General features: G+C 49.0%; 1 protein-coding gene across 3 annotated transcripts; it reads right to left on the bottom strand.

The window, feature by feature from the left end:
• Nucleotides 1-3,130: 3,130 nt before the first annotated feature.
• Nucleotides 3,131-73,760, bottom strand: VIPR2 (vasoactive intestinal peptide receptor 2). Of its 3 annotated transcripts, none has more exons than XM_036864156.1 (13): nucleotides 73,584-73,760; nucleotides 71,103-71,202; nucleotides 48,070-48,177; nucleotides 44,130-44,227; nucleotides 26,416-26,513; nucleotides 16,356-16,497; nucleotides 11,592-11,742; nucleotides 10,884-10,944; nucleotides 9,878-9,947; nucleotides 9,229-9,320; nucleotides 5,756-5,885; nucleotides 5,635-5,676; nucleotides 3,131-4,445 (listed from the first exon to the last, which is right to left on the bottom strand). In XM_036864156.1, exons 1-13 carry the CDS (start codon nucleotides 73,644-73,646, stop codon nucleotides 4,272-4,274), a joined length of 1,329 nt encoding a protein of 442 aa, XP_036720051.1. In that variant the 5' UTR covers nucleotides 73,647-73,760; the 3' UTR covers nucleotides 3,131-4,271. The 3 variants fall into 3 exon arrangements, with proteins under 3 accessions (XP_036720051.1, XP_036720052.1, XP_036720053.1); XM_036864157.1 differs by having other exon boundaries at nucleotides 73,649-73,745; XM_036864158.1 differs by lacking the exon at nucleotides 73,584-73,760 and adding an exon at nucleotides 73,161-73,257.
• Between the last annotated feature and the right edge of the window lie 50,573 nt (nucleotides 73,761-124,333).

The following is a 124,333-nucleotide window of genomic DNA, read 5'->3' as shown; positions in this document are numbered from 1 at the left end:
GTGGCCCCAGGATGCGCTTTCCAACTGCCCGGCTGGTGGACACAGAGTGGACACCCGGTCACGGTTCTTGAGCGCCGAGCCTGGCCCCGGCCTCGCAGATTTTCTCAGCAGTGGCCAGTTGGGCACAGGGTGTGGGGCTGCTGAGCCCTCACAGCCTCGTGTTTGGCCACAGCTGTCCCCGCCCGCCACCTCTCCTTCCTGGGGGCTTGAAGCCCCTCACTGCCTCTGCCCTGCACTCTGACCCTTCTTTCCCCTCCTGAGCTCTCGGCGTTGTTGTCCGCCTTGCGCGGTCTCACGGCCAGATGGACGGCCAGATGGACAAATGGAGGGATGGAGAAGGAGACACAACGCAGACCAGATGTGGTCGAGGACCGTGAGCCACAGTGAAGTCCACGAAGGTAATTTAAGTAACTTGGGTCCCTCTCTACTTTCTGTACAAGCGGGCGCCTGGTGGGTCCGGTAACTCCTGAGCTCCCTTTCCCTCCACTCCTGCTCTGCGCACGGACATGCCGTCTGCAGCGCTGCTCTGTTAAGTTGCCCCATCGCCCCCCGCAACCCCGAGAGTAAACGCTCTCCACCCGCCTCCTCTTCCTTCAGCTTCTCCATCCCCAAGCCCTAAGCCTGTCTGACAAGGAGGGACTCTCTTCGGGGTGGGGGGAGGGAAACCAGCAGAAACCCTTTCCAAAGGCCCTGGGGAGGCGCCGGGCCGCTTCCGGAAACGCTTAGTCCAGCATTCATGAGTGTGTTTCATGCGCGCCCAGAGGCTGGGACTAAACTTACAGAGATGGGGCGCCTACAGAGCCAAGCACAGATGGTACTTGGGTTTTCACAGCAGGCTGACAGGTCTGGGAGAACACGTGTGCCCATGCATGTGAAAGTCTGCAGCGTGATGAGTCACCTTATGACGGGGTTTAGTATATTGTGGGCCTTTAAATCTGAATGAATTGTAATTATTTTTGTTATGACTTGAAAATCACAAATTTTGCATATTCTAGATTCATGATTATAATGATTAAAACCAGGAAATCTTGTGCTTTTCAGGTGTATTGAGTTTACTTGTTGCTTCTTATACTTTGCTATCTATAGCATTCAGCATATAGGATTTGTAAAGTCCTAAATCTCCAAAAGAGAGATTGGTGCTACTTGGACTCATTATTTTCTAATTATATTCCAATAGTTTATTTCCCCCTGTTGGTTCTTCAGTGTCAGGGGTTGAATATAAGTAGCTTCAACCAAGATCCCAGTGACAGCTATGGGGTCATTGTTGGCACTGAGGCCTGCTATCCAGGGCTCAGTCCGGGACGCCCCTGGGCAGGGGGAGGTGGGACTGCTGTCACGAGTGAGGGGGCCACCCACCGCCTCTGCCTGCTCCACTTTCCTCATTAAACCTTTAGAGAAGATAATGGAAGTGACAGGCCCTTTTCTCTCAAGAACACTCTTCGGTATAAACGACGCCCTAAATCCTTTGTGACGTCCCCAGGCTAAGCAGGGCCTCTTACAGGGCCCAGCGGTCGGGGATGCAAACAGATGACGATGACACACCGCCACGACCTCTGCTGAGTCTTGTCCCCATTTCCACGAATAAGGAAGCTAATCTGTAAACTTTCAGCAGGACCTGCATTCAGGTGGGGCAGCCGACTGGAGGAGCAGGGGCCTGGCTACCTGACGTCTACATCAATGGGTCAGGCTGAGGCTCAGAACTAAGGAGAAAGCTTTCTGTACAGAAGAGACGCTCACTGTCCCCAAGGCTAAAGACAGCAGATTGGGGCGAAGAGAGATGGGAACCCCAGTGATGCTGGTGTCTACAGCAGCTTGGTGAGAGGGGCGCTGAGGCCACCTCCTCCAGGGCCGTACCCACCCAGAGCCAAATGCGCAGGCCCGGAACCCATTCCCGCTTCTGGGACGTTGTTCTGTGGCGATGCTCCAGCACACGCAGAAGCGCTCAAACATTCATCAACAGGAGGTGCGGAATAAACCAAGCGCATCCGTGCCAGGGAACATCACGCAGCTGTTACAAGTAAAGCACTTCTGTGTGCAGACAGACAAGATCCACACAGACTGTCTTCACTAAAAAAGCAAGTTGCAGAAACTTCTATACAATATGACCTACTTTCCACGAAGAAAAAGAAGAAAGAGCGGGAGGGAGGGAGGGAGGGAAGGAGGGAGGGAGAGAGGTTTGCATAGACGTAGAGGAAACTATTGGGAACAAGATCATTCACTCTTGATATTTACTTCTCAAGCAGTAAGAGCCAGATGGAGGACGAAATTCAGAGCTTTTTCACTTTCTGGGTAATATCGGCCTATAATGTCTGAGGTTTCGTAACTCCTCTGTATAATTTCTCTAACCCGAAAACCTGATAAAAAACACCATTGAAAAAGCGCCATTCTTGCTAAGAAAGGAAGGTGCTCGCTATTTCCATCTATAGCGCGGCTCCTGGGCACACGCCCGTCCCGACATCACGTATTCACTTCCCTTCCTTGCGACTGCAACGCATTCCTACCTTAAGCAAATTCTCACGAAGCTCTTTCCGCCAGTGGACAGCTGACAGCGTTCCACCACCTGGCGCTGGGGCTCCCAGAAACTCACCGGAGGCTGGTCCGCCTGCTCATGTCTAAGTCAGCTTCTGGAGAATTTGACTTCCAGCAGTGTGCGGTGTTCCTCTTGGAATGAAGCAGTTTGGTTGAACATGGAATTTATTAGAAACAGATGTTCTCTGTCTGTGGTGCAAATGCAGTTACGGGCCAGCTCCCGGAAGGCACACACACACACGTGTACATACGCAAGCACGCATGTGCTCAGCCCTGACCCTAGTTAGCAGGTTCTCAGGTTCTGTGGAGCTGTGGGGTGGGTGTGTTGGGAGTCGCAGGTGCCCCCCACCCTTGCAGGGCTGCTGGGCGCCCCGTGCATCACCCCCACCGCTGACCGGATGCTCTAAGGGGCACGTCCAGGCAGGCGGCATAAGAGCCCTGGGGAAGGTGGATGCTTCCAAAGGCCACAAGCTGCCAGGTGCCCCCCTCCCCACCCTGTATGCCATCCAGGCTCCGCCTTAGACGTGGGAAGATTTCCTCCAGATGTCCTCAGTTTGAGATCCTGGGGCCTCAGGATTTGCCGGTCAGAGTCACCCAGCGTACAGACAAGAAATGGGTTTTATTCAAGCGGTCACGCATGGCGGCTTGGGGACATTCCACACACGTTTACAAAATTTTATTTGGTCACCCCCTCCTCTGCTAACAGTGAGTGACATTCACTCTTCCCTCTGCTGTCAATCAGGCCAGACCGCCCAGTTCCAGGCTCGTGGCCTTGGCTCCCGCCAGCTGACGGACGTCCAGCTGCACATCTAATGCCCGCGCTCCACCGATGGCCCCGGGTACCCTGGGAGCTGGCTCTTCAGTTGGTCGTGCAGATTTGGTCACAGTAAATCGTCTGAGCTGGGGAGCCGGGCTGCTGGGGGCTCCAGGTGGACGCTGCCACTCTTTGACCAGGCTCCTCTCACAGGGGGCCTGGGTGCACACCCCAAAGGGACGCTGAAGGGTGACAGGCCTCGCAGCGCTCACACCCCGCCCCCGGACGTCCAGCCTGCGTCCTCAGCCCGGCCCTGCCTGCCAGGCCCCGCTCCCTGGATATGGCTGGCATTTGCGCTCAGGTCTGTGACGCCTCAGGACGAAGACTCTGTGGCCTCACTGTTAAAGGGGACCAGTATCATACAGGGGTTGGAGAACTGAGTGCCGCGGCAGAGAAAGAAGAGCCCGGATGGCGGCGTGAGCAGGACTGGGGCAGGCGGGGCCCACCTGGGCTTGCGGGGGGGTTCCACGGAAGCCCTCAGTGGGCGCCTGTGTGTCCTGCACACAAGGGGCTGCCCTGTGGGACCTGGGGGCCGAGGCTGGCGATGCAGGTCATGCAGAGGAAGGGTGACCACGTCACTCAGGGCCAGCGTCCCAGCATCCCAGCTCAGGCCTGTGCCCCCTGAGAACAGGCAATGAGATCAGAAAACCCCCGTTTTCTTCCACAGTCGCTGGACCCAAGTCCTGGGCTACTGCCACCTTGACCTTTCCTGGTCTCTTTGAAAATGGGTCTGTCTGCACGGTCAAACAACATAAAGAACAAAGTTACCTAAATGCTGGGGTGTAACAATCGTTAGATTTAAACCCCGGGCGGTTACAAGGTAAGCCGGTTCCACGGGTGGGATAAGCCAAGCCCAGCTCCAGGGGGTCCGAGCTGATTCACCCCAGCACTCCTGGCTGGGGGCTCGGGCTGCAGTGTGGTGGCGCCTCTAGATGACCGAGGTCTCCGTCTGCAGGAAGGACAGAGCGCGGGAGCCGCGGGGGACGTGCAGGGTGCCCTCCGAGCCGTTCCTCGAGATGGACGAGCTGTGCAGCCTGTAGTCCCGGCCGGAGGGCCGGCTGGGGCACAGACTCCGCCCCACCCTCCTCAGCTCGCTCTGCACCTGCGGGTTGGGGGGGGCGAGAGCAGGCGGGGGTCAGGCGGTCGGGCAAGCTGGGACCGAGACCCCGGCTTCCCGCTAGAGCGAACGCCCGCCCGTGAACGAACCGCTTCCCCTTCGGCCCTTTTCTGGGTGTGGAGGGTGTGACATCCATGGGCGGGGGGCGGGGACAGACGGGCCCGGGAAGGAAGAGGCGGAAAAGGCTGCGGGACCAGACGAGGGACCAAGAGAAAGGTGGTCAGACTACGGAGCCCAAGGCAGTCCAGAGGCAGCGGCTGCTACACCCAGAACCCGAGAGGGCGGATTGGGCTTTCCAGAAAAGACCTCCCGCGGAAGCCGGGCCGCAGCGCTTTGCCCTCCGGTCCTGGTTCTGCCCCCGGCTCCCGGCGGGCGGGGGCGTCAGGGGCGTCGGAAAGAACGAGGGGAGGGAGGTGCAGGAGGCGCTCAGACGACACGCGACAGGGAGGAACGGCACGCAGCAGGCGCCGGCTGGGCCTGGGGAAGCCGCGCGGGGATGTCCTGGGGAGCAGGGGCTGGACACAGGCGGGGTGGGGCCCGACGGGAGACCTGGGACGCGCCGGGGCGGGGGGGGCCGGGTGGGGGGCGGGTGGGAGCCCGGAGTCCCTGCCCGCCTCCCCGCCGCCCTCGGTCCCGAGCTGGGGCTCTGGGCGCGGGGGTCTCCAGGCTGACCCTCCCCTATCTGAGCGATCCCTGTGCGGACGTGCTGCTTAGCGAGAGGAAACGTTTAAACAGCAGAGCCGGCGCTTTTCCTCGGCTGGAAGTTTCCTGTTCCTCCCGCGCTGATGCTGGCTGGCGCTCCCGCTTGGCAGCCCCGAAGGAGGCGAGGAAAGCGATGGAGGGAGGGGAGCCTGGGGGGCGCGCGGGGCAAGAAGGAAGACGAGCGAGGCGCCGGGCGTGCCGCTGGAAAGGCAGCCACGGCCCAGGGGAGGCGAGGGTATGGGGGGCGGCCGCAGGGGGCTGGCCGGGAGCTCGCAGGTGGACAGGCTCTGGGACGGTGCGGGCCGGCGGGGGTGGTCGAGGTGAGCGGGAAGACGGAGCCGAGCGCCGCGGGCGCCGGGCAAGGGCACTGACCCCACAGCAGGGTGGGCCCTCCCCAGGGGTTTTAGGAGCGTTCCAGGGGCTCCCTCACAAGCCGAGAACCTGTGCTTCCCGAGGAGGTCAAAGGACTTACTTCGCTGTTCAGAAAGCAGTAGAGGACCGCCACCACCAGGCCCTGCAAGCGAGAAGGGCGGTGGGTCAGAGGGCACTCACACCCACCCCTCCCCGGGGATGCCCAGCCCCTCCCCACGCACCTGGAAGGAGCCGATGCACAGCTCGAACAGTATCTGGTATTTGGAGGAGATCCCGATGGGAAGCACGGCGAACACCACATAGTGGACCCCAAAGAGAGGCACGAGCAGCAGGGTGGACTTGGCGAGCCTCCTGCGCCGAAGAGCAAGGGCCTGAGCTCCCGAGGGGACCCGGCGGCCGCGTGCTGGCCAGCCCAGGGGCCCCTAAGTTCAATACCACCCACCCCGTTACGGGCAGAGTGTGCACACGCGATGATGACCGCCACTTTGCCTCATAAAGCAGCAAAGCTCTTACAAGAAATCCTGACGAGTTTGCCAAGGATGACATTCGTCTGAGCAGGTCCGACGGCCCCGTGTGCCACTGGTTTTAATAGCGGAGACCCATCCCCAGCATTTGGAGCATGGGGGCAAGTTTTACTTTCAGATCAAAAGAGCAGACGCAGGGGCTTCCTTGGTGGCGCAGTGGTTAAGAGTCTGCCTGCCAATGCAGGGGACACGGGTTCGAGCCCTGGTCTGGGAGGATCCCACATGCCACGGAGCAACTGGGCCCGTGAGCCACAACTACTGAGCCTGCGCCTCTGGAGCCTGTGCTCCGCAACAAGAGAGGCCGCGATAGGGAAAGGCCCGCGCACAGCAATGAAGAGTGGCCCCCGCACTGCGATGAAGTGGCCCCCGCTTGCCGCAACTAGAGAAAGCCCTTGCACAGAAACGAAGATCCAACACAGCCAAAAATAAATAAATAAATAAATAAAATTAAAAACAAAAAAACAAAAAAAACAGCAGATGCAGCAGGGGTGGCCCCCTGAGCACAAGCGTGACAGGAAGTGTTCCCACAGACGGCTGTTTATAGGTCCTGGCAGGCGACCCTGCTCCGGATCGCACAGAGTCTGAGGAATCAGGGAACCTGGACCAGATCTAATTTCTCTGCCTATCAAAGAGCTCTTACCCTCCCTAATCAAAGAGCTGATTTTCTTCTCACTGCATTGGTGTTGAAAATAAAATAGCTCAATCCTCCCCCACCCCGCTTCGAAGCCCCTCCCGCTCCCCGAGAAGGTACAGGTCACATTCTTTTGAGTCAGGGCTTCTCAGGCCCCACCTGCACCAGAACCACCTGGAGGTCATGTTAAAACGCAGACCTGAGCATTTGCTTTTCTCTCAGGTGCCCAGAGATGCTGGGGCTGCTGTCTGGAACCCCACTTTGAGGACCACTTCTGTAAGCCACTTCTGACTCTCACGGCCGCATGTGAGACTCATCTGGGGGGGCTTTTCAACCTCTTCAAGTCCAGGCTGCCCCTCATCCAATTAAATCAGGCCTCTGCGGGTGGCCCAGCATCTTCCCAGGTGACTCAACCTGGCCCTACGTGAGGCAGCAAGCCCACCATGTTCTGAGGCTCTGGAGCATTGGGATCACCAGGGGGCCGGTCAGGAACGCAGGGGCGTGGCCCCCAGGCGGTATGTGTGCACGTCGAGGCCCCCGGGTGACCCCAGCAACCAACAGCCGCTCCAGCGACCAGCCTCATCCTGGCAACTCTGAGCTGTGGGGACTGAGGCGGGAGGCGCCTCCGTGCTCCTCCCCCACCGTCTCTGCTTGGTGGACCCCAGCCCACACTTGGAAAAAAGTCACCATTTTCTTTACATATTTTTGAGGCACTGTGGCATTTACAACAAGAAGATTTCCTCTGTACTGGGCGATCTGCACAAACTCTGAGGCCCAGGCGCCCTGCACCAGATGTGAGCATGACCTGGGCCTTGGGGGGCAGGGAAGGCCTCACTGACCACCCAGCCGCCGCCACGTGCAGCTTTGAACATTTGACTTTGTAACACCCACGGTGCACTTGCTGCCTTCACCACCTTGGGTCTCTGTCAGCCCAGTGAGTGAAGGCCGGGATTCTGCAGGGAGCTGCCCTTTAGTTAAATGGTAGAGAGAACCTGCCTGGATTCTCATTATTGATCCATCTGGAATTTGCCGTTGTGCTAGTCTCTAGCAAAGGGATTTAGAAGCTGGACCCCTGGGGTCCTGTGCCTGGAGACCTGCCACTACTGTTATGAGACAGATACACAGAAAAGATGTGCTCTGCCTTTCTGTTATCCTGGAAAAAGAATAGATTCTATCATCCCCACTTTATTTTGTTTCCAAAATAAAAGCATCCATCTCTAAGATCCACTTAGGAACACTCCCAGAGAGCCCAAAGGAAAGGTCAGCGTGGCCCTGAATAAGACGTGCAGAAAATGAAAGTCCAGTTTGAAGGGCAGCCTGAGCTGCAGGCATGGGGTGAGTCCAGGAACCAGCCCGGCTTCTCACCTGAGCAGTAAAAATGCTACTTGGAAGGTCTGGCTGAAACCACTTTATCCTTTGTGGTCTGACGTGGAATCCTACCTCTAGGCCTGACCTCTAATGTGGGCTGGGCAGAGACTGTCACACCTCAGGGCACAGTTATATGTATATGTTTACCAAACTCTATCACAACACTTACTGGTGACGGCCACTAAATGTCTTTTGAATATTAACTCTATCAATCCTTATAACCTTGTGACAATTATTATTATTATTATTTCCACTTCACAGGTGAGGAAACCGAGGCAGAGCAGTGCAGTTACCTCCCCCAGCCCTCCAGCTGGTACATAACCCAGCACTGGGCTGCTGACCCCAGGGGATGCCATCTGTCTGTCTCCCCAGGTCCACCCTGCTGTCTAAAGGAGGGGAGGGAAGGAGACAGCTGAGGGGGGCCCACCCTGCAGGGGCAGTCAGGTAACCCGCCCAGGGTCACGCAGCTTCTGCAGCTGCAATTCCAACCCCAATCTGCCTGCACCCAAGGCTCCTATCAGCTGGACCAACCACTCTACACTAAACTAGCTTTATTTTATACTCGAGTTGTGGGCTTTATCTTTTCTTTATAAATTCTTGATAGAAATTTATATGATCTTCAAGTTCCTTTACAGAGTTCTCAGATTCTTATTAATTAGCTGGACGATTGTGAGTGATTTACTTAACTTCTGTTCTCTTTCCCATGAGGGAGATGACGATAACCATCTTCATGTTATCATTCAGGCAACAAACATCAATTGAGTTATTAAGTACAAGGCCCGACATGAGGTGTCCCCTGGACCCTGTGGTCTGGCGGGGAAGAAAGAATACAAAATACAAACAATGTGTGGCCAAGGAGAAAAAGTCAGATTACAAAACAGGAAAGTGGGCAGAACACGTCAATAAGCAGCTCTCTAGAGGACATGCACGCTGGAATGAAGGAGAGGAACAGGCTTGAATAATTGCCATGGCAACGCTGGCCCTTGGACAAGACAGTCCATCTCCGGGGCTCCCTGTAAAGTGGCCAAGAGCACACTCCTGCGACTAAAGGAGAAAAGCTGGGGTCATCTGCAGGGTCCTCGCACCCCCGTTTTTCTGCTCTCCACACACATACTCAAAGTTTCCAGGCTGCCTGAGGTTGGCTCAGAGCTGGAGCTAAACAAATACTCACTTGTACTGTGACTGGTCATTGCCGCCGACATCTGGGGATGTCAACTTCTGCAGTAAAATTCGTATAATACTAACAAAAAGGATGAAATTGACCTGCAAAAAAAGAGACAACACGTTTGTGTGTGAAGTCCCCCTGCAAGGGAGGTGGTGTGGCCCGGACGTGTGTGGCTCAGCCCCGCCCTAAACGGGGCTCCAGGCACCGCTGTTTCAGAGGCACCAGGGCCCTGCCCCCCTGGTTCTGCTCTTCCCTGCCCCGCCCCCCTGAGTCAGAGCCAGTGTCTCTCTGCTGCATCACATACGTTCTGACCCCAGGCTGCGGCAGCTGAGTTGAGAAAATTAATTTTGAGACATGAAATCCACAGGTGGAAATCCAGTTCTGTTCTAAGGCTGTACATCTGGGGGACCTGACTGTGACCCCCCCCCACCCCGAGGTTCCCCTGGAGGACTGTCTCTTTCTCGCCCTCCGCTTCACTGAGACTTCGTCCTGAAGGTGGGCCAAGCCCACCATGCAAGAGCTCAGCCTCAGGGTACTTGTCTCAGAAGACCTAGTAGAACGGGCCATTTATATTTACTCCCAGACAGTGGGCTCGCCCTCTGCCCAAGTGTACAACCCGGCAGGCAACTCACGTTTCAATACAGAAATGACTTACTATAATAGAAATTAAAATCGGTGTTCGTATAACCCACCAGGGAACGCTGTGGTCATTGGTATCCCAGCAACTGTTGAAAAGAGAGAAGGAAAATCACGTTACCACCAGTTCCATCTACAAACCAAGCACAGGAGGATCAGCACGCTGCAGACTCACCCCTTACACGGGGGCTTGCCAAACAGAGCGCCCCCCGACCGTGAGCCCTCTCACTCACGCGGCGTGTTCGGTGGTCCCTCCTAACTGCCACGCGCTCTCTCCAGCAGGAAGCTGGGGTGGGCGGCTTGTAAAATGCCTCAGGCTCACCGTGTTACCCACACCCCTTCCCGGCAGGGGCACAGACCCACCCTCGTCCTGGATCCTAGCTGGTTCTGACAGCAGGATGTGGAGTCTTTGGAACCCAGCGTACGCTGCCTAGACCCACGGCCCTGGCTGCCCCTGCAGGTGCCTGTGGCGTGAGTGAGCCAGGCTGACGCCAGGAGAACCGCCCCAAGTGCCAGGGACAGAAACGCACCAAATCAACTGGGACTCTGTGAGCTCCCAGCTTTGGGTGGTTTGTTACTGGTAGTGGACAACTGGTAGACCCTGGGGTCCTGCATGAGGCACAGCACCCGTGGTGGGAGCTCTTGGTGCTTGAGTCTGGGCCATGGTCTGGCTCATTGTGCACACAAAGCAGAAGTGCTCTGGGCTCTGGCCCAACCGCACGACCTCAGAGAGCTGTGCCCCAGCTGGCCGTCTCAACCCGGCCTCCTCGCTGGGCTGCTCCGTCTCTGCCTGGTTGACCCCAACCTCAGCTCCGCTGCCAGGCCCAGCTCAGCCCCACCTGTCCCTTGGCTCTTCTCCAAGCACTCCAACCCGAGTTCCTCCCCATGAAGTTCAACGTCCTCCCCCTTGGTGTCCAAAGGCTGCCTTCGACCAGATACGAAGCTTCTCTCTGGTTTCCCGAGACCAGTGATGCCAGGACCTCAGTCAGTGCTGCTTGATCTCTCTTTACGGGCACAGCACTCACCCTGTGTCTTCTAGTGAGAGCCTGGCCGCAGTCCACGCACCTGTGCAGACGGTGGGGATGCCTGCAGAAAGACACCTGGTGACCACAACCCCGCGCTGGTTACTTGGACCAGCCCGGCAGGGGCACACGTGGGAGCTTTCACTAGCCTGATGGTCAAGGACAAGGGCTTTCTGATGAAAAGATTAAGTGGAAACTCTTCATAAATACATACAGGCTTATGCTCATGCCTTACTAAGCAGTGAAGATAATTGAGTATGTGTTTGAAGGCTTCACTGTCCTGAAACGCATCTCTGTGTTTCTGGGTGTCGGTATCAACGTGCTGGAGAGGCTGTGTTCAGACTTGGCAATGACCTGAAGGGGAGTCCCTCTCTGTGAAGGTGGGGGTCCCGCAGCTGATGCAGAGCCCTGCTGATGGGCACGTTAGTGGGACCTCATGATGGACGGTCTCCCTGCTCCTTCTCCTCCCAGGCCCCTTCCTTCTGACTTGCCCACCATCAGGGTTCGCCCCAGGAATGAGAGTCAGAGCAGTTTTACATCAGGTCCCGGTTCCCAGAAACACTAAGCTGTTGGCTCTAGAAAAGCTCTTCCTACAGGGGCGGCACAGCACTTTTCTGAGCTGAAAGCATCTGCATTTATAGGTCAGAGAGGACAGGAATCAGGAACCTGGTGGGTTTGGGGGTGGCAGTGGGCTGTCGGGGGAGTCCTTACCCCATCCGATCAGGAGATAGGCCACAAAGCGCCGGCGGGGGGAGAAGATGGCCACCAGGAGGGTGTGGAGGTACAGCCCCTCCACCAGGAGCCAGTAGAAGTTGGCCATGATGCAGTACTGGAAGAAGACCAGGCTCAGCTTGCAGCCCACCTGGATGCCACAGAGTGAGAGAGCACACTGCGTTTGGATGAGGACTTTCCGGGCAGGCAGCCTGCTCCAGGTCCCAACGCGAGCCCGTGCTGCACGAGGCGCATGGATACCCAACACAGAGGCGCTGCCTGGAGACATGTGCCTGTTCCGGTGAGGCCCTGGAACCCGCTGGAGGGTAGCATGGGGCCCAGGCAGATGCACACAGTGTCCCTGAGGGTGACATGTAACTTTGAGAGTGACCATGTGGGGCCCGGCACGCTTGGCTGACCTCCCTCTCCTTCCTCCTGACCCTCTCCTCCTGCATCTCCCTCTCCTCCTGCATCTCCCTCTCCTCCTGCATCCCCCTCTCCATCCTGCATCCCCCTCTCCTCCTGCATCCCCCTCTCCTCCTGCATCCCCCTCTCCTCCTGCATCCCTCTCTCCTCCCTCCATCCTCATCCACCCTGCATCCTCCTCTCCTCCCTCCATCCTCATCCACCCTGCATCCTCCTCTCCTCCCTCCATCCTCATCCACCCTGCATCCCCCTCTCCTCCTGCATCCCCCTCTCCTCCTGCATCTCCCTCTCCTCCTGCATCCCCCTCTCCTCCTGCATCTCCCTCTCCTCCTGCATCCCCCTCTCCATCCTGCATCTCCCTCTCCTCCTGCATCTCCCTCTCCTCCTGCATCCCCCTCTCCTCCTGCATCTCCCTCTCCTCCTGCATCCCCCTCTCCTCCTGCATCTCCCTCTCCTCCTGCATCCCCCTCTCCTCCTGCATCCCCCTCTCCTCCCTCCATCCTCATCCTCCCTGCTTCCTCCCTCCTCCCTGCATCTCCCTCTCCATCCTGCATCCTTACCCTCCACTCACTCCCACTTTTCCTCCTCTGTTCTTCCTCACTGTGCACTCTTAATAAGAGATGAAAAAATAAAGGAATGAACAAGAGAAACTCACCAAATAAGTTATCTCCCCAGGAGTTTTGAAAGGGAAAAATTATGTATTACATAAAATAAATACATTTTTAATCTCTCAGAACTTCATATAAGTAAACATATCAGGTATTTCCATGTCATGAGCAAACATGAAATTGAGGCTTTAAATCACTAAGCTTATATAAATGAGCTGAAAAAAAGAACAGTACTTTTATTTCTATTCTTCTATATCTTTGCAGCCGCCTCCCCTAATATGTGTATGTGAATGGATGGGGTGGATGTACTTATATATATGTGGATATACTCATACACGTGCACAGGGTGGACAGAGTTGCAGGAAATGCACGGCAGGCTTTCAAGCTGGCTCCCCGGGGTTGTGAGGAGCTTTAACTCACAGCGGCTCCATCCTCTCCAGGACGCTCCACCCCCTTACCTCGCACCAGGTCTCTCTTGCCTAAGTGGAGCGTGGTTCCTTCTCTTTCTAAGGTGGTTACGGTTTACTGATGCTGAGGGCGGGGAGGGGGTCTGCATGTGGAGGCGGCCCACTGGACATCGGGGCTGGGCCGCCGTAAGTGGAAAGATGCACGTAACAACACTGCTGTGGAGACGGGAGAAGCAACCCAAGACCTCGTTGGAGCAGTGACAGAGGCGTGTGCTGGGTGTCGAGGAGGAAGAGGTCCACACCCACGGGTGGAGGGAATCTGTGGTGAGCCCTGCTGGCCGGCACAGCAGGGCAAGTCCTGCACACGCAGCACCCGTGGCATCTCCGCCTTTGGAAAGCTGTCTAGCACTATTTGTTGCAATTTAAACACATGTGCCCTTTGGTCCCTCCAGTCTCTCTCCAGAGCCGCCTGACCGAGGTGAGAGCACTCGTGCACGAAGATACATGTACACTGACGCTTGTGGGGACAGAAGATATAAAAACAGGGTGTGCCTGTTATTGGTGGGACGGTCGCACAGATTATGTCACACCTGCACGCTAGATTCAGAGCAGACCCTGAGACACCGCTAGACTCAGAGGATTTCCAAGATATCCTGTTGGAGGAGGAAAGAGGACACAGTGTGTTTAAGATGATTCCAATTCCATTTTCTTGCTAAAATGTTTAAACGTCATGTCTGCATTTCTTTCCTGTTGCTCATCCACCATCAACACACTCTGAGGACAGGAGGCTTTGGGGGTTGACGGGCTGTTGGCTGACCCCGTCTTCTTTAGCGTGGAGAGGCCGATGGCCATGCGGCCGGGACAGCGCCCCACACAGATCCCAGCAAGGTCTCGGCCAGCCCCATCCCCTGTCTCGGAGCCTCCATCACTGCTCACGGCCAGGTGTCCAGGGGGCCGATCTCCTTTGTCCGCGGGGGTCCTGAAGGTCAGCTTCAGGTGGCCCTCTGGTCGCTCGTTTTCTCTAGACTGGAGCACGGTTTCCACAGGTTTAGATGAAACCCAGACCAATAAGTGCAGAGAACGAAGAGCCCACACATGTGTGGGCTGGCTTTGGTGGGGACGGAGGCAGGGGTTCTGTCTCCTGGTCCACGTTTTGATCCAATAAAGACACTGGCTTCTTTGAGGCCCAACTCCTTGAAAAGGACAAGAAAACAGCACCTACCACCAGGGTTGTCAAAGGCAAAATCAGGTGTCACACCTGGAAATACGTGTCCTCTCAGGCTCTACGGGGACAGATGGTATTTCCCTGAGTGCTGGGGAGACTTACAGCATCTGTAGGTGCTGGCTCAGAGCAGGTCAGCAGGATATTTTATTTAAACGTGTGAAGATGACAGCTGCGGGGCTGGGGACTTGGGCCTTGGTGTCTCTGTGGGTCTGACGCCTGGAGCCCTCACTGTGCAGCAAGCAGCAGAGGTGATGGCCGTGGTGACGTCCACGTGTGCAGTTTCACTCGTCCTGCGTCCACAGCTGCTCCACACCCGAGGACATGGACTCCCCCAGCACCACGCAAAGCCCCTTCCTTTGGAGCCATCTTTCCAGGGATGGAGCCAAACTCGTGATGGGACAGAGTCTGAAGGGTGTGTGTGCGCCTGGGTCTGTGCACCTGGGTCTCTATGTGAGCGTACATATGCCTGCGTGTTTCTGCGTGCCTGTGTACCTCTGTGTGCATGTGTTCTGCGTGTGTGTGCACTTGTGCACCTGTGTGTGTTGATGGGCTCTTCTCACTTCCCCTTCTCCTGCCCCCTCTGCCATTCTGACCCGGGCTGTGGGCCTACATGGCAACTCAGGGGGCCCAGGACCCTCTGCAACGTGCAGACCCCCAGCCCAGCCTCCAGCCCTTGTCTCTGGCTCTCCGCCTCCCCCCAACCCACCCGGAACAGCAAGTACAGCCTGGTCAGCATTCAGCTTTGGGCCGGGTGCATCCCTGTTCAGATGCTTCAGCCTCACTGCAGAGCCCAGGGCCTCCGAGTTTACCCCTAGGCAGGTGGGACTCAGGGCAGGGACACCCAGGTCCCTGTTACTGCCCGTCCCTCAGCCAGATCCTCTGTCTACACAGCAGGAGGAGGTTGAGAGCACTGCTCCAGGTCAAGGGCCTGCTGTCTGTGGGTCCGTCAGGGTTACTACATCCTTTAATGAAGAGCTAAGTAAGGAGAGCTGCTTCGAGCAGAGCTTCGAGACACACAGAGACGGGACCGAAGGCTCCTCAGCGGGAGGAGAGCCAGGCATCCGTGCTCCAGGCCTCGGGTGCACCCCCAGCTGTGCAGCGGACGCTCGATCTAGGGACGAGAGCCCAGGGGCCGCACTCCCACCTGCGGCTGGGACTTGCCAGGTGGAGGATCTTGTTGCTAATTTCATTATTATATTCAGTCCACGTGCCTCCTGGTCAAGATTATCCCAGGAGTATATTGATATTTATTGCACCTGCAGACCTAAGAAGCAGCTGAAGTTCTTCGGTGTGATAAAGGCTTTACTATGTTAAAACGACATTGACTCAAATCTGCTCAGTCCAGAGCAACGGTGCCAGCACATGAATCCATCCACTTGTGATGCGGGTGGAGAACAGCATTCCGGCTAGTGTGGAAGAGCTGTGACCAGGACTAGGGTGATGGGTAGAACCCAGGTGGAGGGTGCGATTGGGTGTCGGAACACTGGGTAGTGTTGATCTCAGAGGAGCTCAATATAAACGCACTAAACTGAACTATGCCCTAAAGGCCCACTAATGTCCACCACAAGCCAAGCCTGCTAACAATTAAGGTGATTCATCCTCGGGCAAAGAGCTGGGCCCGCGGGTCACGGGCGCACACTGCGCTCCCAGCACGTGCTGCGGGGACGCACTCACCGCGCAGGTGATTTCCGCCCAGCAGTCGGGGGAAGCATCTACTGCTCAGAATCCCGAGCATTTGCGGAGAAAACGGCATCGAGCATGCCCACCCGTGCCAGGATCGTCCGGCTCGAGCTGCCGCTGGTGTTTCGGGGCAGCGGCCTCCTGGGACACCGGCTCTGCCTGGGGTCAGCACTCCGGCCGTGACCTCCCACCGGGCAGCGCCCACGTGCCCACCTTGTGTTGCCGGCCACCGTGGGCCTGCTCCGAGCTCAGGCCTGCTCCCTCGCCCTGACGGGGACCACCGGCTCTGGGACTTCTTCCCGATGCCAAGTGGGGATGGAGCAAAGGGGTGGGCGGTGGGGAGGGAGGCCGGTGGGGCTGGAGTTCACACAGGCACCCGCCCCCCATAAGAGGACCCCGCCCACAGGGATAGCCTTACCCAGGAGGACGGCTGGTCGGGGCAGTGCAGAGTCCCTGAGCTGGAGTACAGAACGTCGTCCTTGACCAACACCGAGATGGCTCGCAGGATGAAGGAGAGGAACAGGTTCAGGTGGATGTAGTTCCTGGTGCAGTGCAGCTTCCTGCGGAGGGGGAGGCGGTGGTGGGAGGGCAGAGGGGAGTAGAATGGCAGGGAGAGGGTGATGGGGGAGGGGGGAGGCGTGGATGGGGACAGAGGGGAATTGGAGGGGGATGGGAAGGGGGAGGAGATAGATAATCAAACACTGATTTCGGGCACACTTTGATAGTTGCCTGTGTGGCTTTAATCTTAAGGCTTCTTTTTTATGGAAGTTAATCATTTATTTAACTATTTCTTATTGTATATTTAAGATGTTTACAGCTTTGCATTATGATAAATATTTTTGTGCATAAACCTTTTCCCTTATTTCTGACTTAGCGCCTTAGATCAGTCCTAGAAACAGGATTTCAGCATAAAAGTATAAAGCAAGGCCGTGCTGAGTCGAGCCTGCAGTGGCACGCCCCCACTTCACAGATGTGCAGACCACCCATCTTTGCAGCAAATTTCCGGCAAGACCCACATCAAAGGACCTGTCTCTGAACTTAACTTTATGTGATATTTTGCTTCTCTAAAAAATGCTCAGAACATTTTGTTTATAGTTATTTTACAACACTTAAATTCTGCTTTGGAGAAGACTTAATTGGATATTTGCTTTAACTCTGACTTTTAACTGTTTGGAGTCTTTAAGAAACAAGCTGTTCCACACAGATGCACTTCTAACATTGTTAAACATTAACTCTTTAGGTTTAAGTAAAGTTTAAAAATTTTGAAGAACATTAAAAAATGTATACTAAAATAGACTACCACCTGTGGCTACGAAGAGAAGCTTATCTGACTTCCCTCCCACTAAGGGGTCAATGTGATTTAAAAAGTTGCCTACGAGCTTTGGAGAGCAGCGGAAGCAGCTAGGACTCGAAGGACAGGGCCCTGGTGAGGAGGGAGGCACTGAGGCTCTTTGGGCACCCACCTCCTCTTGTCTCCTGGGCCGTTGGTTAACCCATGTCTCAGGGCACAGCAGCCAATTAGAGAGCAGGGGCCCAGAGCTTATAACATCGTCACTGGACAGAATGGACAGCAAAGGAAGTTAAGGGCTTTCAAGTTAACAGACACCAGGAGCAATGATTCTGGAGAAAAGGAAAACACAGAGAGCCCAAAATTCAGCAGGCAGTTATCTACTGAGGTTTTCCTTTCCTTTTTCCATTTCCTAAGGTGTTCACGTGCTGGATGAGTAGAAAGATTCCCAGGTTTTCATCTGAAACCCCTAAAAGGCTATGATGTAGGAATAATGACAAACCAGCCTTCACAGAGCCTGAAATACGGCCTCAAGTCAACTCAATCCCTGCCTGGCTCAGGCTGGTCTGCCCATCTTGCTAGAAAAATTAAATCCTCTCTGTAGTAAGAGATCATCTAAAGTCTCTACAATTTAATTATATGTAATTTCAATAAATTAATAAGTATGCTAGAAACAGTACCAAGGGATCAAATACAGTTAAAAAGGAAAAAACAAAAACAAAAACAAACAGAGACTAGAAGGAGATCCAGACACTGGCATTTTAAGACATGGACTGTAAAATTACTCTGATTAATATATCCAAGAAAATTGGTGAAGATATGGAGAACCTTATTAGAGGATGGAATTAATTGTAAAAATCAAATGGAAAATTGAAAACTTAAAAAATAACCCTGAAATTAAGAATTAAATAGCTGGGTCTAACATTAGATTAGACACTGTAAATCAGAGTATTATAAGTTGGAAAACAGATCAGTAGAATATGTCTAGATGAAAGTAGAGAGAAACAAAATAATGTAAAATATAAAGAAACAATAGGAAATATATGGGAAATGATGAAAATGTTAAACATACGTGAAAATGGAGTTTCAGAAGGAGAAGAGAGAGAATAAGGTAGAAGCAATATTTGAAGAGCTACTAGCCAAGAATTTTTGAAATTGATAAAATACAATAACAGATTAAAGAAATTCCACTAACTCCAAGAAGGAGGATTACAAAGAAAACCACACTAAAGCCCATGATAGTATAACTGCTAAAAACCGAAGACAAGGAAAAAAATCTTCAAAGCACCCAGAGGAAGACTCATCCTTCAGCGGAATAATGGTGAGACTGGCAGCTGACTTTTTCAAAAGAACTAATGATGTACATCTTTAATGTGAGGAAAGAAAATAACTGCCAAAAAAGAATTCAATACTCTCAAAAATATCCTCAAAAATGAAGGCAAAATTAAGATGATTTCAGGCAATCAAAAATCATGAGAATTCACTCCTGGGAGGCCTGTGCTGAAGGAAACACTAAAGGGAGATCTTCAGGCAGGAGGAAAATGACCCTGGATGGAAACATGAAAATTTAAGAAGGAATGAAGAGCACCAGGACAGACAGAAAGACAGGCAACTCTAAATAAACACTGACTTTCAAACAACAACAGTACTCATGCCTTGTGGTACTTATAAAATGCTGTGAAGTCTTGAGTTGACTGGGAAGCAGTAAAAATAGTAAATGGAGGTTAACACCTACGAGACAAGGATGCGTGTTGTTAATATAGGGTGAAAACCAGAAGAAGAATAATAGAATATATAACTAACAATCTGAAAGGGGAAAATTGGAATAATAAAAATACTTGACAATTTAAAAAAGAAACACAAAGTGAGTGCAGGAGCAATGAAGCAGCTGAGACAACTGAAAGAAAAGAGATAGAAGGTGGATTGAAACTCCAAGTTGTCAGTAACTAGTCTAAATGTGAGTGTAAAATACTGTATGTAAAAAATAAAAATAGACTGGAAATAAAAAGCAAATCTCAATTAAATGGAGCTTGTAAAAAAAAATAAACAGAGCTTGTAAAACACTCAAATATAAAACAGGGAAGTTCAAAGTAAAGGCACAGAAAACAATATATCTTGCAAATATCAAATAAAAGAAAGCTAATATAACTACATTAATATAAAAGATTTTTTTTAAGTCAAGGAACATTACTAAACATGGACAGTTTAATAGGAAAATAAAACATTAAATGGGTATGCCCCTAATAACATAACCTTAAAATATATAAAGCAAACAGTGAAAGAAATAAAAGAAGAAATAGACAAGTCCACAGTTATAGTTGGAAATTTTAATACATGTCTGTCAGTAACTGATAGAACAAGTAGTTAAAACAAATAGTAAAATTTAGAATATTTAAATAACATGATTGACAAAATTATGTAAATGACATATGTAGCATACAAACCAATAACTGTGGAAATTATATTGTCTTCAAATGAAAATTAAACTTTTACTAAAATAGACCACATTCTGAGTCATAAATCAAGTCTCAACAAATTTTAGAGGATTTAATTCATGTGGTATGCTCTCCGATTACCATGAATTCAGCTAGATTACCATGAATTAAGCCACAATCCAACTTGTTAGTAATTTTCTATTCAGCTTGGAAATTAATCTATAGTCTTCTATAGCCTATGAGTTAAAAAATAATAAAAAAAAGAGTTTAGAAAAATTAGAACTCAATGATAATGGAAAACACATATTTAAACTTAAAAGATGGAACTAAAGCAGGTCTGAGAGGGAAATGTGTTGGTATAAATAAATGCATTTTAAACAAAGGAAGGCTGAACATACACCTAACTTAAGAAGCTAGAAAAAGCATACCAAATCGAAACCAGAGAATGCAGAAGGAAGGAAATAATAAAGATAAGAGCACAAGTCAGTAAATTAATAAATAAGCATACAGGAGAGAAAATTAAAGTCAAAAGTTGGTTCTTGGAAAACACTGATAAAACTGATAAAGCCTTATACAGTAAGATTCATCAAGATACAAAGAAGGAAAATAAAAATTACCAATACCAGGAATGAAAAAGTAGATATAACTCTTACATACATGAAAAATATAATAAGAGATATAGAAATGTAGATGAAATGAATAGATTCCTTGAAAAATACAACTTATAACTAACATAAGGAGAGACAGAGAATATGAATTGTCATATGTCTGTTTCAAAAACTTGAACCTAAAAAGAAAACCTTCCCACATGACAACTCTCGGCCCAGACGGCTTCATTGGTGAATTCCACAAACGCTATGGAAGAAATAGCACCTTATCTAACGCACACTATTCCACAGAATAGGAAAGGGGGGCTATTTCTTATTCACCTTATTGGACCAGTGCAACTGTCATATCAAAGCGTATTTTACGAGAAAGGAAAATTATATCAAATTCATGAATGGAGACACAAAAATCCTCAACAAGACATTCATAAACTAAACCCAGTTATATAGTAAAAGGATAATATATCACAACCAACTAGGGTTAATTTTAGGAATGAAAGGTAGATTTAATATCAGAAAATCTACCTATGTATTTTTTCACATTAAATGAACAAATGATAAAAACCATCTGCTCATCTCAATACACACAGAAAAATCAGCACCCATTCATGATTAAAAACTCAGAAAACTGGGAATTGAAAGGAATGCTCTTAATCTGGTAAAGAGTATCTTCAAAGTATCTGCAGCAAACATCATGCTTACAAGTGAAATACTGAGAACTTTCACTCTGAGCTCAAAAATAAGAAAACGTGGTCCTCTATCATCACTTCTATTCATACTGTGCTTCACAAAAACATGAGTTGCATATAAGAAGAATCCAGATGAATTTACAGAATAACTATAAAATTCATAAATAAATTTGGCAAGTCTGCTGAAGCAAGATCAATATACAGAAATCAATTCCTTTTCTAAACGTTATGTATACACAAATATATACAACAGCATAAACAAATACCTCAGCATGACTATCAAAAGACGTCCATGATGTTTACTCAGAGAACCACAGAATATTATTGAAAGAAATTAAGAAAACCCAAACCAATGGAAGGATCTACTATAATCACTGGTTGGATGATTCAAAACTGTAAAGACGTCCAGTCTATCCAAGCTGATCTACAGATGCAATGCAATCCAAAATGAAATCCCAGAAGAGTTTTTTTAATGGCTCCTGACAAGCTGATTAAAAAAATTCACATGTAAGTGCAAATGACCAAGCTCTTCCTAGTGAGAAAGAAGAGCTGACAGATTTACACTGCTGGAAGTCAGGGCTTATTATAAAGGTACAGCAATTACAGCAATGTAAAAATGGCACGTGTTAGATAAAGAGGGAAACAGGACAGAACAGGGCATCCAGTCCCTTGATACACAGTCACAAAGATGCCTTTGTAACACACTGGCACAGGTGGGCTTTCCAGGTAATGGTCATGGAGAAACTGAATACACCTACAGAGAAAGCAAATGAACCTTAACCCCTACCTCACACCATACACAAAAATAAATCACCAGTGGATCATAAACCTATACATGAGAAGTTAAAATAATAAAAATTTCTAGATGATAACAAAGAAGAACATGCCAGAGATATTTTAAACAGGCTCAGGAAGCTCTGACCATAAAGACAGATGGTCAATAGGCTTCATTAAAATGAAGAACTTTCGCCTATCAAAAGACTCATTAGGGGGGTGTAAAGTTGAAACACAGTGCTGGAGATAAAATCTGTGATACCCATATCTGATGAAAGGCTGCTCTTACAGGACTCCTAAAAATTAACTTAAAAAAAGAGAGACAGCTGAATAGAAAAATGAGCAAACACTTGAAATGGTCCTGCAGAAAAAAAAGTTTCCAAACACATTATATCATTACTCACCAGGGAAATGCAAATTAAAAACACAATTCTATATTATTACAGACAACGGGGGTGGGAGGTGGAGTGGAAGGAATCTCCGCCAGGCAGGTGAGCACGTGCAGTACCTAGAGAGACCACACCTGTGCACGGCCTACGACAGGAAAGACATATAAACGTAACATAAATGTGAGTATAAATATAAGTGTGCACACACACACACACACATCTGAAGAACTGTGTACACGCGTGCAGGAGAGAACTCACAAGAATGTTCACAGCGGTGCTGCCTGTGGTCGTCCCAAACCGAGAGGCACCCACGTCTCCGTGGACATTGAATGAATAAATGAGTTGTGTTATCTTCACACAGCAATAAAAACGAACAGGATAACCACACGCGACAATTCGGATGAACCTCCCTGCAAAATGCTGAACTGGGGAGACTTGGGCGTTCCTTCTGTAAGATTCTAAAATAGGCAAAAGCAACCTGTGGTGTCAGAACTCTGAGTAACGGTCACCTTCTGGGAAGCGGGTGGTGACGGACACGCAGCGGCCTGGAGATCGGCTCCTGGTGCCAACCCTGCTGGATCGCGACCTGGGCGCTGTGCTCTCTGGGGACAAGCGTCGCGCTGCACGTGGAGCCCTGCCCACGTCCCTGCACGCACACTTCACTCAGAAGTCTATTTCTGTGTATTCAACACGACCCCGGACCTCAGTAATGACGACATGAAATACGCCACGGGAGCGGTTCTGAAGCTCAGCGACCCTGCGCTGTGGTCCGGCGGCTGCAGGCGCGACGCTGCCTCGGCTCTGTGTGCTTCTCGTGCTGGGAGCTCTCATCTCGCCAAATCCTTTTCTCTCTTCTCTTCTTTTCTCTGCTCCTCCTCCCTCTCCCTCTCACCGCGTCTCTCCACTGAGTGGGGCTGGGGTTTGCTGCTGCCCCCCAGGTGGGCACAGCCCCTCCAGGTCAGCAAGCTGTCCAAACGCGTCACGTTGCCGGGTCTCTCAGCGACGTCTTCACCACACATTTAAAGTTTCATTTCCAGGTACAGGTCTAACGGATGATGGATGTAACTGAAAGTGTGTCTCCGGATGAGCCAGGCTGGGATCCGCCCCTGATGGTGGCGTGAATGGACTCCCGAAGGTGAACGGGGTGAAGGCGGTGGTGGACCGGGGCCCTGCGCTCACCCGCTCAGCAGCCTGGGACACACGGCACCTCCGAGGCCTCCTTCTCTAACTGGTAAAGCTGGGACGTGAGAGCACTTACCTGGTGGAGGTGTCGTAAGGACCAAATTAACAACCCCCATGAAAAGCATGGCACAGTGTGTTAGCAATTACTGCTGCTATTCCTGGGCCTGTGAGGACCGGGGCTGCCTCGTCAGTGCCTGGACCACAGGCCGCGCTCGAGGGTGCCAGCAACAGTGACCACCCGCGACTCCCACACAGAACTAGGCCCTGCGTTTGACACCCAAGTCTGCATGACCTTCGGGAAAGAAAGAGATGACGAAATGAGATGCTCTGTTTCTCTGCTGTAAAGTAAGAATCTAAGTGTCCATTGACAGATGAATGGATAAAGAAGATGTGGCACATATATACAATGGAATATTACTCAACCATAAAAAGAAACGAAATTGAGTTATTTGTAGTGAGGTGGATGGACCTAGAGTCTGTCATACAGAGTGAAGTAAGTCAGAAAGAGAAAAACAAATACCATATGCTAACACATATATATGGAATATAAAAAAAAAAAAGCTTCTGATGAACCTAGGGGCAGGACAGGAATAAAGACACAGACGTAGAGAATGGACTTGAGGACGCGGGGGAGGGGGCAGGGTAAGCTGGGACGAAGTGAGAGAGTAGCATTGACATATATGTGCTACCAAATGTAGAATAGCTAGCTAGTGGGAAGCAGCTGCATAGCACAGGGAGATCAGCTCGGTGCTCTGTGATCACCTAGAGGGGTGGGATAGGGAGGGTGGGAGGGAGACGCAAGAGGGAGGAGATATGGGGATATATGTATACATACAGCTGATTCACTTTGTTATACAGCAGAAACTAACACAACATTGTAAAGCAATTATACTCCAATAAAGATGTTAAAAAAAAAAAAAGAACATGGTTGCTTGATGCTTTCTTAGCTTATGGGCTATATTTTGGAGAATAAATGTTCGATGACTGCAAAGAATTCTGTTTCCTGGGTGTAATCACCAGGACAATGGAGCGTGTTATTTTTTTCCCCTCCCCCCTGGAGCATGTTATTTTTATAACATGGATTTTAGAATTAACTCAGTCTCTCAGCTCTCCAGGGAGGTGGCATTGGCAGATGGAAGTGGGAAGGGTGCCCGAGTTGAAGGCAGAGCCTGGGACTGTACTCCAGCCCTGGGCTCTGGGCACTTTTTCCTGGGATCATTACACACTGAACCAGCAGAATGACAGCCAATGCAGACACGTCCTTTTTCTAACTAAGAAGTGTCACCTGCAGGTGAAGAATGATGTCCACGTAAAGAAGACTGTGATATGCATAAAACCATTTGAGATGCTCTTAATGGATCACGACCATATTTGCAATAATTCCAAATGCTACTGCTGGCTAGTTAAATATGTCATGAAGTGCTAACCTGAGGGAAATTGCTGTGTCAAGAATATGGATTGCTCAATATAGGAGCTCTTTAAAAACAAACTGAAATTTTTCTAATTCAAGTTACCCTGTGCTGGCTTACCTCCCTAAATGTTTTCTTTCTTTTTTATATTTAACAATTTCAAGATTTAAAAATGTACAATAAAATACAGAAGATAGCAGAACAAATATTAATACAATACCAGTGTTTTTTTAAGAAGTTTATTTAATCATATAAAATATGATAGGTCTTCCCCACACTTTTCAAAGTGCAGTTCTGGATTAAAGGCATTGCCTCATTCTTTCTGAGAATTATCAACTACCTGACACAGCCGAGATGCCTGAAACTAGAGGAGCACCAGCTAACGTCTGCTGAGATCTCCGCTACCTGCTCCATCACCTCCACTCACTCATTTTTCTTCCAAGTATGGATCTCCTAATGTTCTAAAAACACTCCATTTGTTATATCACTGATTTTATATGAAGACTGGCCAACATTTGAACTATATTTTAGCAAAGAGAAATAAGATATGTGGTGTGTGGGAGGAAAATAAAAGTGGAGTTGGTGTTGCCAAGAGAACCTCCAGATGGAGCCAGAGGCCGCGAGGAAGTGAGGCCACCACGTCTCAGGCGGACGGGATCTGAGCTCTGACCACTCACTGTCTTGACGAGGCGTCCAGAAGGTCTGCACAGTGTTCCAGAAACTCAGATACATATCAGATCCCACCCCCCGAAAAACTCGTGACAGCCTGTCCCTTAAGGACAATATTTCCTTTTGCATCAGAGCCGATCCTAACTCTTGCCAGACAACTTTAACAACCTGTGGCTTTTGCCTTTACAAGCCCCCGACTCCTTCTCTTCCCTGGAACCCTCTCAGTTTTACCTGAGTCTGTGTTTCTCGAATTGCAATTCCTGAGACCCCAAATAATGCTCTTTGTTCTCTACAGATTGTTTTTTGACAGGTGATCAAAACCCTGTTAAAATAAGCTGGATATCACCCATTTTACTTAAGGCTAGTGATGCTTAAGACACGGATTTAGTCCTAAAAACTAGAACCTTTTCCCAGATAGAAGCATCTACCTCCCCCCTTGAACCCTGACCACCAGCTGCACAACGTCTGTCATTAGCTCCCAGAGACCTAGCGAGGGTCCAGGAGCAGGGGAAAAGCAGGAGTCATTCAGAGAGCACCTCCCACAAGCCATGTAGGCTCCATCAGCCTCCATGTAGACGCACAGAGAGGTTAAGCAATTTGTCCAAGGTCACACAGTTGCTAAGAGACTGACCCAGGATTTGAACCTGTCCTCATGCTCCTGAACACATGACAGTGTCTCTTAACAGGGCACCCACTGTGAGGCCCAGATGTGGGTGCTTCTGAGTGGGAGGGGAAGGCCAGGGTGCCTCTGTATTTTCAAAGCATTTGCATATTGCTGTTTAGTAAATAACAGTTGAACTGCATTCTTATCCATGGTCAGTATTGTCTCTTCATATGAGAAATGCAGAGTATTTAAATACAAACGTCAACATTAGCATCATATTTCATGCTGGCATTTTCCCAGGGAGTTTGGTTGGCTCGGCACAGAGGAAGGCTTGGAGCCAGTGGTTTCTGCCCTCCTCTGATGGGCCTAGATGGCTTAAATGGATGATTTCCTGTCTCACGTTTTTGGCAGGATTGCTCATTTCTGCTACTTACCTGAAGAGGCAAAGAATTATGCTTCCGGTTGTAAGGGAAATCAGAGAGACACTGTAGCCCAGGGTGTAAATGGCCTTCACCAGAATATAAAACGTGATCTGAAAGAGAGGAAAATGCATCTGTAAGCTCCTGGTGGCCGGCACTGGACAACGGGCCGGGTTCCTGATCCCACCGTGCGTTCCCTTCAGGCCGGGCTGTGGGCGGCTGATGCTGGCACACACGAGGCAGCATTGTCTTGGAGTTCCACCTCCACCCTGAGCCAGAAATGCACTCTGAACACCCACCTGTTCCCTCATAATTCATTGTGAACAACCCGGGACGGTTTCCATAAAGCAAACCTGCCTGGAGGGAGCCGCCTGGACGTGGGGACCACATTCGGAGGAGGCCTCGAGGCGCCGCCCCGAAGCAGCAGCTTGGACGCGCTCAGCCCTCCGGGTGGGAGAGAGGAAAACCACCGAACTCATCTTAACCTCCGGCAGCGAGCAGTCCGCTGAGGCGGGCGCTGGCCCAGCCCTGCGGTCTTCCCCGAGGCCACCCTGCCAGCTCCCGCTAGAACCAAGCGGGTCTGGGCCAGGAAGACAGCGCCCCACATAGGGGCTGCCGCCTCCCGCAGGGTGTGTTCTTGCTTCCCCAGTGAATTCCTGGAGTGATCTGGGCCTTAAGTCAGCGAAGACGGCAGAGCTAAGCGTGAAGAAACGGCAAATCCTGCCTCGAGTGACCCCGTCCGAGGCCTCGCACGTCGGCGTGTGGGATTTGTCGCTTCGTGGCTTCCAGCCTGCGGGGGAGAAAGCAGAGGGCGAGCTGGGCTTCTGAACTGTCCTCGGAAACCCTGATTTTAGGTTCTGTCCCTCTCCTGTTCTCTCCTGACGCAGGATTACAGGCAGGACTGGGGTGTTCGGAGCAGCTGCCGCTGCGTCACCTGTGGCAACGGTTCAGGTTACACAGTTTGAAAATGAAATATTTCAAACCCACTGAAAGCACAGAAGACAACGTGATGACCACACACACACCTGCAGACGGACGCCAGAACCAAACCGGCAATTGAGTAAAACCACGGGGGCCCAGCGCCGCCCCCGAGGCGTGACCCCGCCCCCCGTGTGCCTTTCACCTTCACGCGTGTGTCTGTGCTGCGGTCTTGACGGGGTTATTGGGTGGTTTCTTCTGCATACGCACCCCCACCCTCATCAGCTGCGCTGCGTGCTGTCCTGCGCCGTCTCACCCTGTTTTTTAGCTACCCGCCCTTTATTATTGCTTTAAACTGTCTTTGCTGGGTTTCCCCATGTTTACCTTTTTTTCTTACATTTTTCTTGCTTCTCAGTTCTTCCTTCTGGTGTCTTCTTTCCCCCGAAGCACACTCCTTAGCACGTTTAGTGGGGGTCTGCGGGTTGTGGACCCATCGGTTTTGTTTCTCTTTCAATTCTGAGCAGCAGCTCAGCGGGTGGGTTCTGAGTAAGGACGAGTCCCCCACGTGGGAGGCGGCTGCGTCCGTGGGTGGGCAATCTGTCTTTAAGATTCTCTGCAGTTTGGTATGTTCTAGTTTCATCACAGTTGCCTGGCTGTGGATTTCCTCTTATTCACGGTGCTTGGGGTGGTCGGGGTCTCCGTCTCTCCTGCTGAGGCTGTGACCAGATTGATGCTGGGCCTCCACCTGATGCCCAGAAGCTGCTCTATTTCCCACCCCCTTGTCCCTCTGCTGCATTCGGGCAGTTTCTTTGGATCTACCTTCCTTGTTCCAGAATTCTCTTTTCATCTGTATCTGATTTGTTGTTTGATGTATCTACTTGATTTTCATTTTTTAAAATTATAGTTGATTTACAATGTTGTGTTAGTTTCAGGTGTACAGCAGAGTGATTCAGTTATATGTGTGTGTGTGTGTGTGTGTGTGTGTGTGTGTATACACACACACACACATATATTTTCATTTTCAGATTCTTTTCCACTATAGGTTATTATAAGATACTGAATATAGTTCCCTGTGCTATACAGTAGGATCTTGTTGGTGATCTATTTTACATATAGCAGTGTGCATATCTTAGTTCCAAACTCTTAATTTATCCCTCCCCCACTTTGCCCTTTGGTAACCATAAGTTTGTTTCCTATGTCTGCGAGTCTGTATCTGTTTTGTAAATAAGTTCATCTGTATCATATTTTAGATTCCACATATAAGAGATATCATACGATATTTGTCTTTCTCTATCTGACTTACTTCACTTAGTATGATAAACTCTAGGTCCATCCATGTTGCTGCAAATGGCATTATTTCATTCTTTTCTATGGCCGAGTAGTATTTCATTGTATATATGTACCACATCTTCTTGATCCATTCATCTGTCGATGGACATTTAGGATGCTTCCATGTCCTGGCTATTGTAAACAGTGCTGCTATGAACATAGGGGTGCATGTATCTTTTCAAATTATAGTTTTCTTTGGATATATGCCCAGGAGTGGGACTGCTGGATTGTATGGTAATTCTATTTTTAGTTTTTTAAGGAACCTCCATACTGTTTTCCATAGTGGCTGTATCAATTTACATTCCCACCAACAGCGTAGGAGGGTTCCCTTTTCTCCACACCTTCTCTAGCATTTATTATTTGTAGATTTTTTTTAATGATGACCATTCTGACCAGTGTGAGGTGATACCTCATCGTAGTTTTGATTTGCATTTCTTTGATAAATAGCAATGTTGAGCATATTTTCATACGCCTATTGGCCATCTGTATGTCTTCTTTGGAGAAAAGTCTATTTAGGTCTTCTGCCCGTTTTTTTTTTTTTTTAATTAATTAATTAATTTATTTTTGGCTACGTTGGGTCTTCATTGCTGCACACGGACTTCCTCTAGTTGTGGCGAGCAGGGGCTACTCTTCGTTGCGATGCACGGGCTTCTCACTGCGGTGGCTTCTCTTGTTGCAGAGCACGGGCTCTTGGCACACGGGCTTCAGTAGTTGTGGCATGGGGGCTCAGTAGTTGTGGCACGGGGGCTCAGTAGTTGTGGCTTGCGAACTCTAGAGCATAGGCTCAGTAGTTGTGGCACATGGGCTTAGTTACTCCGTGGCATGTGGGATCTTCCCGGACCAGGGCTCGAACCCATGTCCCCTGCATTGGCAGGCGGATTCTTAACCACTGCGCCACCAGGAAAGTCCCTGCCCATTTTTTTGATTGGGTTGTTTGGGGTTTTTTTGTTGTTATTGAGTTGTATGAGCTGTTTGTATATTTTGGAAAGTAAGCCTTTGTTGGATGCTTTGTTTGCAAATATTTGCTCCTATTCCGTAGGTTGTCTCTTCATTTTGTTTATGGTTTCCTTTGCTATGCAAAAGTTTATAAGCTTGATTAGGTCCCATTTGTTTATTTTTGCTTTTATTTCTATTGCCTTGCGAGACTGACCTAAGAAAACACTGATTTGATTTATGTGAGAGAATGTTTTGCCTATGTTCTCTTCTAGGAGGTTTATGGTGTCCTGTCTTATATTTAAGTCTTTAAGCCATTTTGAGTTTATTTTTATGTATGGTGTGAGGGAGTGTTCTAACTTCATTAATTTACATGCAGCTGTCCAGCTTTCCCAACACTACTTGCTGAAGAGACTGTCTTTTCTCCATTGTATATTCTTGCCTCCTTTGCCGAAGATTAATTGACTGTAGGTATGTGTGTTTATTTTTGTGCTCTCTATTCTGTTTCATTGATCCATGTGTCTGTTTTTGTGCCAATACAATGCTGTTTTGATTACTGTAGCTTTGTAGCATCATCTTAAGTCTGGGAGGGTTATGCCTCCCCTTTGTTCTTTTTCCTCACGATTGCTTTGGCAATTCTGGGTCTTTTATGCTTCCATATAATTTTTAGGGTTACTTGTTCTAGTTCTGTGAAAAATGTCATGGGTAATTTGATAGGGATGGCATTAAATCTGTAGATTGCTTTGGGTAGTATGCCATTTTAACAATAATAATTCTTCCAATCCAAGAGTATGGGATAGCTTTCCATTTTGAAAATCATCCGTAATTTCCTTTATCAATGTTTTATAGTTTTCAGCATTTAAGTCTTTTAACTCCTTGGTCAGGCTTATTTCTCAGTGTTTTGTTCTTTTTGATGCAATTTTTAAAGGGATTTTTTTTTTCTACTTTCCCTTTCTGATATTGCATTGTTACTGTAAAGAAATGCAACAGATTTCTGTATGTTTTAATTTTCTTTTTTTTTTTTAAGGTCTATTTTTTTCTCCCAGATCAGGTCCTTTTTAGAGTATCTCATTTTTGGTTATTTTCAATTTCTTCTTTTTTTAAAAAAACATTTAAAATAAATAAATTTATTTATTTTGTTTATTTTTATTTTTGGCTGTGTTGGGTCTTCGTTGCTGTGCACAGGTTTTCTCTAGTTGTGGCGAGCGGGGGCTACTCTTCGTTGTGGTGCGTGGGCTTTTCATTGCAGTGGCTTCTCTTGTTGTGGAGCACAGGCTCTAGGTGCGCAGGCTTCAGCAGTTGTGGCTCACAAGCTCAGTAGTTGTGGCTCATGGGCTCTAGAGCGCAGGCTCAGTAGTTGTGGTGCACGGGCTTAGTTGCTCCACAGCATGTGGAATCTTCCTGGACCAGGGCTTGAACCCGTGTCCCCTGCATTGGCAGGCAGATTCTTAACCACTGCGCCACCAGGGAAGCCCTAACAAAACATTTTAAATGCACTTATTTGTATTCTTTGCCTGATGCATCCATTGTCTCCAGTTTCGAGGATGTAATTTCACTGTTCGTCATCTGCTGACTGGTTCTTTGTGTAGTTTGTACATTTAGGTGTGAGCTCATCTTTGGGGTTGATCTACGGGAATTTGGGAGGCCTGGGCAAGGATTTCCTTCCAGGAGAACCTGTGTTTGCATCTGCCAGGCTCCCCGATGCTACCAGTGCAGGAATGCTCTACCTGGATGTCTCAGCTCAGAGTTTCCATAGTGGGCAGCATAGCAAGAAAACCCAACTTGGAGGAAGGCACACCTGTCGTGACAGATTCTCGGGAAAGCCTGGTAGATGGGAAGGAAGACACCCCAAAAGGGGAGCTGGCAAAGGAAACAAGTTAATCATGACCCAGGAAAAGCCTGCGCCCATTAGCAATGAACCAGGTGCAACTAAAATAATAAGATAGCATTTTTGTTTGTTTTATAAAATTGGTGATAACTGAAACAATATGAAACTGCTGGTGAAGGTATTAGCTAAATGGGCATCATATCTCTTCCTAGTGGAAACATGCATTGGCACATTTTTTGGAAAGCCGTTTGACAGTATAATTAAAAACATTAAAAATATCCTTGTCTTACTTCACATCCTTTAACCAGGAATTTGAGATGCGTGCACAGGTTTGTTTATTGATTAAAATAACAAGATATTAGAAAAAACCTAATTTGTGAACAATTGAGTAAATTCAGCATATTCATAAAATAGAATATCACACTGCCCTTAAAAATCTTGTTTTCGAAGGATACTGACTAAGAAAATGTTCACGATACATTTTATAAAACAAAACAAGCAGAGTGTACATTAAGTACAATGGTAATTTTGAAGTAAATACATAAAAACGGGGAAGAGACGGGGGTGGTGTACTGCTCACGTGTTCCTCTTGGAAGGTCCCCCCTTTCCTGTTCACACTAGTGCATGTATGATCAGAGGGGCAGAAACGGGAACCGGTTACGCACGCACCACACGAGACCAGTGGCTGTTCACGGGTTTGTAACAGGGCCTTCAGTCTTCAGTTCCCAGTAAAATTACTATCAAGTCCCTAAGGGAGAAAATACCTATTTTCTTTATCACCTGTAACATCCATAATCTGCACCACAGACTTCACAAAACAGAACTAAAGGTGCAAACCCCTGGGGGAAACACAGTGATTCCAGGGCTCATTCTCCCCTCCTAACTTCTCTGAGATGAGAATGTCCTGCTCCCCTTCCGGGTGAGGGACTTATTTAAATGTTTTATTTAGTTTTAGTAATTTTTTGATACACAAAAGATTTATTCCAAATGTCTGGCTGAATTTAATATTCATTTTTGACCCTATCAGGATAATAGGATGACATCCTCCCAAAACTCGTTCTTATGAGCTTTATGAGTTTATAGAAGTCTTAGGAGTAGACATCTATAAGGACTTGTTTTCCTTAAGCTAACAAAAGGTGATCAAAGAACATGTAGGACACTCTGCAGTTTTTAACTCTTTTCTTTGTAAGTATTTTGGGCATCCACTATGCTTGAGGTCCATGAAAAGGAACCTGCCATCTCCTTTCTTATCCTGAATAAACATTCACTTTTATATTTAAGGTTATATTCTTTTTCTTACAGAAAGTCCTCATACTGTTTAAGCGTGAGGCCCACAGGACGATTCCTGGGCGTGTGGCCTCGGTGTGGAGAGCAGAGGAGAACCTGGGTGGGGGGCACTTGCTCCCGAAGGTGATTAAATGACAGGTGTCCACGAACACCGGTCCGCACTGGTGGGCCTGAGAATGTCGCCAGTGGGATGCCTGAGGGGCAGGTGGGGGACACATTTCCAGGGCTTCGGCATGAGCCCCGCCCGACACCGGATGCCCACGTACCAGGATTCCTGCCACTGTGAGGTTTTACCAGGGAAAATGTTCTCAGTCACATGTTACAATCGCAAGTTTGAGACTGGATTTACTTGTAAAAAAGTAGTTGAATAAGTGTCGCCATCATCACACGATCAGGCAGAGAGGAAAACAGTTCAGGAATGCTCCCCTTTCTCAGCGCTTCTGAGGGGCCTGTGGTGGGCAAGCACGGGACCTGCCGCTCTGAGCCTTCCGTTGGGGGTCCTGCCTGGGAGGAGATGGCGGCCCTTCCCCACTGGCTGTCACCCAGGGCGGCTTCCTAGCCCCCAGCAAGTGTGTGGGACCGGGTGACGTGCAAGTCCTCTTCCGGCTCTAACTTTCCATAATCATACATCGCCCTGGAGCTACACGGCATAGCCCTTCTCAAGGAACACTGAGGGCTGGCCAGTGTTTCCAAACACTGAGTCATAACTAGGTGACTGAGGCCTCCGTTTGCCTGGGCCAGGCCTGGTTTATGTCTGCTGTCCCGGAGCGACTATTAATAGCTCCCCTTTTTCTCTTGAGAGGCCAGGTTTGGCCGACCTTTTATACGATAACCCTATTTATAACCCAGTAGTGGGTCATGCAATCAATTTCCTAGGTAACAACCAACATTTAAAGAAGGTAGCACAGAAAATGTGGCTTTGTGAAATGTCTGTGTTGGGTCACAGTGTGAAATGCATTTCCAACTGTGGATTTTAATTAAAAAAAGTTGAAAGCCCCTTGGCTGGACCAGAGGCTCCTGATTCAGGAAACTCTCTGATTAGAACTTCGCCTGGCCCGTCGCCTCACTCTTCGGCTGAGGTGAAGCACCCTGCGTGTTGTCTTCTGAACCTGCTGATGCCACGTGCATCGCTGTCTGGGAAACAGTGGCTTCTCCCAGGCCTTTTAGTAACGATTAACCTTCGCACGAAGGGCCGAGGGGATGCAAGTGAAACCACCACCGCTACCCAGCATCTGTCTAAGGACGGGTCCCCCTTGAACAGAAGGCACAGCCCCTGTCTCCGGGGTATGTAGGTCTTGCTGGGTAAATAAGACCAACACAGACCCCGAGAAATGCTGACCCGTGTCTCTCACTCCGAACTCAGAGCGAGTGGCCGAGGCATGAGCAGGGGCCGGAGGGCAGGTGGTGGAGAGGGCAGGGGCACCTCGCAGCTGAAGGGCAGCACGGATGGGCGGGTGGCCCGGAGGAGATGGGCCAGGTGCTGGGGACCCGGGCGACGTCGCTGGCCGGTGCGGCAGGGTCGTCTGGGCTCCCGTGGAGACGTTAGTCACGGGTGATACTCACTCTGCTTCTCCCCGGCTCCCTGGCTCCCCAGGGCAGCACCTCAGCTCTGATTCCTCGGCCAGGTCTTCGGGCTCCTCCGAGAAGGCGCTGCAAGGGCCCCCACACGCCACGTCCTCTGTGGCAGCAGGCAGAGGGCCAAGCGGGCAGAGTGCGCTGAGTAGAGTGGCCGGTCCGGGGCCTCTTCTCGTGGCGGCTTTGGAGCGGGGCTGCGGAAGGATCTCAGAGCCCGGGGACCGGCAGCCTTCGCCAGGGCCCAGGGACAGCCTCTGTCTCGGGGGCAAGGAGGTGCCCGTTCTCACCTTGAAAATGGAAGGCTGAGGCTTCTTTGTTTTAAAGCAAATGTGTTAGAGACCATCAGAAATGACAGCCTGTTTTCATGGGAATGTGGTCCGAAGCGCACGCAGGTCATCAAAGCTACTCCCATCTCAGATTCAGGGTGAGGGAGGCTCACGTCACGTTTGCAACAATGTTATGAGTTGAATTTTTCTGCCTGAAAGTCGTTGGCAAATACCTTTTAAGACCCACTTATTCTGCTTAGGAGACTATAATGATAACCTAACAGCACTGGGTGCTTTGCAATTTACAAAATATAACACAAAAGTTAATTCATTCACTTCTCCCAACGGCCTGTGAAGAAGGAGACGGAGTATTTTTGCCACGTTCCCCTCACACAGATGGGGGACCTGAGTCCGGGGTGACAGGTCAGCTTAAGACCACGAGGCCACCAAGGCGCAGGGCTGAGAGTCCACCCGCACCCCAGTGTCCCCTCCCTCGGAGGGCGCCCTCCCTGGGGGACGTTACTTGTCTGTTTCAGCGTTCTTCCTTTAAGAGGAATTGGTCAGTTCTGCATGTAAGGAGCGTGGACGGCACCACTGCATCCTAACAATGAGTAGAACTCTGAAAGGACTGGAAAATCAACCATCTCCTTAGGTCCACGAGAGAAGGGAGGACACAGGACAAACAGCTGCCCCAGGACAGTGGGGAGACAGGTGGCAGCAGCAGCTGGGGGTTCCCAGAGCAGAGTCATGAGACTGACAGTTAAGCTGCAGGAATGAAGACAGTGGTGTGGCCGAAAGGACAGACAAGCACGTCAACGAACAGAACAGAGTAAAGAGACAGACCCGTGTAAACAGTCACTGCTCTTTGACAAAAAAGCAAAGGTAATGCAATGGGGCAAAGACAGTCTTTTCAACACATGTTGCTGGAACAACTGGACATCCACATGCAAAAAATCAACTTAGACACAGACCTTACACTTTTACAAAAAATAACTCAGAATGGGTCATAGACCTAAATGTAAAGTGCAAAACTATGAAACTCCTAGAAGATAACATAGGAGAAAACCTAGATGACCTTGAGTTGATGATGCTTTTTAAAATACAACACCAAAGGCACCACTATTCGTGAAAGAAATCATTGATAAGACGGACTTCAATAAAATTAAAAAATTCTGCCCTGTGAAAGAAAGTCAGAGGATGAGAAGACAAGTCACAGACTGGGAGAAAATATCTGCAAAAGGTACATCTGATAAGGATTGTTATTCAAAACATACAAAGAACTCTTAATGCTCAACAATAAGAAAACAAACAACCCAACTAAAAATGGGCCACAAGCCTTAACAGGCACCTCGCCACAGAACAGACCGGATGGCAAACGGGCAAATGAAAAGATGCTCCACCCCGAAGCACAGACCGTGTATCATCCAGCTGCACGAACGCAACCAAGAGTAAAATCCACAGCCAACAGGAGCCTGGGGACTCTCTGGGGCTCGAGGTTAAGTTCTGTTCACTGATGAGACCGTGGATTAGTTTCCCTCAACCATAAAAGGATGATTGAAAACAGCGTATTACCTCATGGGCTTGTCGGGGGATTAAATGAGATAATCCATGTAAAGAGCTTGTAAACACTCTTAGTAAATGCCCCTAAGTGGTTTGATTTCACAATGAAAACCATTTTTATGAGGAAAGAGATCTTCAAGGTTATTAAGTCCAACGACCCGAGTCCTCCTGAGTCAAGACTCCTTTGTACACAGTCTGCTTCGCAGGGGACCTGGAGCCCCGCACCCCTACGCTCGGCGTGGTACCCGCTGCCCGCGCCGCCCTGACCAGCGCTGCGGGGGAGGGGGAGGGGTCGGGCGGATGGAAGGACAGGCGGACGGGCAGAGCTCCTGCTGACGGCGGCTCCCCCTTCAGTCTGTGGGTGGTCGGAGGCACTGCAGGAGCCCAAAGGGGAGACGCAAGCACGCAGGCTTCGCGCTGGGCCTCCTCCAGCCTCGCTGCGGCCCTCAGGGCCGTCTGAGGAAGCGGACTGACCCCAGGGGGGCGCTGGGCTCTCAGGTCAGAGGGCGCTGGACAGCACTGCCCCGGGCGGAAGCGACCAGGCGCCCGTCACAGCCAGCCTGGGTGACACACAGGTGACATCGCTCTCCTTGTCCCCGAGATCACCTCTCTGCTGAGGACGAGCAGAGACGTCGGGAAGGTGAATGATGCTTCGTGGGGGCAGGAGAGGGGGGCGTCCACATGGTTACCATGACTGATGCCCACTCGCCACAGGGCTGACTTCCCATGGACGCTGCACTGCTGTGTAGCTGGGAGCAGGGGACCTGGCGGCTCGGCCGGGGGCCCGGCGGTGACATCTAGAGGAGGTGGCGCTGGAGGTGCGCATCTGTGTCGCCAGGACTGTGTGACTGGCTGGCAAAGAGCCCCTATTTTCAGTCACTACGGGGAACACTCCTTTGTTGGTGTGAATGTGTTAGTGGAAAACGGATTTTCTTTTAAAAACCCAAATACGATGTTTCTGAGGCAAAGAAACATCCACAGATATTCTGGAGCAGTTTCTCCCACTGAGAACTATTTACGGCACAGAGTTTATGACAAAGAAAAGGCAACCGACAGAGGGATCGGGAGCCTTTGTTTTGCTACCAAGCGTCCTCACCTTTGGCAGATAACCCGCATGTGATTCTGGAAACATCAGACAAACCCCTCAGAGGGCCTGTGAGGTCTGTGAGGTCGAGGCCGACCTTCAAACACGACACGTGAAAGGCAGAGAAAGGCTGAGGGTTGGGAAGAGGCTGGGTCACGCGCGCCAGGGCCGCCTCTGCTGGTAGATGTGTCCCGAGAACCGTCCTGGGACCGAGCCAGTGGGTTAGATGACGCCGTGTAAAACTCGGCATCTCCCAGGTCTGGCGCCGGTGCTGAGGGTACAGCACAGCACGACCTCCTTTAGGAAAGACAGCCTCGCGGCTCACGAGCCGAGGGGGTGCATGTGTGCAGCCCAGGCGCCGCGTCCGCGTGCAAGCCTGCCACGCACCCGCGCACAGATCGCGGAGGCCGCAGGGCGTCCCCGGCCAGTCGGCTCCCCTGCACCATCCCGGCAACTAAATCGCCTCAAAGCAGGTTTCAGGAAACGCACGACAGAGGGAAGTTTCCTCGCTGTCCTGTCAGGGTCCCTGGTGGGAAGCAAATGTCACTGAGAAATGATTTGTCCAACAGCATAAACTTAACTGTTTTGGGGGGACCTAAAATTTGATTTTATTTGAATAAAAGAGTAAAGTATTTGCTGATTTTTGAGAAAGTAGAAAATATAGCCAAACTGTTAAAGGGAACCCGCAGTAACGAGGCCACTGTTGGTCCTTCATCAGCACATTTCCTGGCTTGTGGCCTCTCCAGGCCCATGTCCAGCCGCTCGAATTCCCCACATCACACCCATGAGACAGGTGATGTCAACTTGACAATTGGTAGGTGAACCTTTCCAAAACTCTGTCTTCTTTTTTCTAGGTCTTTAACAGAGATTGCGAGTACCCAGTAAAACAAATATTGCTAATTTCCATATTTTCTTCAATTATCTCTTAGGACCACAAACTTTTAGTCCTGAACTTGTACGTCACATGGAGAAACTGACCGGATTGTCCAGCGAATGTCCTGGTTGCCCCCAACCTGCCCCAGAAACGGTGCCTTCCCTCCCGTCCCCACCGCGAGGGCCTGGCTGGGATGGCCGGTGCGCCCAGCTTCGCCGACTGCCAGCTGCCTGGGCCCCAAATGTCTGTTTCCCCCAGGCAAGGCTGTCATGTACAAGCCCAATGAAGAGGGGGACATCAGGGAGATCGGACCCTCCCTCAGAGACCTGTTTCTGGCTGAGACCGGCCTGGGGCCCCCAGCCCTCTGCTGGGGCCCCAGCCCCGAGTCCTGCCTGATGCCCCAGCCCTGTGGACACAGCTGGTCCCCATGGTTGTCTTACAGAAATGGCCTGGTGTCCGCAGTGGGGTGGGCTCGTGGCTCGGCCCCCTCACCCCTGCAAGGCTGGGGCTGCCTGCCTCGCAGGCACCCTGCGTCTCCTTCCCTGAAGACGGGTTGTTTCTCTGTATTTCCCTGGACACCTGTATTGCTTCCTACGCGCTCCTGAGTTTTTTCTCTATTATTCCCCCCTAATTTCTGTACCCTCATCTCCTTTCTTGTAGGAGAACCTCCCGGAGCCAGGCACCCACCCTGTTTCTGTAGATTTCCTGGCTAACCTCCTCTGCCTCACCCTGTTTCTCCTTTGGCCTTGGAAAGACTCACTCCTTTATCGGGCAAGTGTTAAGCATCACGCTTACAGGTTCAGTTGAAACTGGCTAGTAATCGTGTCTGTCTCGCGAATCTTCGGATCATGCTCCTGCCGGCGGTCAGATCTCTGCCTGGACCGTCAGCGGGCGGCGTGGTGTGTAGTGCTGGTTACGGCTGCCGCCCAGCCCTGCTGGCACCGCTTCCCCGTCCTGACCCCCCAGGTCCTGCCCTGCCTGCCTCGCTGCCGCTGACCCAACCCACCCCTGTTCAGTTACCATGGGGAGCACTCCTTTGTTGGCGGGGACGGGTCAGAGGAAAACGGATTTTCCCCATCGTTTGATGAGCGGTCCAGGTGGGAGCGTGGCCCTCACGTGCCCCTGAAAACCACGGCGCAGCTCCTTCCCGCCCTTTGATGCAAAATGAAGCGAAGCCACTGCCCTGGGTGCTTGTCCGGAAGCGGAATGCAATCGGCCACCGTACCGGAAGTGAGTGTGAGGCCCTCCTGCACCCCCGGTGCTCCACTCCTGGTCCAGTCCCGGCCTCCACCTCCCGCAGGCTGCTCAGCATGTCCCTGCCCACCGTCCTCTGACACGGGGACATCGGGGGTCCTGCAGGGCCTGGGAGTGAGAGGTCGAGGGCGCCTGACATGGAAGGACTGAGCACGCCAGGGATGGGGACCCTTAGGGAGGTGACATTAGCGGTCAGTGGGAAAGAGTTACTGCAATGGTCTGAAAGCTGAGAAGAGACTGCAAAAATATTTTTAGGAATATGGCATAACATGGAAGAAATGTGTTCACTCGAAGCATGGGAAGGTTGAAATGCCAAACAGTTCTCTTGGCTAAATTTAGCAGAAGTGCTCTGTATTTAAGAACTATAGTAGCAGATATATAATGCAGGAGACGTATGGGCTGCTTTGCCTGGTGTGTCCGCCCAGCACAGGGTGCCGCGTGCCACTGACGTTGCTGTCCTTCGGCAGGGCGGCGGGGTGGCGGGGTGGCAGGCCGGACGCAGAATCCTATGTGGCGACTGAGTCGCGGGTGGTGGCCACGGAGGGGGGACAGCCCTGGGGTCCTTCTAGATTCATCTGGGAGACTCCCAATAAAGGGAAAAGGAGACCACCCTGGGCCCACGAGACTTGTCACGGGTGCTCATTTCTGGCACTTTTCGTGTTTTGCCAACTCTCAGCATCCCTGGGAGATCAGAGAGGCGGGAACACTGGGCAGCGGATGGGACACTGAGGCAGAGAGGCTGGCCAGGGAGTGCTCTGACCAGAAGCCTCCAGGCAGCCGTCGGCGGAGGAAGGAAGTCAGGACACCAGGGTCCACCCGACGGGCTGCAGCACGAGCCACCGGGTCAGGAGAGCCCCCGGGTCTGGGGCATGATGGGTCAGGGGGCCTGAGGGGGCAGGTGACCAGGCAGACGACACCAGGTGGAACGACCGCCCGCCTGAGGCTGAGACCTTGATGCCAGAACAACCTCCTTGGTTCAGGAGACCCGTAGGCTCCCACGGTAAGGGTGGGGGCAGTGAGAGGGGCTCGTGGTCTCCGGCTGGCCTGCTCTCCCCGCAGGCTTCAGCAGGCGGGGACAAGGGAAAAGGGGCAGGGCAGCTGCCGGTGTGGCCCCCGTGGGTCTGGGGTTGGCAGGGGGGTCCTGAAGCCTCTTAATGGGATTAAACCCTTTATCCAAGGATTGAAAGAAGAAAGGCCTAAGACGAAGATGCGCACACCTGAGGCAGGTTTTGCTGGGAGAGGGACACAGACTGGGGAGGCCCTGCTTTACGGAAAGCGGGATGCGGTGACGGGGCGTCCCGAGCCAAGCCTGGCTGGCCTCAGGGTTTCACTGCACCAGGACACGCAGGCCCGGGCCACCGCCACCCCGCCACGACTCTGCGGGCTTCCCTGGTCCAAACGAGCAGAGCTTCGCAATCACGGCTCCCGCGTCGTCCAAGGGGTCCTCTGGGGTCTTCAAACTCTTTTTTCCTTCACGGGACTGCCATTCCCGACTGCTTTGTCTCTCAATTCCCTCACTGTATGTGGCTTTGGTGGAAGCTAATTTTTTCCCTTGAATTTAATTAATTTTGAAACCAACAAAGGTTGCACACACGGCACCCAGGGCAGAGTTTGGCTGCACGAGCACAGGAAATCCAATTAAAATCGTAAAACTGGGAAGAAAGAGAGTGGCTGATGAGATGAAGAGTGGCGTGGAAGCAGGAGTCCCCGTGGATCGAGGGGCCGCCCCCTCCCTCCACCCGGGGAAGGCCCGTCCCGGCCTCGCTCTGGGCAGCTCAGCGTGCTGCGGTTTTCATCTTCCAAGCGACTCCTTAAACAACCGGGAATTCGAAGTGTGAGAGCAGTGGAAGCTGCAATCAGGAAGAAAATTATGCATTTTGGTCTTGTGCCATTATTTTCTTCGCCTTCGCACATTAAAATATTTTGAGTTTCTAATCCACTAGCAGGGAATATGCATTCATGATAACTGCAGAATCTCTGAAATGTTTGAGAACAAAAATAGCTCTTCGCACCGGACAGAAAAGCATTAGGAAATCACAGGTGCTCTGTCCTCATGGGCTCCAAGCTGACATGGTTCCCACGACGATGTCCTTTACAACCACCTTGGGCTCTCTGTAACCCGAGGACAGAGTCGGAACGTCGCGGTTCCCGGGAAATGTTTACTTGTGGAACAAGCACAGGCTCTGAATAAATGCTGCTGGCGAGGCCTCAGGACGCTGTGTTCTTCGCCCTGACGTGTGTCCTGAGGCCTCGGAGGTACGAATGCTGGGCTGGCTGCCGAGGTGGAAGGGAGATGTGGGTGATGGAAGGCGGCTGCCGGGACCCCAACCCACCCACCCCTACAGAAGTCTGGACACTCTCCAGCCACTGCCCCCATCCCGCAGGGCCACCTGGGAGGCAGGCGGGATGTGACAGGGTCCCGGCCATCGTGGGGCTGTCATCACCCCTGGTCAGAGTTCAGGGTCTTCAGAACGGGGCCTGGGACGCTTTTCTCTATGGAAACAGCCCTGAAACTGGGGTTAAATTCTACACGATTTAAGGTCTTATTCTTAGACACCAATAAGACAGCTTCCTGGTTTGGACTGAACAGCAGTTTCCTATGAGTCTGGAACCTGAGATCCCCTCACTGTCCCATGAAAACGTGCTCGGACCCTGATTCCACGAGTGGCCTCTGACCCGGCTGTGCACCCGGCCACCGGCAAGCGCGTGGGCAGTGGCATTTACGCCCATCCTCCAGGGAGCGGAGAGGGGAACGGCAGACGGCGGAGGAGGCTAAACGCTGCCCGAGCCTTGGGCCCAGCATTGGGGGGGCTTCACCATTTGTGCTGCTGTCATGGGGGCCACGTGAGACCTGCCTCTTGGCCACGCCCATGGGGAAAGGCTGGGCCTTCTCCGTGGGATCCTGTAGAACAAAAGGGATTCGTGCAGAATGCCCCAGGGGCACAAGTCCACGGTGGGGGAGGGACAATGGCTGCGAAGGGTCAGCACAGCCCTGGCCTGGCTGCCTGCCCAGGTGTGTCCCAGGCCCATTGCTGCTGCTTCCACCTGTGTAGGGAGAGCGGGGGGCCTGGGAGCGGCCCCTGAGGAGGGGGTCAAAGGGGCTGGCTCTAGTCAGAATGGTGGGGCCCTTGGCCACGTCACATCATTTCTCTAAACCTCAGTTTTTCCATCTGTAAAGTGGGTTGTCACCCAGACTAAATGAGATGAAGGGTGGGCAAATGGGGGGGCATCGGTCAACAAGCACAAACCTGCAGTGATAAGATGAATAGGTTCTGTGTCTCACCAAAAGCAAAGGGAGGGGCCTGCCTGGTGGCGCAGTGGTTAAGGATCCGCCTGCCAATGCAGGGGACACGGGTTCAATCCCCAGGAAGATCCCACATGCCGCAGAGCAACTAAGCCTGTGCGCCACAACTACTGAAGACCTCGCACCTAGAGCCTGTGCTCCGCAACAAGAGAAGCCACTGCAATGAGAAGCCTGTGCACCGCAACGAAGAGCAGCCCCCGCTCGCCGCAACTAGAGGAAGCCCGCGCGCAGCAACGAAGACCCAATGCAGCCAAAAATAAATAAATAAATAAATAAAATTTATATTTAAAAAAAAAAAGCAAAGGGAATCTGTGAGGCGATGGACTGGGGAATCATCTCATATTGTATACATGTGAGAACGTCACATCGTGTACGTTAAATATATACCACGTCCATCGGTAAGAAGCACACGACGCAGGGCTCAGAGCCGCACCACCACGGTTACCCTCACTGACCACCGGTCACAGGTCACTTGTCATCCAGTTAGAGGGATACCGGCTAAAATACAAGGAACTTCCTTTCCTAGGGTTTACTAATTTGGTAGGAAAAGAATCGGCTTTAAATTGTAACTCTTAGTGAGGAGAGCAAAGAAAGCCCCTCGTTACCCAGGAAAAGTGATGGGACAGCCGCATCCCTGAGGGCCTCACCTGGGGGCAGGACCCAGGGACAGCGGAGGTGAGGTGGCACGGGCGGGGGTCAGGAGGCGGGCCTCGGCGGCACAGACACGGTCTGCCCGCACCGCGTGGGCTCAGGCGTGGGCGGCAGGCACTCCCCAGGGCCTCACACCCGTCGTCAGGGAGCAGGTCTGAAACAGCCCGGCTCCCGGCTCCCAAGGCCCTAACCTGTCCACACGGGGTCACAGGGCGAGCGATGGGTTTCAAGGGGAGACACTGACCTGGCTTTCTGGTGGCAAACAAAACAGACCCCACCACGGGCACGGCCGGGTGTGGGTGCCGGGCTGAGGGTGCTCGCCGCTTAAAGGACCGCGTTCCCGGAGAAAGGCTCTCCTCACACTACGCCTGCCCCAAGCCGAGTCCCCACCACGGCCTGACAGAGGCACCAGCGGCCAGCCGAGCCTGAGCAGCCCACACCAGCGACACGGGCTCTAAGTCTGCAGAGATGCTCCAAGTTTGGTTCCCTCCCTGCTGCCGGCTCAGAGCTAAGAAAACAACTGCATGGCTTCTCGACCGCCCACGGGTGGCAACACCTTAAAGGGAACAAAGAAACCCTCATGGCAGAAGGGACACTGGCTAAGCTCAGTTCGGCAGGTAGAGCCACTCTCGGTGTCACCTTCCAGATACACCATAGCAGGTGGAGAAAACCAGCCTTTCCCAGCTCCAAGATTACGGAACCAGTGCATAATTCCAGAGGCCGGGCGGCTGAACTGAAACCAGGGACCTGGCGGGATTTGGCCAGAAGTGGAAGAACACCCGAGTGAGGCTTGGAGCAGCAAATGGTCACGGTTTACCAGGCATCTCGGAAAAACGACCAGAAAGGGAGGCCCACGCAGCCCTTACCTTGCTCTCATCCTCGGGGTCACTGTAGCCGCACGCATCCATGAAATCCGGGAACGTCTCTGACCACCCGTCACTGGTGCAGTTCTTGCTTATGTTTCCTGGAAAGTAAAGGCCAGGTGTCTGATCTGCGCGTCAGGACTGGCCCGGGTGGCCAGGGCCCCCGCCTGCACCTACGCCGGCTTGAGGGGCTCCCTCTCCCTCGGGGCCGGCGAGGGGCCCGGGCCTGAACCCGGGGCAGCTGCTGCTCAGGGTGCGTCCCCCTCCTTGGCCTCCTCACCCACGAAGCCTGGGCAGCGGCCCCTGCAGCCCCGGGGCCTCGGCGGCTGGAGGGAGTGGATTCTGCGCCAAAGCACGGGCGCGGGGTCGGGGGCGGTTATGACGGGATAGAGGTGCCGGTGTGCTCTCTTCACTACGGAGCGGGGCGGACGCGAACAGGCTGTTCTGTCCAATGAGAGGCGTCGTAGGCAGGCCCTGGCCGCTCTGCCCAGCGCTGCCCTGCGCTTTCCCGCTCCCCTGGGCCAGTCCTCACCTCGCCGCCCCGAGGCACAGTGACCAGAGCAGCCAGGACAGGCACCACTGGTCACCGTGGTTGCAGGAAAGAGCGTGGACGTCAGATTTGCATGGCGTGAGATAAAGGCAGCTTTGACTTTACAACCCCACTGTTTGCTCCTAAGAACCTAACTTGCACGTCAGACTCAGCAATGCAGGGTCCCCTGCACAGGAAGAGGCGTCTTTAGCAGATGACGCACAGGGTGGTGAGGGGAAGGGGACGGACCTGCTGGGTGGGCTTTGGGAGCTCGGACCCAGGCTGGCACGGCGACTTTGGCCCTGTCTCTGCTTCCTGCTGCAACCACAGGCCCAGGGCTTTCGGAATAGCAAACGTTTCCTCACACCATCTCTTTTTATTTGCACACTTGGTGGCATCACTGTTCCCATTTTATAGATGGAAAAGTGAGGCTCTGAGGGTCAGTGACCACTGAGTTTTGTGATTAAAAATCCCTCATTTCTTCTACCCCAGGGCAGCCCACCTGTTCACCTGCTCTGACTGATGAATCAGGTGGGATGAAGAGCACAGTGGGTCCACACTGGGGAGGAGATAAGATAAGCATAAGCCACTCTGCTCCCCGTGGGGAGAGAGGCTGGGGGAGTCCAGACCCCAATCCACTGGAGAGGAAGTGGGTTGGGTCGGTTTCAGCAAAGCCCCTGGAAAACACCACCTGGGCTCGCCCGGCCCAGCCTCACTCCAACACCGTCATCCCCTGGGTCCTCTGATTCCAGACCCGAAACCTCCTGCTCCAGCTCCCGGGGGGCCTGAGGGCAGCTCGGGCACAGGGACTGCAGTGCTGTGGGCAAGACAGAGCCCTGAAAGGGGCGAGGTTGCTGAGGTCTGGCTCCCCTGCCCAGCCTCACAGAAGGGAGACTGAGGCCCACAGAAGAGAATGACCTGCCCGTCAGAGTCGGGGACAAGAAAGAACAAGAACAACAGTGGTGTCGGCAGCGTAGGGCCCACCGGCTCCTCCCGGCTCCTCCGTATTTAACTCATGCAATCCTGACAGCTACGAGAGGAGGCCCTTTGATGATCCCATTTTATAGATGAGAAACCTGAGGCTTAAAGAAGCTGGGTCACCCGCCCAAAGCTACACAGATTACAAGCGAGGTGCCCGTTTCAGACCTGGGCAGTCAGCTCCTCACCTGCACGGCACACCTGCTACCTACCTGCGCTCGGGACCTGTACCCTAAGCTCTGTGCAAAGGCAAGGAGTGGGTGCTGAGCTGGCCATTCCTCACTTATTATATGGCAAACACTAAAGAAGACATTTAAATAAACCTCATCCTATGAAGTCGAGATTCGCCCACAGGGTTGTCATCTTGCCTGGCTTCACACTCCTCAGTGAAACCTTAGGCAAAAGTGGAAGGTGGGCTTCCAGGAAATGCCTGAGACGGTAAAGTAAAGAGAGGGGCTGGGGAGGTGAGACGGGGGTCATGGAGGTGAGAGGGGTCAGGGAGGTGATGGAGGGGTCAGGGAGGTGAGATGAGAGAGGGGTCAGGGAGGTGAGAGAGGGGTCAGGGAGGTGAGAGAGGGATCAGGGAGGTGAGAGAGGGGTCAGGGAGGTGAGAGAGAGGGGTCAGGGAGGTGAGAGAGGGGTCAGGGAGGTGAGATGAGAGAGGGGTCAGGGAGGTGAGATGAGAGAGGGGTCAGGGAGGTGAGAGAGGGGTCAGGGAGGTGAGATGAGAGAGGGGTCAGGGAGGTGATGGAGGGGTCAGGGAGGTGAGATGAGAGAGGGGCAGGGAGGTGAGGGACGGGTCATGGAGGTGAGAGAGGGGTCGGGGGAGAGAGATGGGCAAAGGGGTGAGAGCGGGGCCAAGGAGCTCAGGGAGAAGGGTGTGGGAGGTGAGGGAGAGGGGTCGAGGGTGAGGGAAGGATCTGGGGGATGAGGGAGAGGGCAGGGAAGTGAGGGGAGGCATGGAGGTGAGAGAGGGACCTGAGAACAAAAGTGGGGCACAGCTTAGGACTCAGAAGTCTGGTCACCTGTTGTGAGGACCCCCGCAATCTCCATGCCTCTCCCCACCGTGGCCCCAGTTTAGCTGCAGTGTTGGGGCCTCAGCACGGCGGTGTAGGTAGCCCCACCCCAGCTCCCTAAAGCTGATTGCACACTCCTGTCCTCGGTCCCTAAGTGCATGTTTGAGTGTGACTGTCCTGAAAAGGCCACAGTCACACGTCTGGCCCTGAGCACGGCCACCTGGGCTCAGATCCTGTCAGGAGGGTCCTGGCTTGGGCCGAGGCAGGGGTGATGGGCAGGCTCCAGGTTGCGGCCGGTCCACCGGATGTGCTCCCATCGCGGGCCGTTTCAGGCTCCGAGTCAGGGGCGGGCCAGGGCCCTCGCAGCCCTCTGGGGACTGGCCAGGTGGCTTCTGGAGAGGAGGGGGGGGGCAGAACTCAGAACTGGGCTGCCTGGCCGAGGGCACGGGCTCCTGGCCGTGTTGTTGTTGGACGCAGAGCATAGGCGCCTTCTCCCCAGCTGAGGGAACACTAATACTTGAAGGCATCCATGATGCCCTAAGGTTCCAATTCGTCAGAATAAATCTCCGAGTCCTGGAACCTGGCCCTCCTCCACCTGATGGTTTGATACTGTCCCTTGCAAAGACCTGCTCTCGGAACTCTGCCCAGCCCCCCGGCTCTCCCCTCCCACAGAGGTAGAGTCTCCCACCTGCCTGTTCACATCCCCTGTCCTAGCCCGGCTCAGGGGGACCTCACGTGGGTCCCAGGGCTCACCCGCATGGGGACAGCAGAGCAACGTACTGGTTGCCATGACAACATGCACCGATGTGTGGAGAGACCCCCAATTTCCCACCTACAACTTTTTATAAAAAAACAGGTCTATTTCTCGAACATCTGGGTTTCCAGGGCCTGTGTGAAGAGCAAGCCCCGGAAGGAGGGCGTGGCCCATCCCGGTCAGCACCTTCTGAGGCTGGAAGCTCCGCTACTGCAGGTGTTCAGGTGACAGGGGGGCTGGGTCAAGGGCGGGGCTGAGAACCCAGAGAGTCGGTCCAGGAAAGGAGATGATTCCCGTGAAGGAGAAAGTGCATTCCCGGTGGGAAGGGACACCCTGGAGGACACTCTCTGAGGGTTACGGGTGCCCATGTGTGGCAGGTGTTTCTATTCTCTCCCTGCCTGGTGCCACGGCCCCTCGTCTGCGCTGGGTGCCTGTGTGTCTGGCTCCTGCTCAGGGTCTCCTGTCCGTCCCACTGTGTGTGCTGTAGGGTGGACGACCCGGCAGGAAGCCTTCTGTGCTCCCAGCCCCTAAGGCCAGCTCAGCACAGCTGTTCCCTGACTCACTGGGCCAAGGAAACCCACGCCCTGCTTCTTGTGCCTTCATGGAGAAGCCGGCCCCTCGTATGCACCCCCCCGCAAAGCTCAGAAACAACACAGACGACAGTACCTGGTTTGCTATAAAAATTGCTGAACAGTTTTGGACAGGGCACTGTGACAGTCTCGCCGACATCCGCGGGCAGCCAGCACGTGATGTTGTCCCAGACGCCGCTGCAGGCTGGAGGGGAGATGGGGGTGAGCAAGGCCCTCTGCCCACCACAGGGGCAGCGCCCTCAGGCCACGCGTGGGGTGCCCAGGGTGGTGGGACCGGATCTGCTCAGAATCTTCTCAAATAGAAAGCCTGTTAATTAGGTAATTATCTTGCAAATTATTTTTCTGTGAAACTCGCACCATGATATTATTGAGAATATACTTGGCATGGGTTCATTGTAATCAGCTTTGGAGGAATAAGCAGAATGTTTCTGAGGAACCCAGCATGCACTGCACACTTTTGAATTGCAGTAGAATCATTACTTTTTCCTGCTGAAGTTCTTCCCCCCCACCCCCCATGTGATAAAATGGGCAACACTGGGTATTGTGTAAGTCTTAGAGGTAAGGGTCCCCTAGATGCACATACACTTGCGTGTTTATGGATTCTGACTTCAAGGACAATTTGCAAATTTAAATATTTGAAAAGATTTCGTTGATTTCAGCAGTCAAGACGACATATTAGCGGGGAAATCTTAGGTTACCCTCATGGAGTTATCAAAACTTAACTTGCATAATGTTATAGCTTAAAACATTTTTCAGATCTCTTATTTGGTTTAATAACCACCCCACGATGGTTATCCATATCAACACTGTATTAATCATCTCACTGACAAAGAGCACTGAGGTTTGAATGGTCCAGGGGCCTCTCAACATTAAACAGACGGTAAATGAATCCACGTTTGAACCCAGGAATTTTTTATTACAAGTCCAAGGTGTTTCTACTATATTTTGTGACCTCTAAACTTTTATACTTCATTTAAACTTCAGTATTGGAGGAGCAGGGTGCTAGCCTCAATTCAAACAAAGAAAGAAACAACAGTTCTGCTCTCTGACATGCCACCCACACCTGTACGGTAACGGCGCAAACACATCGATGGAACTATGCACTTTTGGTTTGACCACGGGAATGTTTTACTTCTAAGAACAGAGGTAATGAAAAGTTGGCTACAAACCAAGTTTTGCAAAAAAAAGATGAAAATAGGGACTTCCCTGGTGGTCCAGTGGTTAAGACTCCACGCTTCCACTGCAGGGGGATTGGGTTCAATCCCTGGTTGGGGAGCTAAGATCCTGCATGCCGCGTGGTGCGGCTAAAAAAACAAATAAAGAAAACCCTTAAAAAAGATGAAAATACTTTCTAAAGGCTTTTTAAAATAAAATGAAAATACATTCATCCTAAAAACTGTATTACATACCGAAGATTGAGTACATAAATTCATACTATATTAACATTCTTACATATTTAAAGAAAATGTTGCTTTTTGAAAAATTACTTAGAGCCCATCATCAAGGACAAAGACATCACTAGAAACACACCTGCAGCCGGGTGGGCGGTGCAGCCTGCAGGCCTGGGAGTGTTCGGATGAGCAGGGTGGTAAGGAGGGACGTGCCTATGCGATGAGGGCAAGAGACAGACAACTGGGGACATATGAGCTTCTCGCTCCATTTCCCAAATCTCATGAAAATGGCAGTTGAGAAATTTGACATGGCAGTTCCTAGAGATGTCATAAAACTGAAGACAGACAGCATGTATGTGTGTTAAAGATTCAGGTAGCGCAAAGGGGGAGGCAGCCCAGCCCGCAGGAGGTGAGCAATGGGGGCGCACTTAAAGGGCACAGGTGGCCTATGTTTGGGAGAATCACGTCGAGTTTGAATTCTGAACTCTGAGAACTCCAGACTTCCCTGCCCTGCTGGGAGTTTCTGGAAGCTCTGCTGGAGGAGCACCAGAGAGCCCCAGACCAACCCGGCCGCCTGGCATGGGACGGAGGGCGCAGGAGTGGCTCTGAGGACAGCACTCGGTGACCACCCTGTGTACTAGATCATCACGAGAGTCTTGCCGTTGTTCTGGTACAAAGTTTGATGCTAATTATTGATAGAGACATGGAAAACGAACTTATAGTTCCAGGAATAACACAGAGCTACACCAGAAAGGAGACTGAGACTGTTACAGGGTCAACTGTGATCATAATAATGTAAACCACAACCGTGATGGGACTCTGTGGGCGGGGTGGCGGGGGGCAGCTTGGAGAAAGGGGAGAGAGCTGACAGGCAGGGCTCACTCCCAACAGAGATCAGCTGGAGCTGAGACAAACTGGGGAGAAAAGGCTTGCTTGAAAAGTGGTGAATAGTCTAGACTGCATGAGAAAAAGTGGCGTGGGTGAGGCAACCAGGGTCTGCGTGAGAATTTATTTTTGTTACACTCTGGTAGCAACCTAGGTATTTGAGATGGTGATAATAAAATCAAGGCTCAGTCTGAAAAGAGGAAAATTTTGTTCACATCAATAGACTGAAAAGTTACTTGACGAAATTCAGCAGCCATTCCTAATTTTTAAAAGCTCTAAATAAAATAATGAAATACTGAGACTGCCTTAACATAGCAAAGACCATTTGTTAAAAGAAGTAGCTATTATTAGAAAAGGTTAAGCACAGTGTACAACCCAAACCAGGAACCTACTGGGCACTTGCTGTCACCATCATGCTTCAACAATATATTAGCGCTTTAGGTAAAACAATAGATAAAATGAACTAAACAGATTCGCTAAAATAAAGAAGGGAAAAAAATCCTAGAACTGCACTTTGCAATGTGGTTACCACATGTGGCCATTTCAGTTTAAGCCTAAATCGACTGAAATTAAATGCAATTGAAAATTCAGCTCCTCAGCTGCAGTGGCCACACTTCTAATGCTCAGTAGACACGTGTGGCTGGTCGCGCTCATCTCACAGCTCAGACACACACTTCCATCATCCCAGGACCACACTTCTAATGCTCAGTAGACACATGTGGCTGGTGGCGCTCATCTCACAGCTCAGACACACACTTCCATCATCCCAGGACCACACTTCTAATGCTCAGTAGACACGTGGCTGGTGGCGCTCATCTCACAGCTCAGACACACACTTCCATCATCCCAGGACCACACTTCTAATGCTCAGTAGACACGTGTGGCTGGTGGCGCTCATCTCACAGCTCAGACACACACTTCCGTCATCCCAGGACAGCGTCACCCTCGAGCTGTAGCTAAAATGAGCAAAAAGTAAAGCCAAAAAGCCACTCTTACAAACTATCAAGAAACAAAGCAAAGAGAGAAAATAACAAACCCATCATTACCGTACATAAACTATTGCTGGGGGTAAATTACCCCAAACAGATGCAACTTTCTTCACGTCATGGTTTTTCAGCTAAAAATGGCCATATAAATTATCTGAAATATTTTATGAATAAATTATAAATGAGAATGAGAATTTTTTGGTAAACATTTATTTATCACTTATCACACAAATCTTCTCCGTATTTCAAAACCCAAAACAAGGAGGAGGAGGTCTCTTATCCAAAGTGGGGGTCAGTGGCTTGGGGAACTGAAAAGCACGGTAGGTGCTTAATGCCTTAAATATCTTCCATTAATTGAAACACAAAGTGTGTTATTACTTAAACATAGAACATACAGCCAAAGCCTTTCCTTTGCGTGTGGGCTTGTTGACTGGGCTTCTCATTGCTTTTCTTGTGTAAATCATACTCTGACCTATCGTTGATTTCCAACTTCAGAGCACTGAAAGTGGGCTGACTTAGGCTCCCGCAAAGCTAGATTTCCAGACTCCATCCTAGCCGTCATTCTCACCTCCAACCCTACGGCTGCTTAGCAACCCACTTTTTTAGTTTTTCCAAAGCACACAAATTGGTTTTCCCAAAAACAAGTGCTTTTTTTGTACTCCTCAGCTTCCATACTGTTTAATTTAGCAGTTGGGTGAGTAACAGATTTGGGAGGCACTGACACGTTGTAAACTTGGCAAAGTGTCCCAGAAGCTGCAGAGAGGAGGTGGCGGAGGAGCCCCGACCAGGGCCTGACCGAGGTGCCTCCGTGAACCAACCGCCAGGCTTCGCAGGGAAAGAGCGCATAGGAGCCCAGCGTAAACCGGTGGTGGTGGCCTCCTAAGTTCCTCTTGGGAAGGCAGCTTAGTCCCCTGAAAGGAACATTCTAGATCAAGAGGTTCAGAAAAACTGGTCTTACGCACGGTGCAGCCTCCAGACCTTTCTTAAACTTCACGGCAACTTGAACGGAATGCACTCGGGACACGGATGACTTGTGCTCAGGAAAGGCTGCTGTTAGAACACGTGCCTGTCAATATTCTGGAACTCAGGGGAGACAGCTGCAGTTCACCTGGCCCGATGCAGTCTTACGAAGCGGGAGGAACCCGTCACCATGGAAAGGAAACTTGTACCCGAAAAACCAACTTTCTCTCCAAAATATCCCCGGGCAAGTCATACTCTCACAGACGATGGTACACATGTTGTTTTGAGTCCCGGGTTTATTTTCTCATTATTTCAATGATATAAACAGCAATTAATTTTCAAGAAAATCAGGTGAGTCTCACTACTTAGGTGTTACACTTCATCTAGGGCAGAGCTTTTACAAACCCTGTGTTTCCTGCTCGTGGGTTCGCAGAGCGAGGTTGGGGCCAGAACCTGTCTTGCTGTCATTGCCCTCTCCCTGGAAGACCACTGTCCCCACTGGCCCTCCGTGACCTCCTGGGACCTGGGGAGATGTGCTCCTACCACTCCAGTCTTCCACGTTCAAGGTGTTTTATGATGGACGCCCTGGACACAGAGCCAGAGGCATGAACCGAATCCAGGTGCGCAAGAAGACAAAGGACGGCTCTGAGCACTCGTCCAGCGAATGCAGGGCTGACGTCTCAGGTGAGGCTGTGACCACGACTGACGTGGTCTCCCGCCCTCTCTGGGTGAGGTTCCCGGGGCATCCCCAGCAGTGGCCGTGCTCCGATCTGTCCTCTGTTTTACCAAGAGAGAAAGCCAGTCCCCTACCAACACCAACGCACAGAGAGAGACAGCACAGCAGTGGGACAGCAGAGGTACCCAGGCAGGCTTGACTCTCGACGGTGGACACAGTGTGATGGAGGCGCTTCCCACCGCGACCAGGAGCTCCAGGGAGGGGTCTCCGCTCCTGCGGCCCGGCCTGCGAGGAGAGGGTGGGCGGACCAGCACCCGGGCACCCAGTGGCAGGAGGCCTCATCCCCTGGGTCACCTTGCTCAAGACGGAGCGTGGGGGAGGTGCTGCAGGAGCAGGGCATGGGGAAAGGAAAAGGAGAAATAAAACTGTTTCTGGCACTAATGTATGAGGCCAGGCAACAGCTAACATTACCAATAACACTTTCCATTCAAAAGTTTAGTTTAAATTTGAAGTCATAAGTGGCAAAGCTTCTTCCAGAATCGGAAGCTGCAGGGAAGCCCAGGAAGTGCTCTCGGGCTCCGAGGCCAGAGCCGTGCTGGTCACTGGATCCCCAGCCTGCAGACAGCAGGTGCTGACCTGGTCCATCCGTCCTCCTCTGTGATGGGCTGGTGGGACCTCACGACCGGGCGGGTAAACACCCCTCAAGCCGCAGCTCCTGGGGTGGAGGTCTCACAACCCCACTTCCTCTGCCCCCGGTGATGAAGCCGGAGCCCCAGGGAAGCCCAGCCCAGTCCCGTCAGAAGACTTGCAACTGCCTGGTTGTGGCGGACACAGCGCTGGACACCGTTTACTTGTCTCCAGGAGCTTCTGTGCATCAGCGACGCCTGCGTCGGCGGACAGGTGAGAACAGGTGTAACGAGATGGGAAGAAGGGCCCGTCACCACCTCTCCTGTCTCCTGGCTCCGACCCCAGTGGGCAGGCGGCCGAGTACGGGTATCAGTGTGCAGACGACACAGGGCAGACGGCGAGCGACACTGAGGAGCAGCTGCTACTCGACGGCAGGAAGAGCCACGCGGAGGCCTCAGCTGGGGGCCAGCTCAGCTCGACTGGCCTCCGCACCGTGACCAGCACACCCTCCAGGCCAAGTCCTTTCATTACGGACATTTTTATTCGCTTTTTATTTTTTTAACCTTGCTCGAGAGAAAGCAGAGAAATGGCGCTTCTTGCTCCCTGGTCACTCCTCGTATAGAATTTGCCGTGGCCAGAACGACGCGGTCTCCAAGGCTCACGTGACCGGCAGCACCTCGTGTGCCCCGTGGACGACCCCGTCAGAGGGCAGGCCAGCGCCCCCTCAGCCCAGGCTGGTGATGCGGCAGCCAAGCGGCAGTGGCGGGTGTGCCCGGGTCCTTCCTACACGCCCCTGGAGCCCGCTGTTAGTACCCACATCCAGGGTTCTGGTTTGATTCTCCCGGACAGCGCTTCTCGGTTTTTAAGATTCTTGGAGGTTCCAACGTGTACCCAGGGCTGAGACCCACAGTCCTGGGGTGCAGGCGCTAGACGGGACCTCGAGGATCACGAGCGCGGGTGCTGACGGGGCCCCAGAGCAGCAGCCCCCGGGGACTTGCTAGAACGTTCCCGTGCCCCACCCCGGGCCATTGCGCCAGAGACCCAGGCTGAGCCCCGTCCCTGAGGTGGTGCTGAGCCGCTCAGGGGCTCACGGCAGCCACGCCCCACCTGGCACGGGAGGGAGGGGGGGCTCGGAGCCCACAACTCGCCAGGCCACAGCCCCGACCTCGTTAAGCCTGGCTTCCTCCCATGCAGAGCGGGTGAGCCAACCGGGCGGCTCACCAGGGGCCTGCTTGGCACAGGGAGGCCCGTCTGGCCGGCGGGGTGCCTCCCGGTCTCACGCCACCGCCGAAGGGCCGGGCGTCCCTGGACGCTCCACTCGACGGCCCCCGGCACCTCCACAGACCCAGGAGGCAGGGCCGATGACCAGCCCAGCCCACGAGCCCACTGGGGAAAGCACTGCTCCCCGGATGAGCGGTGACAGCAGCAGCGGGGCCGGGTGCCGCCCTCATGAGCTCATTCCACCCCCCAAACTCACAAGCCTGGGGTGTCCCCAGTCTCCTCGCACAGACGAGTAAACGAGGCACTGAACAGAGCTTGGCTGAGCTGCCGGAGGCTCCCCAGCCCTGCCCACAGCGCCTCTGTGCTGTGGGCTGGGCTGGGTGGGGCACAGACACACGGCGGGGCCCAGCCCAGCCAGGCCGCTTTCGCCCTCGGCCGTCCCTGGCAGCACTGGGCAGGCGGCTCGGCCTGGGGGTGGGCACGGTGGAACGTCGCCGATCCCCCTGCACCTCCTAGGTGGAGTGTGGCCCCCAGGGCCCCTGACCCTGGAGCCCCTGTGAGGGCTGTTGTCCCCGCTGTGGGGTCCGAGAGCCCGCTGCTGGGCTGAGGATGGAGAGGGTACGTGCTGGCTGCGCGGCGCCTCGGGGACAGGATCTGTTGTCACGGCTGCTCTCGTTTCCTGTGCTTCCGTCTGGGGTGATTCAGGCCACACTAGTTACTGGACATCTCTGAACAGGAAAAAGGCACTTTAAGAAGGAATGTCACGTTTTCTCACTCCATCTGTCACTCTCCTCGTGAGCCCCTTAAATAAGTGCCAGGGCTCTGCCTGGTGAACAAGAACTTTGGGGCAGAGGGCCAGCTGGGGGGTCATTAAAAAGACCACAGAGGGGTTTCCCTGGCGGCACAGTGGTTAAGAATCCGCCTGCCAACGCAGGGGACACGGGTTCGAGCCCTCGTCCGGGAAGATCCCACATGTCGCGGAGCAACTAAGCCCGTGCGCCACAACTACTGAGCCCACGCACCTAGAGCCCGTGCTCCACAACAAAAGAAGCCACCGCAATGAGAAGCCCGCACACCACAGCGAAGAGTAGCCGCCGCTCGCCACAGTTAGAGAAAGCCCGTGCACAGCAACAAAGACCCAACGCGGCCAAAAATAAATAAATGAAATAAAATAAATTAAAAAAGAAAGACCGCAGAACTTCAGAGTCGGGAAGGACCTTCTGGCTCTCGGCGAACACGCTGCTTCACAGTGGGGGTCCACACCTAAAGAGGCTCAGTGACCGCCCCCCCCCCCAAGGCCTTGAGACCCATTACACGCACATCAGACCCTTCGCCACAACCTGTTACACCAGGCTCTGTCCACTTAGAACTTCTCAGTACCTGAGGGGACGATACGAGCCCCTCAGTGAGACACCCTTAAAATTCGACAGACTCTTCCAGGCGTGCGATCTTAAACTACGAAAGCAGCACACGCCCCGGACCGTGCATTCGCACGGTGCGTCAGTCCAGGCACGAGGAGGTGGGCCCGTGCTGTGAGCCCGCGTGCAGCCTGCGGCGGCGGGTGACCCCGCTCATGCTTATGGACTACCTGGAGACACGCCTGTGCTGCAGGTGGAGCCGGGCCCTTCCCCTTGGCTCAGGGCACAGTCTCTGTCCTGCAGGAAACCAGGTGGGGCCCCTCGTGTTTCTGACCACGCTGGTCTAAGGCACAGTCTGGTCTCCTTAGTTAACATGCCTTCTCCACCTGACTTATTTCAGGCTAGTGGGAGTGGAGGGCAGACTGGGGTTTGGATCTGCTGGTGGCGGTTTTCGGGGCTCCAGGGGGCTTGGAGGCACTCAGGGGTCTTGGCACAGGTGCTCGTGGTGGAAGCCAGCACCTCCTCTTCCCATGGACCAGGGGCCGCCTCCCCCCAGCTGCGGCCCCGACCCCTCTTGGCCCTCGCCCTGGTGGTTGTCCTCCTGAGCAGAGGACAGTTACAGACCCGGTGGGACCTCTCTGCCCAGCTGCACCAAGGCGGCTGCCAGCCACCTCTCACCCCTGTGTCCCCCAGCAGCATGGCAGTCCTCTCACTGGGTGGGGGACGCCCCCCTCCACAGGGGAGCAGACATCACAGAGCATTCCAAGGACTCTCCCCAGAGAAACCCCCTCCCCAAACAGGCCTGCCCCGCCCCCTTTGCCTTCCACGCTGAGTGTTGGGGAAACACCTCCTTGGAGCGGCCTCCCCCGGCCCCTCCTGGGCATCTGGCTCCTGCCCCTACAGGGCCGGGTGACATCCTACACACCTGCCCGTACACCACGCACACAGAGACGTTATGCACGTTCTTCTCACAAACACAGGCTACCCTATATGCTGGCGTATTCCTTGCTTTCTCACTTAACAACAGACATCTCGTATTTTTCATGTCATTTGTGACGTGTGCCATCATCTTTAATGGCTACATGTTCCAACACTCACTTTACTTGTGATATAAATAGCAGTGATGAAATAATTGTCTGATCAGAATTCTAGTTATTAAGTACTTAATAGGTGTCCCCAAGGTGCTTGGACTTTTATCCCATTCTTTCGGAAGGAACTTAATTCTTCCCCAAATGATGAGGAAAAGCTCTTCTTCACAGAGAACGTTAATTAATACGTGTAAAGAATGGTTAGAATTTTAAAAGTTGACATTTTGGACCCTAAATACCGGCTGATTCAAGCATGAATCATCCACAGGGCACGAAAGCCAGGAGGTGGGAAAGCCTGGGAGAGCCCAGCAGGCCCACAGACCACCTGCCAATTGCAAAGGGAAAAAAGAATTTCATTTTCAAGACTCTGTAGGTCACTTTTAAGCAGGTGACCAAACAGCATAATGGGATGTTGAGGGACATAACGGGCACCAGAATGTTGACGCCACAGAGCACACATATAACCTGCACGCCTTCTTCCCAAAGGGCTTGACCTGAGTCAAATCAAACCTTTATGTCCAAACTGCAGCGTAAAGGAAACACAGGGGCTAGAAGAATTCAACCCGGAAGGAAACACCGAGACGCACCCAGAACGTGGGGCACTCTGCGAGGCAGCTGACCTGCTGCCTTAATTTTCAGAGGCACAGTCTGAAGCAACCCTAGAGTCAGGGCATTGCAGCTCCACGGCAACGGTCCACGGAATGTCTTGCACAAGCTGTCACAGCAAGTGCCGGAGGCTGACAACTGCTGGACCTGGGTGGTGGCACCTCCACCTCCCTTCCAACATTTTGATCATACAGATTTTCAACCACACAGAAAGGAGCAGCCTTGCTGTTGGAAAACTGCTCACTACGATCATTAGGGGAAGCCACAGTTCGACCCGCAGAGCCACGTCTGGGCCTAGAATAGCCGGCGCAACATGGACTCCTGGCCCTGGGCGGGAGGGAGGTGGCCCCAGGGTCCCCCAGGGAGGGAAAGCTGCCTGCCCCAGGCCTCGCGAGCTGACCCCTGTGGCCACGAGCAAAGAGCACACGAAACAGAAGCAAGCCACGCCTGGTGGAGGCGGAGATGAGGCCGTGGGGGTGCTCTGACGGGACCAATCTCAGAGCCCCGAAAACGCCGCCCAGCAAGTTACTCTCTTTCGCTTCCGTGCAGCTCACTTATTTTCATTCCTTGAAGACGAGGCCTCTGCTCTGTGTTCTCGTAGGGAAATACTAAACCAGATAAAAACTGACAGGGCAGCAAAACAGACGTGCTCACCACCGGGCTGGTGTGCAGGGTGTTAACTGTATTTGTTAAAATAAAACCGCAGCCGCCTGTGCAGACACAGCTTTGCAGCCGCCTGCCTGTCTGAGGGCCCTGCTTCAGGCTTACAGAGGGGGACGTGATTTACTGTTTTCTGCAGGTAAGTACACAAGCCAGTCTTTGAGGCCCCCGGGGCCAGGGGGACTCTGACCAACGAACGTGCTTCCCCAGACCAGCGGGCGCCCCCGATTCGAAAGACCACAGAGGTGCCCCGGGGCAGCCCCGACCCTCTCACTTCTCCCAGGGCCCTGAGAACAGCGCGGCCATGAGCAGCCATTCCCTTGGGGCCTCCGGTCACTGTCAAATTTGTCCTATGCCCCACGGCCAAAATGGGGCTGTGTGCAACTTCTACTCTCAGCCCTGGTCCTGCGTTTGGATCCTTCAAAGGGCAGCTGCAGTCACGACCGGCAGAAATCTCGCCATAAGCTCACCACCACCTTGCTTTGACTTTCTGCTGAGACCACCCCTCAAAATACTCCCATTCCTGGACACTCAAGTCACGGTTCCCCAGCGGTCTGAGCTGGCCACACAGCACAAGAAGGACCCCGGGGGTCTGTTTCCTGACCTCAGGGTGCGCAGGGTCGAGACGTGGACGTTATCCCCGCAGCGGCGGCACAGGGAGCCCCGCTGTTCCAGCGGCTGCGTCCCGGCGTCTCAGCGCTCACCGAGGAAGCAGACGTGGTGCTGAGTGGGTCCAGACCCCCAGCCCTGAGGATGGTGACGCGATCGCTGCGAACCCTCCCCTGGATCTGGAAGCTCCGAAACGCTGGCCCCCACCCCCGTCAGCCCCGCCCTCAGCTTGGGATTTGCTCTTTGGGATGCTTCTGGTCCGGGTGCCCAATTATAAATATCCTGCTTCTCTGCGTCCTACAGAGCCCAGCTAATCTCACCAATAACAGTGATGGTCAAACTCTACCAAATGGAGGGGTCTTTCTTTCTGTTGCTCTAAGGATGCATATCTACATCATTTATTCTTAAAATACGTGTAGTGAGATAAGGAGAGCTACATCCATGCTGGGTACGGAGCCAAACGCCTTTTTAGAAATGCTGCAGTCAGGCATGACGACAGTACTTGCTAGTGGCAGAAGCGGAGTGGAAAGGAGCCTTTTGAGGGGAAACGCCCAGAGTGACAACCCACCAGAACTAATAACAGCCTGTGTCTGGCACGCGTGCTTCTCAGAGACAGTCAGTGCAGGTGAAATCCGGCCACGTGCTGGGAGGGGAGCTGCTGCAGTCAGGACTCAAAAGCAACTCACAGAACAAGCTCAGGGCGTTTGATAACAACCCCCTGCCCGTGCAGACAGAGATGGAACAATTCATCTTCCAAACAGCGGACTGTCCCTTCTTCATGACTCGGCACACCGTTTGGACCAGCTGCAGCCATGCCCTCTTAAAACTTGCAGTGGCGAGCATTCGTCTCTCCAACAAATGTTCACCGAGCGTCCACTGGTCTGAGGCTGCCCGAGGTACCCGATGGAGGCACCTGGGTCAGGAGGGCCTCACCAGGTCTTCCTGCAGCAGGAACACTGCAAGTTCACAAGCCGACAAGGGCACCAACGTGGGCTGGCTCTTCAACATCCCCTAGCTTGTAACTGAGTCCACACAGCAGATCAAGCCTTCGGGTGTGGACCGAGGCCCAGGGCCACGCAGCTTCCTAGGCCCCCTGTATGAGAGCCTGGATTTTACACAGGGGCAAACCCAGGTGCCACGACAAAGCTCCGACTCCAAATGCCTTTAGAGGGCTGCAAGGAGTATTTTACCAGGAACTCATTCTTCAGACAACTCCTGGACACCCCAATATTCTGTCTAGCTAGGGTGCTACAATGATCCCACCCTTGGTGGGCTAGAGGCAAACTATGAAACAAGGCCTGGGAAAGACCATTTGGGGGGACAATACCACCAGATGGCACCTCGATCAAATCACTTTGGAACTTTGAATGTGGAAGTAGCAAAGTTTAACTTCAGTTCAGACAGATTCCATTGGTGGGAGTCATATTTTGGGACTTGAACTAACATTAAACTAAGACTCAAAACCCAGAACTAACCAAAGCTGTTAACTGAACAAAATAATTTTTCAAAGGAACATACAGAGATCCAGTTTGAACCTATTTAAAGAATATGCTGAATCCAATAAACCCCAAACATCAAAATGTCCTCCAAACTGAGCTGAGTGAACCTAGTGCCTGCGGTCGGGGTCCCGGCCAGCACAGCTGCCCGAGAACTGACTGCAGGTCCCTCCGAGATGGGCCCAGCACCTTCACGCCTCTCTCCTGACATCCGTACAACGGGGGCCCTCGGGAGTCCCGGTGAGGTCCTGCAACGGGGTCAGTTTAGGAAAACTGATGGGGAGCTAAATTTGTGCAGATGCTGCGCCTTTCACCCGTCGAGATGTCTGCTGCTGTCCTGTGTACAAATCCTCAACAACCTTCCCTCCAATGTCTGTGACCACTTGGGGCATCGCTGGTGGTGCCACATGAGCTCCCAGGCAGGCAGAGCCGAGCCGCGTCCGAGAGGGGAAGTCTGGGCTCAGCTGACAGGCTGGCACTGGATGCGTGGGGAGTCCTGCCATGTTATTCCCAGGATAATCTTCCGTGGATTTATGAGCAGGACTTGGGTGACGTCCCGGGATCGAGCCGGGACATCCACCTCCCCGTGCTAAGGCAGATCGGCCTCAAACAGTACAGCAGCCAACAGCTGCGCACGCCCCCCAGGGCAGGACGCCTGGCTGTGGCGTCCACAGCTCCTGGCCAAGACCGGCCTCGTGCGGGACCATCCTCCCAGGCTGTGTGCGAGGGCTGGGGGCCCGGGGCCCCTGGCACGCCCACAGCTCAGTGCCCTGGGTCCCATCGTGCTGGCCCCTCCAGCCCCGTCCACCCCGGGAGCTGTGCCGGGCGCTCAGTCCCCTCCCTCCTCCTCCTTCTGGGCTGCCCTTGGCCACTCCTCCTGCCTCCAGGACCTGCTGCCCCAGATGGTCCCACTTGTGGGCGGTCTCCAGCCTCCCTCCCAGCCCCCTCTTCTGCCTCTGCTCAGGCTCCCCAGAACCACACCCCCCGAAGGCGCTCTCCCCGGGCCCCAGCTCCTCCTGTGTGATCTTCTTTCTCCTGCGTTCCTGGGGTGGCTCCCCCACCGCCATGCGGCCGTGGGACCGTCTCCGCCACCATCTCCCTGCAGCCCGGCCCCTGCCCGCCAGCCTCCCGTCCTCTTCCGTCGAGCACGCCTGCGTCACCTCCACCTGCAACGTGACCCGCTCGCAAGGCCCCCCCAACTCCTCTCAGAAGTGTCTGCTCCGTGAACCGTCCCAAAACACAGCTCACAGCAGACACCCCGCTTTTCAGAATCCCCTGGGGCCCAGCTCCAGGCTGCGGGTCAACGTTGCTCTCCTTCCTTCACCCACGCATTCCGTGTTCGCGTCCCCAGCCCTCCCGGCGGCTGGACCCAGCTGCTCTGTGTGCCGACACACACCTCTCCTACCTGCCCGCACGGCCAGCCCACCAGCTCCAAGCTCTGGAACAAGCCCCAGGAGCAAACGCTCCCCACCCCCCCGAACTTGGTGAGCTTGGGTACCTTGCACGGGGCCACGCAGGAGCAGAGCGACAGCGCTTGCTGGGGGGACAGCAGGAGGCACGTGCTGTCCTTGTCACCGGGGCCCAGCGGGCAGCCAGGAGGCCTGGCCTCACCCTCAGTGTCCACTCAGACAGGCCTCAGTCCTTCCCTTGTAGAGAAGGAAGTAGCTGTAAGAAGTCAGAGACTGCTTGAAAAGCGGTAGTAACCCTTCCCTGGGATGGATAAGAGGTGCCTTGAAAGTGTCAGTTCTTGAGCTGCGGGAGCCCTACCCAGGGCAGGTCACAGCCAGGGCGATGTTTAAGTTGCAGACATCTGGGGTGCTCTGGGCCCTGATTCAACGTCCTGCACTGCGGGGCCTCCGCCTGCAGCTGAACCCCGGCCGCCTCTGACGGTTCCTGTTGATACACAGAGAACCAGGCGTGTCGTGAGGAAGCTGATGGCCAGGAAATCGAGGAGGGCTCACCAAATCAACGTGCTGCCCCAGGCCCCAAAGCCCTCGCCGTGGGCCGGAGGAGAGAAGGGGCTGATGTCACTAAGTGAGTAAACTGGTGGGGATCCTCATCCCAAGGGGAAGCTTCAGTGGGAGGTGCAGACAATTAGATGGACATGAGGTCAATCTCCCTGTAGCCGTAGGGGTTCAGAGGAGGCCCCTCACCTTTGAAGCAGGCTTTGGAGAGGGAGAAGACCTTCATCTAAAGTATGCCTCTCTTTCTAAGATGCCAAGTATGCCTTTGTGAAAAGCGTGCTTGACTTAGGGTCCAGGGAGCTGGGCTCTGCCACCAGCTTGGATGAGAGACTGGAAAGTCCACTCCCATTTCCTCACCTTGACGGGCTGACGACCACCTTCCAGCATCAAGATTGGGACCCCCAACGTCTGCTCTGTGGACATCTCCCATCCTTGTCCTGAGAGTGGGTCCTAGGAGCCTTCCCTTCACCCTGGACACTGGGAAGGGTCTGCACGTCTGCTCCTGGGTCAACAGACGCCGGACAGGAGGGTCCTTGGCAGATGCCTTGGTGCCCAGAGGCTGAGGGGCACCTAGATGGGCCCCCACCCTGGAATACAAGAGGGTGCGCTCGTCATCACGAGGAAGGCAACACCAAGTGCAGAGGCCACGGAGGCTGGGGGCCTCGGCCAGGCGGCGGGAGGGGTCGGGTGGTGGTGACCAGCTGCGGGTGGAACAGGGCTGCATGGAGTGAATCCACTCCAGGGCCGAGCACAGGACACACGTGGACGCCAAGACCACGGTCCCCGAACCCACCGCAAGTTTATACAGTCAATTATCAAAGTACTGACCACCAATCAGCTTATGATCAAAAAGCTTCCGTTCTTCTTGGTAGTTTCCCCACTCACCGTTTTTCTGCCTTAATCTCCGAGTAGAGATAAAATAAGTCCTTAGCCATTTTTCTGTCACGGTCAGCTTCTGGTTCAGAGTAGACTGATGTTATTCCGTGTTCAGATTCTCCGATTTCCCCTCAGAAATCCTTCAGTCCTTTGGCTCGAAGCCCTGTTATCCCCGCTCCCCACCCGGTGCATCGCCATCGGGGGCTTGATGTGGAGTTCCCAGAGGCGATGACATGTCCTGCCCAATTTCTCATCACCCTTCTAGCCTGGTATCTGCTCAGTAAGAACATGCTGGAAAAATCAGTGAACGACAGAGCCAGCCAAGGCTCCAGCAACGACAGTCCACTCCATGATCCAAGTCGACCCCCCAGGAACAGGCCCGGCTACGAGGGCTCCGGGACAACCACTGGAATGGATGCTTGACCCAGAAAACTCTACAAAAACTCGCAAGTGAATGGGTGCCCGGGAAGGGCTGCGACCGGCCCAAGCAACCAAAACATGCACAGCTGAAGCCCGAGGAACCTGGGGGGGGGGCGCGTGGCTGACACGTGTAACTGTGCCCCCATCGTGGCAGCACCAGCCACGAGCCCACGAGCCAGCGCCAGACGGCGGGGACTGCAGCCGGGACAGCGGCTTCACTGGCCGCTTGTGGCTGAAGTGCGGTGTGCCGGGGAGCCTCCAGCAGGCTCTCCCACCCCAGAAAGGGACCGTGTGCTTTCCCATCACGGGACGCGAGACGGTGGACCACAGGAAACCACTCAACGGGCTGGAACCTGCACCGCAGGCTCACCTGGAGGGGGAGCCGCAGCCTCAGAACCAGCCCCACCGGCGGGAAGAGTGACGGGACATTTTCGGGACGCGGCCTGCGTGACACTAAGTGGGGGCAGGGAAGGCGGAGAGGTGCTCGCGGGGGAGGAGACCGCGGGCAGCTGGCTGAGCTGCGTCTTGGGGTCACCAGCACCTTAGAAAGATGGGCGGAAGAAGTAGCTTGGTCCCCACCAGCAGCAATGCCAAGCGGCACAAAGCTCCTTCCTGTGACCCGGCCTCCTTCTCACCTGTGGCTTCCAGGTGTGCTGATGCTCTACCTGCTAGTAATTGACTTCTCGCGCATGATTCCTTTCATGAGTCTAAGCATAAAAGTTTAACTCAGAGTAGAATTTTTTCAGCGAGATTTGTTTCCTATAAAAAGTAAAGTTAGGGCTTCCCTGGTGGCGCAGTGGTTGAGAGTCTGCCTGCCAATGCAGGGGACACGGGTTCGAGCCCTGGTCTGGGAAGATCCCACATGCCGCGGAGCGACTGGATCCGTGAGCCACAATTACTGAGCCTGCGCGTTTGGAGCCTGTGCTCCGCAACAAGAGAGGCCGCGATAGTGAGAGGCCCGCGCACCGCGATGAAGAGTGGCCCCCGCTCGCCGCAACTAGAGAAAGCCCTCGCGTAGAAACGAAGACCCGACACAGCCATAAATAAATAAGCAAATAAATAAATAAAATTAAAAGCAGAAATAATAACATATTAAAAAAAAAAAAAGTAAAGTTAAAGCCATTACTTTCAGAAAATCAAACCAATACGTAATTATCATTTAAATATCCAAGGCCGGTAGCCGATCTTATTGAGTTTAGAAATGAGAAGAAATCGCATACAAAAAGACTCACCCTAAGGAAAAAACATATCAGGCTGTTTGCCTTATCAGCTCAAAGGGCTATTTGGACGAGAACAAGAACGTACCTACATCAGAGAGAAAACTGAAAGGGAATAATGGGCCTCACATCACGCTGACCTCAGAAGGGCAGCAGGCGCCCTTGGACCCACATGGATGTAAGGATGTAAGACGGAGGGAAGTCTGCTCACACGTCCCACTCGCAGGTCAGCTAAGGACCAGGAATAGACGCTCTTCAGGGAGAGGGGCAACCACCACCACCTGCCCTTGGGCCAGAGGCAGCGCTGCCTGGCGGGGGGGTCAGAGAAGAGTCGCAGACAAGGGTCATTCCCCCTGGGGGGGGTCAGAGAAGAGTCGCAGACAAGGGTCATTCTCCCACGGGACTTTCTGAAGAGAACACGCTCATGAAGCTGCCTAGTTTCCTCTGTGACAAAGAGGTGCAGGGAGGAAAGACGAGATGAAAAGTGGGATGTAATTAGTTATATTCTGTGTGACACAACCACCACAGAAATAAGCAAGTCTCTTAAAATGATGTTATTTGGTCATATGAGAAGGATGTTCCGATTTCATGCATAGTGGCTGGAAGTCAACCCTCAATCGCTGGTGAAATATTTTATTGTCATGAAGAAATGCAGTCACTAGAGTATTGCTTGTAAACTACCTAAAAGTCCAGGAGCCTGGGACAGACTAAGGAAATCTGTTAGAATACTACATAGCTCTTAAAAGGAAAGTATAAACCAATTCAGAACGGTTGCCAAATACATTGCTAAAGTTAAAAAAAAAAAAGGAAAACAGAGTACAGACCAGAGCTGGCTTCCATCTGCACAGTGAAATGGGGAGGGGTGCACATACACTGCGCACACGTGAATTCTAAGAGGGACGGACACACATGCTGTGTATGTATGGCATTTTTTCTACGTGCATATATCACGATTTTTAATATGAAGTTTTTCATTAATTTGTTCAGCAAAAGCTTATTTGACACCTTTTTAAGTGCTGTGCAGGATCTTGTGGCTGCAAGGACAGTGGACAACGTGGTAGAGGGACCAAGAGCACAGAGTGGGGAGTTACGGCCCAGAGGCCACAGCACGCCCTGGAGAAGAGAAGCAGGACGTCCACACCTACTGAGAGCCGCCCTCCTGGAGCTGGGGACACTGCATGGGCGTGTCTTGGGAAAAGGCACTGGCAGCTTTGCTCCGGGCTCTTTTTGAGGACGGCTGTAGAGCAACAGCCTTGGCAGACAGAGAGTGCGGCCCTCAGGCTGATCTCAGTAACCAAGAATGCATCTTCCTCTGGAGCGAAGTTTGGGCAGGACACCAGCAGCCTCCTTGTGACACTGGGGTCTCCCAAGCTCAGGGCTCCTCAGCCAGGACAAAAACACACCGTGGGCCTCTCCACACAGGTCCTGAGGGACTTGGGGAAAAGGGAACCCACAGGAGTGGGAACGTGACGCCCACACCGCCCGCTCTGCCAGGAGCAGGTTACCTCTGATGACGCTGACAGGGCCTGTGCCTTCTGCAGGCACCCAGGAAACGGTGGCAGGGTAACCTGTCAGCTTGAAGGCGGCAAAATCCAAACCCGCCACAGCTCCTTGACGAGTGGATCAAAATTAGTCCAGTATTCTTTGTTTAAGAAATGTCAGAGAAAAGTTTTTTAGTCTAGCACCTCCCGGGGCCCCGGTCTTGAGCTAATGTTCACTGTCATACCCACCTCAGCCACGCACCTTCAGGACCCAGCCCAGACTGTGGAGCTGTCGAGAAACATAGGTACCTCCTTGTCCTTCCGAACTATAGGCCACATTCCACCACCACCACCACCGCCCCCCCTCCCCGCCCCGATCTGGGCAAAAATGATGTAAAGTCACAGGAAAGTTCCCATGTGACCCACGCACAGGCAGGAACACGGGGCAGAGCTGGAGAGCTGAGTCACTGCTTACCACCACGGTCAGCACCCCCCATGCGGGGACAGAGCTGCCTTGAGCTATATTTTCAGGCATCCATGGCCTGACCGCCTCACTGGCAGGATTAAGTTAGTCTTAGCGATGAATCAGTATTAACTCACAAAGCTCTAAATACCTCCTAAGCTTTTCTTTTCTACAAAGTGAATCCCTTAAAGGGGTTGAGAATTAAAATTGGTTTTGTCTAGATTTATGTGTTGGTCTGTTTGAATTTGTTTTGGATTCAACATGTAATAAAAAGAATTCCTTGTTAGACTTATACAAATTATCTCAGTAGAACTGAAAACTCGTTTTTTGGCGTCTTTGGTGCTCTTTCACACCAATTTCTTGTAGCTCCTACAGACCCTCAGTATTTCATCTCACTTTCAATCTCGTGAAGCAGGTGCACACTGTTGACCCTCGAATCGCTCTCATCCCATCCAGCTAGAAGGCCTTCACTTCACCTATAGTATCTTCATTCTGGTAACTCATTACTATTTATATCCTTGGTATTCGAGCCATGCAGATTTCAAAGAGCAAAAAGAAAAACGGGAATTTAGAACACGAGTTGCCTTTCTACAGAAAGCCGAGGGCGCCAGGCCGGCTACCGTGGCGCCACCTCCCGTGGCGCCACCTCCTTCCCGAGGGCGGCCGCCATCCGCGAGCTCTTGCCACGGGTCAAAGGTGAAAGGGCTCAGGGGCAGGTATTTTTGCTGTCGAGCTAATATTAAAATAAGAGCCTTCAATATAAGAAAATGTCCAAGGACTGGCACTTGTCATTGCAAAGACTTAAGGACACCTTTCCCCACAGCTCCAAACAGGGGAGATGTTTGATGGCCTTTACCTAAGACGTTCTTTCTGCTCAAGCTGATGCCAAGATCTTCCCAGGCTGTGCCGTCCACACTGTCCAGCACGTCTGTGTGGGCCACACACAGGTCACCCTGAGGAACGCTGGGCCAGGCAGCAGAGCCTGCGAGGGAGCCCTACTGAGTGTTTGAAACGTCCCGGCCCATCTATGCACCGCGAGGGGCTCCCCAGCTGGGGCCCGCCTGGCCCAGCTGCCACACAGAGAGCAACCTGGCAGCTCAGGCAGCGACCACACAGGAGGTCTGCCTGCTCCTGCAGAACTTTTTAAAAAGTACTAGTTGCAAACTTTAAGAACGGGAACATTTTACCTAAAGTTTGCATTTCTGACGTCCTGTGAAAATAGGAAGCTGGGCAATTCGGCGCTTGCATTTCTCCACAGCAAGAAGTGGGTGGTGAGGGACATTCCCCACATCCCCGCGGCCAAACGTCACCCTGCCCGGCCACACGCCACAGCTCACACTCGTGCACCGCTGGCCCGGGGACAGGGACAGACCCGAGCCCTTGGAACGAGCAGAACTAAAAGGGCACTGTTTTGAGCTAATTAAGGCCACACTCCATCTACCTGAGCCAACCAGAGAGGAAGAGCCCTTTTATCAAAGAAACCTGATCGAGGACCACACATCCTACTCCACAATGGACGGAACCAGCCTCCTTGGACTCGCCCTGTTCCTCCAGATGCCGCGTCTGTCCAGGTGAGTCGTGGACACAGACGTGCAGGTGCTCCCCCTGATGCCCGGTCAACCCTGACCCACCGCGAGGGGGTCTCCTCCAAGGCAAAGTCACGGCCAAACTCCATCCCTTAAAAGTTGTGTTCCCTGCCGCCTGCTGTGCCAGTTTAGTCTTGTTAACAAAATGTTCTTGGTGAGTATGGGAAATGAAGAGTGACAAGAGAGGAACGCTAAGATGGTATTTCGGGAGATTTCCCGGAAAACAGCAGCTGTGAGAGGGGCGAGGGGAGGCGAGCAGTTCCCAGGTGAGTGAGGGACAGGAGGGCTGTGGGCAGAGGATTTCTCAACAGTCACCAACTGACTACAATTCGGTCTGCCTTCCATCATGTCAGCGGGAAAGTTCTGCGCCCTTCCTGCTTCGCCAGCGTCTGCGTGTGTCCGGAGCCTGTGGCTGAGGGCCCGGCAGCGTGTCCGGCGACGGCTGTAGGAACTGGGGGCACTCAGCCCCGGGAAGAGGAAGCAGAGCCCTGAGCCCACTCAGTGCCCGCAGATGCCCCACGTGAAGAAGGGGTTCTGTTCACGGCTGCCCCCAATTCATGCCAGTCAGCGGATGCCGCTTACGGGCAGCCCCAGAGCCCAGCAACTTGACTGCCCAATGATGGCGTGAGGGGGCAGAGGCCCCTCCCTCGGGAGTCTCCCAACAGAGGTCAAGGGTCACCCACTGCGGATGTGGCGGACAGTGCCCCCCCCCCCCAATCAGGAGGCCTCGTGGACGGTGTGCTGTGCTGACGGGACCTGGTCCCTGCCACTGACTAGATGCCCCCAAGGGTTTCAGCCTGTCTCCTCTCAGCATTTAGCTCCCCTAAGTCTCTTAATTTTCTCTGAAGGGAACAGACCTCAGTGGCCATGACAACTGTCTTGTCCTGAGACCCTGGTTGGCAAGACCCAGCCTCATGGACCCTAGTAGCTGGCTAGCGGTCACACGCGGCTTTGTACAGGGCAGATCCTCAGGCCATGTTTGAGCCACCTCGCTTGCCCTCCTCTGCACAGAGTTCGAGCAGACCTTTTGGAACACATGGCTCTCGGGATCTCGTGTGCACTGCAGAATCACAGGCCTTGAAGGCTGGAAGGAACCCTAGGGCCAGAGTCTTCATTTTTCAGCCGAGGGAGTGGAGGCTCCAGGGGCACAGGAAGGGGCACACCAGAGCTGCTGGCCACCTATGAATACCTGAAATGTGTGGTCCGAATTGTGATGCACCGTAAGTGCAAAATGCACACCAAGTTTCCAAGACTTAATTTTCCAAAAAGTAAAATTTCTCATCAATATTTTATATTGATTACAAGTTAAAATGATAATGATTCAGATATATTTGGATAAATAAAATATATTTTTAAAATTAAAATCACATGTTTCTTTTCACTTATTTTAACGTGGCTACTAGAAAGTTCAAGATCACCCGTGAGGCTTGCATCCTGCTTCTACTGGGCAGCCCTGGTCTAGAACAACGCCCACACCTGTGACTTCCCGTCTGAGGTCCTCTGCGGGACACCAGACTTTTAACACATGGTTGCACTTTGATTTTCATTTTTTTTCTTGAAGAGAACAAAATAATGACAGAACAGAGAAAAAGAAAACTGAAGGACAAGAGGTTTTTGCTATTGTTTATGATCTGGATGTTATCCCAGAACCTTCAAAGTTTACAGACATGAGAAGGTGCCCAGGGTGAGTGCACGTTGTCCCGGCATTGCCTCTGGGACGTAGAGAAATAAAGTCAGCAAGCTCACTGTACTCATAACCGGTCTGTTCTTCAGGAAAGCAAAAGTCTCATTTTCCTGTTTGATTTCTGATAAATTCCCACCATTCTTAACTGGATCAAAATCATCTGTGATGTAACTAAGAATTTTAAATGCAAGAAATCGGATAAATACTCATTCCATGGAAAATGGAGTTGCTTTTGCAAAGCGTAACAACGCCCATTAAATTACTTTAGTAGGGCTTCCCTGGTGGCGCAGTGGTTGAGAGTCTGCCTGCCAATGCAGGGGACACGGGTTCGAGCCCTGGTCTGGGAAGATCCCACATGCCGCGGAGCGGCTGGGCCCGTGAGCCACAATTACTGAGCCTGCGCGTCTGGAGCCTGTGCTCCGCAACAAGAGAGGCCGCGACGGTGAGAGGCCCGCGCACCGCGATGAAGAGTGGCCCCCACTTGCTGCAACTAGAGAAAGCCCTCACACAGAAACGAAGACCCAACACAGCCATAAACAGATTAAAAAAAAAAAAGAAATTACTTTAGTAACTGCTGCTATTATCTCAGACCATGGAAACTATTACTGTTAAGGGTGAGGCTTTCTTTTAAAAGGTTTGTGTGAATGATCCCCTCCCCAAACACACCCCGCTGCCCATTACTCACAATGCTATGAGTTTTGCCAGCAGTTCATTAAAAAACAGTGGAAGCAGACTTTTTAAAAAACACACAGGTGACCTGAAACACCAGTTTTCCGAGTGAGGTGCAAGCTACTTGCGTGTCAGCTCATCCACACCCTCCGGGGCACAGTCTCGCTCACCAGGCATCTGCCTTACCTTTGTATTTTTCTGTTTGAGCCCTTAGAATCTCTGCACATCTTGTTTCTTCCTCCTGTATTTCCAGATGAAATCGGCATTCCGGGTGAATGCTGTTCACCTGCTCAAGGTTAAAAGAAATAGAAATAACTGAAAATTCCACTATAATGGGAAAGTCAAGCAAAATTTCTACATAAAAGCCCCCAAAACCTCACAGTTCTAAACTACTTCCAAACTAACACTCATTTAAAAGCAATCACGTTCATATTTTGGCATGGTTATTTGAAAAAAAGCTTCACTATTTACTTTGTAAAGGAATTAGTAAACAAATATAAAACCTGATAGAATTTTTTTTCTGGGCAGGAAAACAAACTTACTAACGTAATACATTTTATGTTGTTAGTACTAATTTGGTGGCAATAGAGCTCTTTAATCCAATAATCTTTCAATATTCGAGTCCTCCATTTCATAGCCCTTGATTTAATCAAAGTAAATACATGTTTACTCATAAGCCCATTCTTAATGACTGCACACAACCCCAGACGCCGGCGTGCTTCATCTAAGGCCAGGCTCTGCGTTCACTGGAAAGCCCTAATAGGACAACTTTATTTTTAGAGGTTGCAGGTCACATTCAAAACTGAACTTTAGAATTTGGTGTGAAGGAGCTTTTCAAAAAGATGAGGGGTGAGTAGGGAGAGGCCTGGGCGAGAGTCACAGCACTGAGGCTTCCACTGAGCAAGAGGTGGGGGACCTCACGTCAGGCTCTATCACGGGAACTAAAGACGCGACACAAATGGTGACGAACATTGTCCATCAACGTGCGCAAAAGACAAAGCCACATACTGCTTCAGTCTTGGAAGGTAATATTCTCTGGTCTTTATTTTCACAAAGGTCCAACGTTCTCTTTTTTTATTGCCACCTCCCACCACCCACAAATACTCACGCTGTAGGATGGAGCTGTGCCCCCCGCTCTCATGTAAGAACAAACTTTTTATTAAAGAAAACCATACTCTTGCGTATATTATGGCCATCTATGTTTAATTATCCTACTATTGAAATAAGTCAATAGAATTCTAACCAGGAATAACATTTCCTAACGAAATTAAGAGGAGAAACTTAATGCTGAATACTTTAGCCGCATTTACCCTCATTTTTAAAGATCTGAAGCTTGGGTTCCCCCCCTTCCCCCCGGCTCATCACCGGGCAACCACCACTGTACAAACTCCCGGTTTCAAGCAGGCTGTATTTTTCATACCTGAACAAGTCAATAGCTTAAATTTCAGAATTAGGGAAATTATTTTGCCTTAAAAAGAAAAATGGATTTTTATTAAGGTATTAAGAGACACCATGATATCTGACATTCTTGGAATATGCACAGCAATGACTTATTTTGGGACATCCTAGAAGTTAAAGCAGCATTAACCATAATAATTCCTGGTGCTTTTAACTAGCTCTTTCAAAGCACTAAAATTAGTAGGGAGGTTCTTATCCTCACAGCATCCCTCTGAGGGAGGAAAGACTCCGTTTGTCTTCACACTAGACAAGGGAGTTTGGCAACCCTGAGGGGTGGGCTAGGTTCATGCCCTCCTGGAACCCGAAATATCCTCAGCAATTACAACTTTCCCTAAATAGCTCCATCCTTGGCTTCACAACCTTAAGAGGGGATATGAGTCAATACAGACAGTGATCTGGCCGCAATATAAAATGCGAAATGTGTACACACGCCAACACTGACTCCAGTCTGGCAGAGAGGGAAGCAGGAAATAGGGTTCACAGTTTTTGTGGTTTTTTTTTTTAAGGGTCTTCAAATAAAAGGAAGAATTCCTGAGAATTAAATAATCTACAAATGCACTCATTTAACAAATTTCTATTCAGCATGTCGTTTCTTCCGGTGCTCTTAAATAATGATAAAAAAACATCAACTTTCTGTAGCTACATCGCGTCTCCCTGGCACACACTTAAACAAGACAAAAAGCAGCAACAGTACTAGCAGATGGAAGGGGAAGTAGTTAAAGACAAAGCGAACTCCAATTTCCCTCGGAAACGTGAGGCCTGCGGAGGTGACCAAGCCCTACCCACCCCCCGACTCGGGCGTCCCTGGACCCGCGAACCGTCCTCGCCGGCCACAGCCTCCGGGAGGACGCGGCCGGACCCGCTCCGCTGGGAAGGGCGTCGAGCAAGAAACTAGATCCTGTTCCCAGCGAACCCGGGACGGCGGAGGGGACAGAGCAAACGCAACCTCCCAGCCCGTCTCCAACCCGGCCGGGCGCGGAGCTCGGTTCTTCGCGCTCGGCGGGGAGGGTCCAGAGCGTCCCCGGCGGCCCTGCTCCCTCCCGCGAGCCCGGCGGGCGGGTGGGGACCCCGAGACCTGCCCCGCTGCCCGCGCCCCCGGCCCAGCCCCGCGGCCGGACGCGGGAGCGCAGCGCAGCCGGGCGCGGGGGCGCTCCCGCCGGGCGGGGGCGGCGCGCGGGGCAGGGCGGGCGGCGCCGGGGTCGCACTCACTGGGGCGAGCAGCCAGCCGCAGCAGGTCAGCAGCGCGGGCGGCAGCAGCGCGGGCGCCCTCATACCGGCTCCGCGGCGCGGACATGGGCCGGGCCGCCCGTGCGCAGCGACGCGGCTCCCGCCTCCCGAGGTCCTCGCGCGGCGCCCGGCGGCTCCCGACGAGTCCCCCGCCCGCCCGGGTTGTGCCCCGAGGCGGCCGCTCCGCCCCCGCGGTACCCCGTCCCCGCCCCGCGCGCCCCGCGCCCCCCGCCCCCGCGCTCCCTTCCGTCCCGGCGCCGGGTATCCGCCCCACGTCCCGCCCTGCTCCCTTACCGGCCCCCGTCGGTACCCCCTCCCCGCGCCCCTGGCCCCTCCCTCGCAACCCCCGGGCTGGGCTCGCTCCCCCGACCGTTCAGCGGCGGGTGAGGGGTGCGCACAGGTGGGCGTGCTGGGCCCGCACAGCTCGGAGGGAGAGCGACTCGGGAGGGACCCGCTTTGGGGTCAGACCGGCCCCTACTTGTAGTCCTTGTTAAACAACCTAAAGGCCCCCAAGAAGGTGGCAGGAAGAGCATGTGGGCTGCCTTGGAAGCCACTGGAGTTGGCTGGGGCAACCGAAAACTTAGAAAAAGACGCGTGGAGTGCATCTTGGTGGGGGCAGACTCGGCGCGGTGGCTGGTCTTCAGTCCTGCCCGTGTCCCCCCCCTGCTGCAGAGGTGGGCCGTGGGTGGCGCTGGCTGCAGGGGCCTTGGACCGGCCTCATCGCACACCTGCCTCGGAGCCTCCGGAAGGATAGTGTGGCGTAAAAGCCAGTTGTTATCCGGCACGAGGAGAAGCGCTGGAAATGAAAAATAAAACAGGAAATTTTGTTGGGGTTTTAACTTTTTATTTGAAAATAATTTCAAACTAACAGAAAAGTAAGACTAGGACAAAGGACATCTTTTCACCCTTTATTTAGGTTCAGCTATTAAAGTTTTACCTCACTGGCTTTGTCATTTGTGTTCTCTCTGACCACACTCATCCCCCAATAGATCCATCAATAACTTTATCTGTCTGTCATCTCTCATCAGCTGTTAATCAGCTATCACCCATCATCTGTCTTTCTGTCTGGTGGGGAACACTAGTAGAGACAGGTTTTGGACTCGGGGTGAGATCTGGGCTCTGGGTATGCAGCTTGGGCTCTGGAAGCTTATTGACTCTGGATCCAATTTGACAAATATTTCTTTTACTCACTATTTGAAGCCGGACAAACAATGAACTTTGAGCCAAGTGCCTGTGTAAATGGGAATGGTGACACCTGCTACCCACCTCAAGGGTCGGGTCGCAGTGAGAATCTAGATTCTCTATGCGTGTGTAAATACTATGCTCTAGTCCAGCAGATGGGGGTGTGTGATGTGGAGAAAAAGTGTGGTAAGAACAAGATACAGGCAAATGGGTGGGGGAGGAGGGGTGGGGGGAGGGAGGAGGAGGGATGAAGGGGGAGGAGGAAGAGGGGGGAGGAGGAGGGGGAGGAGGGGAGGAGGAGGAGGGGGAGGAGGAGGGATGAAGGGGGAAGAGGAGGAGGAGGGGGAGGAGGGGAGGAGGAGGAGGGGGAGGAGGAGGAGGGGGAGGGGGAGGAGGAGGGGGGGGAGGAGAAGTCCATTTTTCCTGGGAGGAGCTTGGAGGAGTGAATGTCTAAATGGGACTGAAAAATGGTTAAGAGTGAGAGATCAGAACGGAGGGAGAAGGCATCTCAATCAGATGGAGCATGTGGACAGAAGCCCAAGGGACGAGGATTGTGCTGAGAGCATCAGAGTAAGAAAGATGGTCAACTCTGGAGGCCTGGGGCCCTGACAGACAGTCTTCACTCAATGGAGAGCAAAATCTGAATTATACGAGAGTAGAAATTTTAACACACTGTGGATGCACAGCACGAGTTTCTTTATAGTCTGACTGTTCTTTCCTTGTTGGGAATGGATGTTAGGATGGATGGTACTTATATTTGTCAGTTAAAGGTTACTCTGTTTCTTTTGGGTAAATGGCCATTCTTCCAGGGATTTTTCCACTCCCCCTTGCAGGGAGTGTGGTCTGTGTGTCCTCAGGGCTTCTGGGAGAAGGGCTCCTCTGTGGGTGCCTGATGTGGTGGGACTGGTGGTCTTGCCTCTGGACCTCTGGCACTGGCCCCCTAAGGTGTGGCAGCCCCCTGGCTGTGCTGTGCTGATGCCTGCGGAAGCATGGGTCCCTGCCCCGGCTCTGGTCACAAGGACCCCACTTCTGTCTCCTGCTCCCGCGGCCTCTTCTGACCTGGACCACGCGGCCCTGGACACCAGCACCTACCTGCCTGTGTTCTGAGGCCCCAGGAGGGGCGGACCCTGTGAGGCACTTGTCAGTTGCCCCCCTCACCCTCCTGCCTGGACACCCTCGCCCCTCTCCGCTCCCACACCTGCGGCTTCCCCGGATTTCCAGGCTGAGCTTTGAGGGGAGAGAACCAAATCTCTGATGGTGGAAGCTGACCCCACACGTCAGAAGCCTGGAAACCTATGGATTCAGTGAGAGAAACCTTGGGCCTTTGTGATCAGGAGAGAGTGAAATCGCTTCAGAAAGAAATGCCATGCTAGTACTTTATACTTTGTCCAAAAGAGGACGGAAGCCTTGCATGACTCTCTGAGGTTTGCCTGGTCGCTGTGCTCTGTCTGGATGAGTAATTCTGGGGCCACATCTGCTTGGAGGGAGGGGACATGCCCACAACCCCCAGGTACATTTTTAACTTGTACCTATGAAGAAACGCAGCATTTGCCTGTGTCCCTCTTTTCGTGTCTTCTGAAAGCTGGGAGACTAGACTTCAATGAAAAATTTACTTCTTCCTCCCCCTAAAAAAGCCAAGGGAGTTGGAGCTTTAAGTCCTTTGCGCACTCACAGCTGTGATTGGGGGGATCTGCAGGCGGTCAGGGGAGCACTCTTCTGAGCTTGGACTCTGGCCTTGTGCCTCGTGGGTTCCTGGAAGCAAACTTAGAGCACGTCTTCTTTGGCTGTGTCCTGGTTCCTATAGGCACAGGGCATCCTGGCCCCTCGGTGGCCCCAGCACTCGCGCTACACTGTGGCACAGAGCTGGTGTCCCACGCGTGCTTGTCACGTAAGACTGAATTAGATCCCCAGGCCGCGGAGCAGAATTCCTAATGTGTGCTTGGCCTACTTCTCAAGGTGATTATGAAGATAAAATCAAATACCAGCCATGGAAAGCCTTCACAAACATTTTTTAAAGTATACAGATGTGAAGTGCTGCCTTGGGGATGGGCCCCTCTTGGCCCACTGCCGGCTCTGTGCCCACCTTGGCACTCACAGGCCGAGCCCGGGCTCTGGCCTCAGGAAGGTCAGCGACCCGCTTGACCTGCTCATCTGCCCTGTGTGGTTTCCAGCCCCTTCTGTTTTCAACTCTCACCGACCTGTCCAGTGAGACGGATTCATTAGGGCAAAGCTCCCTTACAGCTGCAACCCTGCAAGACCCCGGTGGTCCTGGGCCCTTTTCTGGTGATAGTCTTTCTTCCAGACACGAAACAGCCCAGTACTAGGGATGGCAAAGCTCTTGACTTCCTTAAAGGTAAAAGGCCTCTCCCCCCAACCCAGTCCTGCATCAGGCCCTGAAACCGCGGTTAGGAGCTGTGGACGGCGGCGTGAGCGTGAGGTGGGGCATCTCTGCCCTGCCCCCTTCACTGCCGCAGGCTGGGCGTCCTCCAGGGTCAGGGGGAGGGTGGGAGGCGTCAGAAAGCCCTACTTACTGGTACAGCTGGGGTTGCTTTTGTGACTTCCTCAGGCCTCTCCTGACCCAGCGTCCTGCAGCCCCTCAATGCAGAGGGAGGACACCTGCTGCCCCCAGAGGTTTCCCTTCCGTCGGGATCAGCCTCCCTCCCCAGACGGTCCTCTCAGGAGAAGACCTTCAGATGGTCCCCGGTGTCGGCATCTGGCTAATGAGAAGAAAAGCGCATCCTTTGCTTTGCCAAACGGGGAGCGGGCTGCGGCAGCTGGGCAGCCCGCCAGCTGTGGCCTCTCCTTCAGACTCCCAGGCCAGAGTCAGAGCCATCCCTTCCGCCCGCAGAGGACTCAGGCCGAGCTCCCCAAATGGATCTTGAGGGCCCTTCACTTGGTTTGAGGGCGGGAAAGTACCCCCAGCACCTTTATGGAGAAGGGAGATGCTGAGCCCAGTGGACACTTCCTGCCGAGAATCCCCCCTGCCAGAGCCTTCCCTAACCAGCCTGGAGGTGGGTCCCGAGCTGGAGCTCACAGACCCTCGGGGTCACGCTCCTGGCAATACCCTGCTGATGGTCTAGCCCCTCAACTTGGATGTGGGGGGCTTGACCATAACTGTGTTGGCCTTTGGGCTTAAACACCGACATAACTGGCTGAGCTGTCCCGAGGTCTGTTACATTACCTCTCAGGCCCGCGGCCCGGAGGCCTTCAGAAACATCTGGAGAGAGACCTGTCCTCAGGGGTTCCCAAGAGGAAAGGAAGCAAGGTGGTGGTGTATGAGACGCATCTGGCAAGTTGTGGTTTTGTAAATAGACTTTATTTTTTAGAGCATTACGTGTTCACAGTAAAGCTGAGTGGAAAGTACCGAGTTCCCATATCCCTCACCCTTCCACACACATTTTCCCTTTATTAACACCTTGCTCTACCGTGGCACGTTGTTAAAACTGATGAGCCAATGTTATTATTAACTAAAGTCTGTGGTTACCGTCGCTATAGGTTTGCCCTTTCCACAATGGCATGAAGCTGGACTCAGTGTGTCGCCTTTTCACATTGGCTACTTACACTTAATAAAATGCATTTAAGTCTTCTCCATGTCTTTTGGAGGCTTCACAGCTCATTTATTTTTAGCACTGAATAATATTCTAGTATCTGGATGGACCACAGTCTATTTATCCACTCCCCTACTGAAGGACGTCTGGGTTTCTTCCAATTGTGAATAAAGCTGCTAAGATAAACAACAAAGTCCTACTGTATAGCACAGGGAACTATAGTCAATATCTTGTAATAAACTATCAATATAATGGAAAAGAATATGAAAAAGGATATATATATGTATGTATAACTGAGTCACTGTGCTGTACACCAGAAACAAACACAACATTGTAGATTAACTGTACTGCAAAAAAAAAAAAAAAAAAAAGAATAAAGCTGCTAAAAACATTTGTGAGCATGTTTTTACGTGGACAAAAGTTTTCAATTCATTTGGGTAAAACCTAGGGGGTGTAACCGCTGGATCGTACGGTAAGAGTACGTTTAGTTTTGTAAGGAACTGCCACACTCTTCCGAAGTGGCTGCACCACTTTGCGTTCCCGCCAGCAGTGATGAGAGTTCCTGCTGCTCCGTAGCCTTGCCCGCAGTTGGTGTTGTCAGTGTTCTGGATTTTGGACATTCTAATGTTTGTACAGTGGCGTCTCATTCTTTTAATTTGCATTTCCCTGATGACACATGAGGTGGAACATTTTTTCATATGCTTATTTGCTATCTGTCTATCTAATTTGGTGAAGTGTTTATTCAGATCTTTCATTGATTTTTAAAAATTGTGTCATTTGTTTTCTTATTGCTGAGTTTTAAGAATCTTTTGTACATTTTGGATTCTAGTCTTTTACCAGATAAGTGGTTTGCAAATATTGTCTCCTAGTCTGTGGCTTATCTTCTCATTTTCTTAACAGTGTCTTTCTCAGAGCAGAAGTTTTTAATTTTAATAAAGTTCCACTTACCAATTTTTTCTTTCCTGAATTGTGCTTTTGGTGTTACATCTAAAAAGTCATCACCAAACCCAAGGTCCCCAAGATTTTCTCCTATGTTATCTCCTAGGAGTTTATAGTTTTGCATTTTACATTTAGGTCTATGATCCATTTTGAGTTAATTTTTGTGAAATGTATAAGATTTGTGTCTAGAATCACTTTTTTGCATGTGTATGTCCAGTTGTTCCAGCAACATTTGCTGAAAAGACTAACATGAATTGCTTTTGCTCCTCTGTCAAAGATCAGCTGACTGTGTTTGTGAGTGTCTGTTTCTGGGTTCTCTATTCTGTTCCACTGATCTATTTGATAATTATTTTGTCAGTGTCATACGGTCTTGATTACTGTAGTTTTATCGTAAGTTGTGAAGTCTGGTGGTGTTAGTCCTCTGATTTAGTTCTTCTCTTTCAGTATTGTGTTGGTTATTCTGGGTCTTTTGCTTCTCCATATACATGTTAGAATCAGTTTGTCCATAGCCACAAAATAATTTGCTGGGATTTAAATTGGGACTGCAGTGAATCTATAGATCAAGTGGGGGAAGAACTGACATTTTGACTATATCGAGTCTTTCTACCCATGGACATAGGATATCACTCCGTTTGCTGATATTTAGCTCTCCTTTGGTTTCACTCATCAGAATTCAGTAGTTTTCCTTATATAGATCTTGTACATATTTTGTTTGATTTACAGATTTATATCTAAGTAGTTCAAGACTTTTTGTGCTAATGTTACTGGTATTTTGTGTTTTTAATTTCAAGTCTCAATTGTTTGTTAATGGTATATAAGAAAGCAATTGACTTTTGTATACTAAGCTTCTTTCCTGTAACTTTGCTGTAATCACTTATTGGTTTCAAGTGATTTTTCTTGTTGTTGATTCTTTGGGATTTTCTACATAGACAATGATGTCATTTGTGAAAAAGACAGTTTTATTTCCTCATTCCTAATCTGTATACCTTTTCTTGTCTTGTTGCATTAGCTAGGACTTCCAGTATGATGTTAAATAAGAGTGGTGAGAGGGGACATCCTTACCTTTTTTCTGATCTTAGCAAGAAAGCATCTAGTTTCTGACCATTAAGTATAATATTAGCTGTAGGCTTTTTTTTCCCCTAGATATTCTTTATTAAATTGAGGAAGATCTCCTCAATTCCTACTTTGTTAAGAGTTTTCATCATGCATGGGAGTTGGGTTTGTTAAATGCTTTTTCGGCATCTACTTTATGTGAGAATATAATTTTTCTACTTTGGCCTGTTGATGTGAAAGGTTATGTTAACTGATTTTCAAATGTTGAACCAGCTTTGCATACCTGGAATAAATCTCATTTGTTTGTGGTGCATAATTCTTTTTATACACTGTTGAATTTGATTTGCTAATATTTTGTTGAATATTTTTGCATTTGTGTTCATGAGCGATATTAGTCTGTAATTCTCTTTACTTACTATGTCTTTGTCTAGTTTTGTTATTAGGGTAATGATGGCCTCATAGAATGAGTTAGCAATATTTCCTCTACTTCTATTTTCTGGCAGAGATTGTAGAATATTTGTATACTTTCTTCCTTAAATGATAGGTAGAATTTACCAATCAACCCATTTGGACCTGGTGCTTTTGTATTGGAAGGGTATTAATTATTGGTTCAATTTCTTTAATGGTTATAGACCTATTCAGATTATCCATTTCTCTTTATATGAGTTTTGATAGATTGTGCCTTTCAAGAAATCGGTTAATCTCATCTAAGTTATCAAACTTGTGGGCACAGAGTTGTTCATAATATTTGTTATCCTTTTAATGTCCATGGAATCAATAATGATAGCCCCTCTTTCATTTCTGATATTAGTAATTTGTATCTTCTCTCTTTAGTTAACTCACAGAGTTAACTTGCCTAGAAGTTTGTCAATTTTATTGATCTTTGCAAAAAAACAGCATTGGGGTTTCATTGATTTTTTTCTATCAGTTTCCTGTATTCCATTTCTTTGATTTTTGCTCTAATTTTTATATTTATTTTCTTGTGCTTATTTTGGGTTTAATTTGCACTTCTTTTTCTAGTTTCCTAAAGTGCAGGCTTAGATGACCGGTTTTAGATATTTCTTCTTTTCTAATGTATGCATTCAGTGCTGTAAATTTCCCTCTAAGCACTGTTTTCCCTGTATCTTGAAAACTTGATTAGTTGGATTTTATGTTCATTTAGGTCAAAATATTTTTAAATTTCTCACAAAACTTCTGTTAGATCCACATGTTATTTAGAAGTATGTTGTTTAATCTCCCCAGATTTGGGGGTTTTCCAACTATCTTTTTGTTACTGATTTCTAGTTTAATTTCACTGTGGTCTGAGAGCACACATTGTATGATTTCTATTATTTTAAATTTGTTAAAGTGTGTTTTATGGCCCAGAATGTGATGTATCTTGGTAAATGTTCCAGGTAGGCTGGAGAAGAATGTGTATTCTGCTGTTGTTGAATGGCATAGTCTATAAATGTCAATTAGATCCAGTTGATGGATGGTGTTGTTCAGATCAACTATGTCTCTACTGATTACCTGCCTGCTTGATCTGCCAACCACTCACTGAGGAGTATTGAAGTCCAACAGAAATAGATTCAGCTACTTTGCCTTGCAGTTCTATCAGTTTTTGCCTGATGTATTTTGGTGCTTTGCTGCTATGCACATACACATTCACGATTGTTATATATTCTTTCAGAATTTACCCTTTAATGATTATGTAATGCCCCTCTTTATTCTTGATAATTTTCCATGTTCTGAAGTCTGCTTTGTCTGAAATTAAAATAGCTACTCAAGCTTTCTTTTGATTAGTGTTAGTGTGACGTATCTTTCTCCTTTCCTTTCCTTTTAATCTAGCTGTATCTTTTTATTTATTTATTTATGGCTGCATTGGGTCTTCGTTGCTGCGCACGGGCTTTCTCCAGTTGCGGCGAGCGGGGGCTGCTCTTTGTTGCAGTGCGTGGGCTTCTCACTGCAGTGGCTTCTCTTGTTGCAGAGCACGGGCTCTAGGCGCGCGGGCTTCAGTCGTTGTGGCTCGCGGGCTCTAGAGCGCAGGCTCAGTAGTTGTGGCGCACGGGCTTAGCTGCTCTGCGGCATGTGGGATCTACCCGGACGAGGGCTTGAACCCATTATTGGCAGGCGGATTCTTAAGCACAGTGCCACCAGGGAGTTTCTTGTACACAACCTATAGTTGGGCCTTGTTTTTTAAATCAACTCTGACAATCTCTGCCTTCTAATTGGTGTATATTAAGATCATTGATATTTAAGTGGTTATTGATATAGTTGGATTAATCTACCATTTTTGTTAATGTTTTCTATTCCTTGCGTTTTTGGGGTGTTTTTGTTTGTTTGTTTGTTTGTTTTTGTTCTTTGGTCTTCCATGCTCTTCTTCTCTGGTTTTAATTTAGCATTTTATGTGGTTTCATTTTATCCCCTCTTAGCATGTCAATTATACATTTTTAAAATTACTTTTTAGTGGTAGCCCTTGAGTATATAATATACATTTACAACTAATTCAAGTCCACTTTCAAATAATGGTATATTATGAAAGAGGACATATCCCTGCATAGGTGTAACCACAAGACAGTCAAAACACAAGGAAAGAAAACCCACTGAAGTCAAGAGCTTTGGGTTTGCATCCCAGATGGGGACTGGCATTACTGTGTCGCCCTTCTCTCTCAGGCCTGGGAGTCTCCATCTGTAAAATAAGAAAGTCGGCCAAGACAATCTCTCAAGCCCTACTCTGGTTCTAACACTTTGAAATTTTAACAAGTCTTTTGGGGGAAACTGTTAAAGTATAGAAGTGTCCTTTTGAGTAAGTTTTATTTCACAAAGTTATAAAAAATAAACCAAAAGTAAACCAAAAATAACAAAAGTACCTTATAACAAAGTATCCCACACAAATCCTTCTATCCTTTATAATTTGTCATTCAATTTACTCGTCCATCAGCTATAACAAAATACACTGTTTTCTTTTACCATTTTGAGCAAATTGTTACCTGTTAGATCAATTAGAAATAAAAATAAATAAAAGATTTTATTTTACCTTCAGTTATTCCTTCTTTAACACTATTCTTTTCTTTATGGAGATTCAGATTTCTAACCTATAATATTTTTCTTTTTTCTGAAGAATTTATTTTAACATTTCTTACAAGGCAGGACTGTTTCCAACAAACTCTCTCAATTTTGCTTATCTGAGAAAGTCTTAATTTCTCCTTTACTTTTGAAAGTTAATTTGCTGGAAACAGAATTCTAGGTTGATGGGGTTTCTTTCTTTCAAAACTTTAAATATTTCCCTCTACTTTCTTTTTGCTTGCATGGTTTCTTTTTGTAATTGAAGTATAGTTAAAATATCATATTAGTTTCAGGTGTACAATATAGTGATTCAATATTTTAATAAATTATACTTCATTTAAAGTTATTACAAAATAATTGCTATATTTCTCTGTGCTGTATAATATATCTTTGTTGCTTATTATATTTTATACATAGTAGTTTGTGTCTCCTAATCCCCACCCCTATGTTGCCCCTCACCACTTCCCTTTCCCCACTGGTAACCACTAGTTTGTTCTCTATCTCTGTGAGTGTTTCTGGGTTTTTTTGTCTGGGTGTGTATTCATTTGCTTTACTTTTTTAGGTTCCACATATAAGTGATATTATATGATATTTGTCTTTCTCTGTCTGACATATTTCACTAAGCATAATACCCTCCAGGTCTATCAACATTGTTATAAATGGCAGAATTTCATTTTTTTAAAAATAACTGAGTAATAGTCCATTGCATATATATACCACATCTTCTTTATCCATTCATCTGTTGATGGGCACTTAGGTTGCTTTCATATCTTGGCTATTGTAAATAATGCTACTATGAAGATTCAGGTGCATGTATCTTTTTGAATTAGTGTTTTCATTTTCTTTGGATATATGCCCAGGAGGAGAATTGCTGGATCATACAATAGCTCTATTTTTAGTTTTTTAAGGGACCTCCATACTGTTCTCCATAATGGTTGCACCAGTTTACATTCCCACCAGCAGTGCAGAAGGGTTCCCTTTTCTCCACACGTTCTCCAGCATTTATTACTTGTAGACTTTTTGATGATGGCTATTCTGACTGGTGTGAGGTGGTACCTCGTTTTAGTTTTGACTTGCATTTCTCTAATAATTATCCAACCAGCCACCCTATGTCTTTTGATTTGTGCATTTAGTCCATTGACATTGTCAACTACAAATTGGCATTTTCCATTGGCATTTGCCACCTTAATCTACAAGGATTAAATCGTGTGCTGCTGCAGCTGCTGACTTTCAGCACTCCCTGAAAGGGGTTCAGGGTGGAGATCAGGAATGAGGTGCTCTGTGCTCTGGGAAAAACTGTCAGGACAGGCCTTCAGATAGATATTTTCAGGAGCCAATTTTATGAGCCCAGTTCTTGTATCTCCTCATATCTAGAAAAGCACTAAAATCCTTCATGGTGATGCCTGGTCCTCGTGACTAGCAGTAACCTGCACGAGACTAGCAGAAATCTTCTGTAAAAAATATGTGCTTGATTGCATGTACTCTCCCTTCACCAAAATCACGTATATACTGACCTTCCCCCTGCCTCTTTGGAGCGGTTTCTCAGAGCTATCTGGGATGCTTTCTCCCAGGCTGCAGTCCTCATTTTGCCCCAAATAAAACTTAACTCACACCTCTCACATTGTGCATTTTTTTTTTAGTTGACAACATTTAAAGTAATTATTTCTAGGTATATGCTTATTACCATTTTGTTAGTTGTTTTCTAGTTGTTTTTGTTTTTCCCTTTTCTTATCTTCTTTTTTGTTTTTATTCTTGTGGTTTGGTGGTGAAGTGGTATGCTTGTGTTCCTTTCTCTCTTGTTTTTGTGTATCTATTATAGGTTTTTGATTTGTGGTTACCATGGGGTTCATATATCCTGACCTATAACTATTTGTTTTAAACAGGTAGTCCTTTAAGTTCAAACACATTCTGAAAGATCTATATATTTTACTCCCTTCCCCCACACTTTGTGTTTTTGATGTCATTTTATACATCTTCATGTTTATCCCTTTACAGTTTATAGTTATTATTATTTTTTTAAAATTTATTTGGCTGCATCGGGTCTTAGTTGTGGCACGTGGTATCTTCATTGCTGTGTGCAGGGTTTCGTTGCGGCATGTGAACTCTTAGTTGCGGCATGCAAACTCTTAGTTGCGGCATGCATGTGGGATCTAGTTCCCTGACCAGGGATCGAATCTAGGCCCCCTGCATTGGGAGCATGGAGCCTTAGCCACTGGACCACCAGGGAAGTCCTTGTAGTTATTCTTGATTTTACATTTTTTTGTCTTTTGATCTTCATACTAACTTATTTAAGTGGTTGATTCTCAGCCTTTACTATATACTTGCCTTTACTGGTGGGATTTTTCCTTTCCTGTAGACACTTCTTCCTATAGCCTTTTCTTTTCCACTTAGAGAAGACTCTTTAACATTTCTTTTAGGATAGGTTTGGTATTGACGAAATCTTTTAGATTTTTTATTGTCTGAAAAGTTCTTTATCTCTCCTTCCTTTCTAAATGATAATCATGCTGGGTAGAGTATCCTAGGTTGCAGATTTTTCCCTTTCAGCACTTTAAGTATATAATGTCACTCCCTTCTGGCCTGCAAAGTTTCTGCAGAAAAATCAGCTGATAGCCTTATGGGGGTCCCCTTGTATATCTCTTTGTTTTTCTCTTGCTGCCTTTAGAATTCTCTCTTTAACTTTTGCCATTTTAATTATGATATGTCTTGGTGTGGGTCTGTTTTGGTTCATCTTGTTTGGGACCCTCTGTGCTTCCTGTACCTGGATATTTGTTTCCTCCTTCCAGCTTGGGAAGTTTTCAGCTATAATTTCACTAAATAAACTTTTGACCTCCTTCTCTCTTCTCCTTCTGGGACCCCTATAATGTGAATGCTGCTATGCTTGATACTATCCCAATGATCCCTTAAGCTTTTAATTTTTTAAAACTTGGTTTTCTTTCTGCTGTTCTGATTGTGTGATTTTCATTATTCTCTCTTCCAGATCACTTATATGTTCTTCTGTATCACCCGACCTGCTGTTCATTCCTTCTAGTGTGTTTTTCATTTCAGTTATTGTATTTGTCACTTCTGATTGGTTCTTTTTAATATTGCGTTAGCTAAAAAGTTCGTTCGGGTTTTAACATCTTATGGAAAAACTCGAACAAACATTTTGGCCAACCCAATGTTTTCTAGTTCTTTGTTAAAATTCTCACTGTGTTTATCTAGTCTTTTCCCTAATTCAGTTAACATTCTTCTTACTAATGCTTTGAATTCTTTATCTAGTAAATTGTTTATTTCTGTTTCATTTGTTGTTTCTTCAGAGTTTTTTTCTTGCTCTTTCAGTTGAGGCAAATTCCTCTCTCTTCTCATTTGGCTTACCTTTATCTCTCTATGAAATTAGGAGAAGCAGTTTCCTCTGGCAGTCTTGAAGGGTGTCCTTATGCGGGAGCACCCCTATAGAGTCTGCGTGTGCCCAGTGGCTCTGGCGGGAGAGCTGGATCTGATGTGAACACGTCATGTCTTTCCTCCGGCTGCGCTGGCAGCTGTCACCTTGGTGGGAGGCGGGGCTGGAGAAGGAGGGGCCAGGGCTGGGGCCGGGTGGCAGCATTCTCCCTCCGCTCAGGGACATCACCACTCCATCAGGGCTAGGGTCAGCTTCCAGGTTGCTGGCCTAGGAGCCCTGAGGTTCAGGTCTGAGCTGGCTCAGTTTCCTTTAAATGTATGCTCCTCCCCCTCCCAGCACTGGCTCCAGAGGGGAGCCCAGAGGGGAGCAGTGCTGGAGCAAGAGGGGCTGGTGTGGGTTTTCAGCGAGGGTCTGGGCATGGGCTGTGGCAGTCTGCCCACTGATCCGGTCTGCTTCTGGTCACTGCCTGTGCCAACACCAGCAATGGCTGCGCCCTTCCTGCCCAGACGCTGCGTAGGGTTTGAGCTGCCCCCACGTCTTTCGGCCAGGCTTCTTCCTTGGCCATGGCGGCCCTTGCTGTGTGGAGCTGCCATGTGAGGCAAGCGGTGCTGGAGTGTTTGCTGGGCTCGGGCTGGGGCACGCGTCTGGGCAGTCAGCTAGCCACTGTTTCAACCCACCCTCTCTGCCCACCCCCCGGCCCTGGCTTCAGGAGCCAGCACGCATCTGTCCCCCCCTCACAAGCTCCTCACAAGAGTCCAGGCTTCCTACGGCCCTCCCGTTAGTCCCACTGGTCTTCCAACCAGCCAAGGGGGCTGTCTTTCCTTAGTCGGACCCCAGGACTGAGGTGCTCAATATGTGGCTTGATGTGCTCCCGCCCCAGGGAGGGCCTCTGCCTGAGTCATTGCCCTTCCCTCTGAGCCTCTCTAGGCGCACAGGTCCTGGCCTGATCGCTCCTCTTCCCTTCCTACCTGATTCCATGAGGATCTTTCTTGCAGCCTTGCTTGTACGGTTTCCAGTAACTTTTCACTGAGAATTGTTCCACACATAGATGCATTTTTGATGTGTTTGTAGGGGGAGGCGAGTTCCGTGTCCTCCTACTCTGCCATCTTGATTTGAGTCTACAATGGAAGCTTTTTCCCTTGTATAGTTTCTGAAGATGTGTCAGGTGTAATTCTTGTCTTTGCTGCTCTATATGTAAGAGAGCTTTTGCCTGTGGCTTCTTTCAAGATTTCTTGTCTTTGACTTTCTGCAGGTGAATATGATATGTCTGTGTGCAGACTTTTTGGTACACGCTCTGCAGTTGAATATGGTATGTCTGTGTGTAGACTTTTTGGTGAACGCTCTGCAGTTGAATATGACGTGTCTGTGTGTAGACTTTTTGGTATACACTCTGCTTGTGTTCCTGAGCTTCCGGGATCTTTGCTGTCCATCATTAGTTTGGAAAAATTCTCAGTTGTAACTGCTTCAAATATTTCCTGTTCATTTCTCTCTTTCCTTTTCTTCTTCTTCTGCTCTTCCCACCATGTGCATGTTACACTCTCTGTAATTGCCCCACAGTTCTTGGAGCTTCTGTTCCATCTCTTTCATTCTCTTGTTTCATTGCATTTCAGTTGGGGACATTTTTATGGACATTTCTTCATGCTCACTGATTCCTTCTCAGCCATGTCCAGACTACTGATGAGCCCATCAAAAACATTCGTTTCTGTTAATGGTGTTTAATTCTCCAGACTTTCCTTTTGATTCGTTCACAGAATTTCCATGCTCTGCTTGTGTTACCTGTGTGTTCTCGCGTGTTGTCCTCTTCTCTCTTGGAGTCCTTAGCATATTAATCACAGTTGTCTTAATTTCCACGTTTGATAATTCCAGTGACGCTTGCTTTGCCTCTTCAAACTTTGACTTTTGTCTTATAGTTTGTCCTGTAATTTTTTGGTTAAAAGTTCGACATGATGTACTTGGTTAAAAAACTAAGGTAAACTGGCCTTTGGTATTAGTTTTTAGGATCATCTGGCTAGGAGTTGGGCTATGTTTACTGTGTGCTATAGCTGTAGGTATTGGAGGCTAAAATTTCCTCTTGTGTCCTTGGTTTTCTCCTCCTCTGTTGTCTCTGGTTTTCCTTAGAGATTTCTGTTTTTAAAAAGGTCTGAGGTGTGCAGGTCTTTCAGTGTATTTCCCCACTGTTGCACAGGGGTCCTACTGATGTGGTAGAGGTGAGGTGTGGGGAGGGGGCTTACAGGCCTGTGAGAGGTCTCAGTCTTTACGGAAGCCCATGTCCCTGGACTGAACTTCACAAGTGTTTCTCAGTTTTCTTCTTCCCCTTAAGCAGGGTGGGGTGGCCAGTGGGGGCTGGAGCTGAGTGTTTTGCTGCCTGCAGGTAGGTCAGGCTCTGGTTAACCAGCCCCCCAGAGGCAGGCCTTCTTAGGGACAGGGCGCTCTGGAGTACTGAAAAATAATTCCTTCTTTCCACCCGCTGCTGGAAGCACGAAGGCATTTTCACTGTGAGCACCTGGTCCCTCCGGAAGGTAAAAGTCACAAAAGTGTGAGGCCCCCCTGGTACCGGGCCCCCCCTGGAGTTCTTAACTCTCAACTTTGTCCACAGTGAACCTTCATCAATTAATAAATTACAGATTAGGTTTTCCCACCCCAGCCCTGGTTCCCACGAAGGTGTCTGCACCTGAGCTTTTGTCTGGTTAGCTGTGGTCCTCTGTACCAGCAGGTCTGTCTCTCATTTGGGGGGCCAGTGGTTTGCCCTCTGAGCTCAATTTTCTGATGTGTCTAAGATGAGTTTTTGATGTCCAGGTTGTTCAGTTTTTTCTTGCTATGAAGGTAGGAGCAATGGCTTCCAAGCTCCCCACACCCCGAATTAGAAACTGGAAGCCTATGGAAGCCAGAGGTGGGTGGAATATAGCATGATATCTTCATAAATGTACTGGATTACCTTTCAAAGTACTTTCCAGAGTATAAATCACATGGACTCCAACATTTACTCAATATTTGGTTAAGTTCAGAGAAAATGGATCAACTGATTAACCAATCAGCAGATTAAGTGACAAAGCAAGGAGATATTCTGTACTTTTTTAAGACCAGGAAAGCCTTGGTAGTTGTAGCTTTAACGTTTTACATGTTAGGCTGACTTTCCAGAGCCGATAAATTTTAAAAAAAGCTTAAGATTACGAGCCTGGAGAGTGCAGGGACCTCGACTGAAGGGTGCCGTTTACGTCCACTCCACTGACTCGTTTGCTCGAACCCTCAGGACTCGCGCAGACTGTGCGTCGTTCCCAGCGGAAGGGAAGGGGGAGAGCAGAGCAAAGCTTCCAACGCACCTTCGAAGTCTGTTTGGCTTCCTGACGCACGCTCCGCAATCTGGACGTGTTCTTGTCACCTGTTGCTCTAAATTACCCCGAACGGTGCCGTGACTGCCCCCGCAGCTGCCTGCTGGCGCCCGAGCTGCCCAGGCTGGGGCCGCCTTCAGCGGGGGCCCCCCCTGCCCCTGCCCCTCGGTCACTGCCACACAAGGCAGCTGCCTCCACGTTAAGCCGCCATCTCCTCGGCTCTTCTTCCACAAGCCTCTCCGCGGCGGTCAGCGTCTCCGGTGCCTGAGTCACACGTATTTCTGTAAAGGGGCCCAAGGCTTCAGGGCCGCTTCTACCCAGGACGTTGGGTCGGGGCGGGGCCAGCCTTTGGGAAGCTGATGTCCTGACAGGCAGAACTTGCCCTGCGCGCCCGCCCTCCTCCCCGCACCCTCTTCCTCGCCCCCAGCTCTAGGGTCCACCTGGGAGGCAGATGCGGCTTTCGCTGGCCGCCAGGATGACGAGCTGCGAGGGAGGGGGGCGCAGGGCGCAGGCCACTGGCTGTCTCGGGTGGAGCCGCCCCCCCAGGGTGCGTGCAGCAAGGCAGGGGCTTGTGAGCGTCAGCGCAGTGAGGCCGGGGGCCCAGCATCCTGAGATGCAGGAAGCAGTTCCTCACCGTGAAGACCTACCCTCCAAAACTGTCAGCAAAGCCACTGGAGAGGCACAGCCTTCGACGGAAACTCATCATCGGCTTAGAAAGCTAAGATCTAGTGACGTGGGGACCTTACCCGAGGCCACCGTGAGAGTCAGGGTGCTGTCGGTGCGACCCGAGGGAGGCACCGCGCAGGCACGCAGGTGGTCAGGGCCGTGACAGGAGACCGCGTGAGCCCGGAGTCCCTGCAGAGCTCGAAGGAGAGCCCTGATGAAGAGCTCCTCGCAGTGACGGGGCGGAGGGTGGGGGGACGTCTGCAGATACAGGCGCTGCTGAACACCCGCCAAACCCACTTTCAAAATGCGCAGTGACCACGCACGACACCTCCCTGCCCAGCACCCTTCTGCGCTGCCCACCTACACGCCTTTCAGCACCACAAGCTGAGCCCGCGCCTGCCCCTCCCGCTGCCCCAGCACCACCGCTACCAGTGCCCCTTGCATTGGCAGACCCGTCCTGGTTTGCACTTATTCCACAGTCACCGTGCCTTTAAGGCCACAGGTGATCTGGCCCCTCCCTACCCTCACCCCCTTCTCCAATGGCTTCCTAACGCTGCTGCGTTCAAGCCCTGCTGCTCCTTCTGACTGGGCCATCTGCGGTCCCACCGAGCCCCAGGTGAGCACCTCACCTTCTTCCCTTCTCAGCTCCAGTGTCCCTGCTACAGGAGAGGCTGCCCTGACTCCCAGGCTTGGCAAGTATCTTGTTTTTCCTTGCTGAGGGAAAAATGGAGATCCTCCACCCATCTAAGCAGAGTTTATGCCAGGCCAGGCCGGGGTCCTAACCCAACAGAGCGGGAAGCTGGGCATGAGGGGGCCCAGGGGAGGGCCCCCTGTGCCAGCTCTCCCTCACCAGGCCGGGCGGGTCCTGCAGAGGCCAAGCCGGCAGCTCTTGCGAGGAGAAGCTGTGGTCTACGCCAGGCCCCGGCTTTGGGGCACAGGTGACAGGTGTTAAAGCACCCGCGTCTAACATGAACTGGTAACTCAGACCCTTCCTGTCTGAGAGGAGAAGCCTGGGCAGAGAGCGCCCTGCCCCAGGGCCCTGGGGGCCTGGAAATGCCCTTGATCTGGGGGGCCCTGGGGGGGCGGGGAGGAAGGATGCTCATCACTCCGTCCATGTCCATGGCGGAGCCTCGGCTTGTCCCGTGTCCGCTTTGTGCAAGATCGGGGTCCTTCCCTTAGAGCTGGCTGGTGGGGAGATGGGCAGGGTTGCCCAGAGGGCACCGACGGGGTGACAGGTCCAGAGAGCCGGGCCAGAAGGAGAAAAGGGAGAGACCGGGAGGGCAGAGACGAGGGACTGGGCAGTGAAGGGCCGGGGGCGGCGGAGCGTGGGGCTGGGATGGGGAGCAGATCTGGAGGACCCGGGGGCCACACCGCAGGGTAGGATTTGCTGAGCCCCATGGGCAAAGGGCTGGAAGGTTTTGAGAAGGGCCCTGGCTGGTGTTTCTTTCACAGGGGCAGCCCTGACCACGGTGTGGACAGACCTCACACACACAGGATCTGAAAGATGGTGCTGCCTTTCGAATGGCTTGTTTCTGTCTTTTTTTAGGGAGAAGAGAAGAAAATGAGTAAGTTTAAAGGAAGACGAAATAAAGAAACGCTTTTAACAGCATATTCAGCAGAAATGAGACTCTGGGGAGTAAACTGGCAAATGGGACTAAATTTAAAAGTTTGCTTCTAAAGTGAACAGTGGAGGATAATTAATGACTCAGGCCCCTTTGGATGGTTAACAATGATCTCCCAGGAGCATCTGAAGCACCACATGAAAGTGCAGGATTTTCTTGCCTAATGATTCTCCATCCCTGACTCCTTTTACACACAAAACCAGAGGTATTAATAAAGATATCGGAAAGTTTGGTCCTAGTTCCTTTCATTAAAATATTGCTGTATATTTGCTGTTGTTTAGTCTTTTTTCCTATTCTCTAATTTCTGTTATGAGGTCCTTTCCATAATTCCAGATGCACTTCGGAAAAGGGAGGGGAGAGGGTCCTGCGAGTCACACACTGAACACAGAATATTTTGTCAGTCCCTGTCCACAACTACGTAGGGCTTTCCCGAGACCTCGTACTGCTAGTGGCTACTTAAAGCTTCCCTCTCACTGAGGACAAAGCTGCCCAATCCCTAAGTAAGCCGTGGTAGCTGAGAAAAAAGGGCCTTGGAATCCAGGAAATTTGTCTCTGTCCTGCCACGTGACCATGGTATCATCATTTTACCTCTCGGACATAAGCCTTCCCACTTGTACAGTGAGCTGGTAGACAGGCTCAGAGGTTATTCTGGGTACCTCCAACACTGGAAGCAAGCTAAACCGATACTTAAAATTAGATTCAGCTGCATTTTCTTATTTTTTTTTTAATTTATTTTTAAAAATTTATTTATTTATTTATTTATGGCTGTGTTGGGTCTTCGTTTCTGTGCGAGAGCTTTCTCTAGTTGTGGCAAGCGGGGGCCACTCTTCATCGCGGTGCGCGTGCCACGCCTCTCACTATCGCGGCCTCTCTTGTTGCGGAGCACAGGCCCAGACACGCAGGCTCACTAATTGTGGCTCACGGGCCCAGCCGCTCCAAGGCACGTGGGATCTTCCCAGACCAGGGCTCGAACCCGTGTCCCCCGCATTGGCAGGCAGATTCTCAACCACTGCGCCACCAGGGAAGCCCACATTTTCTTATTTATTTATAGTCTTTAAAGGAACAAAATGAGGCTTTTTACCTTCTATGCTTTCAAAGCTGGAAAAAATTTCCTTTACTATAATTTATTTTATTATGCATCTTTAAAAGACAAAAGCTCGGGACTGTTTTCACACCTGGAAGCCGAGAAAGCAGCCTGTTGTCAAAGCAGGGTGTTACCCTCACGGTGCGATGTGACCTACAACCTGCAATCTGGTGCCAGCCCTTCACCTGAGAGAAACAGTATGGCAGGTGGCCAGTCACCTCCCCGGGGATACTGCCAGGTGCCAGCGAGGCTTTTGCGTGGCAGGAATATACAAGTTTCCGGACGGAACTAAATGGTGCACGTGGCCGTACTTTAAAAACACCATTTTCCTCTTTAAAAAATTGAGGGACAAATCACACACAGCTACGGGCACAATGCACAAATGTCCAGCTGACGAGTTTTGCGTATGTAAACAGCTGGGGAACCAGATCAAGGGCATTTCCAGAACCCAGGGGCTCCGCGGTCCCCCTCCCACCACTGTCCCATCTCACGGCCCCACAGAGCTGTGCAGAAGCTGCAAGGCAGCGAGGAGAACACTGTTAGGACCTGGTCCGACTGACCGTCCAGCAGAGATGATGGCTGGAGTCTGTCCCCCTCATTTTGACAGTTAATCACACGCCGATCTGCGCAGCTGTCTGATTGCTTTAGGTCCGCCCCTCTCAGCCGGGTTGAAAAGTCCTCAGGGGCGGGCCGTGACCCACATTTCTGCCACCCCCTACGGTGAGGGTCGAGCCTTCAATATGCAGTATTTGCTGCGTATTGATGTGCAACATTCCACCCCCAGCCCATCTTCGGAGGATCATGCAATTTAGAAAACCTGAATGTCCAACTGGTTAGCAAGCAGTCAGTACCCAGTGCGCGCAAGGCAGTGCTCGACCTCTGAGGAGAAGCAACCCTGAGAACTGGGGACTTATCACGGGCCTCGGAGGTTTACCATCTGCTGGGAGACAGGAAAAGCTGTGCCGTCCTTGTGCTTCGTTCCGGTAAACTCAACCAGCCCATCACAGAGAACTCAGATGATTATACGTGAAGTAAACACTGAGCTTTAACTCAAATGCCTTTATGAATCAACAACCAAGTTGGACGTGATTTGACTGCAGAAAACGAAGCTCCGTTAAACCCACAAAGCAACCCACGCTTCTCCTGAGAATGTGCCTTGTTGTAACTGAGGGCACTTTAGCTGATTGCTTTAAGGTGTTCATCCCTCAGAGGTTCACATCCTGCTTTGATTCTTCATGCAGTGCGCTCTCCCCGCAGCCTGTGAAGTACGAGAACGCGGGGAACCGGAAGAGGAGACCGAAAAGCAGGCGGGTGCGGGCGGGACGGTTCATCGCTCCGCCCCCGCCCCGCCCCCCCCCCCCCCCCCCCCCCCCCCCCCCCCCCCCCCCCCCCCCCCCCCCCCCCCGCCCCCGCCCGTGGAAGACCGCGGAAGGCGACTTCCGCACCGCGTGTGGGCGGCTGTAACCGGCTGGTGTGAGACCGGCGGATGTCGTGATGTCGTCGCCGGGCGAGCTTCCCCGCGGGTTCCGCAGCAGCTGGTGTTTTCTCGGCGCCACCAGGGTGCTGGGAGCCCTGGTGTGCAGCCCGGGCCGGCGGAGGGCGGCCTGCCTCACCCGCGGGCGGGGATGCTTAGCGGCCCCGCAGCCCCCCAGGCCCGCCTCCTAGGCCGTGGCTCTGACCCGCTGGTCGAACCTTCTGGGAAGGCCACGTGGCGAGGATTTGGAGGCCAAGCCCGGAGGGCAGGACGGCGCTGGATGGCCAGCCTGTGTCAGGGCAGGAAGAAGGGAGAGGCCTCGGGAGCCCAGGGCTGGCGTTCAGCGTGGCTCCGGGTTCTGGGAGATGCTGGAGCCGGGCCGGGGCCGCCCCTGCCGAGGGAGGGCAGCGTCCTTGCCAGCCGCCAGGCCAGTGCCGCCCGAGAGTATTTACTGGGAGGCCCTTTCGGGGACTGTCTCAGTGAAGCCCCGCAGCCCTACCGAGTAACGTCATGAGCGGTCCCGGTTCAGTGACAAGGAAGCAGAAGTGACGTAGGCGAGCCCGATGGGGAGGCCCAGCGTCTGATTTTAGGGCCCGTAACTAACGTCGGCCTCGTGCTGCCTCCTCCTGAGGCACCTCGTGTCTGGGGTTCAGAAAGGAGGGCCTGGCGATTTAACTCTGCCCCGGCTGAGCCGCTGCCCTTCACGGACCAGAGGGAAGCCCGGCCGGGAGGCCCAGCATCAGGACGGCGCAGCCAGCAGGCTGACCAGGAGGGGCCCGCGCTGCAGACCGTCTCCTCTGCCCTGGAGGAAAGAGGATTCCCCGGCTGCACACGCGAGTCCTTGCTTGTTCACTGAAGAAGGAAACCTCAGTTATCAGAAACGGTCATTATCGTTTAGAAGCCACGTGACTTGTGCAGCTGGAGACAAGGCCCAGGCCAGCCACTGACGCAGATACTGTAGAACCGTTTTCTTTCTTTTTTCTTTAGGTGGAAGAGGAATATATATATATTTTTAAATTATTGATTTCACTGCCAAAGTGTATAGTCACCCAAAAGGCTTGTAGCAAGCCCTTAATTTCTGGACAGGGAATCAGAGTAAGTTAGGACAAATTAAAGAGATTGAAGAATCCATGAGAAACAGGCCCATGTGACCTTTATTAATGCAGTTTCACTGCTCTCATTCTCTTCCCTTTGAATAAGAAAATGTTTCTTTTAATTTTCCATTTCCTTACAGTTCTGTTTATGAAATGCTCTTTTGAAAATGCAATTTTAATGCCATCTTCTTAGAATTTAATTCCTAGGAAAATAGAAAAATAAAGTGCCATGTCTCGAGCTGGAGCCCAAGGCTGGGGACTCAGGAGGTCAGTGTGGTGATGGTGGAGGGATGGGAGTTGGGGAGCCCTGCTGGCTCTTCCTTGAGTGTTTCCCCAGAGCCACATGGCTCAGCGCCGAGAACTGGCCTCTTCCCTCTTCTCCTGACTTCTCCCCTACACGACGCATTTTTGTTACCTTCTCGCTCCGCCACTCTGCTCAGTTCAAGAAAAAGTAGTGAACTCCCACCTGGGACAACTTCTCTGGAGCCATTTCCCACGCTGGAATTCCTTCCTCGCTGTTCCTTCCTCAGTAATACTCAGAATCACCCTGTAGTGACCAAGCCCACCTGGCCCGGTCGCTTCTGCTCTCGTCTGCCCTCCCTCTGCACCCCAGGCAGTTATAGTCCAGCGAAGTGACACATTTACGGCAGGTCTGGATGAGCTTGGCAAAGCTCCACACAAGAAGAAATAATTTCACAGTAAATTTAATAACCAATGAAATTGTAACTTATTTTTGAAGTTAAAGTTCATGAAATAATTTTGCTCTTTAAATTTATTTTATTCACTGTATTTTTATATAGTCTGCCAATTTGTCCTTAAAAATAAACTCTGAATTTTTCAGTTTTTAAAAGTTGGGTCACCATGGTTTCCACCTGGTTCTCCTGGGACACTCAGTGGGAGAGCCAGCGTGGGAGGCCGTGTGAGGAGTTACCCGTGTGGATGAGGGTCTCTGCTCCGTGCCCAGCCGTGCTCCCAGAAGTAAGCTCGCCGCCCCCCCGTGGGTGTCCGGCCCCAGGGCTCTTGGACAACTGTGGCCTCTGCTGACATTGGGCCACAACTGCATGAAAGGCCCCAAGTGAAAACTGCACAGCCACGTTCTTGCCAAATTCCTGGCTCCCCAGTTTTGTGTAAAAGCAAAATAAAGTGCTTGTTTGAAGGCACTAAGTTTTGAAGTAATTTGTTCTGCAGAAGTAGCTGAAACAGGTCCTAGTGATGTCGAACATCTTGCAGCTGCAAAAGGAACTTGACGGATGATCCCTTTCCACACCTGATCCTCAGGGAGGGGTCCTGCTAGGGCCACAAACACAGGGCCTCCAGGTGAGCTGGGACCACAAACCCAGCACCTTCCTTGAAGGCTTCCGATCAGCCTCTGATTCAGACGGAGCCCCAGGGATGTTATTCTTAGGCCTCAAGCTAGAAGTCGTTAAAAGAGAAGACTCGCCCGTAATTAGAGCCATTGGTTACCAGGGTGTCATTTACCAAGCCCTTCACTGCACACATGCTCGGCTGTTCCTAAGGAAGGAGGCTCGAGCCTCTGTCTTCACTTTGCTGGAGGAGATGACAGAGCCCACAGCTGCCTGACCCGAGGCCCCTCTCACCTTCCACGATGTCCACTCCTGAGGTTTACGTCACTGAAGACGAGACGGGAAGAGCGCAGAAGACACGATGTCGCTGAGCCCCAGGCAGAGACCTTACTGCCTTTTCTGGGATGAAATCAGTGGTTGGGTGTTTGCTCCCTGCTGCGTCGTGAGCTCAGAAGAGCACGTAGGTGGGCAGCGCCCCTCCCCACCAGGGTGTGTTTTGGTTATTTATTGCTCTGTAATGAGCTATTGCAAAACTTAGGGGGTTAAAACAGCCGTTTTCTTTTGCACGTGACTCTGGGTCAGGAGTGCAGGAAGGACGGGGCCACTGTCTGACCCTCTTGGCTGAGGCCGGAGGAGCCACTTCTCAGGCGGCTTCTCACTCGTGTGTCCGCGTCTCTGTCTCTCCAAGTGGCCTCTCCTACCTGGGGCCTCTCCCAGTCCCCTGAGCGGCCGGGGAGGTGGCATCGGGGCTTCCCTGCTTGTGACCTGGCGGGCGGTGCCCGGAGGAATGGGTGCCACCTGGTGACGCGCGGGGCAGGGAAGAGCAAGGCCGAGATGCTGCCAGAGTTAGAGACACAGCCCTTCTACAGCCCTGTCTCCAGGCCCCTCAGCTTCACGCTGGCCAGGAACGCGCTCTTCTTTTGTCTCGGCTTCACCGTGGAGATCACCCATGTCATGCCCGTCATCTGTCTCAAAGGTCACCACGGGAATAAATCAAATCATGATGGGGCTGCGTTTGGACAGCACGGTGCTATGGAAATGGGAATCGAGGCTGTTTTCTGAGAAGACAGAAGGGACGGGAGGGGAGCAGGGGGGCACCTGGATGCCCAGCTCGTGTCTGTAGGTGAAGTGCAGTAGCCACGAACTGTGAACTTTCAACAAGGGAGAACCTGTGCCTGCACGTCCACGTGACCCACTGCAGTCACGCAGATGACAGGACCAAAGACTCCACCGCTGTAGGACCAGGCTGAGCCCCGCATGTGTCGTTTCCGTGCAGACTCTCGTGGCTGGGACTCAGCGGCTCAGCGTCTCTGACCGTTTAGGCACGGGGCAGCTCACTGTCAGCTTATCACCCTAAGACGTTTCAGGACAGGAAAACCAGAAAGGGAAGGAAACCAGACACAAGAGTCTAGAAAGGGTGAGCCCGACGATACCAGGTTTGAGAGCAGAAGATCCTAACTATGGTGATAGAGGTCAGAATCATGAGTGGCGAGGGTGTCAGAAAGGTTCTATATGTTGATCTGGGGGTTGGATACATGGGGTTGTATGTGTGTGTAAAATTCATTGACTTATGTACTTATGATTTTCTCATTTTATGTGCTTTTTTCCAGAAGTTTCCAGAAATTTGAAGCAGCAGTTTTTATCGTCACAGGGAAGTGGCTTCATTGCCCAGATCATGGCGTCCTCTCAAATCCACTTGGAGAAGGACTGAGAACTCTAACATTTAACTTTTTGAATGCTTTTCAGCCAGTTAGTTGGATTTTAAGAATATTTTTATATTTTTATACATTCACATGGCTTTGAGAGACAGTGAAAATACTACAAAAGCCAATCAAAAACAGTTCTTGAAGCAAATAGCAGGCACTGTTTCTTAACAACGCCCTTCTTGGTTCCATCAGTAGGAAATTATAGCTTTTTCTCTATGTCACAAATGACTCTGCAGCTAACTCTGAGCAAGTGGTTTATTTGGGAGGTGGCCCCTGAGTCACTGGTGGGGCCGCGGGGAGGAGAAGGTCATTAATAAGCGGAGTATTGCTGTGGACGACTGGGAGGGGCCCCAGGGTCGTCCCATCCAAGGGGCACCAATGCCAAGGCCTTTCTCCTCCAGTTCTCACGTTCCACTGGGGCTGCCCCCGCCCTGGGTCCCAGGTGGAGGCTTGGGGGTTGCCTGAGGTGGGCATGTCCTGGAGATGGGGATGCTGGGGTCATGAGAGCGTTTCCAATGCACCCTGTGCTCAGACATCAGAACTGCTTCTAAGTTACAGCTGAAAATAAAAATAAACTCCCTTTGGGACTTCCCTGGCGGTCCAGTGGTGCGGACTTCACCTTCCAATGCAGTGGGTGCGGGTTCGATCCCTGGTCAGGGAGCTAAGATCCCACATGCCTCGCGGCCAAAAAACCAAAACACAAAAGAGAAGATGTATTGTAACAGATTCAATAAAGACTTTAAAAATGGCCCACATCAAAAAACAAAACAAAAAAACCTTTTTACCTTCATCACTTTTTCTTAAGTCACAAATTTGGTGTTTAAAACTAAAATGAAGTGGAGATAATTACTCCGGTATTTCAGGCAATATCTCCCTACTCCTGATGTAAAAAAGTAAGATTTCGGTGCAAATGAAGTCCTTTCCTGAATGTCTCATTTACGCGCGCACGCGCGTGTGTGTGTGCGTGTGTGTGTGTATGGTGTGGGGCGCGGTCTGCCGCTTCTCTCCCCTCAGGGTCTTCCTTCCACTCGGAGTCCCCAGTGCTTTGCACAACAAGGTGAAACCGTTAGGACTCTGTGAAGACCTCCCAAGCTCAAGTTTTATTTATTTCCAGGATAGAGAAACACTTCGAAAATTAAAAAAAATTTTTTTCTATTTACTCTTACAGACAGAATTCAGTTCAGTCCACAAAACCCTGCTCTGTGTACAGCACAGCCCTCATCGCAGGAGGTCTGGCCGGGAGGCCGACCAATGGCAAAGACCAGGAAATACAAGCAAGTCCTCTGAAGTTTACATCTTTCAGGCCAATTTCCAGAAGATGTTTGGGTGGCTGGAAACTGTAGAGATGCAATTGTTGGCCCTGGGAGAGTTGCCGTTGCCTATTCTGAAACTGGCATTGTCACATCCTGGAATAAACTTTGAGGGAACATATAAAGCTCCATACCCTTTACTAAATGAAACCAGGGATCTGATGCTAAGCCTGGTACTTAGGTATACTTTTCTAGCAGTGGAGATGGATTTGCACATTGTCAGATACTCCTTCACCTTGCCTTTCCTATGGCATTGGCTGTAACTTGGGATGTCACTGAGAGTCATTTATAAAGATTCCCCCCGGGAGACAATAATCCATGGAGACGGCGTTAGGGAAAGCCATCGCATTTGCTTTGCTTTGGCAGTGGAGCGGAGCATAGCTTTTGACCCAGAGCATAACCTGAGTTTATCCCAATGCTATCGCTGTGTGTTAGGCAGCAGAGGTACAGGGCTGCAAAATGAAGATAATAATAATGTCACTGACATAGGTTGCTGTGAAAACTGAATAAGATGAAGCATAAATAAGAACGGTGCCAGGCACAGAGTAAGGACCTGGCAGGAGTTAGCAGTTGCTCGTGGTGGTCTTGCTTCTGTTAATGGCCCTGGTCTATGTCCCCACCTGCGTCCTCACCACCTGCCCGGGGGCTTCCATGTGGACTGACCAGCCTGGGTCTTCCTCACACTGAGCCTTTCCCCAAACGTTCCTCAACTGGGCAAGCTTCAATCCAGCAAAGTATTAAACATCAAGCTGTTAATGGTGGTCACGATGGCAAGCCACTCAGGTGACCTGCTTTTGGCCTTTCATACCAGCTTCCAAGGCTTTAACCCAAAGGAGTGAGTTTTAAAAAATTAAAGATGAAGGAAGGACATGGAGATGGGAGAGGCTAGACTTGCTAATGTGTTAAGCTTTAAAATTTCACTTTAATCTTGGAAAACCTCTCTTGCCAACCAGCCCTCCTGAGTCCGACAGTCTCTGCGGGAGAGCAGACGTCTCCACTTTCAAGCCTGTTGGCCCAGTTGCTGCTGGAGGGATGCTGTGTCCTCCAGCTCCTCCGCTATCAGATAGAGGGAGTGGAGCTGGAACTGGCCCCTCACGCCTGGGGGATCGTCAGCAAATCATTTCACCTCTCTGGGCCTCATTAATAGAACAAGGGGCCTGGGCCTGCTATTTTCCACCTTCCCTGAAAAGCAGTACATTACTGGACGCCTCATCTAAGCCAGAAGCTCCTACACACCAAGCCAGAGAAAGTGCTTCTGAACTTCCTGTGGGTGGACTGACCTGCCTGACCAGGATTTATGACTTTATTTTCCAGACAGAAGAAATTCTAGCTTCTTAAAGTTTGCAGATTTTCCATCCAAGAATGCAGGAGACTCTTGATTTATTCGAGTCAATTGTGGGCACAGTTTTGAGCAGGTCATCGTGACTTCTGGCTCTCTTGCCTTTTCTCTCCGAGCTGTCTGGGACCCCTGTGCACACTGAGCTGCCTGGGGGCCTTGGGTTGTCCCAGAGGGAAGCCCACCCTGCCCTGCATGTTTCCTCTTGCCTCTTGGGGGGCCTATCAAAAGTCTCATCTGCTTAGAAAATTGAGACTAGCTTACTAAAGCTCTGCAAAAGCACTCGTTGCTGAGGTACAAGCGTCTATAGTGACTTAGTATCATGATTTCTGATTGAGCCTCAACTGGCATTGGTCACGATGATTTAAAACTTCTCTGCCTGCTTCTTACCATGTTAATGTAGAGACATCTGAGCCATGACCAGGCTGATTCCTCCCGTCCCCCAGGCTCTGTGCTGCAGAGGCTTCATCCTGGGCAGGGTCAGCTGAGCGCATGGGCTCCCTCTCCTCCAGCTCCCGGGCTGGGGCTGTGGTTTCATCCTAGGAAGGACGAGCTGCCGCCATTTCTCATCCTCCCCCTGCACCACGTGGCCGAAGCAGGTGCAGCCGAGGGGACCAGCCTCTCCTCTCCTCAGTTCCCATCTGTAGGAGGGAAGCTCTTCCCCAGCAGCTGAGCCCCATGATCTGCACCCCAGCCCACTCGAGGGCAGAGACTCCATGCTGGGAGGGCAACCAAGCAAGAAGATCAGGGCTGTCCCCTCTCCCCTCCTGGCACCCACTTGTAGAGCAGGGGTGTCACTCCAGGAAAAGAGGCCCCCCCCCCACACCACTCTGCGGCAGTGGGGCAGAAGGAAGGCAGGACATAACCTGGAGGAGCTCTGCAGCCTGCCCGAGGGCCTGACTTCACCGGGAACCCCTCGCCCAAGTGCCTTGTCAACAATTATAGACATCTTGGTAGAGAGAAACTAAGAAGAGGGCTGGTAGCTCCATGCTGTAAGCAAAATGGCAGAGCAGCCAGAAGTTTCGTGGAGACAACCAGGGGCAGCAGGGGCTCTGCTGGGCTCACATCAACTCTGGGCGTCCATGAGGCTGTGCACACGTCAAGAACAGCAGACTTGAAAACACTTCCCAGCCACACACAGACCATCAACACATGGCAGAGTCACACAGGCACAAGGGACTTGTGGCCAAAACTGAGCAAACGGTAAGCTGTTCTGACCCAGTGGTAAGTCCTAGGGAGCCAGGCCTGTAAGTAATAGCGAGTCAACCCTGGCAGCAGGAAGACTGTATTCAAGCCTCATGCAGTGTCTCTCAGGAGAGGTCAGAAAGTGAAAACACAAGCTACCGCTGTCTGGATGAATAGGAGGCAAAGAAGGTAAACTTTCTGAGCTGTGTTAGCTGCTTCCAAGCCCCACACACATAACATGTTAAAGGGTGAAAAATCTCCCTGACTAAGGGGGCTTAAACACAGCCTTTGACAAAAAAAGTGACTTGTGCTGACCAGGAGGTGAAACTTAGCCAGACTAGAAGAAATAAAAATAAATGGGAAAATCTGGTTGGAGATATTAGGGGTTGCACCTGTTATCAGAGGGGCAAGCTGGTGGGGAGATAGACTTCAGAGAACTGGGTCAGCCAAGGCACTAAACAAATAAACAACCAAGCAAACAACACCAGGGAGGGAAAATCAGTATCCAGAGTTGCTACAATGTATTATCTGAAATATCGTGTTTTTAACCAAAAATTCTGAGATATGCAAAGAAACAAGAAAGTGTGATCCATAAACAGGGAGAAAAGCAGGCAAGAGAAATTGCCTTTGAAGGGGCCCAAATGGTAGACTTAGCAGAGACTTCAGTGCAGCTATAATAAAGATGTTCAAAGAACTAAATGCCTAAAGAACTCAAGGCAAGTATGATGACAGTGTCTCATTAAACAGAGGATTTAATATTAATACAGAGAGAAATTATTGAAAAGAATAAAGTAAAAATGCTGGAGATGAAAATGACAATAAGCAAAATCAGAACTTCACCAGAGAGGTTTAACAGTAGATCTGAGCTGGCAGAAGAAAGAATCAGCACACCTGAAGAAAGATCGGTAGAGATCACACACTGCAGAACAGAGGGGGGGAACTGAAGACAAATTTGAGGCTCCATTAGGTGCACAACATATGTGCAAAGGAGGTAATTGAGGAGAAGAGGAAGAAAATGAAAAACTATTCAAAGAAACAATAACTGGTAACCACCCAAACATGAGGAAAACCATTAATCTACCCATCAAAAAAATTAAAGGAAAAGAAAGAAGGGTAAAAGCCAAGAAATCCACAAATAGATACATCATGGCTGAAATGTTGACAGCTGAAGACAGCCACAAGCTTGAAAGCAGCAAGAGAAAGCCGACTCATCCCAAAACATTCAGAGTAACAGCTGATTTCTCATCCGAAACAGTTGAGGCCAGAGGAGGCAAAATGGCATATCCAAAGTGTGGAAACTAAAAAGAGTCCAGCAAAACTATCTTTCAAAATGAAGTCAGGACAAGGACCTTGTTGGATAAAGAAAAACTGAGGGACTTTTTTGCTAGAAGACCTGCCTGCAAGAAATAAGTTCTTCAGGCTGAAAACAATGGACACAAGACAGTAATTCAAATCCATGCACACATGAAAGGAGCACCAGAAAAGATTATTATGTAGCTAATTACAAAATACAGCAACACTGCACATTTCTTCTCCATTTTTCTTTTGACTGATTAAAAAATAATTGCATAAAACAATATGTATATATTACATTTGGGGGCCAATAACATACTGAAATGTAATATATTGGCTAATGGACTGGGAGGGAACAAAGTGCATTGGAGTAAGGAAATGACACCAGACTAACTCAAATCCACAGAAATAACTTAAGAAAACCAAAAAGAATTAATTAAAAAGGTTAATATGACAGATGCTACAAATGCATACTTATGCTTTCTTTTCTTAGCTTTGATAAAAGACATAAGATTATATAAAGCAATAATTAATAAAATGTATCATTGGACTTGGAACATATATAACAGTAATATCACAAAAAGGGGAGGGAAAGGAGCTATATAGGAATAAAGTTTCTATACGTCATTGGAATAAATTAGTATAAATCTGAAGTAGATTTTGATGACTTAAGATGTATACTGTAAGCCCTAGAGCAAACACTAAGACGATAACACAAAAATTATATTTAAAAATAATTAAAAGAATTCAAATGTTACACTATATTCTCTAAATGCAAAAGAAGGCAATAAGGGAGGAATACCTGAACAAAAAATATGAAACATATAAAAACAGAAAACAAAATGGCATATGTCAATTCAACAATATTATGACAGCATTCAAACTGAATTGATTAAATAATCCAGTTGAAAGGCAAAATTTGTCAGATTAGATTAAAAAAAAAACCAAACAAGATCCAATTATGCACTGTCCAAAAGAACACACATTAGATTGAAAAATACAAACAAATTGCAAGTAAAAGAATGGGAAAAAACATACCAGGCAAAGAACAAACATAAAAGAGCTGGAGTAGCTACACTAATATTAGATGAAATAAACTTTAAAACAAACGAAACTAGTTACTAGAGATAAAAAGAGATGTTGCATAATGATTAAAATGTCAACCAGCCAGGAAGATATTATAACATATATGCACCTAGCAACATGTCTCCAAACATACATGAAACAAAAGCTGATAGAATTAAAGGGAGAAATAGACAATTCAAGGATAATAGTTGGAAACTTCAGTATGCCACATTAAATACTAGGTAGAATACCTGGGCAGAAGATCAACAAGGAAACAGAAGACGTGAACAACAATATAAATCAATGGGTCCTAGTAGCATCTTTAAGACACTCCACCTTACCTCGGCAGAACACACATTCTTCTCAAGTGAACATGGAACATTCTCCAGGATAGACCATATGCTCAGCCACAAACCAAGCCTCAATACATTTAAAAGTATTGAATTATACAAAATATCTTTGCCAACCACAACGGAATCAAATTAGAAATCAATAACAGAAGGAAATTTGGGAAACACACAAATGTGTGGAAATGAAACAGCACACTTCTAAATAACCAATGGATCAAGTAAGAAGTCAGAGGGTAAATTCGGAAATACTTTGAGATTAATGGAAATGAAAACACAAGATACCAAAATTTATGAGATGCCGCTGAAATGTTTCTTAGAAGGAAATTTATAGCTCTAAATGTCTATATTAAAAAAGAAGAAGGATCTTAGATCAATAACCTTGACTTTCACCATTAGGCACTGGGAAAATAAGAGAAAATAAACCCAAAGGAAGCAGAAGGAAGGAAATGACAAAGATTAAGGCAGTACCAGATGAAATGGAAAAAAGGACAACAATAGAAACATCAGTGACATCAAAAAGTCAGTTCTTTGAAAATATCAATATGACAAGCCTTTAGCTAGACTGACCAGGGGAATAAGAAAGATGACTCCAGTTACTGAAACCAAGAATGAAAGAGGGGACATCACTACTGACCTCATGAAATGAAAGGCAGTACAAGGAAGTACTAAGAGCAACTGATAACGTGGGTGAAATTAACAAATTCCTGGAAAGACAGAAAGCATCAGAGCTGACTGCAGGAGGATTCTGGGAAAATGGCAGAGCAGGAGCACCAGGGGTCTCTCTCCCCACCTAGACCACAGCTGCGCTGGCAGAATCTGTCTGATGTAACTATCTTGGGCTTATTGAAGGCTTGAACAGTTTTCTCTTTTTCACTTTTTGGGAACCAGACATTAAGACTAGGACATTCAAAAATGATTGCATATATAGGGTAAGTTAGAAAGTGACCACACATGCCTGGGAAAGGTGCAGGCTCAGAAGAGACCTGAGAAGATCTTACGTTTACACTTCAGGCTGATCTTTGGCACTGAGACATCCTATAACAACCAAAGCAAACCAAACAAAAGCAATATACAAAAACAGTAACAAAAAAAGCAAACCTTAGGGAAGGGGAAAACAATCTGATTTCCAGAGTCACCAGATTATTAGATTCAAATTAATTTTCAACAAAAAAATCACAAGACATACAAAGAAACAAGAAAGTATGGTTCATTCAAAGGGAAAAAAAAATCAACAGAAACCATCCCTGAATGCACTGTACCTTTACCTGATGGCAGATACACCAGAAAAAGACTTTAAAACAACTGCCTTAAAGGTGCTCAAAGAATAAAAAGAAGATGTGGAGAAAGTCAAGAAAAGAATGTGTGAGCAAAACGGTACTGGAAGTTCTAGCCACAGCAATTATATAAGGAAAAAAAAAAAAAAAAAGAAGGCATCCAAATTGGAAAGGAAGAAATAAATTATCTCTGTTTGCAGATGTTATGATGTTATATGTAGAAAATCCTAAAAGATTTTCTTTTACTTCTTCTGGGAAAGAAGAAGTAAAACTGTCACTGTTTGCAGATGACATGATGCTATACATAGATAATCCTAAAGATGCCACCAGAAAACTACTAGAGCTAATCAATGAATTTGGTAAAGTTGCAGGATACAAAATTAATGCACAGAAATCTCTTGCATTCCTATACACTAACAACAAAAGATCAGAAAGAGAAATTAAGAAAACAATCCCATTCACCACTGCAACAAAAAGAATAAAATACCTAGGAATAAACCTACCTAAGGCGGTAAAAGACCTGTACTCAGAAAACTATAAGACACTGATGAAAGAAATCAAAGATGACACAAACAGATGGAGAGATATACCATGTTCTTGACTGGAAGAATCAATATTGTGAAGATGACTATACCACCCAAAGCAATCTACGGATTCAATGCAATCCCTGTCAAATTACCAATGGCGTTTTTTACAGAACTAGAACAAAATATCTTAAAATTTGTAGGGAGACACAAAAGACCCTGAATAGCCAAAGCAATCTTGAGTGAAAAAACGGAGCTGGAGGAATGAGACTCCCTGACTTCAGACTATACTAGAAAGCTACAGTCATCAAGACAATATGGTACTGGCACAAAAACAGAAATATAGGTCAATGGAACAGGATAGAAAGCCCAGAGATAAACCCACGCACCTATGGTCAACTAATCTATGAGAAAGGAGGCAAGGGTATACAATAGAGAAAAGAGTCTCTTCACTAAGTGGTGCTGGGAAAACTGGAGACCTACATGTAAAAGAATGAAATTAGAACACTCCCTAACACCATACACAAAAATAAACTCAAAATGGATTAAAGACCTAAATGTAAGACCGGACACTATAAAACCCTTAGCGGAAAACATAGGAAGAACACTCTTTGACATAAATCACAGCAAGATCTTTTTTGACCCACCTAGAGTAAGGGAAACAAAACCAAAAATAAACAAATGGGACCTAATGAAACTTAAAAGCTTTTGCACAGCAAAGGAAACTATAAACAAGACGAAAAGACAACCCTCAGAATGGGAGAAAATATTTGCAAATGAATCAATGGACAAAGGATTAATCTCCAAAATATATAAACAGCTCATGCCGCTCAATATTAAAAAAACAAACAACCCAACCCAAAAATGGGCAGAAGACCTAAATAGACATTTCTCCAAAGAAGACATAAAGATGGCCAAGAGGCACATGAAAAGCTGCTCAACATCACTAATTATTAGAGAAATGCAAATCAAAACTACAATGAGGTATCACCTCACACCAGTTAGAATGGGCATCATCAGAAAATCTACAAACTACAAATGCTGGAGAGGGTGTGGAGAAAAGGAACCCTCTTGCACTGTTGGTGGGAATGTAAATTGATACAGCCACTATGGAGAACAGTATGGAGGTTCCTTAAAAAACTAAAAAGGAAATTACAAAATAATCCATTTACAATAGCATCAAAAAGAATAAAATACTTAGGAATTAATCAAGGAGGTGAAAGACTTGTACAGTGAAAACTACAAAACATGCTGAGAGAATTAAAGAAGGCATAAACTCATGGAATTATCATAATACAATACTTTACATTTTTTCTTTGAGGCCTGGTGTGTATTTTGCACGTACAGCACATCTGCATTTTCAAGTGCCCAGCAGCTGCACCTGGCCAGGAGCAGTCACCTCGCAGCACGAGCTTCTGCCCTGAGAGCTCCGCACGCCCAGGACACCTGTGCTCAAAAGTCTGGTGTGTTCGGTGCCTCCTCTGTCCCCCTGCCTGCCATCATTTCTTACTCTGATGCTACTTTCACTTGATGAGTTTGTTGTTTATGCTGTTTTTAAATCTTTTTTTTTTCCTAATCATGAAAATAATAAACGTTCATTGCAGAAAACTTGGTAGACTCAAAGAAAATTAAAACTGTCTACATTTCTGTCTTTCAGGGATCATGTCTGTAATGTTTTGATATATATTTTCCTAAGTCTTTTCATAGATTTGTTTACTTTTTATTTATGCAATCTGCATATAATTGTTAGGTGCTTATTATATGAGATGCACAGTAAGAGCCCAGAGCATTTAAAACTCAAAGTGGCCCACCATCTGCCACTCCAGCTCCCTTGGACAACAGGTCACTTCTGTTCCTTGTGAGCACGCGATGCGCCCCCCCCAACGAGACCTTGAGATCACTCCATTAACATAAATAAACAATCCTGATTTCACAGACTGGAGAGAGAAAAACCCTTTGCTGAGCTTTGTGTCTTCACTGCCCCACAGGGCTCCATCTTCACCTCCCCCGGCCCCTCCCACCGTCCTGTCCCAACACCTCAGGTCTCTCTACATTTCTCTCATTTTTCATGCAGAGCATGAAAGACCTCTGGTCTTGTCTCCATCTCTACACTTGAGAACTCTGTGGCATCAGGACTCTACCTATTCAACTAGAACTAATAAGTCAGTACTTGTGAAAGAACTTTAACTTGTCTGGCACAGAGTAAATTGAATAAATTTAAGTTGTGGTCATTAGACTATGTGTCATTAACCAAAAAACTATTTTAATAAGTAATATTGGGATTTGGGAGGACCAATAGATTTCCCCCCAGTATTGAAACATCTCCTGTGGTCCAATTACCTATTCTGCATACATACACTTATATTTATGCTTCCTTGGGGGTAGGAAGCATCAGGGCTTTTGAAGGACAATGAGGAGAAGACAGTCCTTGTCCTCAGCCTGTGTTAACCCATTTCAGCCACTTTCACATCTCGGCATTCTATGGAGCTTGTAAAATAGAAAATACTGCAGGAATAATGGGCCCAAAAGGCACAGTTTATATTTAAGTAACTCTTCTTTCCTACCAATCTGGCGTAAAATTTCAGTTGCTTTTCTTTAAGGCACTCATCATGGAATCGCCAAGTAAATGCATGTTCACTTGCAGATAAGGAAACTTAGTGATTCTATAAAATTAATAATGATGATAATAAGGTCTTGTTTCTTAACTAAAGAAATTGTCATATTAAGATATTGTACAAAATCTCACTGTCATAGGATAGAGTTAAAAATTTAGATTTGAGAGTGTTAAAAATTTAGATTTGAGAATATAAAAAAAAAGCTAAAACTATGTGTTGCTCCTGAGTTTACTCTGAAAAAATTTAAAGACAGAGAAGGGTAGAAATTCCTGTTGAGTTGAAAAAAATAACATTTAAAGTTTTTTATTTTATTGTGATAAGAATACTTAGCACGAGACCTACCCTCTTAAGAAAATTTTAAGTGCACAAGACGTTATTGTTGACTATATGTGCGATTTTTTAAATATAGATTTTATTTATTTATTTATTTTTGGCTGCATTGGGTCTTCGCTGCTGGGCACAGGCTTTCTCTAGTTGTGGCAAGCAGGGGATACTCTTCATCGTGGTGTGCGGGTTTCTCATTGCGGTGGCTTCTCCTGTTGCGGAGCACGGGCTCTAGGTGTGAGGGCTTCAGTAGCTGTGGCGCACGGGCTTAGTTGCTCCACGGCATGTGAGATCTTCCCGGACCAGGGCTCTAACCCGTGTCCTCTGCATTGGCAGGCGGATTCTTAACCACTGCGCCACCAGAGAATCCCCCATGCAATGTTGTATGGCAAACAGAAAGCATTTTTGCTGAAAGGAAAACTGACTGTACAGCTGAATCAGAAAATAGAGACAATGTTAACATAAAGTTAACGAAGCAAGTGGTCCCAATATAATATTTTGTTTTGTTAATCCAGGACCTCTTGTTTTCCAATTGTTTAAAAGAAACAACCCGTGAAGTCTGACTGAAGAGTAGCCCTGGATGGCTCAGAAACCCCTCAACAGAAACCCACTGTCTCACATGGACAGCGGCTGAAGACTCCACTCCAAGGTGAGACCACCTACGGAATCTCTAGGCAGTCAACTCTATCTTTAGAGCAGACATACTCTGATCACCAGTAAATTTTCACTTGAATAAAAATAGAATTTCATTTAGGTGGAAATGTAGAAAAAAAGGAGAATCCTATTTCTATTTAAACCATATGGGCTGAAATAAAATGAGAACAGACCGCCTGACAAATTTATGTTAGGAAAATTGAATGAAACACAACGGCTGTTCAGCCAGCCAGATTCAGAAGGAGACTAACTTGGGTTGTAGTTTAGATCCTGGTGTTCTTTCAGTATCGCCTTCACTGTATCTTCCAACCACATTCCCCCTTCTTTGTCGACCTTCTGTGGTAGAGGTTGTCCAAGCTGCCATCCCCTAAAAAGGGACATATAGAGCAAGTATTGATTTGATTTTTTAAAAATATTTATTTTATTTATTTTTTTCACTGCATCAGGTCTTAGTTGCGGCCTGCGGGATCTTTGTTGAGGCATGCAGGATCTTTCGTCGTGGTGCACGGGCTTCTCTCTAGTTGAAGCGCGTGAACTCAGTAGTTGTGGTGTGCGGGCTTAGTTGCTCCGTGGCATATGGGATCTTAGTTCCCTGACCAGGGATCAAACCTGCGTCCCCTGCATTGGAAGGCAGATTCTTTACCACTGGACCACCAGGGAAGTCCCCTGATTTGGTTTTGAAATAGGAGGATTTTCATAAAGTTCTCATTGACTTTTGAACTTTTCCAGGCAAACCAGATTAATATATGAATTGCTGTTTACTACCTATGCTAACCCGTCCCATCTCATGAGCAATGGTAAACATGAAAGAGGTCACAGATACCAAACTTGAAAGAACAGCCATTTTTACAGTTCTTTCCATTTTCCAAGTTTCCCCATTTTTACAATTCTCAAAAGGGCTGTAAACTCGCAGGATTTGTAGTTGGCTGATGAGCGAGTCTCTCAGAGGCCCGTGGAGGACGGGGGTGCGCAGAGCTCACTGGGAATCTTGACCTATTCCATAACCTTCCCTCCCTCCTGGCCTCATTTTCGTTTTATTCTTCTCTCTTGAGGCTTCAGCATTTCTTTCTCTCTTAGCTCTTTACCTCAGGCTGTTAATGTTCTCAAATAATTTACATCCCAGGGGGAATAAATAAGACATCAAACAAGTGTAAAACATTCTCAAATGTACTCTCAACCTAGTTGCCTGCAAGCTCTTCCTCCTCAGCTTCCTAACAGAGCTTTCTAAAGAGGAACCAGAGTGTCTCTTCTCTTCCTCAGCACACGTGCTTCCTCGCCCACTGATGTCAACAAGCCCCAAACACTGTGTCATGAACTACCTTACTATTTTGAGGTCAGCTCCGTACATAACTCACCTTTTTATGTCCAGTGTTCAACATAGGACCTAGAGAACATAGCAGGTACTTACAATTTTAAAAGATTTATTTGTGAAAATAACTGAAATGAATACTGCTTAGTAAATGAAGCCATTTTCTACTGTGTTAGGTTCGATTTACCCTTCCCCTCCGTTTCAGACCCTAGTGCTCCCCCAGTGAGAGGAGAAATCCTGTTATAACTCTGGAGAACTCTGTATATCCAGGAAAAGGCTAAAGCATCTGGATGGTGGTCTCTTTGCAGGCCTGACCTTTTCAATGTCTCCTTTTCCCTGAGGAAGGTGTCACAGAGGAGCCGGGGCCTCCTTCCATCTGGGAGAAGTCTTGCTAACCTCCCACCAGCCCCGGATCCTGGAAGAACAAATGGCACTAAGTGAGGGGCTTGGGCAAAAGGAAGCGTGGAGTTGATGCTTTGTTCCAGCAGCCGCTGGGCTAGATGGGAGCAGCGTCGGGGGTGGGTGTGAAGGACCAGAGGCACAGGTGTTCGCATCACCTCTGCTCACGTTCCATCAGCAAGCAGCCGTCACACGGCCACACCTGACTACACGGGGTCTGGGCAGCTACAGTCTCAGTTAAATCCACTGGAATAAAAGAAGGGGAGAATTCTGGTGGAAATGGGCTGTCTCAACTGACGGCTGACGGCTTTGGTTGGATTTATTGAAGAAGTTGGCAGTAAGTTTAAGACGGGGTATGTATATTTACCTCAAAATGTAGTGCTTTCCATAATAGAGTTCAAAATTACATTCCCTTCATAACTCAAGTGAAAATTTTCATATTTTGTATACTTGTCAAAAATTCCATGAAAGTAACTGTGGTCTCTGCTCTGTTCCGTCACATAGACCCACACCACAACACACAAAGCCCCGCAGGTCTGGGTGTGTAACTGTAAGGTAGTCCCTAAGGAGGAAGGGAAAAATCTAATTAGTTGAAATAATACCATTACCTATGTTGATGTGATAATTTCCAAAATAGGCCTTTTCACAAATACCAGCCTTTTTCATATTTTTTATAACAACAAACATTCCACTTTTTCCTAGTGAATTTTTAATTTTTTTTAAGTGCCTGCAAGAAAATTTTCTGTGGAAACTATTTAGCATATTTATATGGAGAGTTGGCTTTCTTCTGGCTCCATTTTCACAGTTGCCTCTAGTAATCAGACATTACGCTACAAAGTAAAATTTATAAGCAGAGCATTCTCTGCCTGCATCTCTCAAGCCAGGTTTCCCTTCATGAAATATCCTTCTTGGCAAAAAAATCAAAATTTTGTAACAAATACTTTTCCCATCTGACAGTGTAATGATAAAATCTGTTGGAGGGATAGAAAAAAAATTGTTTAAATTATCATAATTTTCCTCTGCATCAAAAATTTTGATTTGGTTTCTGACTCCCCCGAGACAAAGATTCCACTGACTGTTTTCCTCGCCATTCTCCAGCTCTAAGGGATTCTTATGAGCAGTTTTCCACACCATGGTCTGGAAATCCTTTATCTCCGTTCTCAAACTCTTGACAAGTGTGTTAATGCAAAGCACACTAGAATAAGGTGACTCAGGTGGTATTTCATGGCTTGGACCAGTCCTTGGATGACTTCAATTCTCAGAATACTTAAATATTTATCAGGCTCGTTCTTTGTCTATAAGTTTTCAGCAAATAGAATCCAGTCATTTTGGCTTGTTTTCAAGGGTCTGTCCAATCACATACCAACCAATTCTTCCAGCCACATTCCCCAGCTAGAATCCTGTTGTTTGTTCTACCAGTTTGGTCAGCTACCTGGTCATAAATATGTCTTTTGTCTGCTCATTACTGTATTCATTCCTTTGTGCATACGTAAATCCTATCCCTCTTTCAAGGTGAAACTGAAATTCTTCCTCTCTTACTAAACCTTCAAGTAACTTACAGGACCCTAATTGCCTCCTGTGAGTTTTAATAATACATATGATTTATATCACCCATTTGTCACACATCACATGCTATCTTATATTAGGTTTCCTTTTAATTCATGCATGTAGATAAGCTCCTTGGGGGCATTCTAGCCACAAGTTAAAGAAAACAAGAGAAGCTTAAATAAGACAGACCTTTACTTCTCTGTAACATCCCAGAAGTCCAGAAGTGGTCAATTTGAACATTCGCACAATGGTCTATCGTGTCAAGGATCCAGTCTCCTTCCATTCTGTTGTGTTGTCTTGAAGAACTTCCATCACCAAGGTCGTCCCATCATCCAAGGTGGCTGAAAGGAGCTCCAGCCATTGCTTCTCCATTCCAGACAGCAGCATGGCAGAAGAAATGAAGAAAGTCATGTTCTTTCCTTTAAGGACACTGCCTGGAAATCACACACACACATCCCACTGACCAAACATTTCTCAAGTATGCTCAGCTATAAGAAAGGCTTGAAAAGTTAGGCTATATTTTGGGTGGCCATATACCCAGCAAAAGAGCCAGATGTTCTATTCCTAAAAATGAAGGGGCAAATGAATATTGGCTACCTCTGTCACAAAAGGCAAGGTCCATTGTATTTTTTCACCTCTGCAGTGTGGTTAATGCAGAATCTTATAACTAACATAATCAATATGTAATACATTTAGAAGTTTCCTGAGTTAAATTTAAAAGTTATTTTGGGGGAAATCCCGCTTTTGTTAGTGGTAGACTAGGTAATTCAGAAAAAGGCTACCGACGACAACTAGAAAAGCTGGACAAAGATAAAAACGTTTGCTTGAAGGCCTGAGAGAGCTACCAAAGTTATGGGGCCAAGACTGGGAAAAAGGAGGTGATCCAAAGATGCTTTTCCTATAGAAACATTTACTGATTCCTGAAAAGGCAAAGGCAAATGAAAGGCTCAGAAGCTTAGCATAGCCTTTCAGGGAAAGAGGGATGAAAATTGGAATATAGCTTCTTCCAAGAAAATGAGGGACCTGACGTATCAGGGATTTACCTAGTACAAAAGAAATTCAGAAATATACCAGCCCTTGCAAGGGCTGAAGCCAGATTCAAATCCTCTCAATCCTTAGAAATACATTAAGGTGATCTGGAATTGTTAAAGCTCTTAGCCTAGCTGACTGTTAAAAATAAACAAAATTCTCTCAAGAAATACAATTTCATCCTAGGTCTTAAACATTCTGCTTTTTTCCATATAAAATATACATCTGTAAAAAAAAAAAAAAACAACCTTGTCTCAAGGAGACAAGTAATGTGATTGAAAAAAAATGAAAGAAATAATAGACAATAGCTACAGACCCACAAGTTTAAAATAGCCATCCTTAATAAAATGATAATAAAAGACAAGGCTGGTATTTTGGCAGAGAAATGGAAATAGACATAAGAACCGAATGGAAATGCTAGAACAAAAAAGTACTATAGCCAAAACTAAAAATTCAGTGGATGAGATTAATAGAGACAGAGCTAAAGAAACAATTAGTGGAATTGGGAGATAGTTTAGGAAAAAATTTATAGAATGAAGAATGAAGAAACAAAAATATGGAATACAGAAAAAGAGATTGAGTCATAGGGGGAATAGTGAAAAAAATCTAGCCTGGCTATAATTGTAATTGCAGAAGGAGAGGGGAGAGAGAATGAAGCAGAAAAAATATCTGAAAAAATATTGCTGAGAATTTTCAAAATATGATAAAAGACATTAAACCTCAAATTCGAGTCACTATAATCCCCCCCAAAACCACATTTACACATATCATGGTGTAACTTGTCAAAACTAATGATAAAAAGAAAATCTTTCAAGCAGACAATTATTAAATGGAATAATAATTAGAAGATACTTTACCTCTCAGGTAAAAAAAAAAAGTCCAGAACAAACAGAATGTTATTGCTAAATGCTAAAGGAAATAACAGCACCAAGTTAAAATTTTATATTCAGTAGAAATATTATTTAATAATAAAGAAATTTAAAAATTAAAACTTTTTTAAACATCTTTATTGGAGTATAATTGCTTTACAATGGTGTGTTAGTTTCTGCTTTATAACAAAGTGAATCAGTTATACATATACATATGTTCCCATATCTCTTCCCTCTTGCATCTCCCTCCCACCCTCCCTATCCCACCCCTCTAGGTGGTCACAAATCACGGAGCTGATCTCCCTGTGCTATGCGGTTGCTTCCCTCTAGCTATCTATTTTAAGTTTGGTAGTGTATATATGTCCATGTCACTCTCTCACTCTGTCACAGCTTACCCTTCCCCCTCCCCATATCCTCAAGTCCATTCTCTAGTAGGTCTGTGTCATTATTCCTGTCTTGCCACTAGGTTCTTCATGACCTTTTTTTTTTTCCCTTAGATTCCATATATATGTGTTAGCATACTGTATTTGTTTTTCTCTTTCTGACTTACTTCACTCTGTATGACAGACTCTAACTCCATCCACCTCACTACAAATAACTCGATTTCATTTCTTTTTATGGCTGAGTAATATTCCATTGTATATATGTGCCACATCTTCTTTATCCATTCGTCTGATGATGGACACTTAGGTTGTTTCCATGTCCTGGCTATTGTAAATAGAGCTGCAATGAACATTGTGGTACATGACTCTTTTTGAATTATGGTTTTCTCAGGGTATATGCCCAGTAGTGGGATTGCTGGGTCGTATGGTAGTTCTATTTTTAGTTTTTTAAGGAACCTCCATACTGTTCTCCATAGTGGCTGTATCAATTTACATTCCCACCAACAGTGCAAGAGTGTTCCCTTTTCTCCACACCCTCTGCAGCATTTATTGTTTCTAGATTTTTTGATGATGGCCATTCTGACCGGTGTGAGGTGATATCTCATTGTAGTTGTGATTTGCATTTCTCTAATGATTAATGATGTTGAGCATTCTTTCATGTGTTTGTTGGCAATCTGTATATCTTCTTTGGAGAAATGTCTATTTAGGTCTTCTGCCCATAAAAATTAAAACATTTTTGATAAGCAAAACTGAGAGATTTTGTTACAAGAAGGGCTAATTCTCTAAAGGAAATATATAAAGTCTGTTTAAATATTTTAAGCAGGAGGACAGTGATACTGGACAATAGAATCTCAGAAATTCAGGGAGTAATAAAGAACAATGAAAAGAGTGAATATGTGTGGTAAATCTGCATGAAGATGGATTTAATAAAGTAACAACAACAACAATAATGTATGGAGAGTTTTAAAAAATATACATGATATAAACAACATATGATTTGTGAGGTGGTAAATGAAGTTAAATGTGTTCAAAGTTCCTTGAAATTTTAAGAAGAAAAATGCTAATTTAAAATTGAATTTTCTAATTGAAATATGCTTGTAGTAGTCTCAAAAAGAGATTCTCTCTTTCTGAGAGTCTCAGAAAGAGAATAGTAATAGAATCTATAACTACTAATAGTTAAAAGGAAAAAGGAAAAGAACAAAAAATAATCAATCTTATGGAACATGAATAGAGAAAAAGAAGAATATAAACCACATGAGGCAAGTTGACAGCAAATAATAAGTTGGTAGATTTCAACTAAAATATATCAATAATTACATGTAAATAGAACAAATACTTAATTATAAAATAAAATTAAAACCCAAAACTTATATGCTTCTTCTAAGAGACACATATAAAATGTAAATATAAAACAGGTTGAAAGTAAAAGGATGGGAAAAAATACGATGCAAACATAAACCAAAAGAAAGATTATATATCTGTATATCAATGTAGACTTTAAGAAAAAATGCGTTACTTGAGATGAAGAGATAGACTTCTTAATAAAAGTACAATTCACTGGACACTCTAGTAATTCTAAATATGTATGACCCAAATAACATAGATTCAAATATATAAAGAAAAACTATACAGAACTAAACAAAACAAAAACAAAAAAGCAAAAAACCCCCTAAACCTGTAATAATATTGGGAGATTTTCAAGTACCTCTCTCAGTACCTGATAGAACAAGCAATCCAAAAATATTAGAATATAGTTTAATAAACTAGGCCTGATTAACATATGTTGAAAAACTAGAAAGTATTTTGAATTAAATGAAAATAAAAATAAGACATGTAAAAACTTGGGGATCTGGCTAAAGCAATGGCTAGAGGGAAATTTTCTAGCATTAAATATCTATATTAGAAAAAAAAGGAAAAATTTTCACCTAGAGAAAGAGAACATTAAACACAAAGGAAGACAAAGGAAAAAAATAAATATGAAAGCAAAAATCAATAATATTAAAAACAGGAAAACAGTAGAGAAAATCAGTGAACTCAAAAGCTTATACTTTGAGAAAAGTTCACTAAAATTGATAAACCCCTAGCCAGACTGCTCCATAAATAATGAGAAAAGACACAAATTATTATTATCAGAAACTAATAAAGGGATATTACTAAAGAAACTAAAGACATTAAAAGGAAAATAAGGGACTACTATAGGCAACTCTATGCCCATAAATTTAACAATTTAGATTAAATGGACCAATTTCTTAAAAGATACAGACTACCAAATCTCATTCAAGAAGAAACAGATAATCTGAATAGCTCTATATTACTAAAGAATTTTGTAATTATCAACTTTTCAAGAAAGAAAACCTCCAGGCATAGATGGTTTTACTGGTAAATTGTAGCAAACATTCAAAGGAAAAACAAGCAAACAAACAACTCTACACATTCTTTCCCTGAAAACCGAAGAGGAGAAAAATGTTCCCAGCTCAGTTTATGAGGCCAGCATTATCTTGATGCCAAAATGAGAAAAAGGCATTACAAGAAAATGAAACTATAGACTAATATCCCTCGTGAATACACACAAAAGTCCTCAGCAAAATATCAGTAAATTGAATCCATATTTAAAAAGGGATAATACATGATGACCAAGTTAGGTTTATCTCGGAAATACAAGGCTTGTTCAACAGTCAAAAATCAAACAATGTAATGCATCATATTATATTACAATCAAAGTAATGCACCAAACAATGTAATACATCGTATTATGGACAAAAAAGAAAAACTGCATGATCATATCAATAAATGCTGAAAATTCTTTTGATAAAACTCAATATCCACTCAGGATAAAAATTCTTTGCACACTAGGAACAGAAGAAAATTCTCTCAGCTTGATAAAGAACAAAAGACCTTAATGGTGAAAGATCGATTGTTTTCCTCCTAATATTGAAAAGAAAACAAGAATGTCCATCTGTACCCCTCTAATTCAGTATTTTACTGAAAGTACTGGTAACTGCAATAAAGCAATTAAAAATAAGTAAAAGGCATACAGATTGGAAGGGAGAAAAAACTGTCACTATTTGCAAAAGTCATAATGGTCTAAATGGGAAATTTCATGGAATTTACTTTAAAAAACCACTAGAAATAATAAATGAGATTAACATGACAACTTAGATAGAATGGACATATTACTAGAAATGTGCAACTGAGAAAATACGACCCAAGAAGAAATAGAAAACCTGGGTAGCTCTAGAGTTTTAAAGAAATTTAATCCATAATTAAAAGCTGGAGGTGAACATGCTGGGGTTTTATTCGGGAACATTCTTTGTATCAGCATTTGTGGAAGGAAAGGGAAAGAAAGAGGGTTGTGCAGAGAAAGAACCATCGTGTAAGTTACACCACATCCTGAGAATGTCCATTCCAACAACACATCTGGGGATGGTGAAATCACCACAAGTGTGTCCAGGTATCTGGTGGGGCCACTCTGAGCTGGACTTGAGCCAGGACTCCATCACTTGGCCCTGTGTGCCCCCATTTTAACAGAGGGGCATGATGACTTTCTAGATCTTTGGGTATTGATGTCAACTTGGACTGCTGTGTTCAACAGTCTTTGAAATATTTGCATTGTCCATCCTTCCTTACTGAATGGTTACCTGAGTAATTGGCTGTAGCTCCTTTGGGGGAAGGACTAAGGAAATCAGTACCCTGTATACTTGCTACAGTGTATGCGGTTCCTTCCTGTTGTGGGCCTGATGACTCCTTCAAATAGTGGGGTTTTGTGTCCCCAAACTGGAGTTCATAAGCATTCACTGGGGTCATGAACATCCTTGGTTCAGTTATACAGACTGTTTAGTGCCTTTGTTGACTGCCTGTCTACTTTGCACTTGGGGACACTTTTCTGCCACAATCCCCCTACAGCCTCTCTGGGTCAGGCTCCTCCTGGCTGCCACCCCAGCCTCGTCACAGACTAAGATACTTGCACTTGACTCCTAAAGGTGAAGTGAAGCCACCTGGTCTGTACTGTTTAGGGCCCTGTAATCCCATTGCTGTCAGAGAGCCCATCCAGTTACGGCCCCTGCAACCATCAGTCCAGCTTGCACAGGGGGCCACCACTTTTCTCTCCACCAGCAAATTCCACTTTGCTTTGGTCAGTGGTGTGTCTTCTGGGTGCTTCTCCACTCTAGCAAGCCCACCTCTCTGAGCCCATCAATCCCTCCTTCACCATTCTCCATGGCAATTCTGGTATTTCCACCTCACTTAAGGCAGGATTGGGCAAAGGACGAATCTGAACTGGGACACAGTCTCAAAAGAGGCCTCAGCTGAACCTACAGAAAATGCTGAGGCTGGGATGACCCTTTGCAGTGGCCCTTCATTTGGGACTTTGACCCCCACCTGGACCCATCAATGGCTGTGAGGTGCCCTGGGGAAAAGGTGTGACCTTGGACATGCCAAGCAATCCCTGAGCAGAGCTGATGGCTGTGGGTCCCCTGCTGACAGCCCTTCCAGCTGCTGGAAGAAACAGGGAAGGAGATCCGAGCTGATCATCACAGCAGACGCTACTTGGGCCAACAAAGCCAGACCCAAAAGAATGCATGGTGTTCCGTCCCACAAAGTTCAAAGCCAGGCAAAGCTGGACTGTTGTGCTAGGATTAGAGAGCAGTTCCCTTTGGGGAACAGAGCAGGACTGGTTGGGCGAGGGCACAGGATATGGCAAATGTCCTATTTTTTTATGTGGGTGGTGTTTGCTTTGTGATAGTTCATTGGACTGCACATCTATGTTTCGTGCACTTTTCCCATGTGTGTTATACTTCAAAAATGTTAAGTTATTTGGGAAAGGACAAGTGTTTCTGAGATCCGGGAAGCATGGTCGTCTGAACTCCTGCTTACCTCTTGTGAATATTGACACAGCCTGGAATTTCCTGGTTTGCTGGTTGAGGAATACTTTACCCAGGTGCAACCCATCTGCCTTCATTTTCCAGTCATTGAATTTGGAAGATTCAGATACTAAGTTGGACTCCTTTCCTTTATTGCTTTTCTGGTTGAAGTGAGTAAAGCAATGTGTGTGCTGTTTTTAGAATGGAAAGCTTTGACTAACTGAAACCAAAATTATTCCTTTCGAATCACAGTGCAAATTGCCTGCATTTTGTAATAAACTTACTACTAATGTTAGGGTATGCATCTATGTAGACTAATTTTGGTTTTGAGATGAATCAAGATAATGCCTTGTTTCTAATATTTTAAAAGGCTCTTCACAGCAAGAAGGAATTTTGCTGATTTTGGAACATGAGCAGTTAGGGTAGGATGATTGAAAATCATTCAGTTTTAGTAATTCTGAGAAAAAGGTTTCTAGTGCAAGGGAAATAAAGTCCATACCAAGCGCTCCCAAGACCCACCATGGGAACCCATGTGCCCCGTGCATTTTGAGGATGCCCGTTCTAAGGAATCTGTCTCTTTCCCCGAGTGGACAGAAGAGCATTGCAAGGAACCCTGTGAGAGAGCGCTCTCACCCACAAGCTGATATGTCAAATCACATGATTGAATTCAGGTATTCCACTCCATATTTAGGAAAAATGCTTTAAAAGCCGGTGACCTTGGTAAAGCTAACACGTCAGCTGCTGTTGTGCACAACTTGAGAAACAGCTGAAATTGTGCATGTGGTGGTACTGCTCAGTTTTATTAAAAAAGTGAAAAACAGGGAGACACCAGTAGAAAATACAGATGAGTATCTTCCAGACCTGGACAGTAAAAGATTTCTTAAATGAGCCCACAAGTGTTGTTGATAACGGAAACTCAAGTTACCTTAAGGAAATTGAAAACATATCACAAAACGGGAACAGATCTGTGCAACACATAATTAACAAAGGATTAGTATCTGGAATTCCAAGAACTGTTATAAATCAATAAGAAAAGGACTAATAATAAAATTTTTACTGTCCAAAAGCTGCAGCACATGCTTCACAGAAAATGAAATACCTAACCAACAGATAAATGAAGAGGGGCTCAATATCAGGAAAATGCAAATCACTATCTGCTCCCCTTCAAGCAGGTGATGTGATGGGTCTGACGATGCCGCAGGCGGGAAAAGATGTGGCTCAACAGGGTCCGTACGCATGGCTGGTGAGGGTGGAAAGTAGCTTGTCTTACACTGTCAGTTTGAACATTTGTAGTTCCCTGCCAGTGTACACAAAAGACATGAATGAGAATGCTTCACGTGATAGCAAAAGTCTGGAAACAACCCAAATGACCACCAACAGGAAAATGGGTAAATTGTCCTATATTCAAACATGAATTATTTTTAGCACCCCAAATCAGAAACCACAGCTACATGTAACAAGATGTATGAATTCTAGTGATTTGATTTTGATTGCTAAATGAAAATCCCCAAAGAATTAAAAACAACTGAAGCCACATGATTTTTAGGAACATGTGTATAGGCTAGGAATATATGGACAGAAAGGCAAGTAGCACAAGATAATGCCGTCTAAGGAGCAGAATGGATTGGGGGCTCGTTAGGCAGAGGTAGTAGTTTTATAATGTCCTCATTTTTATTTTGGATAGTTCTTTTATAGGTATTTGCTAAATTATTTAAGTAAATTAATTTTAAAAAGCAGGCTTTGGATAAACAATAATGAGAGTATGTTAGAAAGTGAAGTTTCAATTAGAAGAAAATAAACAGGAAAAGAAGACCATGGAATTGAAGTAGTCAAGCAGGGGAAAGTTCATCAAAAAGTGGGAAAACAGTGAAAAACAGAAAAGTGTAAATGGGACTGTGTGAGGTGAGTATAAATTTGCCTCTGATGTTTAGCTGAGGACCAGCCCTGTGAAGGGTGCTCACTAGTCAAATCCCAGAGAAGCCGTTTTACTTTTTTCATATTTTAAAATTTTTAATACATTTTATTTAATCCAAACATCCAAATTACATCAACATGTAATCAATATAAACATTATTGAGATATTTTACAATCTTTTTTTCACACTGAATCTTTGAAATGTATGTATTTTATATTTACAGACCATCTCAATTCAGATTAGCCACATTTCAAATTCTCAATAGCTGCATGTGGACAGCGTCTACAGTTTTAGACAGCATTCCTGCACAGTGATTTGTTTCCTTTCTAACAGCAATATGGTCCTGAGGACATTTCCTTAGTTTAATGTTGAGGAGAATGAGTCACAGCCATTACTACAAATCAAGCTCTATCATGTGTACTTTTTTTTTATTTTAATTTTTTTAAAGTCTTCATTGAATTTGTTACAATATTGCTTCTGTTTTATGTTTTGGTTTTTTGGCCGCAAGGCATGTGGGATCTTAGCTCCCCAATCAGGGATCAAACCCACACCCGCTGCGTTGGAAGGCGAAGTCTTAATCACTGGCCCGCCAGGGAGGTCTCTATCATGTGTATTTCTTCTCATTAGGCCACACCATGCAATGTAATTAAAATGAGTGATATGATGAGACATAATACTTCAACTTGCCAGGTGAACAGAAAGGATTGTAGGAACTGAAGGATAGATGTTAGTCAAATTCAACAAAAGTCGAGTCACACATATAGAACTGAGTGTCACTGAAAGATCTTGTAAATGAAGGCAGGTTAAACTCCTTCCTGGAGAAGCCGTTTTTCTAAACAACTTTGTTTCCTTCTGGGGGGGGACTTAAGGCCTCAGGTTCCACCTGCAAAGATGTATGTTCTCTGCCTCCCAGCTGCAGGGCGGGGGCGGGAGACGGGTGGTGAAACCCTCCAAGAGCTGAAGTGTTTGCATCTTGGCTGCTTGTCCGGGATGCACTTTAAAGGGACCAGGAAACGGTATTTTCACAGTGTATTTCGCGGAAACGTCTATAAGGTGATGAATCAGC

The sequence above is a fragment of the Balaenoptera musculus genome, chromosome 9, assembly GCF_009873245.2.
Source record: "Balaenoptera musculus isolate JJ_BM4_2016_0621 chromosome 9, mBalMus1.pri.v3, whole genome shotgun sequence".
Classification (NCBI taxonomy): domain Eukaryota; kingdom Metazoa; phylum Chordata; class Mammalia; order Artiodactyla; family Balaenopteridae; genus Balaenoptera; species Balaenoptera musculus.
Note: the sequence above shows the minus strand (reverse complement) of the source record. Positions and strands in the feature narration are given on the sequence as shown.

Coding starts and splice junctions, on each gene's coding strand:
- VIPR2 (XM_036864156.1), bottom strand. CDS start 73,646: ATGAGGGCGCCCGCGCTGCTGCCGCCCGCGCTGCTGACCTGCTGCGGC. Junction 16,498..26,415: donor ATAATTCTTTGCCTCTTCAG/GTAAGTAGCAGA, acceptor CCCCCTCCGCAG/GAAGCTGCACTGCACCAGGA. Junction 9,321..9,877: donor CGATTTTAATTTCTATTATA/GTAAGTCATTTC, acceptor CTTTTTTTGCAG/GTCAATTTCATCCTTTTTGT.